We start from the raw sequence: 108,991 nt of genomic DNA, 5'->3' as shown, positions 1-108,991 counted from the left end.
ACGGACAACCTTTGATTCTTACAATTTATTTGTAACGATATCGACTCTTGTATCAATAAAGATCCTAATACGTATGCAGTATGAACTCACCATGTAATAATACAATTAGGAAATAATTATAATTAGTAGTCGCTCTATATACCTCAAATACAATTTTTGTTGTTCTAGCATTTTTTACGATTTAAATATTTCTCTTGTACGGCTTATTTTAGGCATTAAAAAGCTATTACAACGGCTTTCTTGAGGTGATTCCAACGATTTTCTATTTTGTAAATCTCTTGACAAGAGGATTTGAGGCGTATGCTGAAAACGTGGGAGTTTTTCAAGATTTGGGCGATTGAGGCATAATCTGCCTCATTACCTCAAAGGTCTCTCAACAACTTTCAGAACATAATCTATATTCACCATTTAAATATAAATAAAGCTAAAAATAGTAACAACATACGTAATTTTATAATTATAGGTAAATTAAAACAGACTTTTTCTAAAATTTGTTATAATTACAAATATTTCCTCGAAATCAATGCCCTTCTAACAAATACTTTGTGTGACAGTCATTGTATGAGAATATTTGTTAGATAACCATTAATTTCAAAAACTACTTGTAATTTTTTAAATAGCAAAAAATATTTATAATTATAACAAATCTCAGTTAATTTTAACCTAAAATTTTACATCTAAACATTGCGTGAAAATATATAAAACAAAATCTGCCCCCAACTGAAAGAAAACATCTTTACTTGTGTGAGTGGGTGGACAACGTTTGATTCCATGAAGTAAAGAACACGTCAAACTTATTATTATTTGGTATCAAATTGCAAATAGTAGTAAGTACAGGGGGTGGACCTTAACTATCTCATGTTGGGGCTGAATCCCAGTTGAATTGCTGAATCGTCAATTCAAGGCATTGATGAACTTCAGTTTCAATCATTTGATCAATGTACTCTATATGCTTTGCCTTTGCTATTTTTGAAGCGTGGATTGGGTTAATTTTATTCTGACCCCTCAACTATGTAGAAATCTATAAAATAACTGTCTTTCCTGTTTCACATACAGCTTTTGCTACTTTAATATTTTTTATGGCCTTAAATATTTTTCCTTATAACTTATCTAACTTTGACATCAGAGACCTATTATCAGGCCTTTTTGATGTAGTTCTAACTATCTTTTACTTTGTACTTTACAGAAAGATTTGAGGCGTATTCAATATTTTTGAGAAGTTTAATCCATATTCACCACCTAAATTTAAACTAATCTAGAAACAATGAGAACACAAATAAATCAAGAAAACTAAAAAAAAAAAGATAAATTATAATGATACCCCCTAAAGTTAGATCAAAATACACAAATACTTTATGCAGTTTATAAAATTACAGCAATACCTTCTAAGATTTTAATTATAATTACAACTATACCCTTTATTTAAAGTCAAAATTTACACTAACACTCCTTAGGGATATAATTATAATTTTACAAAAATAATGATACTCGTCTAATTTGATTGATTTCAATATATGTATATATATACATTTTAAAAAAGGGGGAAACTTTTCATGGATTCCTTTATTGGCCCATACATAATTAAATTATTTGAATGGTCCACCACAAGTCCACAACAATATAAAACAAGAGGATAGAAATAACACTTGGGGAAGCCTAAAATGGTCATTTCTTATTGACCCACACCCGGACATTCCCCACCCAACCGAACAGTTCCCGTTCGTGTCTCATAATTAATCCCACTCCGAGGTCGCTATTTTCACTAATAATTAATAAGTGTATTATTTTTCCATTTTTAAATTTTCAAAAAATTGCACCTACTTTGTTTTTTTTTTCCTTATCAGATCTCATTCTCAACGGTTTTAATTTAGTTTCGGCCCTGAGAAATATTTTCAAAAATCTCATGTTCACTCTATAGTCTCCCCTAAAATCTCTGCTTAAAGCCTAAAAGCAGCTGATTCAGGTAATCATACGTTTCTGCTGTTCGCCATTAATGCCTGTCTCCGAGGTTTGGTTTGTTTTCCTGAGTGAAGATTGACTGACCACGTTGCTCTCGCGCGTAATCCGCAAATCTTGAGTTTGTTTCGTTTTCACGAAAACGTGGTGCGAGAAGCTTGTCGGTTGCTTCGGTTTTCGGGAAAATTGATTCTTGTTTTCAGTTTTGAGCTGGAGATGGCGGTCAATTTAGTGTCTGGATTAGGAGGAGGTATGGTTTGAGCAGTGTTGGTTGGGATGGGAATTGAGTAAGGATTTCTGCGGGGGTGTGGTTGGTTGGGTTTTTGAGGGTTTTGTGGGATATTACGAGAGAAAATGTTGTCTGTGTCGCCGAATTCTGTAGCTCGGAGCTCGCTAGAGGAAATGCTGGAATCTCTGCGGCGGAGAGACGAGAACGAGGCGCCGAAGGACATGCCGCCGGCTCTCCCGGCACGCCCCAGGGCGAGCTCTCGCGCTCGCCTTCCGTCTCCAAAGCGGGTGCTGCCGACGAGCTCTGAAGTTAGTGATTCCGGGTCAGGCCAGAGCTCATTGAATTGTTATGTTAAGGAGGGAGAAAGGAAAGAGCAGAGAGGGAACAGTTTTGGGGCTAAAAGAATTAAAGAAACGGAACTAGGGGAATCGCCCTATCTCTTGGCAGCATCAGCTAACAAGGTGCAGGATCAGAGGTCGGAGGAGAAAGACAATGCGGAGCTCTCAAACTTGCCTCCTGGATCTCTGCTGAGGTTTAGGGAGTCCGAGTGGGATGATAACGTTGGGTATTTCATTCAAAAGGTACCCCAAGACCGAATGTTGTTCACTTGTTCTACTTTTGTTGTCTGATTTGTGATATTCATTGATGTTTATTTTACGGAATTCATGTTTAGTGACATGAGATTTATTTATCAGGAAAAAGGAAAGAAATTCTGTGAGATTTATCCCGGGTTTGGGAGGGAACAGTGATTTTTATGAAAAATCATGTCATATATGGATTTTGTTCCTTTTGTTTTAAAGGGTTATATTGATGTGACATATTTACATGGATGGATGATCGTACAATTTATTTACGCCTCTTTTGTTTCAAAATTTTTTTTATGACATTACTATGCTAAAAATGGTTCATAGGAAATCATCATGCTTGCTGCTATTCCAATAAGTATCCTAATAATCGTCACAGCATCATTTGTTAAAAATCATGAATATTTACATTCCGTCACTTGTATTGCTTTTCCTGAGATGACTTCCAGCAGGATAACAATTCAGACCTGTGGCTTCTGTTATCTTGCCCTTGAACTTGGATAAATATATATGAGATGCAAATTTCTGAACCCACGTTCTTCGTGTGTCGTATGTGTAATATTGTGCTTGTGTCACATGCCATTTATCATCCTGGATGCTAAAGCATTTGATTAGGTAAGTCGATTCTCTCAGATGATCTAAATGATATCCCTGTAAGAATAGCCTTTATCCTGAATATTTGGGGCATTCAACTCAATAATTGGGATCAAAATTTTTTGTTGTAAAATGGTTAAGATATCTTCTTGGCTTGACAAAATGTTTAGCACTTTACACTTGGAGTGCTATATAGAATGTAGAATAGCTCACCAGCTAGACATGTTGGAAAATCCTCAGAAACTTCGTGTTTGGTGTCGGATGCATGATGGCCTCTGGGAATCTGGGCAAATAAAATCAACTTCAGGGGAGAAAGCATTGGTTCGCCTGTCAGATGGAAATGTTAGTTCGTATGGTTTGTTATCTTTTGTTATTTATTTTGAAACTGAAGAGCATACTAATGTACTCACTTCGATATCACTATAGATTGTGACAGTTCCCACTCAAGAGCTCCTACCTGCCAATCCGGACATTCTTGAGGGAGTGGATGATCTTGTGAAGCTTAGTTACTTAAATGAGCCTTCAGTTCTTCACAACCTCCAATGCAGATATTCAAAAGACATAATATATGTAAGTAGTAACTGAGAAATTCCTATTAGGTATGCATTCCATGCTCTGTGTCTGAGCTCTTGAACAATTTCTCATCTTTGTTTATGTAGAGCAAGGCTGGCCCTGTTTTACTAGCAGTCAATCCTTTCAAAGATGTCGAGCCATATGGGAATGATGTTATTACAGCTTTTAGGCAAAGAATTTTGGACAACCCTCATGTTTATGCTGTTGCAGAGACAGCATACAATGAAATGATGACAGGTGCTAAACAAAAATTATTTGGAGAAAATGCTTGCTGTTTTTGACATATCACTTCGGCTATGCTGCTAATTCTATTTTGTTTTTGCTACTTTTCATGAGTTTTGCAGATGAAATAGACCAGTCTATCATCATAAGGTGTGGTGCTGTTTTTCTACCTGTCCTTTTCAGTTTATGCAACCAGCTCCAACGCCAGTGCTTTGGCTTTTTTCCTGACTTTATGCTGCTTTATTGGATCTTACCCTTTGGTTGAGAGTTAGAATATAGTATATAATCTTTTTCAGCAAAGAAATATTTCTTGTTGTGATTTGTAGTGGAGAGAGCGGCTCTGGGAAGTCTGAAACAGCTAAGATAGCATTGAAATATTTGGCAGCAATTGGTGGAGGTAGTGGTGGAATAGAGTCTGAAATCTTGCAAACAAGCTGTATACTGGAGGCCTTTGGTAATGCCAAAACAGCCAAGAATGACAACTCCAGCCGATTTGTGAGTTCTCTCTGACCACATGCCTAAATTTAGGAGGCATCCTACATTAATCTTTTGCAATCAGCATAAGAAAACTCCCCTTAGTGAATTCCATATTTGGTGCAGGGAAAGTTAATTGAAGTCCACTTTAGTGCTGCTGGACAAATATGCGGTGCTAAAATACAGACCTGTAAGAATGATTTGAACTTGCCAAGTTGAAATTTAGGATGCTATTTGCTGACTTCTGTTTTAGTTATAGCTTTCTGACTTGTTTCCACAATTGTGTGCATACCAAAAACCGGTCCCTGATTTATGGTATAGTCCTCCTTGAGAAGGTCAGTGTGTCTATCTGAAGTAATATTAACTCTCTTTTTCTAGTTTGCTACTCCTTTCATGGACTGACATTCTGAAACAAAATATCCACCTTGGATCAGTCAAGAGTTGTTCAGTTGGCTCAAGGAGAGCGTTCCTACAACATTTTCTACCAGCTGTGTTCTGGGGCTCCTTCTGATATCCGAGGTTTGTTTTCATCCCTTTTCCAATTCCCAGAAGTGCCTTTTTGTTATATTATTTTCTTTTTCCCCCCAAATTAGTTTTGCCTAGGGGTTTCTAGTTATTGTTGACTCGGTGCTTAACCCTGATATAAGGTTCTAGTACTGCTGATTTACTATTTTATGCTATTTACACGTAAAACTTTCTTTCCGCCATTTTTTTTTTCACTTTAAGTAAAATACATCTGGAACTTGTTAAACCGAAAAATCTCAGTATCCTTGGTACTGGTGTGTAATTCCAACTCCTTGTCAGAATTATTCATAATTAAAAATTACGTTAGCTCAATGCAGTTAAGATAATATATCCGACTTACAGAAAATGTGAATGGCAAGTTTTCTTCCAGCTGTTGGAGCCTCTTTCAACCTGTACCAGTTAGCATACAGGTTGATGATTGAAGAGCAGATTTTTTCTACTTATTTTATCTTTAATCATCTGAACATATGTGAATATCCTTCTGCAAGATTATCACTTAGTATAATATGCCTATGGTACATTCTTTTTCAGGTAGGTTAAGGTTAAAAAAGGCTTCTGACTACAACTATCTCAATCAGAGTGATTGCTTCGAGATCCAGAACATTGATGATGCTCAGAAATTTCATATGCTTATGGTAATGTGACAGCACAAATATGTCCTATATAATGGAATTACTAGTCACTATGATATTATTCAAGAAAGCTTCCCCTCTGTTGCATCTGAAGACGTCTGAATCTTCAGGGTGGAAATTGTCATCCTGTGATCAGCAAAGCCCATAAAATTAAAGAGTAGACTTTCAAAGACATAGTTGCTTGTGGAGCTTCTATTCTTTCTGGCATATTTCCTTCTGTTACAAAGTTTAACTAATTCTTTAATGTTTTCTTCTCTCACTAGGGAGCCTTAAATACTGTCAAAATTTGCAAAGAAGATCAGGAACACGCCTTTGAGATGATTGCTGCAGTGTTGTGGCTGGGAAACATTTCGTTTCTTGTAACGGACAAACAAAACCACATAGAGATTGTTGCTGATGAAGGTAGCTCGAGGATTTTTTTTGTTAAGTTTTCATTCTTTTGACGACTTATTTTTTATTTGTCTCTTGGAATTTTCTTTTAATCATTTTTTTTTTCAGGAACTAGATAGCACTGCATGAATTTTCGGTTGATCTTTTAGTTTAGGAAAACAAATAGTTGTGTTAAAAAAACTCGTTGCATTTTGTTTCAATATTATCAGAGTTTAAAGTTTGTCTTTCTTCTGGATGTTGAGCCAGGAATATTCAGAAATAAAAATGCAGAAAATTCTAGATTGATTAAATTAGTGGCTTTACAGTGTGGCTTGTTTTGAAGCATACTGTGCTCCTTCCCATTTTATAACAGTCTTCAGTTAATTATAAACTGCTTATGAAGCCATTTATTAACAATTAATATGACCTACGGACTCTTCATCAACATATCTGTGGGTTTGTTTCTTGAATCTGCAAAACAATAGGGTACTATTCACACCAACGTTTTTGAACAAAAAATTATGATTGCAAATCTGGTCTAACTTATGGAAATGTAGCTGGTCGAAAGTGATGCACTTCGCATAACTTTTAAAATGCTATTTGAAGGAATTTTGGCACATGGCTGGTGATATTTCCCTTTATTGTTGATTTCAACGCTTGCTGTTTCTGTTAGATAAAAATGTGAGGAGGTTGAAACAGTTTAACTAGAATTAGTTAAGTCACTGTAGTTCATATTACTGAATCCAAGCAGCAGTTACCCATTGAAGAAAAAGAAAGGTTTATTTGAACCATGATTTTTTCACTATAAGATTTGCCTCTGAACACCCTTTTTCTTGTGCTTTAGTTCGTGGTATTAAGGAAGAAATGTTTGTGAAAATCTTCATTCCTTTTATCTTAAATGATTTGGTCTCATGTATAATTCTTCTCTTTATTCATCTTTTTCGTTTTCATTTTATTGCTCATCACTTGGTGCTTTTTCTGTTCCCTACTCTTGTCCATGGATATGATCTCCTCCTTAATGCCTCTCTCATGGTATGAAGGGTTTCCTGGTTTTCTTCTTCTCTCTGTTGAGATCTTTGACAATTGTAGTGTTTCCCCGTTATTAGGTTTATCAAATAATGTTTGAGATCATTTGCTAATCTTTAGATGGGGAACATTTCAAGTACTTCATGATTAGTTTCATATTACCCAATAACTCAACTTTAGGTGCTTTGGCTAACTATTTTAAAATGATTTCTCCATTCCTACAGCTGTAATAAATGCTGCTAGCTTGATAGGCTGCAGTGAGCAGGAGCTAATACTTGCTCTGTCAACCCGGAAAATACAAGTTGGAAAAGATGAGGTTACCAGAAGGCTGACACTAGAACAGGTTCATATTTTCAAGATTTTTATTTGTTGGATATACACTGTTTCAAAACTACACAGATACTTCAAGATAGTGCTTAACACATATAGCACAAGTACATAAAGCATACATTTGCGTGCATAGACGGAGACCACCCTCTGCGTGTACATCTTTGTTGAGGTTATGGTCCTTTTCCCCCTTCTTTAGGCAATCGATTCGAGGGATGCATTGGCGAAGTTCATCTATGCAAGCTTGTTTGACTGGCTTGTAGAAAAGATCAATTTGTCACTTTCCATGGGCAAACATAATACCGGCCGATCGATAAGCCTGCTAGATATTTGCGGATTTGAATCATTTAAGGTACAAATTGCTGGATTTTGCTTTGTGCTTGAATGCAACCGAGTCCATCTAATATTTTGTTTGCTTCTTTTTGGCTCCAGAAAAATAGCTTTGAACAATTTTGCAGAAATTATGCTAACGAGAGGCTCCAGCAACATGTTAATCGACACCTCTTCAAACTTAAGCAAGAGGTATGCATCTTATTTATGTTCCAAGTGAGTTTGAGAGGGGCATGACTTGTACTCTTCATTCTTTGATTTGCTTCACTTAAGTTGAGTCCTTGCATTATTTTTCTCTTTCAATCTGATATCTCCTAAAGCTATGTGCCTTGCAATCTGATGAGTAATTAACCTCATGCATAATAGTGGTGGTTGGATGACATGTTTTAGAGTAACTCTTTGAAATTGCAATGTTATGCATAGTGATGATTTGTTATTTTCAATTGGCAGGAGTATGAGTTAGAAGGAATTGAGAGGACAAAAGTAGATTTTGAAGACAACCAATCTTGTTTGGATCTCTTTGAGAAGGTATTTCTGTTATGTACTTAGCAGTATCGCATATCCAAGAGTCTTGGTTGTTTTCTTGGTTATAGCAGTTTAACACAATGGTCATGATTAGACTTTTTGTTTCTTTGTCTGTTGGGGGCAAGACGTATTCCATGCCAGGCCAAGTTCTCTTGTCATTAGAAACCTTTGATGAACATCCAGAGTCCACCTAAATTATTGCCTCTGCTGAAATGTTGTTAGATCTGGTTTTTACCTGTTATTGTTTGATAGATTTATTTGAGGATGGAACAAACTTAAATGCCACGGTTGTGCTTTCATTTTTTACCATTTTTCTCGGTTTTGGTAACACTGGTATGCTTGAACAGAAACCTACTGGGTTGATATCTTTACTGGATGAAGTATCAAACCTCCCCAAGGCTACAGGTTTAACTTTTGCCACTAAACTCAAGCAGCAGTTGAATGCTCACCATTGCTTTAAAGTAGATAGAGGAGGATTCAGCATTCATCATTATGCTGGAGAGGTTAGTTTTACTTCTGACTGCACGTCCATAGAATCTCTACAAACTGTGGAGGATTCTTTTTCGATTTTGATCTCTTGGTTGAATGGATTTGACAAGTCCATATATATCAAATTTTGCCTTTAACTCTGAGAAGAGCTTTCTATTGTTCCTTTAGGCTTTTCTTCACTGGATCTGGATTGTAGCTCATGATATAATTTTCTGTTGATTTAACTTTGCCTCATCAATTACCATGACAAAGAATAAGCATTATCATTAGAGAAGAATTTTTTAAGCATTTAATTGGATATGTATGACTCCTGATAATAAAAAGTTGTCAAATCTCCCTATCTTGTGCATTTAGGTCTTTTAAGTTTTTCAATTTTGTAACAGTAGCTTGGCCATGAAATCAACTTCTATTGCACCGGAAATTGTGACATTTTCATAATAGGGCCAGTCGGTCTTTCTCTGACTTCTCACATAATGTACATGATATCACTTCTATTTAGATGATTGTGGGGCTGGTTCGTTGTCTAAAATCTTAAGTATCATATTGCCAGTTTATTGCTCAATTATTCAGTCACAGGGATGAAAGAATGGAAGTTATCAGTGGTATTGTTTTTCCCTTGTGTTTGTTTGCATTAATATATTACCTGTTCTCTTTAGGTTCTTTATGACACAGGGGAATTCTTGGAAAAGAACAGAGACTCATTGCATTCTGAAACCATACAACTACTCTCATCCTGCTCTGGAGAACTACCTCAATATTTTGCGTCTACACTCCTCAAACAATCTCAGAGTCCAGAGAGTGCATCGGTGCAGTTGGCAATGCTATCTTGTCAGAAGCCAAGTGTTGCAGCAAAATGCAAGGTGATGAGGCTTGTTCTTTGCCCACTTCCAAGCCTCCCGCTTCTCTCCTGGCACACACATGCACACAAAAAACAAGAGGAAGAAGCTCAAGAAAACTGCACTCTGCACAGACAAGAAACTCCTGATGTTTTACTGATTCTTCTTTCACACTGTAAATCTTTTGTTTCAGATTATCAAGTATTGCTCCATTGTTACAATAGACCTGTCACATTGCTCTTTGGGTATGGTAGTCATTCGGGAAAAAAATTCAGAACAGTGATATGTCTCATGAAATTTTGTACAAATTCCTTCCATGGTTGCAGGTTCAGCTGTTTAAATTAATGCAGCATCTTGAAAGCACAGCACCACATTTCATCTGTTGTATAAAACCAAATAGCAAGCAGATTTCTGGTGTGTTTGAGAAACACCTTGTCTTACAGCAGCTTAGATGCTATGGGATCATAGAAGTTGTTAGGATTTCAAGATCTGGGTACCCCATCCGGATGACCCATCAAGAGTTCACAAGAAAGTAAAATGCCACAAACTTTATTTCGATTTATTTCTTATGATTACAGTAGGGCCTTTCATAATATGGTGGCAAGATTTTCAGGTACAGGTGCCTACTTCCGGAAAATATGGCTTGTCAAGATCCATTAAGCATGTCAATGGCCATTCTGCAACAGTTTGATGTCCTTCCAGAGATGTACCAAGTTGGTTATACGAAAATATACTTCCGCGCAGGACTGGTGAGTTTGTGTGTTATAAAGGTTTATACTTTCCAGAGCATTTCATGGGTGGAAGACTTTTTCAGTGTTCCATTTACACTGAAAAATAGTCGTATGTTGCTTATGGAAACTGAAAAGATCCCCGTGGATTAGTTTGTCTGATCTTCTGCTGTGGTGGAAGACAGATTGGTGCCCTGGAAGATGTTCGAAAACAAATTCTGCAAGGTACTCCCTGGATGCAGAAATGTCTCCCTGGTCATCGTATTCGTCGAGACTTCCATGCACTTGAAGGAGTAATAGTAACATTGCAATCATGTAAGCCCACGACCTAGTGCATGGTTTTGTAATTGTAATTAACCACTTTCCTCTTTGAAAATGATTGCGTGAAGAAGAAATAATTTTTTTTCTATGATCTGAATATATGTCACAAATCAGCTCGTCTCTTTGTCTGGGGAGCAGGTTAATGCCACTTCCCAGATATCATTATATCTGTTCCTTACATATGAGATTTCTTAATACCACTACTTTTTTTAGAAGAATGGAGTTATTTGACTGGAAGTCCGGGCTATTTATTTTGCTTTTACTTATGTGAAAATAATGTATCTCTAGATGTTCGTGGTGAAATTGCAAGAAAGGAGTACAATGTCTTACTTCAGTTGAAGAAAAAGCATGTTGCCTGTGACAAGCTAGACGAGGAGCTGATGGCTGTTTTGCAGATACAGTCTGGTATAAGTTTTCTCCTTTTAAGTGTTGCCCAATGAATCCCCAACTAGACTGTCCTCCTAATCTAACCATATTCTCGTGCAGCAATTCGTGGATGGTTGGCAAGAAGGCATTTTAGTCACCTAAGGAATTCAAAACAGTCAAATGCTAGTAAACTAAAACCAGGCAGGAGGAGTTCTGAAGTCAAGGTACTGTATCGAAAGCCATTAGCTGGTATTCTTCTGTCATTCTCTTTTCTCAATTTGCAGGGTATGGGCCTATGGGCTTCTGCCTGGGGTTCAATTTCTTTCTGCTATCTTAGTCTTATGTGTTGCATCTATGTTTCCACAAAATGTTGTTGACTGAAAATATAGGTCCTCTTTCCTGTATGGATCCAAGATGATGCTATGCATGGATGTATTATCTGCATCTTTTGTGAAAGGAAACTAAAAAATTTGCATATAGATTACTATAGAAAGTGAAAGATGGTTGTGAGTGAAATTAAAATGTGCATAACCCGCCCCTTCCTGCACTTTTAAGTTGTCCTTTGTTTTGCATGTTATTTTGGATTGTGAATAAATCCATCTTTTATCGGATGAGCAGGTTCTGCCACCAGAAACATTATGTTCAGTTGTTGACGAGCTTCAAAAGCGGATATTGATGGCAGAAGCAACAGTTGAACAAAAGGAAAAGGAAAATGCAGCTCTGAGAGAGCAAGTGCAACAATTTGAGGCACGGTGGCCGGAGTATGAGACCAAGATGAAATCCATGGAAGAGATGTGGCAAAAGCAGATGGCATCGTTACAAGTGAGTTTATGTTGTATACTTATGCAAAAACTTGCTATAATGGCAATGCCAGTGGGTTCAGAAGTAACCAAGCTAAAAGTTGCCCTAGTTGCACTGGGTTAGGAGGCTGATATGCTATTCATTCCGCGTACTGAGTAAAATTAGGTTATAAGTTTGTTTGTGGTGTATATCCATATGTAGGATGAAACAGATGGGAAATTTGGTTAGAGTCCTCTGCACCCGTTGCATGCTCTGTTATCTCATATTATGCTGACATGACATTATTTTCTGAAATAGTGGATAATATCTGTTTAGATATCTGTAGAAGGGATTCAGTCTCCTATGTCATCTATTCAGTACTCTGGCTTCTGGCTCTTCGCAACTATGTGTATGAGCATCATGGTAGCAAATCTGGAATAGCAAGTTCAGTGGGATATTCAGTTCTTACAATGAAAGGAAGTTAGTAAACATTAACAACTAAAAGCATCTAATTCCTAACTATATGTGTTTTGCATTTGCAGATGAGTTTGGCTTCAGCTCAAAAAAGTCTTGGTGCTCACAATACCATAGGTCAACCTGGAAGGCTTGATGGGGCCCAGTCACCCCAATTTTATGACTCGGAGGATATGTCTATGTCTCTGTCTATGGGAACTCAGACTCCTGGAGGTAGCACCCCTATGAGATTTGTTAACAATGGTATCGAGGAACTGCCATGTCGGGACACAAATGGAGGTCTGAATCCTATCGGCCCTCTCATGAAGGAGTTTGAGCGAAGGAGACAAAATTTTGATGAAGAAGCTCAAGCAATCGTAGAGGTGAAGCCAGGGCATTCCCCTTCTGTAAATCCTGTAGAGGATTTACGTAGACTGAAACACAGGTTTGAGTCATGGAAGAAAGATTACAAGGTTAGGTTAAAGGAAGCAAAAGCCAAAGCACAGAAGCTTGTGCAGAACGATCCCGAGAGACATAGGCGGAAGTGGTGGAGCAAGAAAAAGTAAAAGACTATACCGTTAATATGATTCTTCATGGTTTTAGCAACATTGTAATGAGTATTAGATGCTCTTTTTGGTAGTTAGGTAAAGATTAGGAGAGTGAATGGGGTGTGTGTATATATCAATTTTGTTGTTGCGTGGAAGTGTCAGCTATCCCGCTCCTGAGCTTAGGGATTCCGTTAGTTGAGTTTTTTCCTGCCCTCCAGTGCTGCTGTGTATAGTAATTTAGTGTGTAGAACCTGGAAGAGAAGAATTCATAATGCCTCTCCTCTCCCGGACTCATGTCATATGAAACAAAATCTATTTAAACTGCTGTTGAAAAACTTTTCAAGCCGCTTGCTATGTGGCCTGTGTTTTTTGTCTTCTCCAAAACTAATGTTTTGGTAACCTGAGTGTATTTAAGAGAAATTTCTTGCATGTATTCCATTATTGATATGGGTTTGATTTTTGGTCTTGATGCTTTCACACTCTGCGTATAGAATTTCCTGAACTTAAATATGCAATAGAACCACAGACTGGGTTTGACATCCACTGCCCACCGTCTCCCAGCCTAATGGCATCATCTATATTGTGGTTTGTTATACACTGATTAGCAGATAGACAACCTGGATACTATGTCTTTCGAGGGGGGATCTTGAAGTGCTCGCAACAATGAACTTTGTCATTGAATTCAATCAATCAGGTAAGATATTATCAACTTCCCATACATGTTCTACAATCTCTTTACTTTCTTGCATTCACACCACTAAACTGATCCATGATCTTATGATCCAGGGACAAACTTGGTGGCATAGACCCAAGCATTGTTGGCAACAGGATTATCAAGGTGGTCCAACAGGTTCTCCAGGGGGCCTTTCCCTGTCACAATAGCCTGAACAAAGAATCCAAACATGGAGAACATGGCCAGCCTTCCATTCTTGATTTCCTTCACCTTGAGCTCAGCAAAAGTCACTGGGTCATCAGCCAGACCAAGGGGGTCGAAGTACTGGCCACCGGGGTAGAGATCATTGCCCTCTCCAACTCCATCCAGGCCATTGATTCTGAATCCTTCCACAAGTCCCATGAGCACAACCTGGAATCCAAGAACTGCCAAGATGCTTTGAGCATGCACAAGATTGGGGTTGCCCAAGTAGTCCAACCCACCCTCTGAGAAGATTTGGGCTCCAGCCTTGAACCATACAGGCTCCTTGAAGTCAACTTTTACCCATTTCTCAAGAACCTCTGGGGTGATGCATCCAAGGGCTCCTAGCATGGCCCATCTCCCATGGATCACCTGCAAGATTTCTCTCAATATGGATTATTGCCCAGAACAACATAAGCTGGTAAAACTGGAGAAACATGAATTCAACTCAACATTTTCTTGTTGTAATAATTACCTCAAGAGCCCTGTTCCTGGCAAAGGCCTCAGGATCAGCAGACAAACCGGCAGTGTCCCAGCCATAGTCGCCAGGGAATTCCCCAGTCAGGTAAGAAGGAGTCTGAGCTGAGAATGGTCCCAAGTACTTCACCCGGTCAGGTCCATACCACAAGTCATTACCCTGTCAACAATCACAAAATTTTCTTTATTAGCGGGATCACCTAACAGAGGTTTTCTGAAAAATAAAGAGCAGACGGGGAGTACCATGGTGTATTTGGCATTTCCCATGGAGACAACATCCTTAAGAGGGTTGGCGTTCTTGGTCTGGCCCAAGAAAGGGGTTGCCCTTACAACAGTGGTGGAGCTGGCAGTGGCAGCCATTGATGCCATTGATATCCTCTTTCAAGATTCCCAGCTGATGCTACCTCCTTGATATGGGCTCTTTCAATGGGTATTTGCAGAACTGAAATAAAATCTTGTGATGGGCTAGTTATATATGTGCAGACAGCAGAGTGTGAGAATCATGAGATGTGTGGTGAGGATTGCATGTGCGGAAATTTGTGGCTGGTGATGAACATCAAGTGCATCACCAACCAATCAGAAGCCCTTTAAGGATTTGAAGTATCTCCTACTCATATCCTTTTATCCACAATCTATCTTGTGAAAACAGGAGTTCATTTATTACCATCAAGAAAAAGGATTTTGCTGTGGAAAAGTATATATGACTGTCATTTGCAGTAGAAAATTGAATATCTCAGGGGTCCCACTTTCCAACTGGAAAAGACACTGGGACTGTATAAATTTACTGTTCTACATATCGAATGTTTTCAAGCAACAATTCCACTCTCAACAACAATTTTTTCTCTTTTGTATATATACATAGGGGGGCAGTAAATTCCTGTTAGTCGCAAGAAAAACGAAGTAAATTTCTAGTTTATAAATTGCAAAGGGAGTTAAAACCTGTATTGATAAAGAAGTAGAAAAACGGAACTTTGATTACTTTTATCTGCTATGGTAAAAGCAGGGAGGAAAAAGAAAAAGAAAAAGAAAAGAATATTGCGGTGAGCGTGGATCGAACACGCGACCTTCAGATCTTCAGTCTGACGCTCTCCCAACTGAGCTATCCCCGCTTGTTGGGAATTCAAATGCATAGATTAAGCAAAGCCAATAAGAAAAGGCAATAACCCAAATTGAAATGGGCTTCGACGGGCGAGAGCCCAGTATTGATATCAAAAGCAAATTACGCCGAGTTCTTATGAGATTTTAACAATTATAAACAATCTATGGTTATTTAAGAAATTATTCATACCTTCCTGATAATAACATTCATTCAAGAATTGGTCCATTCTGTTATAGTTTCATCCAAATTTTGTATTGAATTTTTTAAAATAACGTTTTGATCCTAAATTATAATTCTTATACGTTTTTTACGTTTTTTAATAATAACATCAGTCCAAAAAATTTAGGAGGATGGGTCCGAATGAAATGCAAACCACTTCTACAAGGAGGAGATTGACACATACCTACAGCAAATACTTGGAGAAAGGGCACACCAATGATAGTTGCAAGAATCCACCACATCCGAAATCAAAATTTTTCAAGATTTGTTAATTAAATACAACCTTTGCAATTCTATTCTTTTTTCAATTTTTGTTCTAAGAAATTCATTTGCAGGGTAGTAATCATGAGAAAGTAGCTGTTGAAAGTTTCAAGATTCCTCAGCAAGCAAAGAGCATGAGTTACAGTCTCAATCTACAACAACGACTAAAGTAAGTAATTATTTAATATATTTATTTCAATGTAACTATTAGTTACTACTTAAATATGACTAAGTTACTTAACTTGAGAAGTAAAAAGGAAGAGGAGGAACAATTGCAAAAACACTGCCAACAAGCACACATGTTACTGCAGTATGTCTTTTTATCTTTGCTTGCACATATTTTCTCTGAAAACTCTACTACTAATTATTTCCTATTTTATTATTTTCTGGTTTCTTGTAGCAACAAGTACCTCGTGTTGGTCAGTCAAAAACATATGGTGTTTTTGGTCAAATATAACAGCAAGGGTACAAATTATGGAGTTATTTTTGCAGTTCAAATACAATTATTTCTTTTTCTGCAATATTTATCTTTTGAAAATACAACCAAATCAAGGAGAGGTCCAAGAAAAGGCCATGAATCTATGTTTAATGTTGTGAAATTGTGTGAATGTTTTGTGGGGTTGTAATTTTGTGATTGAGGCTGTAACTCTTTGCCTGAAATTATATGGATGTTTTGTAGGGTTGGATGTACATTTTAGGTAATGATATTAGCTAATTCTTTCACATATGCAGCAAGTTGTAAGATGTAATTTTTGGATTTTTGGCTTATAACATATAGATTTAAATACTCATTGGAGTGAGATGTTTATTTTTTTTTATACCATTTTTAGTATTTTCTCTAGAAATTCGATCGTTTTCGGTGTTTTACATTACCTTGCCAGTATTTTATGTTTATGTTATCATCTCAAATCGTCAAACAACCAATAACACAAATCAAAACATCAATAGCTTAACACTTGAAAGTAAAACATCATTAGAAAAATAAAACCGTGTGCAGAAATTGAAATATTAAAATACAATCAGCCTTGGGTTTTACTTCATTAAAAGAACGAAAATAAAACTGAACTAACTCCTATCCAAAAATTAACACCGCTAACCACTTTTTTCTTGCCTTCAACAATTACATTTGATCTCCGTAAAGACAACGGCTGAGGATGTGTTCGTAAAGACAAAAAACGATGTCGTTCCGTGGCACGCATAGTTTTACTCGCTAACGGTAACGTCACACCACATCATCTGTCTCCTGTTCTACTTTCTTCTCATGTAAGATTAAATCAAAGTAATTATATAATAAGATGTATTATCTTTCTTACGCGATTGATATATATTATAAACAAATATTAATTGATAATTTAATGAGATTTGTCATAATTATATATACTTTTTTATTATTTGAGAAATTATAAATACTTTCTAAAATTAATAATTGTCTAATAGATACCTCCTCCAATATATTGTCAAAATAAAACGATTATTAATATCAAAAGACATTTATAATTTTTTAAATAACGAGGAAATAATTATATTATGATAAATCTCAGAGGAGCATATTGCATGTAATTTACCCAATTATATAATAAGTAGATTAAATTATATCTCCCTTTTGTAAAATTTGTCCTCATTACAACGACATTTATATTAAATTGAAAATCAAAATTATAGAAAAAGTTTGGCAAGAAAGAAAATTAATATATATATATATATATTTGTGAAAATTTAAGATATTCCTTAATAAAATATCGAGAATTTGTGCCAAATTTAGATCATCAAACTACTATTACTTGAATAAATCGATTACAATTATTTATATTGAATATTTATATTTAATAAAAATAATTATATTATAATCTAAAATAAAAATAATAATTATTATACAATAAAATAACATTTTACACATTGATAAAATCACCACAATCACCGCCCATTGGGAGGAGTTGATTTTGTTGCGAAACGTCAGCACCGACACCGTGAGTCAATGTGGTGAAAGAGCAGAAAATGTAGGTCAGTGTGAGGGCACCCACTCCCACCCACCTTCCTATTCATACATACACGATTATGATAATTAATATATGAGAATAAGATTGTGGTTGGGGTGACAGTTGCAGCTCACCCTTTCCAGACAAACAACATGTCACCCACAACCCCTCACTCACTACCTACATCTCTCCATTTCATCACTAAGAGATTATAATTAAGACACATTATCAAATATCTTTGCACTTCTTGATTGGTCTTCTCGTGGTCGTGCATATAGGATGAGACACTGCTGAGAGCTTATGGAATTTTATCCTAGAGCCAAGGTCAGCCACTAAAACCTGCATGTAGGGAGATAATAATGGCTTTAGGACAGCGACAAGTGTTGTGACTTTCTATCGATGCAGTTTTTCTAATTTTTAAATTTATTTTATTTATCTCCTTACTATATATAATTATGATAAAATTTATAATGATATCTTATGTATGACGGTATTATGAGATATGATTATAAATATAAATGACACAATGTTCACAACATAAACTTTTAATTCCACCCTTCATTCATTATTTTGTATATTTCATTGACAAATATATGAATTTTTATACTTGTGAGAGAATAAATATAACATATATATATATATAAAGTCAAAATAGTATAAATATAATAAATATTATTTTGAATTATTGTCATTGAATAAAAAGTAGCCATTGATAAATCGAGAAAACTAGCTAATTTTATTGTCAATAACTTATTCGAAAAGTTGAACAAGACACGAAATTAAAAGTTTATATTTTTTCAAATCAATATTTTTCGTCTAAATTCAACGAAAGAGGTAAGATTATAAATAATAAGTTATTAGAGGAGGTGTAAATATAATTTGATATGTTTTAAAGGGTTGGAAAGTAATTAACCCTTTTCCTTTATTCCCACTGGCGCAAGGAGAATGGAGAAGAAAATGGTGAGCTTGTGAAAATCTACATATATAAAATGTGAGGAAGCGTTTCTCATCAGCGTTTTTCTCTCTCATCCATTCCCCGTCTCTTCCTCTCTCTTCCCATATTCATTATTTCTTCCTCCTTCTCTCCATCTTCTCATCTCTCTCTTCTCCCTTTTCAACTCCAAAAAATCCTAAAAGCCAACAACAAGTAATTTGATTTTTCTTCGTTTAGGGACGAGACGTTGAAAATGGCGCCCCGTCTCTTATCCTGTTTCAGAAGCCCCTCCGGTTCCAAGTACGACGACAAGGTGACGGCGGACTTCACGGCGGAGGAGCAGCAGAGAGGTGGCCCTGTGGTGGTGGAGCTCTTCTCCTCACAGGGCTGCGCCATCTCTCCGGAGGCGGAGCTGCTCTTCTCGCGCCTGGGGAGGGGCGACTTCAATCTGGAGGTACCGTTGGTGTTGTTGGCGTACCACGTCGACTACTGGGACTACATGGGGTGGAAGGATCCGTTTGGGTCCAGCCAATGGACCGTCCGTCAGAAGGCCTACGTTGAGGCCCTCCGGCTCGACACCATGTTCACGCCCCAAATCGTCGTCCAGGGCCGGGCCCACTGTGTGGCCAATGAGGACGAGGCTTTGTTGTCCTGCATCACGACTGCACCCCGAGTCCCTGCACCCATGTTCCAGGTTAGCCTGATCATCATTTCAATTATGCTAATTTCGGAATTTGTTAATATTTGTTGAATTTTTTTTAAAGCAAGAACGATGAACTGTTATTCATTCAAATAAATCCAATAGTATCTAAATAATATTTATTATGTAATATCCCATGTATATGGCAATGTTGGGAACTTTTGATTTTGCAAACTGACCTAGACTGCACAATGTAATATAAATAACATCCCATACATACACGATTACAATGAGATGATTCATTTAGATTGTGTGATTAGTCATTTTCTTTAAAACTCACCCCAGAATCATTACAAGTTTATTTTGGACAGGCGACGTTCCAGAGGCCGACACCGGAATCACTACAAGTATCACTAGCAGGAGCTTTAAGGACAAAAGTGGATCATGAAGGTGCAAATGTGATGGTTGCTCTGTGCGAATGCGGTCTAGTCACAGACTGTACGAGCGGGGCCAACAAAGACCGTGTTTTAGTTAACGACTACGTCGTCCGACGCCTTGAAAAGCTCGTCTCCCTCAAAGATGTATCCGCCAAGAAAGCCGTCTCCGGAACTGCTACCTTCTCTCTGTGGGAAGGTTTCAACCCCACCAAATGTAAGCTCGCTGTCTTCGTTCAGAACTCTTCTCATCAAATATTTGGTTCGCAGAACATTCCGTTGCCCGACAGGCTATAATTAGTTTGTATGTATGTCCCGTTACAGTTCATTTTGTGTGCTATCACCGGCTGCTATTTGTACAGTATTATGTGTTGTTATGTTGGTCGTAGGTTTCTTTGAGTTGTTGAATCATTGGAATTCTTTTTGTTTTGATGGATTTGAGGTTTAGGAGGTGGGGTTTGGAGGAGTTGTGTTGGTTGAAATTTGGGATGTTGTTGTTTTTTTTTAACATATGATGTCTGATTTCATTCTCTCTCCAAATTCTTCATGGTCTATCTCCCTTCACTTGAGGTGGCACAGCTAAGAGCTCCTTCATGTTAGCTGTAAATGTAGAGTAGATCAGTTGAAAACAGGCAAACAACTACTGCGTGGGTTGATGGTTGGGTAGGTTAGTTGGTGTTAGATGATAGGTAGGACTTAATTAGGTAAGTAGTCTCTGTTAATTTTTTTACGAGGGATAAATTAAAATTTTATTTAATTTAAAAATTTTTGAACTTTTATCTTAGGATTACACAATTTTATTAAATACCAAGTGTATTAATAATTTTATTTAATATCAAGAAAGATGGAAAATAAAATAATAAATTGGATAATTTCACAACCATCACTGTAGATGATCACAAACTACAAAATCTCACTACCAATATGATTTAATCCCCACCGATCATTGATGATCAGAATCTAACAGTAGTGGGGCCCCAACAGCTCAACTCCATGACTTTCTTCACGCCCTTTTCTCTCCTCTCAATCTTCTCCCTGTCCCTCATCATCACCATCTGATCATCACAGGAGTTGGGAGGAGGAGGAATCAGGTGTCTCTGGTAGTAGGATTGCACGGTGGCCTTGCCCTGATTTTGGATCATCCTCCATCCATAGTTCCATCTGCAAACACCCAACTGATCTTTCAATGCCTCCACTGCTCCAATGCATGCCGCCACAATCCACCCTCTCGTCGCTCCACTCATTTTGTGCTGATGAATTTCACGGTCTTGATTGCGGGGCGTGCGTGCGTATATATTGGAGGGGTGGTGGGGTCTGATAGGAAGGCGAAACCCACGTGAGAGTGGAGCGAAACAGGGGAATTAAATATTAACTAGGAGCGTTTTTATCCTATGGTTCTGGAAACAGCCAAATAAAACCGGCGGTTTGGTCCTTTTCTGTGTATAGGTAGACCCACGGTTTTGGGTTGTCAACCGGATTTTTATTTATTACTAACGGTTGCAACCGACTCGATTTAACCTTTTATTTTATTTATTTAATTAAATTATAAAATAAAATAAAATAAATTACATATTAAATATTTTATATTTTAAATATGATTAAGTGGAAAAATAATGATAAATGTTGTGAGGCAAAAAATACAATTGAGGGTAATTTTTGCCAACCAAAATTAATTATTCTAAAGCACTCAGACAGAAGTAACTAAGACATAAAAAAGTCGTTTCAATATTTTTTGTCATTTTAGCACAGTATGCTAATTCATGACCAGATTGAATTTACTTATTTAATTTAATGTATTTATAGGCCCATCAACTCATAAAGTCCAAACCAATTGAGTGTCACAAGACGGAAAATTCTATTTTGGATCCGGTTTAAAAAAATTTGGACTAATGACAAGTATAATACGCTTATTGTGTGATTATTATACAATTCAAAGAAAGTGACCAATCACATCACATGTACAATACATCTATTTTATAATTAATTTAGTTCGATTAAATTTAGTTCAAATAAAAAATTTTCATAACATAATTATGTTTTCATTCACTCACCCACCACCTCAACTATAAAACATTAAATTTTTAACCATTGGAGCGTTTCTTAAAGGATCAATGTAACATGATTTTCACCGTCTATTACTTCAGAAATCAATGATTTTAAATGGTCTTTCTCATTCTGCCATTCTGGATTGATTACGCTGGGAAGTCCATAAGACCATTCTGTTCTAAAAAATGACACAAGCGTGCCTGATGCAAGGCTACTACCGCCATCAATAACAACTGCGAAGCCTTCATTTCCATTCAAGTGGATTATATTATCAATCTCTACATCGCATCTATACAAAAAAATTAGCATTTATACACAAAACTACAGTATCATACAGAATGCTCTGTACATCAATCCTGGCTATGGTGAATTTGATAACAGGAAAAGCTCTTTCCGCCGACCTCATAGTTAAAGTTTAGCAGAACTACATGACAGACAACTCAACTAAGATGTGCAACCTCAAAATCGTCTGGCAGTCGGAAAGTATCAGCTGCGCCAAACTTCTTCCGCTCTTCAGACCCCCCTTCTTCAAATTCGTCTTCATCTTCATTACTGTTGTATCCATAGTCCTCAGACGTTTGTGGAGAGTAAGGTGCATTGATGCTTCTGGAGCGGCAGGGCGTGTTTGCAAGGATGCTGACTTGCCCGAAGTGGGAAATTTCAACCACGACCGTGTCATCATCCATGGGAAGGGGTTGTTTCCATGGTTCACCATCAATCCTCATGAATGTGTGATCAGCAGCACCCTTGTGGAACTCAAACCGGATCCTGTTTGCCTATAAACATGGAAAGCAAATGATGTTGGTGAATCTTTTTTGCCTCCTAACTACGAAATTAATAGTATGAATTGAGCTTATAATCTATTGTAACGAGTATCTCAGTGTCCATAAATATAATTGAGAAGGTTAATTATAATGATATTTCTCAGAGTTAGTGCAATTACGAACTATACCCTTTTCCTTTCTGAATCTTACCAAAATCTTCCCTTCAAGTCGTATAATATTTACATACCACTTCTTTCTATTTGACAATATGGTAGTATTTAGAAATTTGATATATTAATATTTTATTTTTCTGTATTTAATTCCAGAAGAAAGCCTAAGATTTTCTTTAATGTGGAACTTGAAGGAAGATTTTAGTAATTTCACAAGATATAAGGGTGTTATCAGTAATAACATTAACTCCGAAGTAGTTCTAGTTATGCCTTTCTTTTTTGAAAAAAAAAAAAGAGTATTTAAGTAAATGAGCAATGTGATGCAAATATTGAAGTGACAGAGTTATCTTTAGCTTCTGATTCATAATAACTTGATTAAAGTCTAAGTATCTTGATGTACCTGTGCAAGGCGAGTCCCATGCCCATTTGGAGCAAACAAAACAAGTCCATGCCATGCATCTCGAAAACCAACGACCTCAAAAAACCCATCATCGACATATGGTGGAGTTAAGTCCCTCTGTTGGGAACATGAACCATAATCAGCACATTGTTAACATAGGAAGGATCTCTCAAATGTTCTAAACGCCTGAGTTATATCAATATATGATTGCCTAACCAAATAAAATACTGACCGAATGAAGCTTCTGCTTACAAGGCCTTCCCCAAGGATCAAGACCCCCAGAGAAACTAGGCAAGTTGAGGCAAACAATGGACCTGATGCTGCATGCAAAAGCAAGCATAGGTTAGATGAACCGCCTTAAGAAGCACAGGGTAAAAATGAGATAATACCATGAAGTTCTACCTCTGCGGTATGTGAAGATCTATCCATTGACCTGGCTTTTTCATGATTTTAACCTTTGTGAGCTGAGCTATATTTCTGAAAATAGACAAACAAGATCAGATTTGCCAAACACCACCCAAGAGCCCAGTGAAACTGGTTCGATAGAACACGGATACACTTCTGCTGAGCAAAGATGATGTCAGAAATTATTATTTGTGGAATTTAGATATGGGTCCATATATGACTTAGTGAAGCAAATGTTTTTCTCTTCTTAGATAGGGGAAATAGGGCATAACAATAGAAAGCAATCAAAGTTCAAACAATGACAACAAAAGGCACATATGATTTAGTAGTTCTGACAAACACGCTGCCTACAACTACTAAAATGATAGGAAAAACCAGACCAGTAAAGGGAAAGGGTGATGCGACCTTGAAGATGGATGCATAAGGGATGCACAAAACCATCCTTGCGTGCAGCTAAGCTTTGCATAAGTAGTCTACAAAAATAAACAATAATCACAAATGAGATAACAGAACAAGACGGACATTTTAATATATCAGAAAAACAAATTGTTCAAAAACAATCATCGGCATGTAGCAAGAAACAAAGACAGGCAGGCACCTGATTAACTAACTGATTTTTGAATTTTTCTGGATGCAGCTTTCTTTCTGAGTGGAATGCATAGGAAACTTGAGCATCCATGCCTGCAGAGGAACAGATTGTAAAAATGCTGCCAGAATAAAATTCTTAAAGATAGCAAAAATGATATCAGGGTTGCAAGATTCTTATAGCTTTTGAGTCTAAAATAATTTTTAACATAAGAAACAACATGTTTTGCAAAAGATCCATTGTGAAAGTAGTTGGGAAACAAGATATTACCCATGCTAAAATAATTCCAAAATCCCCCACGGAATGTGTGGTATCCTTCCTGAAACATGAATAATTTTGATCAGCACACAACAAATAACTCCCTTCCCTGTTCAGTGTCGACAAAAAGTGCAGGACTGAAAAACAAGCGAGATAATAAATTATCCAGCATACGTTTTTGAATTCTTATATGAATCTGAATATTCATTTCTTTGGGCACTATGTGGCTAAAAATCACAAGTTGGAAGTAATAATGTACACAGATCAGCATAGCATCTTCAAATAGAGCCTATTTTGAAGCTAAATGATGGAAAATAGAACTTCAGTAGTACATGAACCAATAGATTTTCATGAATTTGACAATGAAAAATGGTGGAGCAATTTTAATTACCAAGAAGTACATCTATAAAAGAATATGCATTTAAATCTTCCTGCTCCAAATGTATCATGTTCATAATTTTCTTCGTAGAAGATACATACATGAAAATCTGGGGCATATATCGTCCAATGAGAGAAGAAAGATGGCTAGGGGAAGTGCTAGAAAGATAATGACAAAGAGAAGTTTTTGAACCTCATTCATGTCATCGGTTGGGGAGACACGGTGAAAGGCATGCAATGAATGCGGTAAGTCAGGAGGTGCAATAGGGTCGCATGAACCTTCTCTTGGAGCCCTCATCCGCATGACAATATGCCAACTAGATGTAAATGGGAAAACAAAATTATTAGAGGAGAATAATGTCTCTTCAACAAATATATTGGGGGTAAAACAAATTAAAATAACCCCAAAGGACAAGACAAATTACCCCCACCAACTTCCTCCTGCCCAACCAAAAAACAAAGGGAAAAAGAAAAAACACAAATGTGATTTATACGGCAAATACACTGATTTAGGCTCAAGATCCACTCTATCATTTAGCAAACTTAATGCTATTCTCACTAGCAGACAGAAGCATCCATACAATTCTATATAGATATATCATTACAGCTCTAGTCATTTCATTTGGAGGCCAGTGCATTATTTATACAGCACAATTGAAAACGAGAAAGATTTGAAGAAATCAGGCTTAGACCGCTCTTCCAAATTTGCCTCTGATCAGAAAGGCAAAACAAGATCAGTTAGAGTCAAAATATATACTAGACTGTCAATCAAGATGCAGGATAGCATCTCCATATACACTAACTCATCCGAACTTCCTATTGACTCTAAGGTCATACATATTGATATATGGTTTTCCTTCAATTGTATTTCTATGACAGAAGAAAGAAAATTTACATTTGAAAATCGTAATGTATTCTTAAACTATTCAATTTTTTTATTTTAATACATAGATACAATACCCATATCCATGTATAACTTATGATGGGAGTGTAATCTCAGTGGAAGTTGCTCTATCAATAACCTTATTAAAAGGGTCAAAGTTGACTTATTCAAACTTGTCCACAAACATATGAAATTCTTCTTGAAATCTACATGCATCAGCTTAAGTGTATGTTGCTATTTCATATGAAGTAACATTTTGGATTTCGATCTCACTGGCTCAGGGGCAAAATGAGTGTGCACGAACATAAATGCTGAATCGTGATGGAGAATATACAAGACACATAAATAAAAGGGATTTCTACAGGGATAATAGTATTTATTACGTATGTTTACTTAGAAAGATGACTTGGAAATTTGTCTCTACCTGTCAATCTTCATCTCTTTTGCGACCTTTACTCGTTCCAAGAATGCCTTGACGGATTGATAGTTTGTACCAGGATTTTTTTTCCCCTGAAAAGTAATGAAAGAAATTTAGCACAAATATGTTGTGAGTTAACTATATGCTATTATACACCATATAGCACCAAATTAAGATGTGCAGGGCAGGCTTAAAAGACCAGGGTTAAGGTTGAAAAATGTGCAGGAAAGATAACGATAACTTCTGCAATGAATATTACAAATTACAATAAAGGAGGATTCTGAAAAAACTCCTGGAACGGAGAAGTGTCAAGGAGGCCCAGCTAAACATATAAGAGAGCTCATCTATAGTAAATTGTACTAAGGGCCAGGCATTCGAAAGTAATAATTGAGAAGACTTTATGAAGTTCAATATCCATGATTATTTGCAGTTAGGAGCTATTAGAAGGTAAAGAGAAAAACAGAGTTGCACCAAGGCATATACGGGGATTAAATTAAAGATTCTGAAAAAGGAATAAAATATTTATCGACTTAAATTTTAGCCGATCCTAATGACAAAAAAATTAGCATATTGATTAGAATAATCCACAAAAAAATGTGACAAATCAATTACATAAGAGGTAAAATAACACTAGATAACATGGCTTTTGATCCTTTACTGATATTTATAGTTTTAGGAACTGGAATGACATTGAAATACGAAACAAATAGAGGCCACTAAAAGGTCTTGATCTTACCCAACCAAATGAAAATGGGAGATTGTTCCCTGTTCCTAGTGGCATTGTAGCGATTGGCGGTGGTTGTGCTAGTTTAAGATCCGAAACCACTCCAAGGAGCCACCCAGCTGTTCCATCCCCACCAGCAACCTAAAAACAATTACGCAAAAAATGATTTAACAAGAGTACATTCGCCCTTGTAACTTACTTTTAGAAGTAACAGCTTATAGTTTATACATAGTGCTGAGCAGTTATTCAACTTACTATGATACGTAATCTTCTCTCAATTTCAGCAGACAAGTGATCCCCATTCTGCTTATGCTTCTCCAAATTGAAATAAAGCTGGTGGAGCACCTTGTCAGGTGTCCTTTCCCCAAGATCAAACACCTGAAAATTCAGAACCATAAGCTCAAGCAGTTCTCCAGCAAAAGTTTTCACATTAAACCTCTTAAGTTCCTGTCATGGTGTGCAGTCAAAACAAGACAAATACCTGATTCCTATTAAGAATATTACGGCATGTTAGTAAAAGTTCACCACCCAACTGCCCGCCACTTTTTGAGTTGATGAATACAATCACAGGACATGCAGGAACATCACATCCTTCTTCTGTTTGTGAATCAGGTAGAAGTATGTAGTCAGGAATGTAGAACTCCTTCAAAATTTCAACTTCTTCTGGACTATCAACTGCAGCTTCTTGACTGAAAAAGCGTGGAAGAGACATAACATAAAAACTCAGGTCTAGATGAGAAGTGCTTCTTCATAGGGCATCTGCTCAGGCATTATAACAACGGCAGCAGCAGATAAAAACATTGAAAAGAAAACTGTTGCTTTAACTATGAATTCTGTAGAATTGTTCCAATTGCACAAAACAGTATCAGGCTGATATGTTTGACCTGCTTCAGGTACATATACTACTGGACTGGTAGGTACTTTGCAAAAAACACTTAAAACAATATAGCAAAACCGGAACAAGATCTCCAAAAGTAAAACTGGAGATAATATAAAAATATAAAGCAGTCTTTCTACTTTCACATTAAGTACCTGAACTTGTAGCCTACATAAACTGTAAGAAACTACGGGATATTGTTTGGATCACAACACGAAAGTAAAAGGCATGAAAAGCAGGAAAGTCAATCAAAATGCAAAAACACACTGAAACGCATGAAAAACTTATGGGTAGGGAGTTTGTCTACAGTACTATGTAATAGACAGTAACTAGAGCATACGTAAAATATTAGAATATTACAAGTTCCGGACAATAATACACGAAAGCTCAAGTAGGATCTGCCAAAGTTTGGGCAAAGTGTAACGCAGACTCCAGATCCCCACAAGTACGTCTCTACCAAAAACACGCATAACTCTAATTCCAGAGGAAACAGAATCGTAAAGCAAAACACAGACCCTGAAATCTTGGAGACAACAAACTTGAATCCCTTTTCATCGTCTACCCATTGGAACAGAATTCTCACAATTAATCACGAAAGAGTACTCACGTCTTGCTAAACAAACTATTAATTGTTTGCTTCAGCTCTCTGGCCACCATCTGTGATCCCGCCATCAGCCTGCAAGCAGTGCTACTCGACGCACGGCCCGAAAATCTGTCCATGAAACCCATAATTTTTCCGAATTCCGGATAGAACAGTGAGACATTCAGAAGAAAGGAAAAAGCTGTACGAGATAAACGAACACAAGACCAAACCGAAAAGGCAGGAACGATAGATGCTTTACCTAACGAACAATTCAAGGGGAGATTCAAGAAAGCAGGAATCTAAAAGTAAAACAGTAGGGTTTCCCAAAGGATATTTTCAATTCCTTCCCGGTGGGAGTTCCTCACGCATTTCAGCCATTGGAGGATCGGCTCCACGTCTATATATATGCATAAATGCGTAGCCATCAGAGGGAGAAAACGCGTGATTGCGAAGATCTAGAGAGAGAAAGTGGAGTGGGTATATGTTTCTTCGATGATTCCCCCAGGTTTGAATACGTAATCTTAATCGCAGCAGGTCTCGTAGAAGCAAAATACAAAAGGAATGTGAATGTGTGAGCTCAGCAGCGCGGAAGTCTGAGCGCGGGGAAATGGCCGTGGGCCCCACGCAAATTCTATATAAGTATTTTTACCTGCTACTGTGGGCCCCGGTGTCTTTTCTAATCGAGTAATTTAAATAGATGACGTGATCAGTAACAAATCATTGGTTATTAATTGGTAATTATAAGCCAAAATATTGGCTCAAAAATACTGGTAATCATCGTAACGCAGAGGTGGATTCAACCAGGATCTACTCGTGCTGCAAAGGTTACAGAGACTTGAAAACCATGCTGGTAGCAAAAGCCATAAAGAGAGACTCAACCTCCACAAACTACGTACAATGCCTATGACATTTCATATGAAGCAAATAGAACACTCATATTTTACATTTAAGATAAACAAAATGGGCATATATGAAAGTGCATTACATCTTGATGTGTTCATAGTTAGAAAATAAAGCAAAATTAGATTTCAAGTCTATAATATGCGCTAGATGAGAAAAGAAGGAATCGCATGATAGAATGCAGAGATCAAAATTGAAAATGTGAGTTTGATGATAAAGGTCTATTACTCAAAAGAATTTGTTCGTTAGTGGTATATTGTTATTCAAGTTTTATCCGAATCCTAGTCATTCAGAATCCACCTTCCAGCTAAACCTAGAAGTGTCACATTTAACAAGTCTAATCTCCAACAATACACGGACTGACGGAAGGGAAGTCAGCCCTCCCTGGTTAGAAAATTACTGAAATTGTCATGCATGTGCGCCCATCAAATTTATGCTGGAGCTCAATGGTTTTGTTCTTTGTGTTCTTATCACAAACCAGGATCCAAAATCTCAACTCCCTCATTTTGTATCCCATGGTTCCACCTCAAATACCAGAATATACAACTTGTGGATAAAACAGTTAAGCACAAATAAAAATCTGAATAGCTTCAGCAGCCAGAACCCACATTTCAACTCCTGCCATGCCACGCAGTGCTTGTCTCAACACCTTCTCTTCTCATTTTTATTTATTTTTTAATTTTTCTTTCCCAGGAGACTTATTATTGATCACCCTGGCCTCATTCGCGCCTAGTCAATTTAAGCATCTGTCTCTTCACGCCTGCCATAGGAAAGGCTTGATCTGATCATCTCCTCCATGAATCTCTTTGACCTGGGCGCATGACACATAGCTCCAGCAGTAAACACTACCGCCCCCAGTCCCTTGCTAGCAGCATCACCAGCTGCAGTTCTCCACTTCTTTTTTGCTGAAATATTTTTGTTCACAAATTAAGTGCTGCTAAAGCACAAAATAAAACACTAAGATTGCTAATTCACGAGCAGAGTGCTAAAGTCCACTTTGCCCTCCACGATTTATGTGATCTAGATTATTTCTGCCTGTCTGGGACAAGTATTAAATAGTTTTATGCCTACAGATATCTGTATGATCACTTTGTTCCAAATAGAGTGGATCTTCATCAATGATTAAAGGAGGAGGCAAAGAAGGCAACTAGGTCTAATAGGCAGCTATCCCAAACTTGCTCCATGTGCGAGAGATTTGGATGATAAATGTGCAATGCATCAGGTTATGTGGACAGATTCTCAAACCTCAGTGTTTTGTAAAATGGCTATATGTTTTTGCAAACCTGCCACAACTAGCTCCATACATGCTTATGAAAATCATGCTATGTCATGATTTTGAGATTGATAACAACATTTTTCACATGTTATTCTTGAAGTGGCCACAAGACAAAAAGGACTGAATCACGAAAATTATGCTATCTTCATCATGGTTTTAAGTCTTCACAAGAATCAGCAATCAATCTCCCCTGTCTAATGATTTTTGCATCTAGAAAATCCACCTATAAGCAATTTTGGTAGAAGCATCACATTCTTCACAAGCAAGTAAAATGTAGTTATGCTATACATTGACAATGGAGCAAAAATGTCCCCAAACTAGAAATTACCAATATAGAAAGGTTAACTAATGTTCCCTACATTTGCTACTTATAACAATAAAAAAGGTATCTCTCTTACCTACATATGATCGCCGTTTCTGCTGAACCCCCTTTAATTAATCCCAAGTTCTGCATATGTTCCACCTGTGCAAAGATTTCCTTATTTAGATTCTAGCAGTAGAAAGTCACCCAATAGATAATTATACATTAGCCAATCCCTAGGCTCAATAAACAGATTCAATTATTATAAGAAACAAAAAAGCCATTTCCCAAACACCCATTACTGAAGAAGACAACTACTACTAGATATTTTTCATACATTCAAGATAGACGAACCTACTTGAAAGTGACAGTGTGTGGGACAAAAAAATATACAGCTGTTGATGGTTCCATAAAAAGACAACTAATTAATTTCTCATAAAATATACAGCACTTGAGAATTACATTCAGCACCAGTACCAGTATAAATGAAAAATCATATTATGCAGAGAACAAATGTTGCATAAGAAAATAATGGCATGGCATACTCTGGTGGTTATTCAGTTGCAAAATTCATGATGCTGAAAGAAAGAGAACCACCTCTTCATAAATGCAAAAGGTTCGTGATGAAGCAATTTGCTTGGAGTAGAAAGATTCATCCATCAAGGTAGAAAAGAACCATTGGCGACCAATTGTAGGTGTCTGCAAGAATTACTACAATAAAAACTATACAAACATGAAAGAAGAGAGATATGTTATGGGTCATGAGGCCCTGCAAAATTGCTAAGAGGCAAAAATTGTGGGTGGCGATGCCACACCACACTTGCTCTCTTACTACGACTGCATGGTCAAGCTCTACCATGACACTATATTGCATAGGTTCCAATCACTGATTACAGTGTGATAACTCGAAAAAATGGTCTGAAGAATTGCAAATACCTTTAACAATCTATTTCTGTTACCAATATGGATTTTAGCAATTATGGTACACAACTGAGAGTAACAGCTACAGGAACACATGAATCATTAGCTACTTTAATAAAAGAAAAGTATAATTGTCAATGCATCAAAGAGTTTACCTGTGGGAATTCGTTGCCATACGTGATATTGACCTTTGAGCAAGGGAATGCTGCTAAAAAAGAATCATTTTTCGTCACATGCACAGGTTCGTTGAGGTATGGTGCTAATTTTTCACAAATTTTACCATCACGGTCTACAGCCACCTTCAATCCAACTTGATCGATTGCCTCCACCCATTCTCTTGCTGATCCATCAAAGATAGGAACCTAGGTGATTATGTCTGATAAAAATAAGATGTTAAATAATGATCAATTTCATAGTCTTCCTTCCATTATAGGAGCTTATTTTTATCCTTTTGCAAACACTAGTTGGAATCACCACTAAAATAAGAGAAGATATAGCAAAACCAATATATCACTAAGAAAATCTCATTGTGAAATTTTCTATGTGTGATGCATGGTTCACCAACCATCCTCATTATCTTGCAAAGTGAAAGTTGTCTTGCCAATCACTCATTGAGTAAGTTGAATAAATCAATCATGATTATCAGGAGCAATTTACTGGCACAGACAAATGATTGAATCAACCCTAACTGAATAAGGGCAATTTTCAAGAGTTCCAGTTCCTAACTTCTCTTAAGTCCTATTTCAGCAACAATATTTGAAGTCCTATAACTCAGAAAGCTGAGATTTTCTTGGCTGTCCAAGTGCCATCTTTCTTTTCGTACAACAATATACTCAAGTACTTCATTGAAGATGCAAATTAGCATGAACACACCGATTTATTCTATCAAATTATCTTTGCACATGAAGAGTAAAATACCACTTCCACGTTATCTTAGCGAGGATCAATAAATAAAGTCAGTCAAATCAGAAACATCATAAATAAATTGATTATATTTCTTCTAAAAAAGAAAAGTGAAGCCAAATCATTCCCAACCTACCATCCTTTTTCATATCACTAGCATCCTAATTCCAAATTCTCAAACCTCGTATGCAACTGCCTTCCCCCTCAGGACACATTTCAGATATGCAGCCCTTCAAGGTTGTCTACGCTCAAGCTTGAAGGATTTGAATAACTAAAGCGTACAACAGAACAAAAAACAAACAGGGCGCGTTTTATCTAGAGAGAAAGGTAACATGGTGATTCATTTAGTCACTGTTTCTAGTAAGTTGATTATAGGTATTTCCGTCTCCTGGCTTTCCCTTGTGTTTAAAAGTCAAGGAAATTTATTAGCACTTTCCAGGATAAAACTAAAGTATGACCCCTGGTCCATTATTTCTGCCAGAAGAAGAATGGTAGTAGAAATAATGGATCATGAGCTTTCTCTTCAGAATCCTAGTATGGACTTCAACTAAGTTTTGTGGATTCAGAAGCACTCATCGGCATCATACTTCCATTCACAAGCAATGATTCAATATCTTTCCTGTCCACCTCTCTCCCAATCTTTAGCAATCATTCTACATACTATAACCTTACTACGAAATTCTCATGATTCAGAAATCCTAACTGAATAAGGGCAATTATCAAGAGTTCCAGTTCCTAACATTCTCTTAAGTCCTATTTCAGCAACAATATTTGAAGTCCTATAAATCAGAAAGCTGAGATTTTCTTGGCTGTCCAAGTGCCATCTTTCTTTTCGTACAACAATATACCCAAGTACTTCATTGAAGATGCAAATTAGCATGAACACACTGATTTATTCTATCAAATTATCTTTGCCAATGAAGAGTAAAATAGTCCACGTTATCTTAGCGAGGATCAATAAATAAAGTCAGTCAAATCAGAAACATCATAAATAAATTGATTATATTTCTTCTAGAAAAGAAAAGTGAAGCCAAATCATTCCCAACCTACCATCCTTTTTCATATCACTAGCATCCTAATTCCAAATTCTCAAACCTCATATGCAACTGCCTTCCCCCTCAGGACACATTTCAGATATGCAGCCCTTCAAGGTTGTCTAGGCTCAAGCTTGAATGATTTGAATAACTAAAGCGTACAACAGAACAAAAAACAAACAGGGCGTGTTTTATCTAGAGAGAAAGGTAACATGGTGATTCATTTAGTTACTGTTTCTAGTAAGTTGATTATAGGTATTTCTGTCTCCTGGCTTTCCCTTGTGTTTAAAAGTCAAGGAAATTTATTAGCACTTTCCAGGATAAAACTAAAGTATGACCCCTGGTCCATTATTTCTGCCAGAGAAGAATGGTAGTAGAAATAATGGATCATGAGCTTTCTCTTCAGAATCCTAGTATGGACTTCAACTAAGTTTTGTGGATTCAGAAGCACTCGTCGGCATCATACTTCCATTCACAAGCAATGATTCAATATCTTTCCTGTCCACCTCTCTCCAAATCTTTAGCAATAATTCTACATACTATAACCTTACTACGAAATTCTCATGATTCAGAAATCCTAACTGAATAAGGGCAATTATCAAGAGTTCCAGTTCCTAACATTCTCTTAAGTCCTATTTCAGCAACAATATTTGAAGTCCTATAAATCAGAAAGCTGAGATTTTCTTGGCTGTCCAAGTGCCATCTTTCTTTTCGTACAACAATATACTCAAGTACTTCATTGAAGATGCAAATTAGCATGAACACACTGATTTATTCTATCAAATTATCTTTGCCAAAGAAGAGTAAAATAGTCCACGTTATCTTAGCGAGGATCAATAAATAAAGTCAGTCAAATCAGAAACATCATAAATAAATTGATTATATTTCTTCTAGAAAAGAAAAGTGAAGCCAAATCATTCCCAACCTACCATCCTTTTTCATATCACTAGCATCCTAATTCCAAATTCTCAAACCTCATATGCAACTGCCTTCCCCCTCAGGACACATTTCAGATATGCAGCCCTTCAAGGTTGTCTAGGCTCAAGCTTGAAGGATTTGAATAACTAAAGCGTACAACAGAACAAAAAACAAACAGGGCGCGTTTTATCTAGAGAGAAAGGTAACATGGTGATTCATTTAGTCACTGTTTCTAGTAAGTTGATTATAGGTATTTCTGTCTCCTGGCTTTCCCTTGTGTTTAAAAGTCAAGGGAATTTATTAGCACTTTCCAGGATAAACTAAAGTATGACCCCTGGTCCATTAACCAGGCTATTTCATTTCTGCCAGAAGAAGAATGGTAGTAGAAATAATGGATCATGAGCTTTCTCTTCAGAATCCTAGTATGGACTTCAACTAAGTTTTGTGGATTCAGAAGCACTCAGTCCGCATCATACTTCCATTCACATGCAATGATTCAATATCTTTTTCCTGTCCACCTTTCTCCAAATCTTTAGCAATCATTCTACATACTATAACCTTACTATAAAAATTCTCATGATTCAGAAATCCTAAGCCGTGGATCTAACCTATTTCATGTAAAATTCACAACCAAATCAGTAGACAACTAAAAATTTGAATGGAGTTATCTAGTGAATAAATGGAAAATGGAATCCAACCAAAAGTAACAATAATACCAAATTAAAGAAGGAGAATAAATTGTAAACCGTAAACCAAGTATAATGGGATACTGATAGTTTTGACTAAATCATCAAATTCATTACTAATCAAAACTGGAAATCACCTCAACAGAACGATCACATTCTCCAGATCCCTGAATCTCGATGCGACAATTATCAACACCAGAGGCCTTCAAAGCGGAGAGCAAGTGCTCAACAGTCCTAACGCTGTATCCATCTTTGGACAGCGTGGTGCAGAGAGGAGTCTCCTTCAGAGCATTTTCAATTGACGCGCGAATAACATTCGATTGGAAAATGAAGTAACGGCCGACGCGAGGAGCCGCTGGTAGAATCCTAACGGTCGAAATGTCGCCCGAGTGCAATCCCTGACCAGTCCTCTCTACGCAATCCGCTACAGTTTGTGGCAACTTGCCCGTCTGCAATTAGGTTTCCAGGAGAGGACGGAGGAGCGAGTATTCAGGAATTTGAAGCCGGCGGCCATTAGTACCGTTGCTATTTATTACCGTTGTTATTTATTACCGTTGGTATTTATTACCGTTGTTATTTATTACCGTTGGTATTTATTACCGTTAATGTTTGATTTTTCAAATATTTTTTCAAATATGTTCTGGAGATTTCTATAGATTTATATATATAAATAAATATGTGTTGTTGATAGATTAATTTTTACAGACTTTCAAAATTCATAGGACATCCAAAAAAATTTTATATTTTTTTTAGTTTTTACATTATTTATACTTTATAAGAAGAAAATCTCATTTTTACTTATAAATGACCGTTAATTACACTACAATATTAATTTTTAAAATTTACCAAAAATATCCCTTATATTTGTACTCCTCAAATTCTCTTCTTTTTATTTATACATCTATACTAATATAATAAAAGAAATATTTTTTTTCATTCACAAACAACGATTTGTGATACTTGCATAATCAATTTTTTTTGTTGACAATATATTTAAGTTAAAATTATTTATTTATTTATATATTTGTTGAAATGTGATATTTATGTTGGTTTATTGTATTTTACTATTATGTATAATATATTTTAAATGATAAAAAATTATTTATTATATGGACGCAGGAACGACGTGCCATAATGGCTAGTCTTCAAAATAAAATTTGATATAATTAGTTATAGCCAAACCTACTATTCACTACTTTCTAAAATTATCTTATTTTTGAAGCTCGTAAAATTAATCTATACTATTATAAAAGAATTTTTTTTGTCATACTAAATTTTGAATATTCAAGTTTATCCTTTAATTTATTTCTTTACTTAAAAAATGGTTACAAAATTAATTTCAATATTTTTTTAATTATCTCATTTTCTTAGTCCACTACTTAACGCTTCTCTCTCACCTTACTTTTTTTCATAATTATTTTCTCAAAATTTTTATATTTTTAACAAACTCACAATTATAATTTATTTTTTCTCTTACATCTCACCATACTTTTTTTTCTTTTCAGGGAATTCTTTATTCTCATCTCCTGACAATATGATTGTTTCTTTTCATTTTATTTTTTTAGCTTCATCTCATACAATTTTTTTTCTATATATTCTTGGGGATGGCGTACAACAATAACTAATTAAAAAAATACCAAATATATTATAATAGATTATAAGCTTTCAAATATGTTGTAAAATATTGTAAAGAAAAAAAAACTTGCAAACTCATTCAAATATCATATAAGGGCGTGTTTACTTGATGGGTCAACATATCCCTACTTGGGATTGATTTGGGAGAACCGAGTGGATTGTCCGAAATGGGACACGCTACACATATGTTTACTACGCCATACATAATCCACAATGTATCCGCGAAATCTTGTTTACGATATCAGATTAAATTGATCATTTAACCGTGAAATTACCTTCTTGTACCATTGAATTTGAAATTCCACCTTGCCTTCCCTCATCCCTAGTTCGACTTTTCCCTCTTTTCAGCAATTCTGATTTCTTCCGTTGGACATTTTCAGGCGAAGACAGGGCGTTTGGCAGAGTGGATCAAAGGTACAACGTCGACCACAATCTTCTGGGTAAGTCTCCCAACACTTTCACAATCTCTGCAACCATTTATTAACGATAAATGTCGATTCTAATTTTTCCAGCAACCCCTCTTCCGAGTTGTAGGGTTAATCGATTGTATTACTGTCGCCTAAACTATCTTTGTAATAGTAAAAATATACCTCCTCACATGCATTAACTTGTGAATGTGTAACTTTAGTCACAAAAAAATTTATTTGATGTGCAATAAGTCAGTAATACGTCAATCGAGTGTAAATATGAATTTTTATTCTCTATTTTTTTGTTAATGTAAGTAATTTTAGTAAATTATGAATAGTTAAAAAAAATAGTTGTTAAATCAAGGCAAAATTCAGAAATACTATATGTAATTTTTTTGTAGTCGTTTATATTGCTAAAGCCATCTCATAAGGTGAGAGGAGTTATCAGCTCACTTACAAAATTAATCCCACAAATTAAATATTTTATAATTATTTTTGAACTTTTTTATTATACTTTAATCAGATTTATCCTATCACTCATTTGATCAAATACTCAATTTAGAAGATATTTGAGTGAGATTATGAGTTTTTTAATAAAATATTTAAAAAATAGTATTATATTATTAAAATTCAAGTGTAAAAATAATTACCACACTGCACCTTGTGTGTATAAATTAAATTACCATTATATAAAAAGTAATTACAATTGAATTTTTCTCTCTTTTTATTTCCTTCTTTCATATGTATATATATATATATATATATATATATATTCTCTCCCCCTCTATCTCTCTCAATTGTACTGTCCATACATATCACAATGCTATTTATGACATATTGCATTGAATTTATGATAATTATTATATTCATTTATTTAATTTTGAAAGAAAATCATAGTATGATATATATATAAATATATAAATCAAAGTTTGTATTTATTACATCTGATTAATGTATATCTATACTAGTATAGAAAAAAAAATCACTTCTCATTCACAATTTATTGTTTGTGACACTGAAATATCAAATTTTAAAATACCAGTGATACTCTTAAATAATTTTACTAATATAAATTGTCCACATTACTTTTTAACCGTCAATATACTATTATGTTTATTGCATCTTTACAAATGTTAATTGATTTTGCTCCCCTTTTAATCATATATGGTTTTTCTTTTTAAAATTTGTGTTATATTTATTTGATTATATGCACACAAGTATTGTGTGGCACAGTGGCCAGTACTTATATAAATATTCAGTGAATTCTAATCCTCTTTTGCATACACACCAAGTGCGTATGGACCAATGGTTTATAATAAGTATTGGTATAATTACATTTAACCCCCTTAACCTATAATAATATCTTTACACACCACCTCTAATTTTTATCTTTATTGTTCAATTATTAAATTTTTACTATTTTAATTCATTAATACTCTTTATTTTTTTTAAAATTTTATTTTAAGTTATTTTTGTATTTATTATCATTTAAGTTCATGTAAGCTTGTTAATCAAATTATTATTTAAGTTCATTATATGTTCTTTACCATTATTTTTCTATATATAAATGTACGTGTGATTTATTTATTTATTTCATAAGTCAATCATAAATTTCAGTAATTGTTTATAAAAATACCTCAATATTATAAAAAAAATAATAAAATAAGCACATTCGGATTTAATGTAGGCCTAGCCCAAGCCAGTCCATGAGCTGGGCCAAAATTTAAAAATTGATCCAATTAGGACCCACTTAGAGATTCAGGACCACTTCCAAACCGATCATGAACAGTAGTGGGCTGGTCTTAGATCGAATCGACCCAACCCGTTGTACACCTTGAATATTCACTGTCTCTAATTGACCATTACATTTTTGTATGGAATAAAATAGTTGATCGGGTCAATATAGCTTATTGCGGAATACAATAATTTAATAAAATTTATCAAATGTTTACTTATATGGCTTCAACAATTGATATAGACAAACTTACAAAATTCATGTTCAACTAATCAAATTATAAATTATTTACTATTTCTTCTCATAAAACTACCAACAATCCCTAAAAGATTGCTCTATGGATTATGTTGCGATTCCGATGTTGCTTAAATATGACTTGAAGTCACTGATCTCTTTTGTTTATAATAAATTTTAATTATAATTTAAAATTATTTGTAAATTAAAATTAAAAGTTATTGATAATTTTTTTTTGCTGGTAATTTCAACTCAACCCCTCCAAGACTTTAAACTTTAGATCCGTTCTTGATGAAAAATATATTTAACCTCAAAATATATATATTTATATGGTCGAAGTTGGACCTTACGATTATGGTGTGATAGATTGTTGAGATTCTGAATTAAGGACTTGGGCATGGAGTCAGGTTTTTAATGAATCATTTATTTGGAATGATTTATGAATAATCAATAATTATTAGATTAATTATACTTAGATTCATCCTAAAAATATAAAATTATACTTTTTTCTAAAAAAAATTTAAAATTACACTTAGACACTCTTTAAAAGTTATTTCTTTACACTTTCGTTAGGATTTGAACTAAAAATGATGACGTTAGCAAAAAAAAAAAAGGCATAAGTTTTTTAATTTTGCACCCCATTTTACATTTTATGTATATTTTTATACATATAAAGGGATAAATATAATATATATATATATATATATATATATATGTGGTGTGAGGTTAACATTATAAAAGTTATAAAATTATTACATGAAAATGTTAAATAAGGAATAAACTTGAAAATTTATACAATTTTGCTAACGTCAATATTTTTGTTAAAAACACTAATAAAAGGAGGTCAGGTGTAAACAGTAAATTCTCCGAGTATTGTAAATATAATTTTGAAAGTTTTATAAGAAAACATGTAATTTTATATTTTTAAAGGGGACAAATTATAATTTGTTGGAAAAATAATTGATTTCAAGCAATCAAAACGACGTTTCCATGACTTGCTTTCAACAATGGTACCTTCCGGTTTGAACCACCGTCTAAGTTATTTGACTTCAATTATCACCAGGTCAAATGGAACTAAACCTTGAATTTAAGCATGTGAGTGTGACAACGTCTGTCAGTAACAATAAGCCACCAGCTTTGTGTTGATCGTTAGGGTTGACACTTATGTCATGTGTCCTGATCCTTTTCATGAATGTTTTTAGGAATAACTCAATTCCTTAGTTGCGATCAAACAATGACATTCACTTAGTTGGGCGTCTCCAGGGATGCACTGCTAGCATCTCGTCTTATAAGACTTGACCCAATTCAAATGCAGGTTTAATGAAATTTCAAATAGCAAATGAAATTGAAGAGCATTGAAGAAGGAAGTCAATTGATGCTGTTGTTACAAATCTGTGGTTTCCACCACCAATTCAACAAAAATACCTACATAATTAACCCATAAATATAATATATCTCTATCTAAAAATAATAAATATAATTCAATTAGTGTAAAAATAATGAAATATATTTAAAATATTAAATTATTCTAAGTCGATTCATGTTTGATCCATTTAAAATTGATTTTGATGAATTCAAACCAAATTCAAAAGTAATCTTTTAAACTCAATAATAATTTTTAACAATAATATATTCGACTCGTTGGAATAATTTACAACCTTATTCAACTTCCACAATTCCTTTTTGTCTCTATCTGTCTTTGAATAGTGATCTGGGTCGAAGTAAGCGATCTAGTGAAACGATCTCAGCACAGATGACTAACTCTTCCTAGACCAGATTTTGGGTTCCCTGAGAATGAAACACAAACTGTGAGCTCGCGGGTACGTCCCCGACAATGACCCTCCGACGCTCAAGTTAGGTTGATCAAGAGAAATATATGCTATCTCAAAGTTCGATCTCAATAAATGCGCAACAGTTACCTTAATAACGGCGTTTCGGTGTCTATTTATAGAGCGCAGCTGGACACTGTTGACTTGGGCAACGTGGCCTTATTCTACTGGCTCTCGTCCTGATCGGACGGTTCTGATTGTCCGGGTCTTCGAGATGGCTGTTCGAGCCGGGTCGGGTCGGGCGCGACCCGACCGTTGCAAAAGGCGTGGATCCTGTGCTGAAAGGACTCTAATGCCCTTAATGAAAGGTATTTTTGTCATTTCACAGAATATTATTATGACACCCATCATTATTCCCCCACTTTTTCAAAGTGCAAAGTCGTTGCCTTTGAAGAAGTCGAGCGGTCGCGTCGCTTGATCCACTGCCCAGGTGGACACGTGGCAACATCCTGTGGGCTGATCTGTGGCGCGCATCTCTAGAGAGGTCCGTTTATAAATACCTCCACCATTCAAACATTTATTCCTGCTCCTCATACAGATATTCCGCGACCGGCGATAACCAAGAGTTCGCATTCGACCTGCAGCTTCCAGGGCAATCCTATTCTAAGGTACGATGTCTTCCAGCTCTAGTTCGAATTCTGGGTCGAGCTCTGGCTCTGGGTCTTCTGCGACCCCTTCTGGGTCTGCATCTGGGTCTGCGTCTAGGTCTGCTCACCGTTCTTTCTCTACCTCCCCAAAAAGGAACAAAAAGTTTTCTATTTCCAAAATTACTGATGAGCAAACCGGTCTTTATACTCTAACGAAATTCCAGGATAGGTTGGCTAGAAACCCTTGGGAACCCGTAGTCAGTAGTGTTAGGACACCTTTTCTTAAAATTAGGGAGAAATATTACATACCCCCCGAATATGACATCGTTATTCCTGCTACCTTCGATCGAATGCACCGTCCTCCTGAGGGTTTCAGTGCTTTTTCTATCAAACACCTCAATGCTGGCCTTCGATTTCCTTTGGTTCCCCCTGTAGCCTTGATTTTGAATAAACTGGGGTTGTGCCCTATGCAACTTTCCCCCAATTCTATTTCTCATATTGTCCTTTTTGTTGTAATAATGCAATACTTAGGTATAGAACCCAGTTTTGATAATTTTTGGAGTCTGTACTCTTTCACTACTTCGAAACGATCCGGTGATAGAGGTTTCTTTTATCTTTCTGCCAAGCCCGACTGTGGATACCTGAGCACCCTGAAGTTGAATGTAGGGGTCTGGTTAGATCGCTTTATTTTTATTCGACCTCCTAGAGGTGTCTGGCCTTTGAAAAACGAATGGACCAAATATAAACCTGTCCCGAAAACAAGTGGAGGGGGGCTGGAGGGTGATCAGATAAATAGCCTAACGGCTTATAAATACGACCCCAAGAAGCTTCTCAATGAGAAGGTTTTGCAACTATCGGGGCTCTCTCCAGCGTCCCTCCACATCGAAGAGTCTTTAGGTGATTTTCTCTTCTAGCGATGCTTTCCTGTCGTTCTGTTCGAACTCGCTTACACGCCTCGATTTTTCTTGCAGGTAGCATCATCATGAGTTCCCGTAATGCCTTATGACTGAAGGCATTACGGAGAATAAAGTGGCTAAAGCCAAGGCCAAAGCCAAGGGGAAACAAGTCGCGCCCTCTAAAGACCTTCCTCCTGCACCTGTTCCTTCGCGAGCCCTCGAGCCCCGCTAAACATCAGCTCATCCAAGTGGATAGCGAAGAAACTCCCTCCAACCTCTCTATGGATATAACTCTAGCGATCTAGAGCTGAACTTGGACAATGCGAGCGGAGATCAGGGAGGTGAATCCGGGAAGCCGAATCGTGAAAGCGGCAAGAAATCAAAGAAGAGGAAGCGGGCCTCACAAAAGCAAGGGCAGGGAGCGAGTCCGAAGGAGAAAGAACCGAAGGAAAAATGACTGGTGGCACCTTCTGGTTCTTCAAAATCCACTCCCCATCGGCCTGAGACTTTGAGCAGGATGGCCAAGGAAGCTGCGGATAAGTGCAGCCAGGCGGACGAGCGAGATAGGTTTTTGAGGTTGGAGCAGTTTGCTTCGCACTGGGAGGAGACCAGGGAAGCTATAAGGGGTCCTCAGTCGCATCCATCTGAACCTCTGAAGTGAGATTGTTCTTCTAGCACAGTGCTTTTCTCGGAAGCAGGGGGGAAACCTTCGATCTGTATAACTCTTTAACCTCCCTTCGCGACCAAAGTTCCCTGGTGACGAACAATCCTGTTCGGATCGAGGAATATGGGGCCCACGCCATGCTACAGGTAATCATTTATTCTTTAGTTGGCTCTAATGTTCGAACCCGAATAACTTCGCACTACTTTGTAGGGCTTAACTTTTCTCCGGAGCCTCTCTCTGAAATGCATGTCCTATCGCAAAAATTACATACTGACCGATAGGAAGGTGAAAGAGCTCCAAGCTCAACTGGCGGAGAAAGATAAGGCGGATCTCAGGCACGCGGACGACATGATGGTCCTCGCTGAGAAAATCAAGAACTTAGAGGGCGAGCTCGATGTCGTCAGGAAGGAGAAGGAGATCGCCATATCCGAGAGGGATGTTGCTCTATCTGAAGGTAGGAAGGAAGGATTCGAGGCCGGCCAGGAGGCTGGACTGGCCGTAGGCCACAAACTGGGCTTTGAGGAAGGCCAGTCTGATCGCATTACCCTGGAAGAACATCACAAACTTCTGGTTGGCTCTCGAATGGCTGTTGTCCGTGACTTTCTGAAGACGAACACCTTCACGACTACCGGGAGATCAAATCAGCTGACTCATTTGTCAAAGGCTACAAGACTTGTGAAGCCCAAATTGAAAAACTTTGCGGATTCCAGGAGTCATTTGACCGCAGTCGGTTGGACATTACTCTTGATGGCGACCTTCAACCCTATTCTGCTGAGCCCGATCTCAAGGACGATTCATGTTTGATCCATTTTTGTCTCTATCTGTCTTTGAATAGTGATCTGGGTCGAAGTAAGCGATCTAGTGAAACGATCTCAGCACAGATGACTAACTCTTCCTAGACCAGATTTTGGGTTCCCTGAGAATGAAACACAAACTGTGAGCTCGCGGGTACGTCCCCGACAATGACCCTCCGACGCTCAAGTTAGGTTGATCAAGAGAAATATATGCTATCTCAAAGTTCGATCTCAATAAATGCGCAACAGTTACCTTAATAACGGCGTTTCGGTGTCTATTTATAGAGCGCAGCTGGACACTGTTGACTTGGGCAACGTGGCCTTATTCTACTGGCTCTCGTCCTGATCGGACGGTTCTGATTGTCCGGGTCTTCGAGATGGCTGTTCGAGCCGGGTCGGGTCGGGCGCGACCCGACCGTTGCAAAAGGCGTGGATCCTGTGCTGAAAGGACTCTAATGCCCTTAATGAAAGGTATTTTTGTCATTTCACAGAATATTATTATGACACCCATCATTATTCCCCCACTTTTTCAAAGTGCAAAGTCGTTGCCTTTGAAGAAGTCGAGCGGTCGCGTCGCTTGATCCACTGCCCAGGTGGACACGTGGCAACATCCTGTGGGCTGATCTGTGGCGCGCATCTCTAGAGAGGTCCGTTTATAAATACCTCCACCATTCAAACATTTATTCCTGCTCCTCATACAGATATTCCGCGACCGGCGATAACCAAGAGTTCGCATTCGACCTGCAGCTTCCAGGGCAATCCTATTCTAAGGTACGATGTCTTCCAGCTCTAGTTCGAATTCTGGGTCGAGCTCTGGCTCTGGGTCTTCTGCGACCCCTTCTGGGTCTGCATCTGGGTCAGCGTCTAGGTCTGCTCACCGTTCTTTCTCTACCTCCCCAAAAAGGAACAAAAAGTTTTCTATTTCCAAAATTACTGATGAGCAAACCGGTCTTTATACTCTAACGAAATTCCAGGATAGGTTGGCTAGAAACCCTTGGGAACCCGTAGTCAGTAGTGTTAGGACACCTTTTCTTAAAATTAGGGAGAAATATTACATACCCCCCGAATATGACATCGTTATTCCTGCTACCTTCGATCGAATGCACCGTCCTCCTGAGGGTTTCAGTGCTTTTTCTATCAAACACCTCAATGCTGGCCTTCGATTTCCTTTGGTTCCCCCTGTAGCCTTGATTTTGAATAAACTGGGGTTGTGCCCTATGCAACTTTCCCCCAATTCTATTTCTCATATTGTCCTTTTTGTTGTAATAATGCAATACTTAGGTATAGAACCCAGTTTTGATAATTTTTGGAGTCTGTACTCTTTCACTACTTCGAAACGATCCGGTGATAGAGGTTTCTTTTATCTTTCTGCCAAGCCCGACTGTGGATACCTGAGCACCCTGAAGTTGAATGTAGGGGTCTGGTTAGATCGCTTTATTTTTATTCGACCTCCTAGAGGTGTCTGGCCTTTGAAAAACGAATGGACCAAATATAAACCTGTCCCGAAAACAAGTGGAGGGGGGCTGGAGGGTGATCAGATAAATAGCCTAACGGCTTATAAATACGACCCCAAGAAGCTTCTCAATGAGAAGGTTTTGCAACTATCGGGGCTCTCTCCAGCGTCCCTCCACATCGAAGAGTCTTTAGGTGATTTTCTCTTCTAGCGATGCTTTCCTGTCGTTCTGTTCGAACTCGCTTACACGCCTCGATTTTTCTTGCAGGTAGCATCATCATGAGTTCCCGTAATGCCTTATGACTGAAGGCATTACGGAGAATAAAGTGGCTAAAGCCAAGGCCAAAGCCAAGGGGAAACAAGTCGCGCCCTCTAAAGACCTTCCTCCTGCACCTGTTCCTTCGCGAGCCCTCGAGCCCCGCTAAACATCAGCTCATCCAAGTGGATAGCGAAGAAACTCCCTCCAACCTCTCTATGGATATAACTCTAGCGATCTAGAGCTGAACTTGGACAATGCGAGCGGAGATCAGGGAGGTGAATCCGGGAAGCCGGATCGTGAAAGCGGCAAGAAATCAAAGAAGAGGAAGCGGGCCTCACAAAAGCAAGGGCAGGGAGCGAGTCCGAAGGAGAAAGAACCGAAGGAAAAATGACTGGTGGCACCTTCTGGTTCTTCAAAATCCACTCCCCATCGGCCTGAGACTTTGAGCAGGATGGCCAAGGAAGCTGCGGATAAGTGCAGCCAGGCGGACGAGCGAGATAGGTTTTTGAGGTTGGAGCAGTTTGCTTCGCACTGGGAGGAGACCAGGGAAGCTATAAGGGGTCCTCAGTCGCATCCATCTGAACCTCTGAAGTGAGATTGTTCTTCTAGCACAGTGCTTTTCTCGGAAGCAGGGGGGAAACCTTCGATCTGTATAACTCTTTAACCTCCCTTCGCGACCAAAGTTCCCTGGTGACGAACAATCCTGTTCGGATCGAGGAATATGGGGCCCACGCCATGCTACAGGTAATCATTTATTCTTTAGTTGGCTCTAATGTTCGAACCCGAATAACTTCGCACTACTTTGTAGGGCTTAACTTTTCTCCGGAGCCTCTCTCTGAAATGCATGTCCTATCGCAAAAATTACATACTGACCGATAGGAAGGTGAAAGAGCTCCAAGCTCAACTGGCGGAGAAAGATAAGGCGGATCTCAGGCACGCGGACGACATGATGGTCCTCGCTGAGAAAATCAAGAACTTAGAGGGCGAGCTCGATGTCGTCAGGAAGGAGAAGGAGATCGCCATATCCGAGAGGGATGTTGCTCTATCTGAAGGTAGGAAGGAAGGATTCGAGGCCGGCCAGGAGGCTGGACTGGCCGTAGGCCACAAACTGGGCTTTGAGGAAGGCCAGTCTGATCGCATTACCCTGGAAGAACATCACAAACTTCTGGTTGGCTCTCGAATGGCTGTTGTCCGTGACTTTCTGAAGACGAACACCTTCACGACTACCGGGAGATCAAATCAGCTGACTCATTTGTCAAAGGCTACAAGACTTGTGAAGCCCAAATTGAAAAACTTTGCGGATTCCAGGAGTCATTTGACCGCAGTCGGTTGGACATTACTCTTGATGGCGACCTTCAACCCTATTCTGCTGAGCCCGATCTCAAGGACGATTCATGTTTGATCCATTTTTGTCTCTATCTGTCTTTGAATAGTGATCTGGGTCGAAGTAAGCGATCTAGTGAAACGATCTCAGCACAGATGACTAACTCTTCCTAGACCAGATTTTGGGTTCCCTGAGAATGAAACACAAACTGTGAGCTCGCGGGTACGTCCCCGACAATGACCCTCCGACGCTCAAGTTAGGTTGATCAAGAGAAATATATGCTATCTCAAAGTTCGATCTCAATAAATGCGCAACAGTTACCTTAATAACGGCGTTTCGGTGTCTATTTATAGAGCGCAGCTGGACACTGTTGACTTGGGCAACGTGGCCTTATTCTACTGGCTCTCGTCCTGATCGGACGGTTCTGATTGTCCGGGTCTTCGAGATGGCTGTTCGAGCCGGGTCGGGTCGGGCGCGACCCGACCGTTGCAAAAGGCGTGGATCCTGTGCTGAAAGGACTCTAATGCCCTTAATGAAAGGTATTTTTGTCATTTCACAGAATATTATTATGACACCCATCATTATTCCCCCACTTTTTCAAAGTGCAAAGTCGTTGCCTTTGAAGAAGTCGAGCGGTCGCGTCGCTTGATCCACTGCCCAGGTGGACACGTGGCAACATCCTGTGGGCTGATCTGTGGCGCGCATCTCTAGAGAGGTCCGTTTATAAATACCTCCACCATTCAAACATTTATTCCTGCTCCTCATACAGATATTCCGCGACCGGCGATAACCAAGAGTTCGCATTCGACCTGCAGCTTCCAGGGCAATCCTATTCTAAGGTACGATGTCTTCCAGCTCTAGTTCGAATTCTGGGTCGAGCTCTGGCTCTGGGTCTTCTGCGACCCCTTCTGGGTCTGCATCTGGGTCTGCGTCTAGGTCTGCTCACCGTTCTTTCTCTACCTCCCCAAAAAGGAACAAAAAGTTTTCTATTTCCAAAATTACTGATGAGCAAACCGGTCTTTATACTCTAACGAAATTCCAGGATAGGTTGGCTAGAAACCCTTGGGAACCCGTAGTCAGTAGTGTTAGGACACCTTTTCTTAAAATTAGGGAGAAATATTACATACCCCCCGAATATGACATCGTTATTCCTGCTACCTTCGATCGAATGCACCGTCCTCCTGAGGGTTTCAGTGCTTTTTCTATCAAACACCTCAATGCTGGCCTTCGATTTCCTTTGGTTCCCCCTGTAGCCTTGATTTTGAATAAACTGGGGTTGTGCCCTATGCAACTTTCCCCCAATTCTATTTCTCATATTGTCCTTTTTGTTGTAATAATGCAATACTTAGGTATAGAACCCAGTTTTGATAATTTTTGGAGTCTGTACTCTTTCACTACTTCGAAACGATCCGGTGATAGAGGTTTCTTTTATCTTTCTGCCAAGCCCGACTGTGGATACCTGAGCACCCTGAAGTTGAATGTAGGGGTCTGGTTAGATCGCTTTATTTTTATTCGACCTCCTAGAGGTGTCTGGCCTTTGAAAAACGAATGGACCAAATATAAACCTGTCCCGAAAACAAGTGGAGGGGGGCTGGAGGGTGATCAGATAAATAGCCTAACGGCTTATAAATACGACCCCAAGAAGCTTCTCAATGAGAAGGTTTTGCAACTATCGGGGCTCTCTCCAGCGTCCCTCCACATCGAAGAGTCTTTAGGTGATTTTCTCTTCTAGCGATGCTTTCCTGTCGTTCTGTTCGAACTCGCTTACACGCCTCGATTTTTCTTGCAGGTAGCATCATCATGAGTTCCCGTAATGCCTTATGACTGAAGGCATTACGGAGAATAAAGTGGCTAAAGCCAAGGCCAAAGCCAAGGGGAAACAAGTCGCGCCCTCTAAAGACCTTCCTCCTGCACCTGTTCCTTCGCGAGCCCTCGAGCCCCGCTAAACATCAGCTCATCCAAGTGGATAGCGAAGAAACTCCCTCCAACCTCTCTATGGATATAACTCTAGCGATCTAGAGCTGAACTTGGACAATGCGAGCGGAGATCAGGGAGGTGAATCCGGGAAGCCGGATCGTGAAAGCGGCAAGAAATCAAAGAAGAGGAAGCGGGCCTCACAAAAGCAAGGGCAGGGAGCGAGTCCGAAGGAGAAAGAACCGAAGGAAAAATGACTGGTGGCACCTTCTGGTTCTTCAAAATCCACTCCCCATCGGCCTGAGACTTTGAGCAGGATGGCCAAGGAAGCTGCGGATAAGTGCAGCCAGGCGGACGAGCGAGATAGGTTTTTGAGGTTGGAGCAGTTTGCTTCGCACTGGGAGGAGACCAGGGAAGCTATAAGGGGTCCTCAGTCGCATCCATCTGAACCTCTGAAGTGAGATTGTTCTTCTAGCACAGTGCTTTTCTCGGAAGCAGGGGGGAAACCTTCGATCTGTATAACTCTTTAACCTCCCTTCGCGACCAAAGTTCCCTGGTGACGAACAATCCTGTTCGGATCGAGGAATATGGGGCCCACGCCATGCTACAGGTAATCATTTATTCTTTAGTTGGCTCTAATGTTCGAACCCGAATAACTTCGCACTACTTTGTAGGGCTTAACTTTTCTCCGGAGCCTCTCTCTGAAATGCATGTCCTATCGCAAAAATTACATACTGACCGATAGGAAGGTGAAAGAGCTCCAAGCTCAACTGGCGGAGAAAGATAAGGCGGATCTCAGGCACGCGGACGACATGATGGTCCTCGCTGAGAAAATCAAGAACTTAGAGGGCGAGCTCGATGTCGTCAGGAAGGAGAAGGAGATCGCCATATCCGAGAGGGATGTTGCTCTATCTGAAGGTAGGAAGGAAGGATTCGAGGCCGGCCAGGAGGCTGGACTGGCCGTAGGCCACAAACTGGGCTTTGAGGAAGGCCAGTCTGATCGCATTACCCTGGAAGAACATCACAAACTTCTGGTTGGCTCTCGAATGGCTGTTGTCCGTGACTTTCTGAAGACGAACACCTTCACGACTACCGGGAGATCAAATCAGCTGACTCATTTGTCAAAGGCTACAAGACTTGTGAAGCCCAAATTGAAAAACTTTGCGGATTCCAGGAGTCATTTGACCGCAGTCGGTTGGACATTACTCTTGATGGCGACCTTCAACCCTATTCTGCTGAGCCCGATCTCAAGGACGATTCATGTTTGATCCATTTTTGTCTCTATCTGTCTTTGAATAGTGATCTGGGTCGAAGTAAGCGATCTAGTGAAACGATCTCAGCACAGATGACTAACTCTTCCTAGACCAGATTTTGGGTTCCCTGAGAATGAAACACAAACTGTGAGCTCGCGGGTACGTCCCCGACAATGACCCTCCGACGCTCAAGTTAGGTTGATCAAGAGAAATATATGCTATCTCAAAGTTCGATCTCAATAAATGCGCAACAGTTACCTTAATAACGGCGTTTCGGTGTCTATTTATAGAGCGCAGCTGGACACTGTTGACTTGGGCAACGTGGCCTTATTCTACTGGCTCTCGTCCTGATCGGACGGTTCTGATTGTCCGGGTCTTCGAGATGGCTGTTCGAGCCGGGTCGGGTCGGGCGCGACCCGACCGTTGCAAAAGGCGTGGATCCTGTGCTGAAAGGACTCTAATGCCCTTAATGAAAGGTATTTTTGTCATTTCACAGAATATTATTATGACACCCATCATTATTCCCCCACTTTTTCAAAGTGCAAAGTCGTTGCCTTTGAAGAAGTCGAGCGGTCGCGTCGCTTGATCCACTGCCCAGGTGGACACGTGGCAACATCCTGTGGGCTGATCTGTGGCGCGCATCTCTAGAGAGGTCCGTTTATAAATACCTCCACCATTCAAACATTTATTCCTGCTCCTCATACAGATATTCCGCGACCGGCGATAACCAAGAGTTCGCATTCGACCTGCAGCTTCCAGGGCAATCCTATTCTAAGGTACGATGTCTTCCAGCTCTAGTTCGAATTCTGGGTCGAGCTCTGGCTCTGGGTCTTCTGCGACCCCTTCTGGGTCTGCATCTGGGTCTGCGTCTAGGTCTGCTCACCGTTCTTTCTCTACCTCCCCAAAAAGGAACAAAAAGTTTTCTATTTCCAAAATTACTGATGAGCAAACCGGTCTTTATACTCTAACGAAATTCCAGGATAGGTTGGCTAGAAACCCTTGGGAACCCGTAGTCAGTAGTGTTAGGACACCTTTTCTTAAAATTAGGGAGAAATATTACATACCCCCCGAATATGACATCGTTATTCCTGCTACCTTCGATCGAATGCACCGTCCTCCTGAGGGTTTCAGTGCTTTTTCTATCAAACACCTCAATGCTGGCCTTCGATTTCCTTTGGTTCCCCCTGTAGCCTTGATTTTGAATAAACTGGGGTTGTGCCCTATGCAACTTTCCCCCAATTCTATTTCTCATATTGTCCTTTTTGTTGTAATAATGCAATACTTAGGTATAGAACCCAGTTTTGATAATTTTTGGAGTCTGTACTCTTTCACTACTTCGAAACGATCCGGTGATAGAGGTTTCTTTTATCTTTCTGCCAAGCCCGACTGTGGATACCTGAGCACCCTGAAGTTGAATGTAGGGGTCTGGTTAGATCGCTTTATTTTTATTCGACCTCCTAGAGGTGTCTAGCCTTTGAAAAACGAATGGACCAAATATAAACCTGTCCCGAAAACAAGTGGAGGGGGGCTGGAGGGTGATCAGATAAATAGCCTAACGGCTTATAAATACGACCCCAAGAAGCTTCTCAATGAGAAGGTTTTGCAACTATCGGGGCTCTCTCCAGCGTCCCTCCACATCGAAGAGTCTTTAGGTGATTTTCTCTTCTAGCGATGCTTTCCTGTCGTTCTGTTCGAACTCGCTTACACGCCTCGATTTTTCTTGCAGGTAGCATCATCATGAGTTCCCGTAATGCCTTATGACTGAAGGCATTACGGAGAATAAAGTGGCTAAAGCCAAGGCCAAAGCCAAGGGGAAACAAGTCGCGCCCTCTAAAGACCTTCCTCCTGCACCTGTTCCTTCGCGAGCCCTCGAGCCCCGCTAAACATCAGCTCATCCAAGTGGATAGCGAAGAAACTCCCTCCAACCTCTCTATGGATATAACTCTAGCGATCTAGAGCTGAACTTGGACAATGCGAGCGGAGATCAGGGAGGTGAATCCGGGAAGCCGGATCGTGAAAGCGGCAAGAAATCAAAGAAGAGGAAGCGGGCCTCACAAAAGCAAGGGCAGGGAGCGAGTCCGAAGGAGAAAGAACCGAAGGAAAAATGACTGGTGGCACCTTCTGGTTCTTCAAAATCCACTCCCCATCGGCCTGAGACTTTGAGCAGGATGGCCAAGGAAGCTGCGGATAAGTGCAGCCAGGCGGACGAGCGAGATAGGTTTTTGAGGTTGGAGCAGTTTGCTTCGCACTGGGAGGAGACCAGGGAAGCTATAAGGGGTCCTCAGTCGCATCCATCTGAACCTCTGAAGTGAGATTGTTCTTCTAGCACAGTGCTTTTCTCGGAAGCAGGGGGGAAACCTTCGATCTGTATAACTCTTTAACCTCCCTTCGCGACCAAAGTTCCCTGGTGACGAACAATCCTGTTCGGATCGAGGAATATGGGGCCCACGCCATGCTACAGGTAATCATTTATTCTTTAGTTGGCTCTAATGTTCGAACCCGAATAACTTCGCACTACTTTGTAGGGCTTAACTTTTCTCCGGAGCCTCTCTCTGAAATGCATGTCCTATCGCAAAAATTACATACTGACCGATAGGAAGGTGAAAGAGCTCCAAGCTCAACTGGCGGAGAAAGATAAGGCGGATCTCAGGCACGCGGACGACATGATGGTCCTCGCTGAGAAAATCAAGAACTTAGAGGGCGAGCTCGATGTCGTCAGGAAGGAGAAGGAGATCGCCATATCCGAGAGGGATGTTGCTCTATCTGAAGGTAGGAAGGAAGGATTCGAGGCCGGCCAGGAGGCTGGACTGGCCGTAGGCCACAAACTGGGCTTTGAGGAAGGCCAGTCTGATCGCATTACCCTGGAAGAACATCACAAACTTCTGGTTGGCTCTCGAATGGCTGTTGTCCGTGACTTTCTGAAGACGAACACCTTCACGACTACCGGGAGATCAAATCAGCTGACTCATTTGTCAAAGGCTACAAGACTTGTGAAGCCCAAATTGAAAAACTTTGCGGATTCCAGGAGTCATTTGACCGCAGTCGGTTGGACATTACTCTTGATGGCGACCTTCAACCCTATTCTGCTGAGCCCGATCTCAAGGACGATGAGTTCGCGGCCCTGAGGAAAGAGCTAGAGGATGAGGATGAGGATTGATGCTACCCGATCTCCCTTTTTGTAATAGGATTTTGTCTTTTTGTATGACCCCTTCTTCCCTTTGATACTTTTAGTAATTTGACTTGTAAATCTGGGAAGTTGACCCCGTGAGCATATTTTTGCGATGCAACTGTGTAAACGACACCATCAATAGAATTATTTTTTGTCAGCTCACGTATTTGCTTCCTTCTATCTCCTTTTAAGGCTTTTATTTGATAACTGCATCTCTTTTTATGTCGCTTATGCTGAATGCATTTCAGTTCGCGTAATAAGATTCCTCTTCTCCAGTTGGCAAGAAGGCATGTCTTTTTCAGATCGTATTATTGGATGCCTCCTTTTCAGTTGGCAAGAAGGATGTGTCTTTTTCAGATCGCATTATTGAATGCCCCTTTTTCAGTTGGCAAGAAGAATGCGTCTTTTTCAGATCGCATTATCGAATGCCTCTTTTTCAGTTGGCATTAGTTGGACGCGTCTTTTTCAGTTCGCATTTGATTGGGTGCGTCTTTTTCAGATCGCATTGGATGCCTCTTTATTAGTTGGCAAGAATGATGCGTCTTTTTCAGATCACATTATTGGATGCCTCTTTTTCAGTTCGCGTTTGATTGGGTGCGTCTTTTTCAGATCGCATAAGTTGGACGCGTCTTTTTCAGTTCGCGTTTGATTGGGTGCGTCATTTTCAGATCGCATAAGTTGGACACGTCTTTTTCAGTTCGCGTTTGATTGGGTGCGTCTTTTTCAGATCGCATAAGTTGGACACATTTTTTTCGGTTCGCATTTAATACTTTGAAGATTTTGATAGTGGATAAAAATAAAGGCAAATGTAAGCATAAAAATGTACACAGTTTTATAAATTGCTTCCGGAGAAATGCAGTTTTTACAAGTTTCTTCAAGCATTGACATATGCAGTAATGACTATATCTATGTACAAGATGCAATCTCCCTAACCTTTACATAATTGGTGGCCTTTCACAGGCTCCGGAATTCGATCCCTTCGTGGTCGACGGCCTTTCACAGGCACCAGAACACACCGGGTAGCTCGTCGACCCACGATCCTTTATTTTCAAGGCGCATCTTCAAGTGCTGCAAGATCGTCTTGTTAGTCACCTCGGTCTGTCCGTTCGCTTGAGGGTTTGCGACCGCTGTAAAGTGCTGCGCGATCTTCAGTTCCTTGCACCATTCCGTAATCCTTCTCCCCTGAAACTGGGTGTCACTGTCAGATATCAATATTCTAAGTATCCTAAACCTGCAGATGATGTTTTTCCAAATGAAGTTGATGACTTCTTTTTCGGATATCTTGGCCACTGCCTCCGCTTCGACCCACTTGGAGAAGTATTCGACCGCCACAATGATAAATTTCTTCTGAGCTTGGGCGGGTGGAAAAGGTCCGACAATGTCAATTCCCCACTGGTCGAACGGGCATGCTATTCTGATCGGCTCCATTGGGGTCGCATGCTGGTGTATCAGGGATGCATATTTTTGCAGCTTTCGCATTTCCTCACTAGGTCCTTAGAATTTTTGATCAAGGTGAGCCAGAAGTATCCTTGTTGCCTGATTTTTTGGGCCAGTGATCTCGCGCCTGAGTGGTTTCCGCAACTCCCTTCGTGGATTTTTCGCATCACGTAAAGGGCTCTTTCCTCGTCTAAACATTTCAAAAGAGTCCCATCTACTGTTTGTTTATAGAGTTGGCCGGCTAGTAAGGTGCACCGAGTAGCTCGAAACTTGACCCTTTTCGCAACAATGGGCTCGTCGGGTAGGATACCGTCCTCAAGATACTTCACAATTTCGTCCTTCCATGACCTAGTTTCTGAGACCACCTGCACCTCTGCTCTGTTCGAAAGAGCTGAGCGCTCGCGTATTAGGGCCGTGATCTTACGATCCCTGATTCCATCCATTGCGGCTCTGAATTTGGATAAGGCGTCCGCCTTGTCATTTTTAGCCCTAGGCACCTGCAAAACAGAACATTTCTCAAATTTGCCCATTAATCGCTGAACGATTTTCTTATACGATGTCATCGTCCTCTCCCTCGTCTCGTATGTTCCTTCGATCTGTAGGGCAATCAATTGAGAATCCGTGAAGACCTCCAGATCTCGGGCGCCGGCTTCATGTGCGAGCTCTAAACCCAGTATGAGTGCTTCATACTCCGCTTCGTTGTTGGTCACTGGGAAAGATAAGCGAGCTGCAACTTCGATCTCTACACCCTTTGGCCCTTGGGTTAGTATGTCTGCTCCTCCATTATTGGCGTTGGAGGATCCATCTACATGTAGCATCCATTTCAAGTAAGGCTGTTCGGCTGTTTCAGGTTCTTTTTGGTCACTGGTCAACTCCATTACGAAATCTGCAAGCACCTACGCTTTCGTACTGCCCCAATTCGACCGCCCATTTGATCAATCTTCCTGAGGCTTCGGGTCACGACATCACGTGTTTGAGGGGGTGGTTTGTTAGTACGACCACTTTATGCGACTGGAAGTAAGATCGCAGTTTTTGAGCCGTTACTACTAAAGCAAGAGCCTGCTTCTCCATCTCTGAATATCTGGACTCCGCACCCTGAAGCATCTTGCTGACGTAGTAGACCGGGTTTGATTGTTTTCTTCTTCCCTCACCAATACTGAGCTAACTGCATTTTCAAATACTAGCGTCTCCCCTTCTTTTGGGTTCACTAGGAGGGGGGGTTTCGTGAGGTATTCCTTCAGCTCCTATAGTGCCTGGTCGCATTTCGGGGTCCATGCGAAGCTTTTCGATTTTCTCAGGACCTTGATGAAAGGTAGACTCCTATTTGCCGATCGGGATATAAACCTGCTTAGCGACGCGATCTTGCCCGTGAGCTTCTGCACCTCTTTGATCGAGACTGGAGATCGCAGATTCATAATAGCCTGGATTTTTTCTAGGTTTGCCTCTATTCCCCGTTCGCTAACCATGTATCCCAAAAAGTTTCCTCCTTCGACTCCGAAAGTGCACTTGTCAGGATTCAATTTCATGCCATACGCTCTCGTTATGCTGAAAGCTTGTGCGAGGTCCTTGAGATGGTCCTGCGACCTCTTACTCTTGACCAATATATCATCGACATATACCTCAATGGTCTTTCCCAGCAAGTCACCGAACATCTTATTGACCAATCATTAGTACGTCGCGCCCGCATTCTTCAGTCCGAACGGCATCATGTTGTAGCAGTAGATCCCCTTCTCAGTGACAAACGAGGTTTTGTCCCTGTCCTCCTCAGCCATGCGAATTTGATGATATCCTTGATAAGCATCCATCATCGAGAAGATTTCGAACCCCGCTGTTGAGTCCACCATCACATCGATCTGGGGTAGCGGGTATGGATCCTTTGGGCAGGCTTTATTTAGGTCTGTAAAATCAACGCACATGTCAGCATTTCTCCTCAGAAATTCGATCATGGTCATTTCTCCATCGAAGATGTTGGACCCTATTCGGGTCGTCTTACCAGGTTCCTCGGGGACGAGCTGCACCGACTTGTATTCCTCATTGGGTTTTAAATGTTCTGCCTCGTACGGTCAGGGTTTAGCATCCTCCTTCGTCTTCTACTTCTTCAGCTCGAGCTCCCCTTTCAATGATAAGTTGTAGCATTTTCGAGCCTCTTTCTGATCGCACAATACCTCCCCGATCTCGTATTCCATGGGGAACTTCATCTTCATATGATAAGTGGAAATGACCGCTCGGAATGAGTTCAGCCCCGGCCTACCTAAGATAACATTGTAGGTAAATGGGGTATCAACTACCAGAAATTTGACCATCAAGGTCTTTCTCTTCGGCTCTTCTTCCATGGACACAGGCAGCTCGATCGTCCCCAGTGAAGATACTTCACTTCCTCCAATACCAACCAGCGGGGTTTTTACGGGTTCGAGTCGTGCGTTCTCTAGACCCATCTTATCAACTACACTCTTGAAAATGATGTCTGTTGAGCTACGACTGTCGATCAGCACTTTGTGGACAGCGAAGTTCGCAATGTCCAGCTTGACGACCATCTGGTCGTTCATGAAGTTCGCAATATCCAGCCTATCTGAGCTATCGAATGAAATGGCTTCTTCGTCTTCCACCTTCAGCACAAACTCCCTTTCCCTGCTCGATCCTATAGTGCGAGCGCACTTTTCCGTGTTCGACCTGAATCTCCGGCGCTCGATCCTCCCGCTATCGTGTATAACACTCCTTTGGTTGGTGCATTGCTCCCTCCAGTTGGGACCCTATCCGTTTTCGAAGGGCCTGGGTTTCGATCTCTGCTCCTCGATCGACTTCTTCTTACTTCCCCACTGATTTTGCAATTTGGAGGGACTCAATCCCGAAAGTATCCCTGTCTAACCAGCCTCTCGATCTCATCCTTCAGCTGGAAGCACTCTTCAGTGTTGTGTCCCCTCTCTCGATGGAATCTGCAATATTTGTTAGAAAATCTTTTAGAAGGGGTGTACCTAGTGTGCCTCGGCCACTTCAGGACATCTGCATTCTCAACCATCATCAATGCCTTCTCTCGCGACATGGCCAGTGGAGTATAGTTATGGTATTTGGGCTGGTATTTCGGCTCCTTTTGTTTTTCTTGTTTTTGCTTGCCACCACCCCCTTCTCTGCCATCATGCGGTCGCCTGACATGCTCGCGCTCTCTTCGCTCGGAGTCTTTCATCGCATTCAGCTCCTCCTCGTCTATGTATTTCTGGGCTAGTGTCATTAACTGCTCGACGTCACTGGACGGGTCGCGTGCTAGAGCAGACGTAAAAGGACCCTTTCGCAGTCCATGGATGAGGATGCTCACTATCATATCAATCCTCAACTCCTGCACCTCCAATGTCTCATTGTTGAACCTTCCCATGAAGTTGTTCAAAGTTTCGTCTTCCCTCTGGCGGTTATTGAACGAGTCGCCGACCTTTTTTGCTTCTCCTTACTCACGAAGTGAAAGTTGAACTTCTGCACTAGCTGATCATAGGATTCGATGCTCCCTCAGGGCAAATTCGTGAACCATCCTTGAGCTTTCCCTATGAGCGTGGTCGCGAACATTTTTGCCATGATAGGGGCTGGCTGCCCATATAAATTCAGCACCATTTCGAATGCTACCACGTGTTCCTGCGGATCCTTCATTCCATCATATCTCCGCAAATCGGGTACTCTGAAACCCGGCTCAACTGTTTGGACCAGAATGTCATTACAGAAGGGGGAATTCTTGTTTTGGGACACTATCTCTCCTCGTTTTTTCAGCTCATCAATCTGTTTGTTCAAGCTGTTTATCTGCTTTCCCACACTCTCGACCTCGGCCCGCGATATTATGGGCTCCCTTCTCTTCGCGCGAACATGACTGCTGGAGCCAGCATCGGATGATGTTGGTCGCTTGCTGCGATGCTCCTGTTCGCCTTGCACCCTCGACTCTCTTGGTGGTTCCACATCTTCAAATAACTCTGCCTCCTCGCAGTTTCTTTGACCAATGGAGTCGCAATTTTTCTCTCATACTCCACAATATCGTTTCGACTAGCTTCCTCTATCATTTTCTGGAGCTCTTCCTTTGTGATTTGAATAATTGCTCCTTTCCTCGGCGTCTCTTCTTCTCCGGCATTTCTCCTCGATGAACCTTCCATAGCTATAAGAAATTCTCAGACGTTCCCACAGACGGCGCCAGGGTCGAAGTAAGCGATCTCGTGAAACAATCTCAGCACAGATGATTAATTCTTCCTAGACCAGATTTTGGGTTCCCTGAGAATGAAACACGAACCGTGAGCTCGTTGGGTACGTCCCCGACAATGACCCTCCGACGCTCAAGTTAGGTTGATCGAAAGAAATATATGCCATCTCAAACTTCGATCTCAATAAATGCGCAACAGTTACCTTAATAACTGCGTTTCGGGGCCTATTTATAGAGCGCAGCTGGACACTGTTGACTGGGCCATGTGGCCTTATCCTACTGGCTCTCTCGTCCTGGTCGGACGGTTCTGATTGTCCGGGTCTTCGAGATGGCTGTTCGAGCCGGGTCGGGTCGAGCGCGACCCCGTTGCAAAACGCGCGAATCCTGTGCTGAAAGGACTCTAATGCCCCTTAATGAAAGGGTATTTTTGTCATTTCACATAAGATTATTATGACACCCTGATTCACAAGCAATGATTCAATATCTTTCCTGTCCACCTCTCTCCAAATCTTTAGCAATCATTCTACATACTACTACAAAAATTCTCATGATTCAGAAATCCTAACTGAATAAGGGCAATTTTCAAGAGTTCCAGTTCCTAACATTCTCTTAAGTCCTATTTCAGCAACAATATTTGAAGTCCTATTACTCAAAAAGCTGAGATTCTTGGCTGTCCAAGTGCCATCTTTCTTTTTGTACAACAATATCCTCAAGTACTTCATTGAAGATGCAAATTAGCATGAACAGACTGATTTATTCTATCAGATTATCTTTGCCAATGAAGAGTAAAATACCACTTCCACGTTATCTTAGCGAGGATCAATAAATAAAGTCAGTCAAATCAGAAACATCATAAATAAATTAATTATATTTCTTCTAAAAAAGAAAAGTGAAGCCAAACCATTCCCAACCTACCATCCTTTTTCATATCACTAGCATCCTAATTCCAAATTCTCAAACCTCATATGCAACTGCCTTCCCCCTCAGGACACATTTCAGATATGCAGCCCTTAAAGGCTGTCTAGGCTCAAGCGTACAACAGAACAAAAAACAAACAGGGCGCGTTTTATCTAGAGAGAAAGGTAACATGGTGATTCATTTAGTCACTGTTTCTAGTAAGTTGATTATAGGCATTTTTGTCTCCTGGCTTTCCCTTGTGTTTAAAAGTCAAGGGAATTTATTAGCACTTTCCAGGATAAACCAAAGTATGACCCCTGCTCCATTAACCAGGCTATTTCATTTCTGCCAGAAGAAGAATGGTAGTAGAAATAATGGATCATGAGCTTTCTCTTCAGAATTCTAGTTTTGACTTCAACTAAGTCTTGTGGATTCAGAAGCACTCGTCGGCATCATACTTCCATTCACATGCAATGATTCAATATCTTTCCTGTCCACCTCTCTCCAAATCTTTAGCAATCATTCTACATACTATAACCTTACTACAAAATTCTCATGATTCAGAAATCCTAAGCCGTGGATCCAACCTATTTCATGTAAGTTCACAACCAAATCAGTAGACAACTAAAAATTTGAATGGAGTTTTCTAGTGAATAAATGGAAAATGGAATCCAACCAAAAGTATAAACCAAGTATAATGGGATACTGATAGTTTTGACTAAATCATCAAATTCATTACTAATCAAAACTGGAAATCACCTCAACACAACGATCACATTCTCCAGATCCCTGAATCTCGATGCGGCAATTATCAACACCAGAGGCCTTCAAAGCGGACAGCAAGTGCTCAATAGTCCTAACGCTGTATCCATCTTTGGACAGCGTGGTGCAGAGAGGAGTCTCCTTCAGAGCATTTTCAATTGACGCGCGAATAACATTCGATTGGAAAATGAAGTAACGGCCGACGCGAGGAGCCGCTGGTAGAAAATCCTAACGGTCGAAATGTCGCCCGAGTGCAATCCCTGACCAGTCCTCTCTACGCAATCCGCTACAGGTTGTGGCAACTTGCGCGTCTGCAATTAGGATTAGGGTTTATCAGTTTGTCTGCGCGACATATTTCAAGCGTTTGTGGATGTGTATATGGAAAGAGAGACTACCGGTTTCCAGGAGACGACGGAGGAGCGCGTATTCAGGAACTTGAAGCCGGCGGCCATTAGTACCGTTGTTAATTTATTACCGTTGCTATTTGTTTCCGTTAATGTTTGATTTTTCAAATATGTTCTGGAGATTTCTATAGATTTATATATATATAAATAAATATGTGTTATTGATAGATTAATTTTTACAGACTTTCAAAATTCATAGGACATCCAAAAATATTTTATATTTTTTTTTAGTTTTTACATTATTTATACTTTATAAGAAGAAAATCTCATTTTTACTTATAAATGACTGTTAATTAAATTACAATATTAATTTTTAAAATTTACCAAAAATATCCCTTATATTTGTACTCCTACTCAAATTCTCTTCTTTTTATTTATACATCTATACTAATATAATAAAAGAAATATTTTTTTTCATTCACAAACAACGATTTGTGATACTTGCATAATCAATTTTTTTGTTGACAATATATTTAAGTTAAAATTATTTATTTATTTATATATTTGTTGAAATGTGATATTTATGTTGGTTTATTATATTTTACTATTATGTATAATATATTTTAAATAATAAAAAATTATTTATTATATGGACGCAGGAACGACGTGCCATAACGGCTAGTCTTCAAAATAAAATAATGATATAATTAGTTATAGCCAAACCTACTATTCACTACTTTCTAAAAATATTTTATTTTTCAAGCTCGTAAAATTAATCTATACTATTATAAAAAGAATTTTTTTTATCATACTAAATTTTGAATATTCAAGTTTATCCTTTAATTTATTTCTTTACATAAAAATGGTTACAAAATTAATTTCAATATTTTTTTAATTATCTCATTTTCTTAGTCCACTACTTAGCGCTTCTCTCTCACCTTACTTTTTTTCATAATTATTTTCTCAAAATTTTTATATTTTTAACAAACTCACAATTATAATTTATTTTTTCTCTTACATCTCACCACACTTTTTTTTCTTTTCAGGGAATTCTTTATTCTCATCTCCTGACAATATGTTTGTTTCTTTTCATTTTATTTTTTTAGCTTCATCTCATACAATTTTTTTTCTATATATTCTTGGGGATGGCGTACAACTATAACTAATTAAAAAAATACCAAATATATTATAATAGATTATAAGCTTTCAAATATGTTGTAAAATATTATAAAGAAAAAAAAACTTGCAAACTCATTCAAATATCATATAAGGGCGTGTTTACTTGATGGGTCAACATATCCCTACTTGGGAATGATTTGGGAGAACCGAGTGGATTATCCGAAATGGGACACGCTACACATATGTTTACTACGGTATACACAATCCGCAATATATCCGCGAAATCTTGTTTACGATCTCATATTAAATTGATCATTTAACCGTGAAATTACCTTCTTGTACCATTGAATTTGAAATTCCACCTTGCCTACCCTCATCCCTAGTTCGACTTTTCCCTCTTTTCAGCAATTCTGATTTCTTCCGTTGGACATTTTCAGGCGAAGACAGGCGTTTGGCAGAGTGGATCAAAGGTACAACGTCGACCACAATCTTTGGGTAAGTCTCCCAACACTTTCACATTCTCTGCAACCATTTATTAACGATAAATGTCGATTCTAATTTTTCCAGCAACCCCTCTTCCAAGTTGTAGGGTTAATCGATCGTATTACTGTCGCCTAAACTATCTTTGTAATAGTAAAAATATACCTCCCTACATGCATTAACTTGTGAATGTGTAACTTTAGTCACAAAAAAATTTATTTGAGTCAGTAATACGTCAATCGAGTATAAATATAAATTTTTATTCTCTATTTTTTTGTTAATGTAAGTAATTTTAGTAAATTATGAATAATTAAAAAAATAGTTGTTAAATCAAGGCAAAATTCAGAAATACTATATGTAATTTTTTTATAGTCGTTTATATTGCTAAAGCCATCTCATAAGGTGAGAGGAGTTATCAGCTCACTTACAGAATTAATCCCACAAAGTAAATATTTTATAATTATTTTTGAACTTTTTTATTATACTTTAATCAGATTTATCCTATCACTCGTTTGATCAAATACTCAGTTTAGAAGATATTTGAGTGAGATTATGAGTTTTTTAATAAAATATTTAAAAAATAGTATTATATTATTAAAATTCAGGTGTAAAAGTAATTACCACACTGCACCTTGTGTGTAGAAATTAAATTACCATTATATAAAAAGTAATTACAATTGAATTTTTCTCTCTTTTTATTTCCTTTTTTCATATGTATATATATATATATATATATATATTCTCTCCCCCTCTATCTCTCTCAATTGTACTGTCCATACATATCACAATGCTATTTATGACATATTGCATTGAATCTATGATAATTATTATATTCATTTATTTAATTTTGAAAGAAAATCATAGTATGATATATATATATAAATATATAAATCAAAGTTTGTATTTATTACATCTGATTAATGTATATCTATACTAGTATAGAAAAAAAAATCACTTCTCATTCACAATTTATTATTTGTGACACTGAAATATCAAATTTTAAAATACCAGTGATACTCTTAAATAATTTTACTAATATAAATTGTCCACATTATTTTTTAACCGTCAATATACTATTATGTTTATTGCATCTTTACAAATGTTAATTGATTTTGCTCCCCTTTTAATCATATATGGTTTTTCTTTTTAAAATTTGTGTTATATTTATTTGATTATATGCACACAAGTATTGTGTGGCACAGTGGCTAGTACTTATATAAATATTCAGTGAATTCTAATCCTCTTTTGCATACACACCAATTGCGTATGGACCAATGGTTTATAATAAGTATTGGTATAATTACATTTAACCCCCTTAACCTATAATAATATCTTTACACACCACCTCTAATTTTTATCTTTATTGTTCAATTATTAAATTTTTACTATTTTAATTCATTAATACTCTTTATTTTTTTAAAAATTTTATTTTAAGTTATTTTTGTATTTATTATCATTTAAGTTCATGTAAGCTTGTTAATCAAATTATTATTTAAGTTCATTATATGTTCTTTACCATTATTTTTCTATATATAAATGTACGTGTGATTTATTTATTTATTTCATAAGTCAATCATAAATTTCAGTAATTGTTTATAAAAATACCTCAATATTATAAAAAAAATAATAAAATAAGCACATTCGGATTTAATGTAGGCCTAGCCCAAGCCAGTCCATGAGCTGGGCCGAAATTTAAAAATTGATCCAATTAGGACCCACTTAGAGATTCAGGACCACTTCCAAACCGATCATGAACAGTAGTGGGCTGGTCTTAGATCGAATCGACCCAACCCGTTGTACACCTTGAATATTCACTGTCTCTAATTGACCATTACATTTTTGTATGGAATAAAATAGTTGATCGGGTCAATATAGCTTATTGCGGAATACAATAATTTAATAAAATTTATCAAATGTTTACTTATATGGCTTCAACAATTGATATAGACAAACTTACAAAATTCATGTTCAACTAATCAAATTATAAATTATTTACTATTTCTTCTCATAAAACTACCAACAATCCCTAAAAGATTGCTCTATGGATTATGTTGCGATTCCGATGTTGCTTAAATATGACTTGAAGTCACTGATCTCTTTTGTTTATAATAAATTTTAATTATAATTTAAAATTATTTGTAAATTAAAATTAAAAGTTATTGATAATTTTTTTTTGCTGGTAATTTCAACTCAACCCCTCCAAGACTTTAAACTTTAGATCCGTTCTTGATGAAAAATATATTTAACCTCAAAATATATATATTTATATGGTCGAAGTTGGACCTTACGATTATGGTGTGATAGATTGTTGAGATTCTGAATTAAGGACTTGGGCATGGAGTCAGGTTTTTAATGAATCATTTATTTGGAATGATTTATGAATAATCAATAATTATTAGATTAATTATACTTAGATTCATCCTAAAAATATAAAATTATACTTTTTTCTAAAAAAAATTTAAAATTACACTTAGACACTCTTTAAAAGTTATTTCTTTACACTTTCGTTAGGATTTGAACTAAAAATGATGACGTTAGCAAAAAAAAAAAAGGCATAAGTTTTTTAATTTTGCACCCCATTTTACATTTTATGTATATTTTTATACATATAAAGGGATAAATATAATATATATATATATATATATAAATGTGGTGTGAGGTTAACATTATAAAAGTTATAAAATTATTACATGAAAATGTTAAATAAGGAATAAACTTGAAAATTTATACAATTTTGCTAACGTCAATATTTTTGTTAAAAACACTAATAAAAGGAGGTCAGGTGTAAACAGTAAATTCTCCGAGTATTGTAAATATAATTTTGAAAGTTTTATAAGAAAACATGTAATTTTATATTTTTAAAGGGGACAAATTATAATTTGTTGGAAAAATAATTGATTTCAAGCAATCAAAACGACGTTTCCATGACTTGCTTTCAACAATGGTACCTTCCGGTTTGAACCACCGTCTAAGTTATTTGACTTCAATTATCACCAGGTCAAATGGAACTAAACCTTGAATTTAAGCATGTGAGTGTGACAACGTCTGTCAGTAACAATAAGCCACCAGCTTTGTGTTGATCGTTAGGGTTGACACTTATGTCATGTGTCCTGATCCTTTTCATGAATGTTTTTAGGAATAACTCAATTCCTTAGTTGCGATCAAACAATGACATTCACTTAGTTGGGCGTCTCCAGGGATGCACTGCTAGCATCTCGTCTTATAAGACTTGACCCAATTCAAATGCAGGTTTAATGAAATTTCAAATAGCAAATGAAATTGAAGAGCATTGAAGAAGGAAGTCAATTGATGCTGTTGTTACAAATCTGTGGTTTCCACCACCAATTCAACAAAAATACCTACATAATTAACCCATAAATATAATATATCTCTATCTAAAAATAATAAATATAATTCAATTAGTGTAAAAATAATGAAATATATTTAAAATATTAAATTATTCTAAGTCGATTCATGTTTGATCCATTTAAAATTGATTTTGATGAATTCAAACCAAATTCAAAAGTAATCTTTTAAACTCAATAATAATTTTTAACAATAATATATTCGACTCGTTGGAATAATTTACAACCTTATTCAACTTCCACAATTCCTTTTTGTCTCTATCTGTCTTTGAATAGTGATCTGGGTCGAAGTAAGCGATCTAGTGAAACGATCTCAGCACAGATGACTAACTCTTCCTAGACCAGATTTTGGGTTCCCTGAGAATGAAACACAAACTGTGAGCTCGCGGGTACGTCCCCGACAATGACCCTCCGACGCTCAAGTTAGGTTGATCAAGAGAAATATATGCTATCTCAAAGTTCGATCTCAATAAATGCGCAACAGTTACCTTAATAACGGCGTTTCGGTGTCTATTTATAGAGCGCAGCTGGACACTGTTGACTTGGGCAACGTGGCCTTATTCTACTGGCTCTCGTCCTGATCGGACGGTTCTGATTGTCCGGGTCTTCGAGATGGCTGTTCGAGCCGGGTCGGGTCGGGCGCGACCCGACCGTTGCAAAAGGCGTGGATCCTGTGCTGAAAGGACTCTAATGCCCTTAATGAAAGGTATTTTTGTCATTTCACAGAATATTATTATGACACCCATCATTATTCCCCCACTTTTTCAAAGTGCAAAGTCGTTGCCTTTGAAGAAGTCGAGCGGTCGCGTCGCTTGATCCACTGCCCAGGTGGACACGTGGCAACATCCTGTGGGCTGATCTGTGGCGCGCATCTCTAGAGAGGTCCGTTTATAAATACCTCCACCATTCAAACATTTATTCCTGCTCCTCATACAGATATTCCGCGACCGGCGATAACCAAGAGTTCGCATTCGACCTGCAGCTTCCAGGGCAATCCTATTCTAAGGTACGATGTCTTCCAGCTCTAGTTCGAATTCTGGGTCGAGCTCTGGCTCTGGGTCTTCTGCGACCCCTTCTGGGTCTGCATCTGGGTCTGCGTCTAGGTCTGCTCACCGTTCTTTCTCTACCTCCCCAAAAAGGAACAAAAAGTTTTCTATTTCCAAAATTACTGATGAGCAAACCGGTCTTTATACTCTAACGAAATTCCAGGATAGGTTGGCTAGAAACCCTTGGGAACCCGTAGTCAGTAGTGTTAGGACACCTTTTCTTAAAATTAGGGAGAAATATTACATACCCCCCGAATATGACATCGTTATTCCTGCTACCTTCGATCGAATGCACCGTCCTCCTGAGGGTTTCAGTGCTTTTTCTATCAAACACCTCAATGCTGGCCTTCGATTTCCTTTGGTTCCCCCTGTAGCCTTGATTTTGAATAAACTGGGGTTGTGCCCTATGCAACTTTCCCCCAATTCTATTTCTCATATTGTCCTTTTTGTTGTAATAATGCAATACTTAGGTATAGAACCCAGTTTTGATAATTTTTGGAGTCTGTACTCTTTCACTACTTCGAAACGATCCGGTGATAGAGGTTTCTTTTATCTTTCTGCCAAGCCCGACTGTGGATACCTGAGCACCCTGAAGTTGAATGTAGGGGTCTGGTTAGATCGCTTTATTTTTATTCGACCTCCTAGAGGTGTCTGGCCTTTGAAAAACGAATGGACCAAATATAAACCTGTCCCGAAAACAAGTGGAGGGGGGCTGGAGGGTGATCAGATAAATAGCCTAACGGCTTATAAATACGACCCCAAGAAGCTTCTCAATGAGAAGGTTTTGCAACTATCGGGGCTCTCTCCAGCGTCCCTCCACATCGAAGAGTCTTTAGGTGATTTTCTCTTCTAGCGATGCTTTCCTGTCGTTCTGTTCGAACTCGCTTACACGCCTCGATTTTTCTTGCAGGTAGCATCATCATGAGTTCCCGTAATGCCTTATGACTGAAGGCATTACGGAGAATAAAGTGGCTAAAGCCAAGGCCAAAGCCAAGGGGAAACAAGTCGCGCCCTCTAAAGACCTTCCTCCTGCACCTGTTCCTTCGCGAGCCCTCGAGCCCCGCTAAACATCAGCTCATCCAAGTGGATAGCGAAGAAACTCCCTCCAACCTCTCTATGGATATAACTCTAGCGATCTAGAGCTGAACTTGGACAATGCGAGCGGAGATCAGGGAGGTGAATCCGGGAAGCCGGATCGTGAAAGCGGCAAGAAATCAAAGAAGAGGAAGCGGGCCTCACAAAAGCAAGGGCAGGGAGCGAGTCCGAAGGAGAAAGAACCGAAGGAAAAATGACTGGTGGCACCTTCTGGTTCTTCAAAATCCACTCCCCATCGGCCTGAGACTTTGAGCAGGATGGCCAAGGAAGCTGCGGATAAGTGCAGCCAGGCGGACGAGCGAGATAGGTTTTTGAGGTTGGAGCAGTTTGCTTCGCACTGGGAGGAGACCAGGGAAGCTATAAGGGGTCCTCAGTCGCATCCATCTGAACCTCTGAAGTGAGATTGTTCTTCTAGCACAGTGCTTTTCTCGGAAGCAGGGGGGAAACCTTCGATCTGTATAACTCTTTAACCTCCCTTCGCGACCAAAGTTCCCTGGTGACGAACAATCCTGTTCGGATCGAGGAATATGGGGCCCACGCCATGCTACAGGTAATCATTTATTCTTTAGTTGGCTCTAATGTTCGAACCCGAATAACTTCGCACTACTTTGTAGGGCTTAACTTTTCTCCGGAGCCTCTCTCTGAAATGCATGTCCTATCGCAAAAATTACATACTGACCGATAGGAAGGTGAAAGAGCTCCAAGCTCAACTGGCGGAGAAAGATAAGGCGGATCTCAGGCACGCGGACGACATGATGGTCCTCGCTGAGAAAATCAAGAACTTAGAGGGCGAGCTCGATGTCGTCAGGAAGGAGAAGGAGATCGCCATATCCGAGAGGGATGTTGCTCTATCTGAAGGTAGGAAGGAAGGATTCGAGGCCGGCCAGGAGGCTGGACTGGCCGTAGGCCACAAACTGGGCTTTGAGGAAGGCCAGTCTGATCGCATTACCCTGGAAGAACATCACAAACTTCTGGTTGGCTCTCGAATGGCTGTTGTCCGTGACTTTCTGAAGACGAACACCTTCACGACTACCGGGAGATCAAATCAGCTGACTCATTTGTCAAAGGCTACAAGACTTGTGAAGCCCAAATTGAAAAACTTTGCGGATTCCAGGAGTCATTTGACCGCAGTCGGTTGGACATTACTCTTGATGGCGACCTTCAACCCTATTCTGCTGAGCCCGATCTCAAGGACGATTCATGTTTGATCCATTTTTGTCTCTATCTGTCTTTGAATAGTGATCTGGGTCGAAGTAAGCGATCTAGTGAAACGATCTCAGCACAGATGACTAACTCTTCCTAGACCAGATTTTGGGTTCCCTGAGAATGAAACACAAACTGTGAGCTCGCGGGTACGTCCCCGACAATGACCCTCCGACGCTCAAGTTAGGTTGATCAAGAGAAATATATGCTATCTCAAAGTTCGATCTCAATAAATGCGCAACAGTTACCTTAATAACGGCGTTTCGGTGTCTATTTATAGAGCGCAGCTGGACACTGTTGACTTGGGCAACGTGGCCTTATTCTACTGGCTCTCGTCCTGATCGGACGGTTCTGATTGTCCGGGTCTTCGAGATGGCTGTTCGAGCCGGGTCGGGTCGGGCGCGACCCGACCGTTGCAAAAGGCGTGGATCCTGTGCTGAAAGGACTCTAATGCCCTTAATGAAAGGTATTTTTGTCATTTCACAGAATATTATTATGACACCCATCATTATTCCCCCACTTTTTCAAAGTGCAAAGTCGTTGCCTTTGAAGAAGTCGAGCGGTCGCGTCGCTTGATCCACTGCCCAGGTGGACACGTGGCAACATCCTGTGGGCTGATCTGTGGCGCGCATCTCTAGAGAGGTCCGTTTATAAATACCTCCACCATTCAAACATTTATTCCTGCTCCTCATACAGATATTCCGCGACCGGCGATAACCAAGAGTTCGCATTCGACCTGCAGCTTCCAGGGCAATCCTATTCTAAGGTACGATGTCTTCCAGCTCTAGTTCGAATTCTGGGTCGAGCTCTGGCTCTGGGTCTTCTGCGACCCCTTCTGGGTCTGCATCTGGGTCTGCGTCTAGGTCTGCTCACCGTTCTTTCTCTACCTCCCCAAAAAGGAACAAAAAGTTTTCTATTTCCAAAATTACTGATGAGCAAACCGGTCTTTATACTCTAACGAAATTCCAGGATAGGTTGGCTAGAAACCCTTGGGAACCCGTAGTCAGTAGTGTTAGGACACCTTTTCTTAAAATTAGGGAGAAATATTACATACCCCCCGAATATGACATCGTTATTCCTGCTACCTTCGATCGAATGCACCGTCCTCCTGAGGGTTTCAGTGCTTTTTCTATCAAACACCTCAATGCTGGCCTTCGATTTCCTTTGGTTCCCCCTGTAGCCTTGATTTTGAATAAACTGGGGTTGTGCCCTATGCAACTTTCCCCCAATTCTATTTCTCATATTGTCCTTTTTGTTGTAATAATGCAATACTTAGGTATAGAACCCAGTTTTGATAATTTTTGGAGTCTGTACTCTTTCACTACTTCGAAACGATCCGGTGATAGAGGTTTCTTTTATCTTTCTGCCAAGCCCGACTGTGGATACCTGAGCACCCTGAAGTTGAATGTAGGGGTCTGGTTAGATCGCTTTATTTTTATTCGACCTCCTAGAGGTGTCTGGCCTTTGAAAAACGAATGGACCAAATATAAACCTGTCCCGAAAACAAGTGGAGGGGGGCTGGAGGGTGATCAGATAAATAGCCTAACGGCTTATAAATACGACCCCAAGAAGCTTCTCAATGAGAAGGTTTTGCAACTATCGGGGCTCTCTCCAGCGTCCCTCCACATCGAAGAGTCTTTAGGTGATTTTCTCTTCTAGCGATGCTTTCCTGTCGTTCTGTTCGAACTCGCTTACACGCCTCGATTTTTCTTGCAGGTAGCATCATCATGAGTTCCCGTAATGCCTTATGACTGAAGGCATTACGGAGAATAAAGTGGCTAAAGCCAAGGCCAAAGCCAAGGGGAAACAAGTCGCGCCCTCTAAAGACCTTCCTCCTGCACCTGTTCCTTCGCGAGCCCTCGAGCCCCGCTAAACATCAGCTCATCCAAGTGGATAGCGAAGAAACTCCCTCCAACCTCTCTATGGATATAACTCTAGCGATCTAGAGCTGAACTTGGACAATGCGAGCGGAGATCAGGGAGGTGAATCCGGGAAGCCGGATCGTGAAAGCGGCAAGAAATCAAAGAAGAGGAAGCGGGCCTCACAAAAGCAAGGGCAGGGAGCGAGTCCGAAGGAGAAAGAACCGAAGGAAAAATGACTGGTGGCACCTTCTGGTTCTTCAAAATCCACTCCCCATCGGCCTGAGACTTTGAGCAGGATGGCCAAGGAAGCTGCGGATAAGTGCAGCCAGGCGGACGAGCGAGATAGGTTTTTGAGGTTGGAGCAGTTTGCTTCGCACTGGGAGGAGACCAGGGAAGCTATAAGGGGTCCTCAGTCGCATCCATCTGAACCTCTGAAGTGAGATTGTTCTTCTAGCACAGTGCTTTTCTCGGAAGCAGGGGGGAAACCTTCGATCTGTATAACTCTTTAACCTCCCTTCGCGACCAAAGTTCCCTGGTGACGAACAATCCTGTTCGGATCGAGGAATATGGGGCCCACGCCATGCTACAGGTAATCATTTATTCTTTAGTTGGCTCTAATGTTCGAACCCGAATAACTTCGCACTACTTTGTAGGGCTTAACTTTTCTCCGGAGCCTCTCTCTGAAATGCATGTCCTATCGCAAAAATTACATACTGACCGATAGGAAGGTGAAAGAGCTCCAAGCTCAACTGGCGGAGAAAGATAAGGCGGATCTCAGGCACGCGGACGACATGATGGTCCTCGCTGAGAAAATCAAGAACTTAGAGGGCGAGCTCGATGTCGTCAGGAAGGAGAAGGAGATCGCCATATCCGAGAGGGATGTTGCTCTATCTGAAGGTAGGAAGGAAGGATTCGAGGCCGGCCAGGAGGCTGGACTGGCCGTAGGCCACAAACTGGGCTTTGAGGAAGGCCAGTCTGATCGCATTACCCTGGAAGAACATCACAAACTTCTGGTTGGCTCTCGAATGGCTGTTGTCCGTGACTTTCTGAAGACGAACACCTTCACGACTACCGGGAGATCAAATCAGCTGACTCATTTGTCAAAGGCTACAAGACTTGTGAAGCCCAAATTGAAAAACTTTGCGGATTCCAGGAGTCATTTGACCGCAGTCGGTTGGACATTACTCTTGATGGCGACCTTCAACCCTATTCTGCTGAGCCCGATCTCAAGGACGATGAGTTCGCGGCCCTGAGGAAAGAGCTAGAGGATGAGGATGAGGATTGATGCTACCCGATCTCCCTTTTTGTAATAGGATTTTGTCTTTTTGTATGACCCCTTCTTCCCTTTGATACTTTTAGTAATTTGACTTGTAAATCTGGGAAGTTGACCCCGTGAGCATATTTTTGCGATGCAACTGTGTAAACGACACCATCAATAGAATTATTTTTTGTCAGCTCACGTATTTGCTTCCTTCTATCTCCTTTTAAGGCTTTTATTTGATAACTGCATCTCTTTTTATGTCGCTTATGCTGAATGCATTTCAGTTCGCGTAATAAGATTCCTCTTCTCCAGTTGGCAAGAAGGCATGTCTTTTTCAGATCGTATTATTGGATGCCTCCTTTTCAGTTGGCAAGAAGGATGTGTCTTTTTCAGATCGCATTATTGAATGCCCCTTTTTCAGTTGGCAAGAAGAATGCGTCTTTTTCAGATCGCATTATCGAATGCCTCTTTTTCAGTTGGCATTAGTTGGACGCGTCTTTTTCAGTTCGCATTTGATTGGGTGCGTCTTTTTCAGATCGCATTGGATGCCTCTTTATTAGTTGGCAAGAATGATGCGTCTTTTTCAGATCACATTATTGGATGCCTCTTTTTCAGTTCGCGTTTGATTGGGTGCGTCTTTTTCAGATCGCATAAGTTGGACGCGTCTTTTTCAGTTCGCGTTTGATTGGGTGCGTCATTTTCAGATCGCATAAGTTGGACACGTCTTTTTCAGTTCGCGTTTGATTGGGTGCGTCTTTTTCAGATCGCATAAGTTGGACACATTTTTTTCGGTTCGCATTTAATACTTTGAAGATTTTGATAGTGGATAAAAATAAAGGCAAATGTAAGCATAAAAATGTACACAGTTTTATAAATTGCTTCCGGAGAAATGCAGTTTTTACAAGTTTCTTCAAGCATTGACATATGCAGTAATGACTATATCTATGTACAAGATGCAATCTCCCTAACCTTTACATAATTGGTGGCCTTTCACAGGCTCCGGAATTCGATCCCTTCGTGGTCGACGGCCTTTCACAGGCACCAGAACACACCGGGTAGCTCGTCGACCCACGATCCTTTATTTTCAAGGCGCATCTTCAAGTGCTGCAAGATCGTCTTGTTAGTCACCTCGGTCTGTCCGTTCGCTTGAGGGTTTGCGACCGCTGTAAAGTGCTGCGCGATCTTCAGTTCCTTGCACCATTCCGTAATCCTTCTCCCCTGAAACTGGGTGTCACTGTCAGATATCAATATTCTAAGTATCCTAAACCTGCAGATGATGTTTTTCCAAATGAAGTTGATGACTTCTTTTTCGGATATCTTGGCCACTGCCTCCGCTTCGACCCACTTGGAGAAGTATTCGACCGCCACAATGATAAATTTCTTCTGAGCTTGGGCGGGTGGAAAAGGTCCGACAATGTCAATTCCCCACTGGTCGAACGGGCATGCTATTCTGATCGGCTCCATTGGGGTCGCATGCTGGTGTATCAGGGATGCATATTTTTGCAGCTTTCGCATTTCCTCACTAGGTCCTTAGAATTTTTTATCAAGGTGAGCCAGAAGTATCCTTGTTGCCTGATTTTTTGGGCCAGTGATCTCGCGCCTGAGTGGTTTCCGCAACTCCCTTCGTGGATTTTTCGCATCACGTAAAGGGCTCTTTCCTCGTCTAAACATTTCAAAAGAGTCCCATCTACTGTTTGTTTATAGAGTTGGCCGGCTAGTAAGGTGCACCGAGTAGCTCGAAACTTGACCCTTTTCGCAACAATGGGCTCGTCGGGTAGGATACCGTCCTCAAGATACTTCACAATTTCGTCCTTCCATGACCTAGTTTCTGAGACCACCTGCACCTCTGCTCTGTTCGAAAGAGCTGAGCGCTCGCGTATTAGGGCCGTGATCTTACGATCCCTGATTCCATCCATTGCGGCTCTGAATTTGGATAAGGCGTCCGCCTTGTCATTTTTAGCCCTAGGCACCTGCAAAACAGAACATTTCTCAAATTTGCCCATTAATCGCTGAACGATTTTCTTATACGATGTCATCGTCCTCTCCCTCGTCTCGTATGTTCCTTCGATCTGTAGGGCAATCAATTGAGAATCCGTGAAGACCTCCAGATCTCGGGCGCCGGCTTCATGTGCGAGCTCTAAACCCAGTATGAGTGCTTCATACTCCGCTTCGTTGTTGGTCACTGGGAAAGATAAGCGAGCTGCAACTTCGATCTCTACACCCTTTGGCCCTTGGGTTAGTATGTCTGCTCCTCCATTATTGGCGTTGGAGGATCCATCTACATGTAGCATCCATTTCAAGTAAGGCTGTTCGGCTGTTTCAGGTTCTTTTTGGTCACTGGTCAACTCCATTACGAAATCTGCAAGCACCTACGCTTTCGTACTGCCCCAATTCGACCGCCCATTTGATCAATCTTCCTGAGGCTTCGGGTCACGACATCACGTGTTTGAGGGGGTGGTTTGTTAGTACGACCACTTTATGCGACTGGAAGTAAGATCGCAGTTTTTGAGCCGTTACTACTAAAGCAAGAGCCTGCTTCTCCATCTCTGAATATCTGGACTCCGCACCCTGAAGCATCTTGCTGACGTAGTAGACCGGGTTTGATTGTTTTCTTCTTCCCTCACCAATACTGAGCTAACTGCATTTTCAAATACTAGCGTCTCCCCTTCTTTTGGGTTCACTAGGAGGGGGGGTTTCGTGAGGTATTCCTTCAGCTCCTATAGTGCCTGGTCGCATTTCGGGGTCCATGCGAAGCTTTTCGATTTTCTCAGGACCTTGATGAAAGGTAGACTCCTATTTGCCGATCGGGATATAAACCTGCTTAGCGACGCGATCTTGCCCGTGAGCTTCTGCACCTCTTTGATCGAGACTGGAGATCGCAGATTCATAATAGCCTGGATTTTTTCTAGGTTTGCCTCTATTCCCCGTTCGCTAACCATGTATCCCAAAAAGTTTCCTCCTTCGACTCCGAAAGTGCACTTGTCAGGATTCAATTTCATGCCATACGCTCTCGTTATGCTGAAAGCTTGTGCGAGGTCCTTGAGATGGTCCTGCGACCTCTTACTCTTGACCAATATATCATCGACATATACCTCAATGGTCTTTCCCAGCAAGTCACCGAACATCTTATTGACCAATCATTAGTACGTCGCGCCCGCATTCTTCAGTCCGAACGGCATCATGTTGTAGCAGTAGATCCCCTTCTCAGTGACAAACGAGGTTTTGTCCCTGTCCTCCTCAGCCATGCGAATTTGATGATATCCTTGATAAGCATCCATCATCGAGAAGATTTCGAACCCCGCTGTTGAGTCCACCATCACATCGATCTGGGGTAGCGGGTATGGATCCTTTGGGCAGGCTTTATTTAGGTCTGTAAAATCAACGCACATGTCAGCATTTCTCCTCAGAAATTCGATCATGGTCATTTCTCCATCGAAGATGTTGGACCCTATTCGGGTCGTCTTACCAGGTTCCTCGGGGACGAGCTGCACCGACTTGTATTCCTCATTGGGTTTTAAATGTTCTGCCTCGTACGGTCAGGGTTTAGCATCCTCCTTCGTCTTCTACTTCTTCAGCTCGAGCTCCCCTTTCAATGATAAGTTGTAGCATTTTCGAGCCTCTTTCTGATCGCACAATACCTCCCCGATCTCGTATTCCATGGGGAACTTCATCTTCATATGATAAGTGGAAATGACCGCTCGGAATGAGTTCAGCCCCGGCCTACCTAAGATAACATTGTAGGTAAATGGGGTATCAACTACCAGAAATTTGACCATCAAGGTCTTTCTCTTCGGCTCTTCTTCCATGGACACAGGCAGCTCGATCGTCCCCAGTGAAGATACTTCACTTCCTCCAATACCAACCAGCGGGGTTTTTACGGGTTCGAGTCGTGCGTTCTCTAGACCCATCTTATCAACTACACTCTTGAAAATGATGTCTGTTGAGCTACGACTGTCGATCAGCACTTTGTGGACAGCGAAGTTCGCAATGTCCAGCTTGACGACCATCTGGTCGTTCATGAAGTTCGCAATATCCAGCCTATCTGAGCTATCGAATGAAATGGCTTCTTCGTCTTCCACCTTCAGCACAAACTCCCTTTCCCTGCTCGATCCTATAGTGCGAGCGCACTTTTCCGTGTTCGACCTGAATCTCCGGCGCTCGATCCTCCCGCTATCGTGTATAACACTCCTTTGGTTGGTGCATTGCTCCCTCCAGTTGGGACCCTATCCGTTTTCGAAGGGCCTGGGTTTCGATCTCTGCTCCTCGATCGACTTCTTCTTACTTCCCCACTGATTTTGCAATTTGGAGGGACTCAATCCCGAAAGTATCCCTGTCTAACCAGCCTCTCGATCTCATCCTTCAGCTGGAAGCACTCTTCAGTGTTGTGTCCCCTCTCTCGATGGAATCTGCAATATTTGTTAGAAAATCTTTTAGAAGGGGTGTACCTAGTGTGCCTCGGCCACTTCAGGACATCTGCATTCTCAACCATCATCAATGCCTTCTCTCGCGACATGGCCAGTGGAGTATAGTTATGGTATTTGGGCTGGTATTTCGGCTCCTTTTGTTTTTCTTGTTTTTGCTTGCCACCACCCCCTTCTCTGCCATCATGCGGTCGCCTGACATGCTCGCGCTCTCTTCGCTCGGAGTCTTTCATCGCATTCAGCTCCTCCTCGTCTATGTATTTCTGGGCTAGTGTCATTAACTGCTCGACGTCACTGGACGGGTCGCGTGCTAGAGCAGACGTAAAAGGACCCTTTCGCAGTCCATGGATGAGGATGCTCACTATCATATCAATCCTCAACTCCTGCACCTCCAATGTCTCATTGTTGAACCTTCCCATGAAGTTGTTCAAAGTTTCGTCTTCCCTCTGGCGGTTATTGAACGAGTCGCCGACCTTTTTTGCTTCTCCTTACTCACGAAGTGAAAGTTGAACTTCTGCACTAGCTGATCATAGGATTCGATGCTCCCTCAGGGCAAATTCGTGAACCATCCTTGAGCTTTCCCTATGAGCGTGGTCGCGAACATTTTTGCCATGATAGGGGCTGGCTGCCCATATAAATTCAGCACCATTTCGAATGCTACCACGTGTTCCTGCGGATCCTTCATTCCATCATATCTCCGCAAATCGGGTACTCTGAAACCCGGCTCAACTGTTTGGACCAGAATGTCATTACAGAAGGGGGAATTCTTGTTTTGGGACACTATCTCTCCTCGTTTTTTCAGCTCATCAATCTGTTTGTTCAAGCTGTTTATCTGCTTTCCCACACTCTCGACCTCGGCCCGCGATATTATGGGCTCCCTTCTCTTCGCGCGAACATGACTGCTGGAGCCAGCATCGGATGATGTTGGTCGCTTGCTGCGATGCTCCTGTTCGCCTTGCACCCTCGACTCTCTTGGTGGTTCCACATCTTCAAATAACTCTGCCTCCTCGCAGTTTCTTTGACCAATGGAGTCGCAATTTTTCTCTCATACTCCACAATATCGTTTCGACTAGCTTCCTCTATCATTTTCTGGAGCTCTTCCTTTGTGATTTGAATAATTGCTCCTTTCCTCGGCGTCTCTTCTTCTCCGGCATTTCTCCTCGATGAACCTTCCATAGCTATAAGAAATTCTCAGACGTTCCCACAGACGGCGCCAGGGTCGAAGTAAGCGATCTCGTGAAACAATCTCAGCACAGATGATTAATTCTTCCTAGACCAGATTTTGGGTTCCCTGAGAATGAAACACGAACCGTGAGCTCGTTGGGTACGTCCCCGACAATGACCCTCCGACGCTCAAGTTAGGTTGATCGAAAGAAATATATGCCATCTCAAACTTCGATCTCAATAAATGCGCAACAGTTACCTTAATAACTGCGTTTCGGGGCCTATTTATAGAGCGCAGCTGGACACTGTTGACTGGGCCATGTGGCCTTATCCTACTGGCTCTCTCGTCCTGGTCGGACGGTTCTGATTGTCCGGGTCTTCGAGATGGCTGTTCGAGCCGGGTCGGGTCGAGCGCGACCCCGTTGCAAAACGCGCGAATCCTGTGCTGAAAGGACTCTAATGCCCCTTAATGAAAGGGTATTTTTGTCATTTCACATAAGATTATTATGACACCCTGATTCACAAGCAATGATTCAATATCTTTCCTGTCCACCTCTCTCCAAATCTTTAGCAATCATTCTACATACTACTACAAAAATTCTCATGATTCAGAAATCCTAACTGAATAAGGGCAATTTTCAAGAGTTCCAGTTCCTAACATTCTCTTAAGTCCTATTTCAGCAACAATATTTGAAGTCCTATTACTCAAAAAGCTGAGATTCTTGGCTGTCCAAGTGCCATCTTTCTTTTTGTACAACAATATCCTCAAGTACTTCATTGAAGATGCAAATTAGCATGAACAGACTGATTTATTCTATCAGATTATCTTTGCCAATGAAGAGTAAAATACCACTTCCACGTTATCTTAGCGAGGATCAATAAATAAAGTCAGTCAAATCAGAAACATCATAAATAAATTAATTATATTTCTTCTAAAAAAGAAAAGTGAAGCCAAACCATTCCCAACCTACCATCCTTTTTCATATCACTAGCATCCTAATTCCAAATTCTCAAACCTCATATGCAACTGCCTTCCCCCTCAGGACACATTTCAGATATGCAGCCCTTAAAGGCTGTCTAGGCTCAAGCGTACAACAGAACAAAAAACAAACAGGGCGCGTTTTATCTAGAGAGAAAGGTAACATGGTGATTCATTTAGTCACTGTTTCTAGTAAGTTGATTATAGGCATTTTTGTCTCCTGGCTTTCCCTTGTGTTTAAAAGTCAAGGGAATTTATTAGCACTTTCCAGGATAAACCAAAGTATGACCCCTGCTCCATTAACCAGGCTATTTCATTTCTGCCAGAAGAAGAATGGTAGTAGAAATAATGGATCATGAGCTTTCTCTTCAGAATTCTAGTTTTGACTTCAACTAAGTCTTGTGGATTCAGAAGCACTCGTCGGCATCATACTTCCATTCACATGCAATGATTCAATATCTTTCCTGTCCACCTCTCTCCAAATCTTTAGCAATCATTCTACATACTATAACCTTACTACAAAATTCTCATGATTCAGAAATCCTAAGCCGTGGATCCAACCTATTTCATGTAAGTTCACAACCAAATCAGTAGACAACTAAAAATTTGAATGGAGTTTTCTAGTGAATAAATGGAAAATGGAATCCAACCAAAAGTATAAACCAAGTATAATGGGATACTGATAGTTTTGACTAAATCATCAAATTCATTACTAATCAAAACTGGAAATCACCTCAACACAACGATCACATTCTCCAGATCCCTGAATCTCGATGCGGCAATTATCAACACCAGAGGCCTTCAAAGCGGACAGCAAGTGCTCAATAGTCCTAACGCTGTATCCATCTTTGGACAGCGTGGTGCAGAGAGGAGTCTCCTTCAGAGCATTTTCAATTGACGCGCGAATAACATTCGATTGGAAAATGAAGTAACGGCCGACGCGAGGAGCCGCTGGTAGAAAATCCTAACGGTCGAAATGTCGCCCGAGTGCAATCCCTGACCAGTCCTCTCTACGCAATCCGCTACAGGTTGTGGCAACTTGCGCGTCTGCAATTAGGATTAGGGTTTATCAGTTTGTCTGCGCGACATATTTCAAGCGTTTGTGGATGTGTATATGGAAAGAGAGACTACCGGTTTCCAGGAGACGACGGAGGAGCGCGTATTCAGGAACTTGAAGCCGGCGGCCATTAGTACCGTTGTTAATTTATTACCGTTGCTATTTGTTTCCGTTAATGTTTGATTTTTCAAATATGTTCTGGAGATTTCTATAGATTTATATATATATAAATAAATATGTGTTATTGATAGATTAATTTTTACAGACTTTCAAAATTCATAGGACATCCAAAAATATTTTATATTTTTTTTTAGTTTTTACATTATTTATACTTTATAAGAAGAAAATCTCATTTTTACTTATAAATGACTGTTAATTAAATTACAATATTAATTTTTAAAATTTACCAAAAATATCCCTTATATTTGTACTCCTACTCAAATTCTCTTCTTTTTATTTATACATCTATACTAATATAATAAAAGAAATATTTTTTTTCATTCACAAACAACGATTTGTGATACTTGCATAATCAATTTTTTTGTTGACAATATATTTAAGTTAAAATTATTTATTTATTTATATATTTGTTGAAATGTGATATTTATGTTGGTTTATTATATTTTACTATTATGTATAATATATTTTAAATAATAAAAAATTATTTATTATATGGACGCAGGAACGACGTGCCATAACGGCTAGTCTTCAAAATAAAATAATGATATAATTAGTTATAGCCAAACCTACTATTCACTACTTTCTAAAAATATTTTATTTTTCAAGCTCGTAAAATTAATCTATACTATTATAAAAAGAATTTTTTTTATCATACTAAATTTTGAATATTCAAGTTTATCCTTTAATTTATTTCTTTACATAAAAATGGTTACAAAATTAATTTCAATATTTTTTTAATTATCTCATTTTCTTAGTCCACTACTTAGCGCTTCTCTCTCACCTTACTTTTTTTCATAATTATTTTCTCAAAATTTTTATATTTTTAACAAACTCACAATTATAATTTATTTTTTCTCTTACATCTCACCACACTTTTTTTTCTTTTCAGGGAATTCTTTATTCTCATCTCCTGACAATATGTTTGTTTCTTTTCATTTTATTTTTTTAGCTTCATCTCATACAATTTTTTTTCTATATATTCTTGGGGATGGCGTACAACTATAACTAATTAAAAAAATACCAAATATATTATAATAGATTATAAGCTTTCAAATATGTTGTAAAATATTATAAAGAAAAAAAAACTTGCAAACTCATTCAAATATCATATAAGGGCGTGTTTACTTGATGGGTCAACATATCCCTACTTGGGAATGATTTGGGAGAACCGAGTGGATTATCCGAAATGGGACACGCTACACATATGTTTACTACGGTATACACAATCCACAATATATCCGCGAAATCTTGTTTACGATCTCATATTAAATTGATCATTTAACCGTGAAATTACCTTCTTGTACCATTGAATTTGAAATTCCACCTTGCCTACCCTCATCCCTAGTTCGACTTTTCCCTCTTTTCAGCAATTCTGATTTCTTCCGTTGGACATTTTCAGGCGAAGACAGGCGTTTGGCAGAGTGGATCAAAGGTACAACGTCGACCACAATCTTTGGGTAAGTCTCCCAACACTTTCACATTCTCTGCAACCATTTATTAACGATAAATGTCGATTCTAATTTTTCCAGCAACCCCTCTTCCAAGTTGTAGGGTTAATCGATCGTATTACTGTCGCCTAAACTATCTTTGTAATAGTAAAAATATACCTCCCTACATGCATTAACTTGTGAATGTGTAACTTTAGTCACAAAAAAATTTATTTGAGTCAGTAATACGTCAATCGAGTATAAATATAAATTTTTATTCTCTATTTTTTTGTTAATGTAAGTAATTTTAGTAAATTATGAATAATTAAAAAAATAGTTGTTAAATCAAGGCAAAATTCAGAAATACTATATGTAATTTTTTTATAGTCGTTTATATTGCTAAAGCCATCTCATAAGGTGAGAGGAGTTATCAGCTCACTTACAGAATTAATCCCACAAAGTAAATATTTTATAATTATTTTTGAACTTTTTTATTATACTTTAATCAGATTTATCCTATCACTCGTTTGATCAAATACTCAGTTTAGAAGATATTTGAGTGAGATTATGAGTTTTTTAATAAAATATTTAAAAAATAGTATTATATTATTAAAATTCAGGTGTAAAAGTAATTACCACACTGCACCTTGTGTGTAGAAATTAAATTACCATTATATAAAAAGTAATTACAATTGAATTTTTCTCTCTTTTTATTTCCTTTTTTCATATGTATATATATATATATATATATATATATATTCTCTCCCCCTCTATCTCTCTCAATTGTACTGTCCATACATATCACAATGCTATTTATGACATATTGCATTGAATCTATGATAATTATTATATTCATTTATTTAATTTTGAAAGAAAATCATAGTATGATATATATATATAAATATATAAATCAAAGTTTGTATTTATTACATCTGATTAATGTATATCTATACTAGTATAGAAAAAAAAATCACTTCTCATTCACAATTTATTATTTGTGACACTGAAATATCAAATTTTAAAATACCAGTGATACTCTTAAATAATTTTACTAATATAAATTGTCCACATTATTTTTTAACCGTCAATATACTATTATGTTTATTGCATCTTTACAAATGTTAATTGATTTTGCTCCCCTTTTAATCATATATGGTTTTTCTTTTTAAAATTTGTGTTATATTTATTTGATTATATGCACACAAGTATTGTGTGGCACAGTGGCTAGTACTTATATAAATATTCAGTGAATTCTAATCCTCTTTTGCATACACACCAATTGCGTATGGACCAATGGTTTATAATAAGTATTGGTATAATTACATTTAACCCCCTTAACCTATAATAATATCTTTACACACCACCTCTAATTTTTATCTTTATTGTTCAATTATTAAATTTTTACTATTTTAATTCATTAATACTCTTTATTTTTTTAAAAATTTTATTTTAAGTTATTTTTGTATTTATTATCATTTAAGTTCATGTAAGCTTGTTAATCAAATTATTATTTAAGTTCATTATATGTTCTTTACCATTATTTTTCTATATATAAATGTACGTGTGATTTATTTATTTATTTCATAAGTCAATCATAAATTTCAGTAATTGTTTATAAAAATACCTCAATATTATAAAAAAAATAATAAAATAAGCACATTCGGATTTAATGTAGGCCTAGCCCAAGCCAGTCCATGAGCTGGGCCGAAATTTAAAAATTGATCCAATTAGGACCCACTTAGAGATTCAGGACCACTTCCAAACCGATCATGAACAGTAGTGGGCTGGTCTTAGATCGAATCGACCCAACCCGTTGTACACCTTGAATATTCACTGTCTCTAATTGACCATTACATTTTTTTATGGAATAAAATAGTTGATCGGGTCAATATAGCTTATTGCGGAATACAATAATTTAATAAAATTTATCAAATGTTTACTTATATGGCTTCAACAATTGATATAGACAAACTTACAAAATTCATGTTCAACTAATCAAATTATAAATTATTTACTATTTCTTCTCATAAAACTACCAACAATCCCTAAAAGATTGCTCTATGGATTATGTTGCGATTCCGATGTTGCTTAAATATGACTTGAAGTCACTAATCTCTTTTGTTTATAATAAATTTTAATTATAATTTAAAATTATTTGTAAATTAAAATTAAAAGTTATTAATAATTTTTTTTTGCTGGTAATTTCAACTCAACCCCTCCAAGACTTTAAACTTTAGATTCGTTCTTGATGAAAAATATATTTAACCTCAAAATATATATATTTATACGGTCGAAGTTGAACCTTACGATTATGGTGTGATAGATTGTTGAGATTCTGAATCAAGGACTTGGGCATGGAGTCAGGTTTTTAATGAATCATTTATTTGGAATGATTTATGAATAATCAATAATTATTAGATTAATTATACTTAGATTCATCCTAAAAATATAAAATTATACTTTTTTCTAAAAAAAATTTAAAATTACACTTAGACACTCTTTAAAAGTTATTTCTTTACACTTTCGTTAGGATTTGAACTAAAAATGATGACGTTAGCAAAAAAAAAAAAGGCTTAAGTTTTTTAATTTTGCACCCCATTTTACATTTTATGTATATTTTTATACATATAAAGGGATAAATATAATATATATATATATATATATATATAAATGTGGTGTGTGGTTAACATTATAAAAGTTATAAAATTATTACATGAAAATGTTAAATAAGGAATAAACTTGAAAATTTATACAATTTTGCTAACGTCAATATTTTTGTTAAAAACACTAATAAAAGGAGGTCAGGTGTAAACAGTAAATTCTCCGAGTATTGTAAATATAATTTTGAAAGTTTTATAAGAAAACGTGTAATTTTATATTTTTAAAGGGGACAAATTATAATTTGTTGGAAAAATAATTGATTTCAAGCAATCAAAACGACGTTTTCATGACTTGCTTTCAACAATGGTACCTTCCGGTTTGAACCACCGTCTAAGTTATTTGACTTCAATTATCACCAGGTCAAATGGAACTAAACCTTGAATTTAAGCATGTGAGTGTGACAACGTCTGTCAGTAACAATAAGCGACCAGCTTTGTGTTGATCGTTAGGGTTGACACTTATGTCATGTGTCCTGATCCTTTTCATGAATGTTTTTAGGAATAACTCAATTCCTTAGTTGCGATCAAACAATGACATTCACTTAGTTGGGCGTCTCCAGGGATGCACTGCTAGCATCTCGTCTTATAAGACTTGACCCAATTCAAATGCAGGTTTAATGAAATTTCAAATAGCAAATGAAATTGAAGAGCATTGAAGAAGGAAGTCAATTGATGCTGTTGTTACAAATCTGTGGTTTCCACCACCAATTCAACAAAAATACCTACATAATTAACCCATAAATATAATATATCTCTATCTAAAAATAATAAATATAATTCAATTAGTGTAAAAATAATGAAATATATTTAAAATATTAAATTATTCTAAGTCGATTCATGTTTGATCCATTTAAAATTGATTTTGATGAATTCAAACCAAATTCAAAAGTAATCTTTTAAACTCAATAATAATTTTTAACAATAATATATTCGACTCGTTGGAATAATTTACAACCTTATTCAACTTCCACAATTCCTTTTTGTCTCTGTCTGTCTTTGAATAGTGATCTGGGTCGAAGTAAGCGATCTAGTGAAACGATCTCAGCACAGATGACTAACTCTTCCTAGACCAGATTTTGGGTTCCCTGAGAATGAAACACAAACCGTGAGCTCGTCGGGTACGTCCCCGACAATAACCCTCCGACGCTCAAGTTAGGTTGATCAAGAGAAATATATGCTATCTCAAAGTTCGATCTCAATAAATGTGCAGCAGTTACCTTAACAACGGCGTTTCGGTGTCTATTTATAGAGCGCAGCTGGACACTGTTGACTTGGGCAACGTGGCCTTATTCTACTGGCTCTCGTCCTGATCGGTCGATTCTGATTGTCCGGGTCTTCGAGATGGCTGTTCGAGCCGGGTCGGGTCGGGCGCGACCCGACCGTTGCAAAAGGCGTGGATCCTGTGCTGAAAGGACTCTAATGCCCTTAATGAAAGGTATTTTTGTCATTTCACAGAATATTATTATGACACCCATCATTATTCCCCCACTTTTTCAAAGTGCAAAGTCGTTGCCTTTGAAGAAGTCGAGCGGTCGCGTCGCTTGATCCACTGCCCAGGTGGACACGTGGCAACATCCTGTGGGCTGATCTGCGGCGCGCATCTCTAGAGAGGTCCGTTTATAAATACCTCCACCATTCAAACATTTATTCCTGCTCCTCATACAGATATTCCGCGACCGGCGATAACCAAGAGTTCGCATTCGACCTGCAGCTTCCAGGGCAATCCTATTCTAAGGTACGATGTCTTCCAGCTCTAGTTCGAATTCTGGGTCGAGCTCTGGCTCTGGGTCTTCTGCGACCCCTTCTGGGTCTGCATCTGGGTCTGCGTCTAGGTCTGCTCACCGTTCTTTCTCTACCTCCCCAAAAAGGAACAAAAAGTTTTCTATTTCCAAAATTACTGATGAGCAAACCGGTCTTTATACTCTAACGAAATTCCAGGATAGGTTGGCTAGAAACCCTTGGGAACCCGTAGTCAGTAGTGTTAGGACACCTTTTCTTAAAATTAGGGAGAAATATTACATACCCCCCGAATATGACATCGTTATTCCTGCTACCTTCGATCGAATGCACCGTCCTCCTGAGGGTTTCAGTGCTTTTTCTATCAAACACCTCAATGCTGGCCTTCGATTTCCTTTGGTTCCCCCTGTAGCCTTGATTTTGAATAAACTGGGGTTGTGCCCTATGCAACTTTCCCCCAATTCTATTTCTCATATTGTCCTTTTTGTTGTAATAATGCAATACTTAGGTATAGAACCCAGTTTTGATAATTTTTGGAGTCTGTACTCTTTCACTACTTCGAAACGATCCGGTGATAGAGGTTTCTTTTATCTTTCTGCCAAGCCCGACTGTGGATACCTGAGCACCCTGAAGTTGAATGTAGGGGTCTGGTTAGATCGCTTTATTTTTATTCGACCTCCTAGAGGTGTCTGGCCTTTGAAAAACGAATGGACCAAATATAAACCTGTCCCGAAAACAAGTGGAGGGGGGCTGGAGGGTGATCAGATAAATAGCCTAACGGCTTATAAATATGACCCCAAGAAGCTTCTCAATGAGAAGGTTTTGCAACTATCGGGGCTCTCTCCAGCGTCCCTCCACATCGAAGAGTCTTTAGGTGATTTTCTCTTCTAGCGATGCTTTCCTGTCGTTCTGTTCGAACTCGCTTACACGCCTCGATTTTTCTTGCAGGTAGCATCATCATGAGTTCCCGTAATGCCTTATGACTGAAGGCATTACGGAGAATAAAGTGGCTAAAGCCAAGGCCAAAGCCAAGGGGAAACAAGTCGCGCCCTCTAAAGACCTTCCTCCTGCACCTGTTCCTTCGCGAGCCCTCGAGCCCCGCTAAACATCAGCTCATCCAAGTGGATAGCGAAGAAACTCCCTCCAACCTCTCTATGGATATAACTCTAGCGATCTAGAGCTGAACTTGGACAATGCGAGCGGAGATCAGGGAGGTGAATCCGGGAAGCCGGATCGTGAAAGCGGCAAGAAATCAAAGAAGAGGAAGCGGGCCTCACAAAAGCAAGGGCAGGGAGCGAGTCCGAAGGAGAAAGAACCGAAGGAAAAATGACTGGTGGCACCTTCTGGTTCTTCAAAATCCACTCCCCATCGGCCTGAGACTTTGAGCAGGATGGCCAAGGAAGCTGCGGATAAGTGCAGCCAGGCGGACGAGCGAGATAGGTTTTTGAGGTTGGAGCAGTTTGCTTCGCACTGGGAGGAGACCAGGGAAGCTATAAGGGGTCCTCAGTCGCATCCATCTGAACCTCTGAAGTGAGATTGTTCTTCTAGCACAGTGCTTTTCTCGGAAGCAGGGGGGAAACCTTCGATCTGTATAACTCTTTAACCTCCCTTCGCGACCAAAGTTCCCTGGTGACGAACAATCCTGTTCGGATCGAGGAATATGGGGCCCACGCCATGCTACAGGTAATCATTTATTCTTTAGTTGGCTCTAATGTTCGAACCCGAATAACTTCGCACTACTTTGTAGGGCTTAACTTTTCTCCGGAGCCTCTCTCTGAAATGCATGTCCTATCGCAAAAATTACATACTGACCGATAGGAAGGTGAAAGAGCTCCAAGCTCAACTGGCGGAGAAAGATAAGGCGGATCTCAGGCACGCGGACGACATGATGGTCCTCGCTGAGAAAATCAAGAACTTAGAGGGCGAGCTCGATGTCGTCAGGAAGGAGAAGGAGATCGCCATATCCGAAGGTAGGAAGGAAGGATTCGAGGCCGGCCAGGAGGCTGGACTGGCCGTAGGCCACAAACTGGGCTTTGAGGAAGGCCAGTCTGATCGCATTACCCTGGAAGAACATCACAAACTTCTGGTTGGCTCTCGAATGGCTGTTGTCCGTGACTTTCTGAAGACGAACACCTTCACGACTACCGGGAGATCAAATCAGCTGACTCATTTGTCAAAGGCTACAAGACTTGTGAAGCCCAAATTGAAAAACTTTGCGGATTCCAGGAGTCATTTGACCGCAGTCGGTTGGACATTACTCTTGATGGCGACCTTCAACCCTATTCTGCTGAGCCCGATCTCAAGGACGATGAGTTCGCGGCCCTGAGGAAAGAGCTAGAGGATGAGGATGAGGATTGATGCTACCCGATCTCCCTTTTTGTAATAGGATTTTGTCTTTTTGTATGACCCCTTCTTCCCTTTGATACTTTTAGTAATTTGACTTGTAAATCTGGGAAGTTGACCCCGTGAGCATATTTTTGCGATGCAACTGTGTAAACGACACCATCAATAGAATTATTTTTTGTCAGCTCACGTATTTGCTTCCTTCTATCTCCTTTTAAGGCTTTTATTTGATAACTGCATCTCTTTTTATGTCGCTTATGCTGAATGCATTTCAGTTCGCGTAATAAGATTCCTCTTCTCCAGTTGGCAAGAAGGCATGTCTTTTTCAGATCGTATTATTGGATGCCTCCTTTTCAGTTGGCAAGAAGGATGTGTCTTTTTCAGATCGCATTATTGAATGCCCCTTTTTCAGTTGGCAAGAAGAATGCGTCTTTTTCAGATCGCATTATCGAATGCCTCTTTTTCAGTTGGCATTAGTTGGACGCGTCTTTTTCAGTTCGCATTTGATTGGGTGCGTCTTTTTCAGATCGCATTGGATGCCTCTTTATTAGTTGGCAAGAATGATGCGTCTTTTTCAGATCACATTATTGGATGCCTCTTTTTCAGTTCGCGTTTGATTGGGTGCGTCTTTTTCAGATCGCATAAGTTGGACGCGTCTTTTTCAGTTCGCGTTTGATTGGGTGCGTCATTTTCAGATCGCATAAGTTGGACACGTCTTTTTCAGTTCGCGTTTGATTGGGTGCGTCTTTTTCAGATCGCATAAGTTGGACACATTTTTTTCGGTTCGCATTTAATACTTTGAAGATTTTGATAGTGGATAAAAATAAAGGCAAATGTAAGCATAAAAATGTACACAGTTTTATAAATTGCTTCCGGAGAAATGCAGTTTTTACAAGTTTCTTCAAGCATTGACATATGCAGTAATGACTATATCTATGTACAAGATGCAATCTCCCTAACCTTTACATAATTGGTGGCCTTTCACAGGCTCCGGAATTCGATCCCTTCGTGGTCGACGGCCTTTCACAGGCACCAGAACACACCGGGTAGCTCGTCGACCCACGATCCTTTATTTTCAAGGCGCATCTTCAAGTGCTGCAAGATCGTCTTGTTAGTCACCTCGGTCTGTCCGTTCGCTTGAGGGTTTGCGACCGCTGTAAAGTGCTGCGCGATCTTCAGTTCCTTGCACCATTCCGTAATCCTTCTCCCCTGAAACTGGGTGTCACTGTCAGATATCAATATTCTAAGTATCCTAAACCTGCAGATGATGTTTTTCCAAATGAAGTTGATGACTTCTTTTTCGGATATCTTGGCCACTGCCTCCGCTTCGACCCACTTGGAGAAGTATTCGACCGCCACAATGATAAATTTCTTCTGAGCTTGGGCGGGTGGAAAAGGTCCGACAATGTCAATTCCCCACTGGTCGAACGGGCATGCTATTCTGATCGGCTCCATTGGGGTCGCATGCTGGTGTATCAGGGATGCATATTTTTGCAGCTTTCGCATTTCCTCACTAGGTCCTTAGAATTTTTGATCAAGGTGAGCCAGAAGTATCCTTGTTGCCTGATTTTTTGGGCCAGTGATCTCGCGCCTGAGTGGTTTCCGCAACTCCCTTCGTGGATTTTTCGCATCACGTAAAGGGCTCTTTCCTCGTCTAAACATTTCAAAAGAGTCCCATCTACTGTTTGTTTATAGAGTTGGCCGGCTAGTAAGGTGCACCGAGTAGCTCGAAACTTGACCCTTTTCGCAACAATGGGCTCGTCGGGTAGGATACCGTCCTCAAGATACTTCACAATATCGTCCTTCCATGACCTAGTTTCTGAGACCACCTGCACCTCTGCTCTGTTCGAAAGAGCTGACCGCTCGCGTATTAGGGCCGTGATCTTACGATCCCTGATTCCATCCATTGCGGCTCTGAATTTGGATAAGGCGTCCGCCTTGTCATTTTTAGCCCTAGGCACCTGCAAAACAGAACATTTCTCAAATTTGCCCATTAATCGCTGAACGATTTTCTTATACGATGTCATCGTCCTCTCCCTCGTCTCGTATGTTCCTTCGATCTGTAGGGCAATCAATTGAGAATCCGTGAAGACCTCCAGATCTCGGGCGCCGGCTTCATGTGCGAGCTCTAAACCCAGTATGAGTGCTTCATACTCCGCTTCGTTGTTGGTCACTGGGAAAGATAAGCGAGCTGCAACTTCGATCTCTACACCCTTTGGCCCTTGGGTTAGTATGTCTGCTCCTCCATTATTGGCGTTGGAGGATCCATCTACATGTAGCATCCATTTCAAGTAAGGCTGTTCGGCTGTTTCAGGTTCTTTTTGGTCACTGGTCAACTCCATTACGAAATCTGCAAGCACCTACGCTTTCGTACTGCCCCAATTCGACCGCCCATTTGATCAATCTTCCTGAGGCTTCGGGTCACGACATCACGTGTTTGAGGGGGTGGTTTGTTAGTACGACCACTTTATGCGACTGGAAGTAAGATCGCAGTTTTTGAGCCGTTACTACTAAAGCAAGAGCCTGCTTCTCCATCTCTGAATATCTGGACTCCGCACCCTGAAGCATCTTGCTGACGTAGTAGACCGGGTTTGATTGTTTTCTTCTTCCCTCACCAATACTGAGCTAACTGCATTTTCAAATACTAGCGTCTCCCCTTCTTTTGGGTTCACTAGGAGGGGGGGTTTCGTGAGGTATTCCTTCAGCTCCTATAGTGCCTGGTCGCATTTCGGGGTCCATGCGAAGCTTTTCGATTTTCTCAGGACCTTGATGAAAGGTAGACTCCTATTTGCCGATCGGGATATAAACCTGCTTAGCGACGCGATCTTGCCCGTGAGCTTCTGCACCTCTTTGATCGAGACTGGAGATCGCAGATTCATAATAGCCTGGATTTTTTCTAGGTTTGCCTCTATTCCCCGTTCGCTAACCATGTATCCCAAAAAGTTTCCTCCTTCGACTCCGAAAGTGCACTTGTCAGGATTCAATTTCATGCCATACGCTCTCGTTATGCTGAAAGCTTGTGCGAGGTCCTTGAGATGGTCCTGCGACCTCTTACTCTTGACCAATATATCATCGACATATACCTCAATGGTCTTTCCCAGCAAGTCACCGAACATCTTATTGACCAATCATTAGTACGTCGCGCCCGCATTCTTCAGTCCGAACGGCATCATGTTGTAGCAGTAGATCCCCTTCTCAGTGACAAACGAGGTTTTGTCCCTGTCCTCCTCAGCCATGCGAATTTGATGATATCCTTGATAAGCATCCATCATCGAGAAGATTTCGAACCCCGCTGTTGAGTCCACCATCACATCGATCTGGGGTAGCGGGTATGGATCCTTTGGGCAGGCTTTATTTAGGTCTGTAAAATCAACGCACATGTCAGCATTTCTCCTCAGAAATTCGATCATGGTCATTTCTCCATCGAAGATGTTGGACCCTATTCGGGTCGTCTTACTAGGTTCCTCGGGGACGAGCTGCACCGACTTGTATTCCTCATTGGGTTTTAAATGTTCTGCCTCGTACGGTCAGGGTTTAGCATCCTCCTTCGTCTTCTACTACTTCAGCTCGAGCTCCCCTTTCAATGATAAGTTGTAGCATTTTCGAGCCTCTTTCTGATCGCACAATACCTCCCCGATCTCGTATTCCATGGGGAACTTCATCTTCATATGATAAGTGGAAATGACCGCTCGGAATGAGTTCAGCCCCGGCCTACCTAAGATAACATTGTAGGTAAATGGGGTATCAACTACCAGAAATTTGACCATCAAGGTCTTTCTCTTCGGCTCTTCTTCCATGGACACAGGCAGCTCGATCGTCCCCAGTGAAGATACTTCACTTCCTCCAATACCAACCAGCGGGGTTTTTACGGGTTCGAGTCGTGCGTTCTCTAGACCCATCTTATCAACTACACTCTTGAAAATGATGTCTGTTGAGCTACGACTGTCGATCAGCACTTTGTGGACAGCGAAGTTCGCAATGTCCAGCTTGACGACCATCTGGTCGTTCATGAAGTTCGCAATATCCAGCCTATCTGAGCTATCGAATGAAATGGCTTCTTCGTCTTCCACCTTCAGCACAAACTCCCTTTCCCTGCTCGATCCTATAGTGCGAGCGCACTTTTCCGTGTTCGACCTGAATCTCCGGCGCTCGATCCTCCCGCTATCGTGTATAACACTCCTTTGGTTGGTGCATTGCTCCCTCCAGTTGGGACCCTATCCGTTTTCGAAGGGCCTGGGTTTCGATCTCTGCTCCTCGATCGACTTCTTCTTACTTCCCCACTGATTTTGCAATTTGGAGGGACTCAATCCCGAAAGTATCCCTGTCTAACCAGCCTCTCGATCTCATCCTTCAGCTGGAAGCACTCTTCAGTGTTGTGTCCCCTCTCTCGATGGAATCTGCAATATTTGTTAGAAAATCTTTTAGAAGGGGTGTACCTAGTGTGCCTCGGCCACTTCAGGACATCTGCATTCTCAACCATCATCAATGCCTTCTCTCGCGACATGGCCAGTGGAGTATAGTTATGGTATTTGGGCTGGTATTTCGGCTCCTTTTGTTTTTCTTGTTTTTGCTTGCCACCACCCCCTTCTCTGCCATCATGCGGTCGCCTGACATGCTCGCGCTCTCTTCGCTCGGAGTCTTTCATCGCATTCAGCTCCTCCTCGTCTATGTATTTCTGGGCTAGTGTCATTAACTGCTCGACGTCACTGGACGGGTCGCGTGCTAGAGCAGACGTAAAAGGACCCTTTCGCAGTCCATGGATGAGGATGCTCACTATCATATCAATCCTCAACTCCTGCACCTCCAATGTCTCATTGTTGAACCTTCCCATGAAGTTGTTCAAAGTTTCGTCTTCCCTCTGGCGGTTATTGAACGAGTCGCCGACCTTTTTTGCTTCTCCTTACTCACGAAGTGAAAGTTGAACTTCTGCACTAGCTGATCATAGGATTCGATGCTCCCTCAGGGCAAATTCGTGAACCATCCTTGAGCTTTCCCTATGAGCGTGGTCGCGAACATTTTTGCCATGATAGGGGCTGGCTGCCCATATAAATTCAGCACCATTTCGAATGCTACCACGTGTTCCTGCGGATCCTTCATTCCATCATATCTCCGCAAATCGGGTACTCTGAAACCCGGCTCAACTGTTTGGACCAGAATGTCATTACAGAAGGGGGAATTCTTGTTTTGGGACACTATCTCTCCTCGTTTTTTCAGCTCATCAATCTGTTTGTTCAAGCTGTTTATCTGCTTTCCCACACTCTCGACCTCGGCCCGCGATATTATGGGCTCCCTTCTCTTCGCGCGAACATGACTGCTGGAGCCAGCATCGGATGATGTTGGTCGCTTGCTGCGATGCTCCTGTTCGCCTTGCACCCTCGACTCTCTTGGTGGTTCCACATCTTCAAATAACTCTGCCTCCTCGCAGTTTCTTTGACCAATGGAGTCGCAATTTTTCTCTCATACTCCACAATATCGTTTCGACTAGCTTCCTCTATCATTTTCTGGAGCTCTTCCTTTGTGATTTGAATAATTGCTCCTTTCCTCGGCGTCTCTTCTTCTCCGGCATTTCTCCTCGATGAACCTTCCATAGCTATAAGAAATTCTCAGACGTTCCCACAGACGGCGCCAGGGTCGAAGTAAGCGATCTCGTGAAACAATCTCAGCACAGATGATTAATTCTTCCTAGACCAGATTTTGGGTTCGATGAGAATGAAACACGAACCGTGAGCTCGTTGGGTACGTCCCCGACAATGACCCTCCGACGCTCAAGTTAGGTTGATCGAAAGAAATATATGCCATCTCAAACTTCGATCTCAATAAATGCGCAACAGTTACCTTAATAACTGCGTTTCGGGGCCTATTTATAGAGCGCAGCTGGACACTGTTGACTGGGCCATGTGGCCTTATCCTACTGGCTCTCTCGTCCTGGTCGGACGGTTCTGATTGTCCGGGTCTTCGAGATGGCTGTTCGAGCCGGGTCGGGTCGAGCGCGACCCCGTTGCAAAACGCGCGAATCCTGTGCTGAAAGGACTCTAATGCCCCTTAATGAAAGGGTATTTTTGTCATTTCACATAAGATTATTATGACACCCTGATTCACAAGCAATGATTCAATATCTTTCCTGTCCACCTCTCTCCAAATCTTTAGCAATCATTCTACATACTACTACAAAAATTCTCATGATTCAGAAATCCTAACTGAATAAGGGCAATTTTCAAGAGTTCCAGTTCCTAACATTCTCTTAAGTCCTATTTCAGCAACAATATTTGAAGTCCTATTACTCAAAAAGCTGAGATTCTTGGCTGTCCAAGTGCCATCTTTCTTTTTGTACAACAATATCCTCAAGTACTTCATTGAAGATGCAAATTAGCATGAACAGACTGATTTATTCTATCAGATTATCTTTGCCAATGAAGAGTAAAATACCACTTCCACGTTATCTTAGCGAGGATCAATAAATAAAGTCAGTCAAATCAGAAACATCATAAATAAATTAATTATATTTCTTCTAAAAAAGAAAAGTGAAGCCAAACCATTCCCAACCTACCATCCTTTTTCATATCACTAGCATCCTAATTCCAAATTCTCAAACCTCATATGCAACTGCCTTCCCCCTCAGGACACATTTCAGATATGCAGCCCTTAAAGGCTGTCTAGGCTCAAGCGTACAACAGAACAAAAAACAAACAGGGCGCGTTTTATCTAGAGAGAAAGGTAACATGGTGATTCATTTAGTCACTGTTTCTAGTAAGTTGATTATAGGCATTTTTGTCTCCTGGCTTTCCCTTGTGTTTAAAAGTCAAGGGAATTTATTAGCACTTTCCAGGATAAACCAAAGTATGACCCCTGCTCCATTAACCAGGCTATTTCATTTCTGCCAGAAGAAGAATGGTAGTAGAAATAATGGATCATGAGCTTTCTCTTCAGAATTCTAGTTTTGACTTCAACTAAGTCTTGTGGATTCAGAAGCACTCGTCGGCATCATACTTCCATTCACATGCAATGATTCAATATCTTTCCTGTCCACCTCTCTCCAAATCTTTAGCAATCATTCTACATACTATAACCTTACTACAAAATTCTCATGATTCAGAAATCCTAAGCCGTGGATCCAACCTATTTCATGTAAGTTCACAACCAAATCAGTAGACAACTAAAAATTTGAATGGAGTTTTCTAGTGAATAAATGGAAAATGGAATCCAACCAAAAGTATAAACCAAGTATAATGGGATACTGATAGTTTTGACTAAATCATCAAATTCATTACTAATCAAAACTGGAAATCACCTCAACACAACGATCACATTCTCCAGATCCCTGAATCTCGATGCGGCAATTATCAACACCAGAGGCCTTCAAAGCGGACAGCAAGTGCTCAATAGTCCTAACGCTGTATCCATCTTTGGACAGCGTGGTGCAGAGAGGAGTCTCCTTCAGAGCATTTTCAATTGACGCGCGAATAACATTCGATTGGAAAATGAAGTAACGGCCGACGCGAGGAGCCGCTGGTAGAAAATCCTAACGGTCGAAATGTCGCCCGAGTGCAATCCCTGACCAGTCCTCTCTACGCAATCCGCTACAGGTTGTGGCAACTTGCGCGTCTGCAATTAGGATTAGGGTTTATCAGTTTGTCTGCGCGACATATTTCAAGCGTTTGTGGATGTGTATATGGAAAGAGAGACTACCGGTTTCCAGGAGACGACGGAGGAGCGCGTATTCAGGAACTTGAAGCCGGCGGCCATTAGTACCGTTGTTAATTTATTACCGTTGCTATTTGTTTCCGTTAATGTTTGATTTTTCAAATATGTTCTGGAGATTTCTATAGATTTATATATATATAAATAAATATGTGTTATTGATAGATTAATTTTTACAGACTTTCAAAATTCATAGGACATCCAAAAATATTTTATATTTTTTTTTAGTTTTTACATTATTTATACTTTATAAGAAGAAAATCTCATTTTTACTTATAAATGACTGTTAATTAAATTACAATATTAATTTTTAAAATTTACCAAAAATATCCCTTATATTTGTACTCCTACTCAAATTCTCTTCTTTTTATTTATACATCTATACTAATATAATAAAAGAAATATTTTTTTTCATTCACAAACAACGATTTGTGATACTTGCATAATCAATTTTTTTGTTGACAATATATTTAAGTTAAAATTATTTATTTATTTATATATTTGTTGAAATGTGATATTTATGTTGGTTTATTATATTTTACTATTATGTATAATATATTTTAAATAATAAAAAATTATTTATTATATGGACGCAGGAACGACGTGCCATAACGGCTAGTCTTCAAAATAAAATAATGATATAATTAGTTATAGCCAAACCTACTATTCACTACTTTCTAAAAATATTTTATTTTTCAAGCTCGTAAAATTAATCTATACTATTATAAAAAGAATTTTTTTTATCATACTAAATTTTGAATATTCAAGTTTATCCTTTAATTTATTTCTTTACATAAAAATGGTTACAAAATTAATTTCAATATTTTTTTAATTATCTCATTTTCTTAGTCCACTACTTAGCGCTTCTCTCTCACCTTACTTTTTTTCATAATTATTTTCTCAAAATTTTTATATTTTTAACAAACTCACAATTATAATTTATTTTTTCTCTTACATCTCACCACACTTTTTTTTCTTTTCAGGGAATTCTTTATTCTCATCTCCTGACAATATGTTTGTTTCTTTTCATTTTATTTTTTTAGCTTCATCTCATACAATTTTTTTTCTATATATTCTTGGGGATGGCGTACAACTATAACTAATTAAAAAAATACCAAATATATTATAATAGATTATAAGCTTTCAAATATGTTGTAAAATATTATAAAGAAAAAAAAACTTGCAAACTCATTCAAATATCATATAAGGGCGTGTTTACTTGATGGGTCAACATATCCCTACTTGGGAATGATTTGGGAGAACCGAGTGGATTATCCGAAATGGGACACGCTACACATATGTTTACTACGGTATACACAATCCACAATATATCCGCGAAATCTTGTTTACGATCTCATATTAAATTGATCATTTAACCGTGAAATTACCTTCTTGTACCATTGAATTTGAAATTCCACCTTGCCTACCCTCATCCCTAGTTCGACTTTTCCCTCTTTTCAGCAATTCTGATTTCTTCCGTTGGACATTTTCAGGCGAAGACAGGCGTTTGGCAGAGTGGATCAAAGGTACAACGTCGACCACAATCTTTGGGTAAGTCTCCCAACACTTTCACATTCTCTGCAACCATTTATTAACGATAAATGTCGATTCTAATTTTTCCAGCAACCCCTCTTCCAAGTTGTAGGGTTAATCGATCGTATTACTGTCGCCTAAACTATCTTTGTAATAGTAAAAATATACCTCCCTACATGCATTAACTTGTGAATGTGTAACTTTAGTCACAAAAAAATTTATTTGAGTCAGTAATACGTCAATCGAGTATAAATATAAATTTTTATTCTCTATTTTTTTGTTAATGTAAGTAATTTTAGTAAATTATGAATAATTAAAAAAATAGTTGTTAAATCAAGGCAAAATTCAGAAATACTATATGTAATTTTTTTATAGTCGTTTATATTGCTAAAGCCATCTCATAAGGTGAGAGGAGTTATCAGCTCACTTACAGAATTAATCCCACAAAGTAAATATTTTATAATTATTTTTGAACTTTTTTATTATACTTTAATCAGATTTATCCTATCACTCGTTTGATCAAATACTCAGTTTAGAAGATATTTGAGTGAGATTATGAGTTTTTTAATAAAATATTTAAAAAATAGTATTATATTATTAAAATTCAGGTGTAAAAGTAATTACCACACTGCACCTTGTGTGTAGAAATTAAATTACCATTATATAAAAAGTAATTACAATTGAATTTTTCTCTCTTTTTATTTCCTTTTTTCATATGTATATATATATATATATATATATATATATTCTCTCCCCCTCTATCTCTCTCAATTGTACTGTCCATACATATCACAATGCTATTTATGACATATTGCATTGAATCTATGATAATTATTATATTCATTTATTTAATTTTGAAAGAAAATCATAGTATGATATATATATATAAATATATAAATCAAAGTTTGTATTTATTACATCTGATTAATGTATATCTATACTAGTATAGAAAAAAAAATCACTTCTCATTCACAATTTATTATTTGTGACACTGAAATATCAAATTTTAAAATACCAGTGATACTCTTAAATAATTTTACTAATATAAATTGTCCACATTATTTTTTAACCGTCAATATACTATTATGTTTATTGCATCTTTACAAATGTTAATTGATTTTGCTCCCCTTTTAATCATATATGGTTTTTCTTTTTAAAATTTGTGTTATATTTATTTGATTATATGCACACAAGTATTGTGTGGCACAGTGGCTAGTACTTATATAAATATTCAGTGAATTCTAATCCTCTTTTGCATACACACCAATTGCGTATGGACCAATGGTTTATAATAAGTATTGGTATAATTACATTTAACCCCCTTAACCTATAATAATATCTTTACACACCACCTCTAATTTTTATCTTTATTGTTCAATTATTAAATTTTTACTATTTTAATTCATTAATACTCTTTATTTTTTTAAAAATTTTATTTTAAGTTATTTTTGTATTTATTATCATTTAAGTTCATGTAAGCTTGTTAATCAAATTATTATTTAAGTTCATTATATGTTCTTTACCATTATTTTTCTATATATAAATGTACGTGTGATTTATTTATTTATTTCATAAGTCAATCATAAATTTCAGTAATTGTTTATAAAAATACCTCAATATTATAAAAAAAATAATAAAATAAGCACATTCGGATTTAATGTAGGCCTAGCCCAAGCCAGTCCATGAGCTGGGCCGAAATTTAAAAATTGATCCAATTAGGACCCACTTAGAGATTCAGGACCACTTCCAAACCGATCATGAACAGTAGTGGGCTGGTCTTAGATCGAATCGACCCAACCCGTTGTACACCTTGAATATTCACTGTCTCTAATTGACCATTACATTTTTGTATGGAATAAAATAGTTGATCGGGTCAATATAGCTTATTGCGGAATACAATAATTTAATAAAATTTATCAAATGTTTACTTATATGGCTTCAACAATTGATATAGACAAACTTACAAAATTCATGTTCAACTAATCAAATTATAAATTATTTACTATTTCTTCTCATAAAACTACCAACAATCCCTAAAAGATTGCTCTATGGATTATGTTGCGATTCCGATGTTGCTTAAATATGACTTGAAGTCACTAATCTCTTTTGTTTATAATAAATTTTAATTATAATTTAAAATTATTTGTAAATTAAAATTAAAAGTTATTAATAATTTTTTTTTGCTGGTAATTTCAACTCAACCCCTCCAAGACTTTAAACTTTAGATTCGTTCTTGATGAAAAATATATTTAACCTCAAAATATATATATTTATACGGTCGAAGTTGAACCTTACGATTATGGTGTGATAGATTGTTGAGATTCTGAATCAAGGACTTGGGCATGGAGTCAGGTTTTTAATGAATCATTTATTTGGAATGATTTATGAATAATCAATAATTATTAGATTAATTATACTTAGATTCATCCTAAAAATATAAAATTATACTTTTTTCTAAAAAAAATTTAAAATTACACTTAGACACTCTTTAAAAGTTATTTCTTTACACTTTCGTTAGGATTTGAACTAAAAATGATGACGTTAGCAAAAAAAAAAAAGGCTTAAGTTTTTTAATTTTGCACCCCATTTTACATTTTATGTATATTTTTATACATATAAAGGGATAAATATAATATATATATATATATATATAAATGTGGTGTGTGGTTAACATTATAAAAGTTATAAAATTATTACATGAAAATGTTAAATAAGGAATAAACTTGAAAATTTATACAATTTTGCTAACGTCAATATTTTTGTTAAAAACACTAATAAAAGGAGGTCAGGTGTAAACAGTAAATTCTCCGAGTATTGTAAATATAATTTTGAAAGTTTTATAAGAAAACGTGTAATTTTATATTTTTAAAGGGGACAAATTATAATTTGTTGGAAAAATAATTGATTTCAAGCAATCAAAACGACGTTTTCATGACTTGCTTTCAACAATGGTACCTTCCGGTTTGAACCACCGTCTAAGTTATTTGACTTCAATTATCACCAGGTCAAATGGAACTAAACCTTGAATTTAAGCATGTGAGTGTGACAACGTCTGTCAGTAACAATAAGCGACCAGCTTTGTGTTGATCGTTAGGGTTGACACTTATGTCATGTGTCCTGATCCTTTTCATGAATGTTTTTAGGAATAACTCAATTCCTTAGTTGCGATCAAACAATGACATTCACTTAGTTGGGCGTCTCCAGGGATGCACTGCTAGCATCTCGTCTTATAAGACTTGACCCAATTCAAATGCAGGTTTAATGAAATTTCAAATAGCAAATGAAATTGAAGAGCATTGAAGAAGGAAGTCAATTGATGCTGTTGTTACAAATCTGTGGTTTCCACCACCAATTCAACAAAAATACCTACATAATTAACCCATAAATATAATATATCTCTATCTAAAAATAATAAATATAATTCAATTAGTGTAAAAATAATGAAATATATTTAAAATATTAAATTATTCTAAGTCGATTCATGTTTGATCCATTTAAAATTGATTTTGATGAATTCAAACCAAATTCAAAAGTAATCTTTTAAACTCAATAATAATTTTTAACAATAATATATTCGACTCGTTGGAATAATTTACAACCTTATTCAACTTCCACAATTCCTTTTTGTCTCTGTCTGTCTTTGAATAGTGATCTGGGTCGAAGTAAGCGATCTAGTGAAACGATCTCAGCACAGATGACTAACTCTTCCTAGACCAGATTTTGGGTTCCCTGAGAATGAAACACAAACCGTGAGCTCGTCGGGTACGTCCCCGACAATAACCCTCCGACGCTCAAGTTAGGTTGATCAAGAGAAATATATGCTATCTCAAAGTTCGATCTCAATAAATGTGCAGCAGTTACCTTAACAACGGCGTTTCGGTGTCTATTTATAGAGCGCAGCTGGACACTGTTGACTTGGGCAACGTGGCCTTATTCTACTGGCTCTCGTCCTGATCGGTCGATTCTGATTGTCCGGGTCTTCGAGATGGCTGTTCGAGCCGGGTCGGGTCGGGCGCGACCCGACCGTTGCAAAAGGCGTGGATCCTGTGCTGAAAGGACTCTAATGCCCTTAATGAAAGGTATTTTTGTCATTTCACAGAATATTATTATGACACCCATCATTATTCCCCCACTTTTTCAAAGTGCAAAGTCGTTGCCTTTGAAGAAGTCGAGCGGTCGCGTCGCTTGATCCACTGCCCAGGTGGACACGTGGCAACATCCTGTGGGCTGATCTGCGGCGCGCATCTCTAGAGAGGTCCGTTTATAAATACCTCCACCATTCAAACATTTATTCCTGCTCCTCATACAGATATTCCGCGACCAGCGATAACCAAGAGTTCGCATTCGACCTGCAGCTTCCAGGGCAATCCTATTCTAAGGTACGATGTCTTCCAGCTCTAGTTCGAATTCTGGGTCGAGCTCTGGCTCTGGGTCTTCTGCGACCCCTTCTGGGTCTACATCTGGGTCTGCGTCTAGGTCTGCTCACCGTTCTTTCTCTACCTCCCCAAAAAGGAACAAAAAGTTTCCTATTTCCAAAATTAATGATGAGCAAACCGGTCTTTCTACTCTAACGAAATTCCAGGATAGGTTGGCTAGAAACCCTTGGGAACCCGTAGTCAGTAGTGTTAGGACACCTTTTCTTAAAATTAGGGAGAAATATTACATACCCCCCGAATATGACATCGTTATTCCTGCTACCTTCGATCGAATGCACCGTCCTCCTGAGGGTTTCAGTGCTTTTTCTATCAAACACCTCGATGCTGGCCTTCGATTTCCTTTGGTTCCCCCTGTAGCCTTGATTTTGAATAAACTGGGGTTGTGCCCTATGCAACTTTCCCCCAATTCTATTTCTCATATTGTCCTTTTTGTTGTAATAATGCAATACTTAGGTATAGAACCCCGTTTTGATAATTTTTGGAGTCTGTACTCTTTCACTACTTCGAAACGATCCGGTGATAGAGGTTTCTTTTATCTTTCTGCCAAGCCCGACTGTGGATACCTGAGCACCCTGAAGTTGAATGTAGGGGTCTGGTTAGATCGCTTTATTTTTATTCGACCTCCTAGAGGTGTCTGGCCTTTGAAAAACGAATGGACCAAATATAAACCTGTCCCGAAAACAAGTGGAGGGGGGCTGGAGGGTGATCAGATAAATAGCCTAACGGCTTATAAATACGACCCCAAGAAGCTTCTCAATGAGAAGGTTTTGCAACTATCGGGGCTCTCTCCAGCGTCCCTCCACATCGAAGAGTCTTTAGGTGATTTTCTCTTCTAGCGATGCTTTCCTGTCGTTCTGTTCGAACTCGCTTACACGCCTCGATTTTTCTTGCAGGTAGCATCATCATGAGTTCCCGTAATGCCTTATGACTGAAGGCATTACGGAGAATAAAGTGGCTAAAGCCAAGGCCAAAGCCAAGGGGAAACAAGTCGCGCCCTCTAAAGACCTTCCTCCTGCACCTGTTCCTTCGCGAGCCCTCGAGCCCCGCTAAACATCAGCTCATCCAAGTGGATAGCGAAGAAACTCCCTCCAACCTCTCTATGGATATAACTCTAGCGATCTAGAGCTGAACTTGGACAATGCGAGCGGAGATCAGGGAGGTGAATCCGGGAAGCCGGATCGTGACAGCGGCAAGAAATCAAAGAAGAGGAAGCGGGCCTCGCAAAAGCAGGGGCAGGGAGCGAGTCCGAAGGAGAAAGAACCGAAGGAAAAATGACTGGTGGCACCTTCTGGTTCTTCAAAATCCACTCCCCATCGGCCTGAGACTTTGAGCAGGATGGCCAAGGAAGTTGCGGATAAGTGCAGCCAGGCGGACGAGCGAGATAGGTTTTTGAGGTTGGAGCAGTTCGCTTCGCACTGGGAGGAGACCAGGGAAGCTATAAGGGGTCCTCAGTCGCATCCATCTGAACCTCTGAAGTGAGATTGTTCTTCTAGCACAGTGCTTTTCTCGGAAGCAGGGGGGAAACCTTCGATCTGTATAACTCTTTAACCTCCCTTCGCGACCAAAGTTCCCTGGTGACGAACAATCCTGTTCGGATCGAGGAATATGGGGCCCACGCCATGCTACAGGTAATCATTTATTCTTTAGTTGGCTCTAATGTTCGAACCCGAATAACTTCGCACTACTTTGTAGGGCTTAACTTTTCTCCGGAGCCTCTCTCTGAAATGCATGTCCTATCGCAAAAATTACATACTGACCGATAGGAAGGTGAAAGAGCTCCAAGCTCAACTGGCGGAGAAAGATAAGGCGGATCTCAGGCACGCGGATGACATGATGGTCCTCGCTGAGAAAATCAAGAACTTAGAGGGCGAGCTCGATGTCGTCAGGAAGGAGAAGGAGATCGCCATATCCGAGAGGGATGTTGCTCTATCTGAAGGTAGGAAGAAAGGATTCGAGGCCGGTCGGGAGGCTGGACTGGCCGTAGGCCACAAGCTGGGCTTTGAGGAAGGCCAGTCTGATCGCATTACCCTGGAGGAACATCACAAACTTCTGGTTGGCTCTCGAATGGCTGTTGTCCGTGACTTTCTGAAGACGAACACCTTCACGACTACCGGGAGATCAAATCAGCTGACTCATTTGTCAAAGGCTACAAGACTTGTGAAGCCCAAATTGAAAAACTTTGCAGATTCCAGGAGTCATTTGACCGCAGTCGGTTGGACATTACTCTTGATGGCGACCTTCAACCCTATCCTGCTGAGCCCGATCTCAAGGACGATGAGTTTGCGGCCCTGAGGAAAGAGCTAGAGGATGAGGATGAGGATTGATGCTACCCGATCTCCCTTTTTGTAATAGGATTTTGTCTTTTTGTATGACCCCTTCTTCCCTTTGATACTTTTAGTAATTTGACTTGTAAATCTGGGAAGTTGACCCCGTGAGCATATTTTTGCGATGCAACTGTGTAAACGACACCATCAATAGAATTATTTTTTGTTAGCTCACGTATTTGCTTCCTTCTATCTCCTTTTAAGGCTTTTATTTGATAACTGCATCTCTTTTTATGTCGCTTATGCTGAATGCATTTCAGTTCGCGTAATAAGATTCCTCTTCTCCAGTTGGCAAGAAGGCATGTCTTTTTCAGATCGTATTATTGGATGCCTCCTTTTCAGTTGGCAAGAAGGATGTGTCTTTTTCAGATCGCATTATTGAATGCCCCTTTTTCAGTTGGCAAGAAGAATGCGTCTTTTTCAGATCGCATTATCGAATGCCTCTTTTTCAGTTGGCATTAGTTGGACGCGTCTTTTTCAGTTCGCGTTTGATTGGGTGCGTCTTTTTCATATCGCATTGGATGCCTCTATATTAGTTGGCAAGAAAGATGCGTCTTTTTCAGATCACATTATTGGATGCCTCTTTTTCAGTTCGCGTTTGATTGGGTGCGTCTTTTTTAGATCGCATAAGTTGGACGCGTCTTTTTCAGTTCGCGTTTGATTGGGTGCGTCATTTTCAGATCGCATAAGTTGGACACGTCTTTTTCAGTTCGCGTTTGATTGGGTGCGTCTTTTTCAGATCGCATAAGTTGGACACATTTTTTTCGGTTCGCATTTAATACTTTGAAGATTTTGATAGTGGATAAAAACAAAGGCAAATGTAAGCATAAAAATGTACACAGTTTTATAAATTGCTTCCGGAGAAATGCAGTTTTTACAAGTTTCTTCAAGCATTGACATATGCAGTAATGACTATATCTATGTACAAGATGCAATCTCCCTAACCTTTACATAATTGGTGGCCTTTCACAGGCTTCGGAATTCGATCCCTTCGTGGTCGACGGCCTTTCATAGGCACCAGAACACACCGGGCAGCTCGTCGACCCACGATCCTTTATTTTCAAGGCGCATCTTCAAGTGCTGCAAGATCGTCTTGTTAGTCACCTCGGTCTGTCCGTTCGCTTGAGGGTTTGCGACCGCTGTAAAGTGCTGCGCAATCTTCAGTTCCTTGCACCATTCCGTAATCCTTCTCCCCTGAAACTGGGTGTCACTGTCAGATATCAATATTCTAAGTATCCTAAACCTGCAGATGATGTTTTTTCAAATGAAGTTGATGACTTCTTTTTCGGATATCTTGGCCACTACCTCCGCTTCGACCCACTTGGAGAAGTATTCGACCGCCACAATGATAAATTTCTTCTGAGCTTGGGCGGGTGGAAAAGGTCCGACAATGTCAATTCCCCACTGGTCGAACGGGCATGCTATTCTGATCGGCTCCATTGGGGTCGCATGTTGGTGTATCAGGGATGCATATTTTTGCAGCTTTCGCATTTCCTCACTAGGTCCTTGGAATTTTTGATCAAGGTGAGCCAGAAGTATCCTTGTCGCGTGATTTTTTGGGCCAGTGATCTCGCGCCTGAGTGGTTTCCGCAACTCCCTTTGTGGATTTTTCGCATCACGTAAAGGGCTCTTTCCTCGTCTAAACATTTCAAAAGAGTCCCATCTACTGTTTGTTTATAGAGTTGGCCGGCTAGTAAGGTGCACCGGGTAGCTCGAAACTTGACCCTTTTCGCAACAATGGGGTCGTCGGGTAGGATACCGTCATCAAGATACTTCACAATTTCGTCCTTCCATGACCCAGTTTCTGAGACCACCTGCACCTCTGCTCTGTTCGAAAGAGCTGACCGCTCGCGTATTAGGGCCGTGATCTTACGATCCCTGATTCCATCCATTGCGGCTCTGAATTTGGATAAGGCGTCCGCCTTGTCATTTTTAGCCCTAGGCACCTGCAAAACAGAACATTTCTCAAATTTGCCCATTAATCGCTGAACGATTTCCTTATACGATGTCATCGTCCTCTCCCTCGTCTCGTATGTTCCTTCGATCTGTAGGGCAATCAATTGAGAATCCGTGAAGACCTCCAGATCTCGGGCGCCGACTTCATGTGCGAGCTCTAAACCCAGTATGAGTGCTTCATACTCCGCTTCGTTGTTGGTCACTGGGAAAGATAAGCGAGCTGCAACTTCGATCTCTACACCCTTTGGCCCTTGGGTTAGTATGTCTGCTCCTCCATTATTGGCATTGGAGGATCCATCTACATGTAGCATCCATTTCAAGTAAGGCTGTTCGGCTGTTTCAGGTTCTTTTTGGTCACTGGTCAACTCCATTACGAAATCTGCAAGCACCTACGCTTTCGTACTGCCCCAATTCGACCGCCCATTTGATCAATCTTCCTGAGGCTTCGGGTCACGACATCACGTGTTTGAGGGGGTGGTTTTTTAGTACGACCACTTTATGCGACTGGAAGTAAGATCGCAGTTTTCGAGCCGTTACTACTAAAGAAAGAGCCTGCTTCTCCATCTTTGAATATCTGGACTCCGCACCCTGAAGCATCTTGCTGACGTAGTAGACCGGGTTTGATTGTTTTCTTCTTCCCTTACCAATACTGAGCTAACTGCATTTTAAAATACTAGTGTCTCCCCTTCTTTTGGGTTCACTAGGAGGGGGGGTTTCGTGAGGTATTCCTTCAGCTCCTATAGTGCCTGGTCGCATTTCGGGGTCCATGCGAAGCTTTTCGATTTTCTCAGGACCTTGAAGAAAGGTAGACTCCTATCTGCCGATCGGGATATAAACCTGCTTAGCGACGCGATCTTGCCCGTGAGCTTCTGCACCTCTTTGATCGAGACTGGAGATCGCAGATTCATAATAGCCTGGATTTTTTCTAGGTTTGCCTCTATTCCCCGTTCGCTAACCATGTATCCCAAAAAGTTTCCTCCTTCGACTCCGAAAGTGCACTTGTCAGGATTCAATTTCATGCCATACGCTCTCGTTATGCTGAAAGCTTGTGCGAGGTCCTTGAGATGGTCCTGCGACCTCTTACTCTTGACCAACATATCATCGACATATACCTCAATGGTCTTTCCCAGCAAGTCACCGAACATCTTATTGACCAATCATTAGTACGTCGCGCCCGCATTCTTCAGTCCGAACGGCATCATGTTGTAGCAGTAGATCCCCTTCTCAGTGACAAACGAGGTTTTGTCCCTGTCCTCCTCAACCATGCGAATTTGATGATATCCTTGATAAGCATCCATCATCGAGAAGATTTCGAACCCCGCTGTTGAGTCCACCATCACATCGATCTGGGGTAGCGGGTATGGATCCTTTGGGCAGGCTTTATTTAGGTCTGTAAAATCAACGCACATGCGCCATTTCCCGGAGGATTTGGGGACGAGCACTACGTTAGAAAGCCAATCAATATATTGGACCTTGGATACATACCCGACTTTAAGCAATTTTTCGACCTCTTGTCTGATGACTTCGTTTTTATCACAGCCAAACGACCTCTTTCTCTATTGTATCGGTCGAGCCATCGGGTCGACATTCAATCGGTGCACAATGACCTCTGGATCAATTCCCGTGAAGTCCGATGGGCTCCACGCAAACATGTCAGCATTTCTCCTCAGAAATTCGATCATGGTCATTTCTCCATCGAAGATGTTGGACCCTATTCGGGTCGTCTTACCAGGTTCCTCGGGGACGAGCTGCACCGACTTGTATTCCTCATTGGGTTTTAAATGTTCTGCCTCGTATGGTCAGGGTTTAGCATCCTCCTTCGTCTTCTACTTCTTCAGCCCGAGCTCCCCTTTCAATGATAAGTTGTAGCATTTTCGAGCCTCTTTCTGATCGCACAATACCTCCCCGATCTCGTATTCCATGGGGAACTTCATCTTCATATGATAAGTGGAAATGACCGCTCGGAATGAGTTCAGCCCCAGCCTACCTAAGATAACATTGTAGGTAAATGGGGTATCAACTACCAGAAATTTGACCATCAAGGTCTTTCTCTTCGGCTCTTCTCCCATGGACACAGGCAGCTCGATCGTCCCCAGTGAAGATACTTCACTTCCTCCAATACCAACCAGCGGGGTTTTTACGGGTTCGAGTCGTGCGTTCTCTAGACCCATCTTATCAACTACACTCTTGAAAATGATGTCTGTTGAGCTACGACTGTCGATCAGCACTTTGTGGACAGCGAAGTTCACAATGTCCAGCTTGACGACCATCGGGTCGTTCATGAAGTTCGCAATATCCAGCCTATCTGAGCTATCGAATGAAATGGCTTCTTCGTCTTCCACCTTCAGCACAAACTCCCTTTCCCTGCTCGATCCTACAGTGCGAGCGCACCTTTTCCGTGTTCGACCTGAATCTCCGACGCTCGATCCTCCCGCTATCGTGTATAACACTCCTTTGGTTGGTGCATTGCTCCCTCCAGTTGGGACCCTATCCGTTTTCGAAGGGCAGGGGTTTCGGTCTCTACTCCTCGATCGACTTCTTCTTACTTCCCCACTGATTTTGCAATTTGGAGGGACTCAATCCCGAAAGTATCCCTGTCTAACCAGCCTATCG

The 108,991-nt window shown here is 39.6% G+C and overlaps 6 protein-coding genes, 3 long non-coding RNA genes, 1 other non-coding gene and 1 pseudogene across 16 annotated transcripts; 2 read left to right on the top strand and 9 right to left on the bottom strand.

Annotated features, from left to right (window-relative positions):
* Nucleotides 1-1,773: 1,773 nt before the first annotated feature.
* Nucleotides 1,774-13,230, top strand: LOC105177038 (myosin-2). Its single transcript, XM_011100061.3, has 24 exons — nt 1,774-2,766; nt 3,604-3,705; nt 3,790-3,933; nt 4,023-4,173; nt 4,281-4,308; nt 4,485-4,653; nt 4,759-4,822; nt 4,954-4,967; nt 5,067-5,151; nt 5,689-5,792; nt 6,053-6,191; nt 7,409-7,527; nt 7,711-7,863; nt 7,944-8,033; nt 8,292-8,369; nt 8,714-8,869; nt 9,512-9,715; nt 10,018-10,223; nt 10,305-10,440; nt 10,605-10,734; nt 11,029-11,145; nt 11,227-11,330; nt 11,725-11,928; nt 12,429-13,230. Exons 1-24 carry the CDS (start codon nt 2,311-2,313, stop codon nt 12,903-12,905), a joined length of 3,630 nt encoding a protein of 1,209 aa, XP_011098363.1. The 5' UTR covers nt 1,774-2,310; the 3' UTR covers nt 12,906-13,230.
* Nucleotides 13,231-13,539: 309 nt separating this feature from the next.
* LOC105177037 (chlorophyll a-b binding protein 13, chloroplastic) lies at nt 13,540-14,733 on the bottom strand. Its single transcript, XM_011100060.2, has 3 exons — nt 14,521-14,733; nt 14,276-14,437; nt 13,540-14,172 (listed from the first exon to the last, which is right to left on the bottom strand). Exons 1-3 carry the CDS (start codon nt 14,644-14,646, stop codon nt 13,663-13,665), a joined length of 798 nt encoding a protein of 265 aa, XP_011098362.1. The 5' UTR covers nt 14,647-14,733; the 3' UTR covers nt 13,540-13,662.
* A 580-nt stretch (nt 14,734-15,313) lies between these two features.
* On the bottom strand, nt 15,314-15,386 carry TRNAF-GAA (transfer RNA phenylalanine (anticodon GAA)). Its single transcript has one exon. It is a non-coding gene; the product is annotated as a tRNA-Phe (tRNA).
* Nucleotides 15,387-18,806: 3,420 nt separating this feature from the next.
* On the top strand, nt 18,807-20,387 carry LOC105177039 (uncharacterized). The gene is made up of 2 exons (XM_011100062.3): nt 18,807-19,460; nt 19,778-20,387. The coding sequence occupies exons 1-2, from the start codon at nt 19,020-19,022 to the stop codon at nt 20,135-20,137; spliced, it is 801 nt and encodes a 266-aa protein (XP_011098364.1). The 5' UTR covers nt 18,807-19,019; the 3' UTR covers nt 20,138-20,387.
* Nucleotides 20,388-22,109: 1,722 nt separating this feature from the next.
* Nucleotides 22,110-35,778, bottom strand: LOC105177041 (diacylglycerol kinase 1). Of its 5 annotated transcripts, XM_088877120.1 has the most exons (16): nt 35,409-35,778; nt 31,886-32,106; nt 31,407-31,508; nt 30,907-30,971; nt 27,354-27,561; nt 27,128-27,250; nt 26,885-27,013; nt 26,155-26,240; nt 25,041-25,164; nt 24,482-24,530; nt 24,224-24,306; nt 24,031-24,098; nt 23,623-23,697; nt 23,453-23,540; nt 23,221-23,337; nt 22,110-22,662 (listed from the first exon to the last, which is right to left on the bottom strand). In XM_088877120.1, the coding sequence occupies exons 3-16, from the start codon at nt 31,467-31,469 to the stop codon at nt 22,327-22,329; spliced, it is 1,614 nt and encodes a 537-aa protein (XP_088733246.1). In that variant the 5' UTR covers nt 31,470-31,508; nt 31,886-32,106; nt 35,409-35,778; the 3' UTR covers nt 22,110-22,326. The 5 variants fall into 5 exon arrangements, with proteins under 5 accessions (XP_088733246.1, XP_088733247.1, XP_088733248.1 ...); XM_088877121.1 differs by having other exon boundaries at nt 31,407-32,070; XM_088877122.1 differs by lacking the exon at nt 31,407-31,508 and having other exon boundaries at nt 35,409-35,777.
* On the bottom strand, nt 35,388-37,226 carry LOC110013118 (putative UDP-3-O-acyl-N-acetylglucosamine deacetylase 1, mitochondrial pseudogene; annotated as a pseudogene).
* Nucleotides 37,227-54,233: 17,007 nt separating this feature from the next.
* LOC148784490 (uncharacterized) lies at nt 54,234-61,219 on the bottom strand. 2 transcript variants are annotated; one of them, XR_016063661.1, is made up of 3 exons: nt 61,084-61,219; nt 60,686-60,999; nt 54,234-59,487 (listed from the first exon to the last, which is right to left on the bottom strand). It is a non-coding gene; the product is annotated as an uncharacterized LOC148784490 (long non-coding RNA). The 2 variants fall into 2 exon arrangements; XR_016063660.1 differs by lacking the exon at nt 54,234-59,487 and having other exon boundaries at nt 60,556-60,999.
* Nucleotides 61,220-73,308: 12,089 nt separating this feature from the next.
* On the bottom strand, nt 73,309-80,294 carry LOC148784489 (uncharacterized). 2 transcript variants are annotated; one of them, XR_016063663.1, is made up of 3 exons: nt 80,159-80,294; nt 79,761-80,074; nt 73,309-78,562 (listed from the first exon to the last, which is right to left on the bottom strand). It is a non-coding gene; the product is annotated as an uncharacterized LOC148784489 (long non-coding RNA). The 2 variants fall into 2 exon arrangements; XR_016063662.1 differs by lacking the exon at nt 73,309-78,562 and having other exon boundaries at nt 79,631-80,074.
* A 9,612-nt stretch (nt 80,295-89,906) lies between these two features.
* On the bottom strand, nt 89,907-90,773 carry LOC148784488 (uncharacterized). Its single transcript, XM_088876853.1, has one exon. The coding sequence runs from the start codon at nt 90,771-90,773 to the stop codon at nt 89,907-89,909; it is 867 nt and encodes a 288-aa protein (XP_088732979.1).
* Nucleotides 90,774-91,988: 1,215 nt separating this feature from the next.
* On the bottom strand, nt 91,989-93,262 carry LOC110013115 (uncharacterized). Its single transcript, XM_088876852.1, has 2 exons — nt 92,762-93,262; nt 91,989-92,645 (listed from the first exon to the last, which is right to left on the bottom strand). The coding sequence occupies exons 1-2, from the start codon at nt 93,260-93,262 to the stop codon at nt 91,989-91,991; spliced, it is 1,158 nt and encodes a 385-aa protein (XP_088732978.1).
* A 2,327-nt stretch (nt 93,263-95,589) lies between these two features.
* On the bottom strand, nt 95,590-96,253 carry LOC148784487 (uncharacterized). The gene is made up of 2 exons (XR_016063716.1): nt 96,118-96,253; nt 95,590-96,033 (listed from the first exon to the last, which is right to left on the bottom strand). It is a non-coding gene; the product is annotated as an uncharacterized LOC148784487 (long non-coding RNA).
* Between the last annotated feature and the right edge of the window lie 12,738 nt (nt 96,254-108,991).

The sequence above is a fragment of the Sesamum indicum genome, linkage group LG13 (assembly GCF_026168435.1).
Source record: "Sesamum indicum cultivar Baizhima isolate 11 linkage group LG13, ASM2616843v1, whole genome shotgun sequence".
In the NCBI taxonomy this organism is placed as follows: Eukaryota; Viridiplantae; Streptophyta; class Magnoliopsida; order Lamiales; family Pedaliaceae; genus Sesamum; species Sesamum indicum.
The sequence above is the reverse complement of the archived record's forward strand: the minus strand, read 5'-3'. Positions and strand labels throughout refer to the sequence as shown.

Excerpts from the sequence above, each read along its gene's own strand:
- LOC105177038 (XM_011100061.3), top strand. The coding sequence starts at position 2,311 with ATGTTGTCTGTGTCGCCGAATTCTGTAGCTCGGAGCTCGCTAGAGGAA. Across the intron at positions 4,309-4,484 it reads GACCAGTCTATCATCATAAG|TGGAGAGAGCGGCTCTGGGA; the intron begins GTGTGGTGCTGT and ends TGTGATTTGTAG. Across the intron at positions 7,864-7,943 it reads GCGGATTTGAATCATTTAAG|AAAAATAGCTTTGAACAATT; the intron begins GTACAAATTGCT and ends TTTTGGCTCCAG.
- LOC105177037 (XM_011100060.2), bottom strand. The coding sequence starts at position 14,646 with ATGGCATCAATGGCTGCCACTGCCAGCTCCACCACTGTTGTAAGGGCA. Across the intron at positions 14,438-14,520 it reads GAAATGCCAAATACACCATG|GGTAATGACTTGTGGTATGG; the intron begins GTACTCCCCGTC and ends GATTGTTGACAG. Across the intron at positions 14,173-14,275 it reads CCAGGAACAGGGCTCTTGAG|GTGATCCATGGGAGATGGGC; the intron begins GTAATTATTACA and ends GAAATCTTGCAG.
- LOC105177041 (XM_088877120.1), bottom strand. The coding sequence starts at position 31,469 with ATGGATGAATCTTTCTACTCCAAGCAAATTGCTTCATCACGAACCTTT. Across the intron at positions 25,165-26,154 it reads AAAGAGATGAAGATTGACAG|TTGGCATATTGTCATGCGGA; the intron begins GTAGAGACAAAT and ends ATTTACATCTAG. Across the intron at positions 24,099-24,223 it reads AAAATCAGTTAGTTAATCAG|ACTACTTATGCAAAGCTTAG; the intron begins GTGCCTGCCTGT and ends TTATTTTTGTAG.
- LOC110013115 (XM_088876852.1), bottom strand. The coding sequence starts at position 93,262 with ATGGGAAGGTTCAACAATGAGACATTGGAGGTGCAGGAGTTGAGGATT. Across the intron at positions 92,646-92,761 it reads AGGATGAGATCGAGAGGCTG|GGTCCCAACTGGAGGGAGCA; the intron begins GTTAGACAGGGA and ends GAAAACGGATAG.
- LOC105177039 (XM_011100062.3), top strand. The coding sequence starts at position 19,020 with ATGGCGCCCCGTCTCTTATCCTGTTTCAGAAGCCCCTCCGGTTCCAAG. Across the intron at positions 19,461-19,777 it reads TCCCTGCACCCATGTTCCAG|GCGACGTTCCAGAGGCCGAC; the intron begins GTTAGCCTGATC and ends TATTTTGGACAG.
- LOC148784488 (XM_088876853.1), bottom strand. The coding sequence starts at position 90,773 with ATGGAGTTGACCAGTGACCAAAAAGAACCTGAAACAGCCGAACAGCCT.